The sequence below is a fragment of the Sciurus carolinensis genome, chromosome 11 (assembly GCF_902686445.1).
Source record: "Sciurus carolinensis chromosome 11, mSciCar1.2, whole genome shotgun sequence".
In the NCBI taxonomy this organism is placed as follows: domain Eukaryota; kingdom Metazoa; phylum Chordata; class Mammalia; order Rodentia; family Sciuridae; genus Sciurus; species Sciurus carolinensis.
In genome coordinates, this window is record NC_062223.1 from 39,263,730 (window position 1) to 39,407,908 (window position 144,179).

The 144,179-nt window shown below is 34.0% G+C and overlaps 1 non-coding gene across 1 annotated transcript; it reads right to left on the minus strand.

Annotated features, from left to right (window-relative positions):
• Positions 1–67,786: 67,786 nt before the first annotated feature.
• Positions 67,787–67,859, minus strand: Trnav-uac (transfer RNA valine (anticodon UAC)). The gene has a single exon. It is a non-coding gene; the product is annotated as a tRNA-Val (tRNA).
• Between the last annotated feature and the right edge of the window lie 76,320 nt (positions 67,860–144,179).

Genomic DNA, 144,179 nt, shown 5'->3' on the forward strand with positions numbered 1-144,179 from the left:
ATGGAAAATGTGCTGTATGCATAACATGGAATGTTAATCAAACAAAAAAAGAAGGAAATTCTCCCATGTAGGACAATGTGTATGAACTTCAAGAAAATTATGCTAAGTGCAAAATGTGAGTCACGAAAGCACAAATATTCATACAAGGTATAACTAAATTAGGTGAACTCAACAGAAAGAACACAAAGTGGTGGCTGTCGGGCCCACGGGTTCGGGGAATGGGGAGTTACATTTCAGTGTGTATAATAAAGTTTCAATCATGAAACGGTTTGAAAATCAACTGTATAACATTGCCTTAGACTTGACAATACTGTACTACACACCACAAATTGCTAAAAGGGTACATATCATGTAATCTTCCCACAATAAAAAGTGATATATCAAAAATGTAATATGCACAAAATTCTTACTCCAAAAGCAGATGCCTAATGACAGCATTTGTGAAGTGCAATTTTGATTACATAATTATGCAGAAAATGTATTTAGCCTACTTCCCATCACTGTCTCTAGATATATCCCTATCTTCTTTAAATGAATGGTATATCAAATTATTGGGTCTGCCATCGTATTATGAAGAGTTACTTTTTAAAAAATTCTTTTTATTTTTAAAATTTGTTCTAATTATGCATATTGGTAGAATGCAAAAGTTACTTTTTAATACTGGGTTTACAGATGCTTAATGTTGCAGACACTTATCTCATGAACAAATATGCTCATATTTTCTAAAATTGGGAATTCTAACAATATCAGAGACTAAATATGAATTAAATTTCTATGACTTTTCTAAGATCTCTTCTCAATTCTTTAGATTAAAATGTTTTGCATTTTTGTTGCATCACTGAATATACTTCAATTTCTACAATGGAGAGTGAATTTAAACTCTATGCTAACTATTCTGTTATAACACATAATTTATCACATTTATAGTCTATTTACCTTTTATTAAGGTTTTTTATTTCTGTTTTTCTGAAGATGAAGGTCTGTCTCAAAGTTTTGGCAACTGGTCCAAAGTTTCATAAGTTATAAGTGCAGAAAAAGGGAATGAATTTTGGCAGTCCTACTAAACACAATGTCCTTTTCATTTTCCATTCTATTTAAAGTATAATTCACAAGAAACTGAACCGCAGAGTGTTTTACCAAATAAATAAATAAATAAATAACTTCTATAATTAAATTTATTTAGGCAATGACATATTCAGTTCTCCTCCTCTTGAGATAAACAGGGCATATGAAGACAATTAAGGCTCTGAGAAGTTCTGCAGTCACAAACTGAATATCATTTCACCAAGTGACTTCTAAAGCTATTTGACCCAGACCCTTTTCTCAGTTAATAAATATCTATCTGGAACAAGGTTTCTTAGGAAAACACTTTAGAAAATTGACTGTCACACCACCATTGCCTGATTCTTTTTCAAATTGGATTTATCATAAACATGATTGAACCACTGATGCATTCTAAAATATAAATTTAAGCATATTATGTTGAACTAGAACAAAAGGTCAAATATCTTATGACTTCATTTACATGAAATGTCCCTAATAGACAAATCCAAAAGGACAGCAAGCAGATTCGTGGTTACCAGAAGCTGAGAAGAAGGAGAAATTGGGTAAAGAGTACTATTGAGTATTGAACATCTTTTGGGTATTATGAAAATGGTCTCTAATTCATAATAGGGATGGATGCACAATGCCATAGTTATATTAAAAATCAGTGAATTGCACATTTCAAAGATTAAATTTATTGTACATTAATTTATCTCAATGAAAGTATTATTAAAATTAAACATATACAAGAAGAAATGTGGTTACTATGCATAGTAGTAACAAAATAAAGGCAAGTTCAATTTGCCTGTTAAAATTAGTGTGTGGAAAAGGTGAATATATTCTCTAGCTATCATGGCCATGGTAGCCAGAGAGATTAGGTTATGAATTTAACCCCTGTGTTTAACAGTTCTGTGATGGTGGACCATCAATTTAATTTTATTATTGCTAATGACAGAGTTGTTACAAAATGGGGTTAATAGCATCCACTTCCTTACATTCTTGTGAATGGTAAAGGAGAAAATGTATTAGAGCTTCTCACACTGAGGTGGCACAAACATTTTAGTGACTAGCAATGATGTCTAATAATTTTCAGTTGCTAATGGCAACATCCCAATGGTGAAGAGCCTTCTGTATCTCGGATTTTCATGATCTGTTCACTGCTGGCCTAGAAGCCAGACAAGGGAGTGGGGGGAAAAAAGAGCAAAGAGAAACTGGGGTTAATCCTAAATAAAAATTGAGAAGGCAGTTACATGTTTATTGTTATTCATAAACATAGATCTGGAGATAGAGAATGAATGGGACCCAGCTTTTATTGCACATTTCCATAAGACACTTTCTGTTTTATGTACATATTTCAATTTTACTATATGTGTATAATTGTAAAAATAATAGAAAACAATAATCTTATATTTTATTTAAATTATCATCATTTCCTAAAAAGTGAATACTTTATAATCTGGGAAGGAATCCATGAGGTGACACTCATAATATTATTTTCTTTCAACTTCTTCTAAAAATTATTAGACCTTATATCAATTGTGCTAGACATTCTTCCAGCTAGCTCTCATCATGGCAAAGACATGCAAACAAAATTTGAATGACACTAATAAATACTCACACTATTTCTAGAGTTCCACATAGTAACAACAAAATTGAAAACAGAATAAGTGGTAATCTAGGAAATTGCATTTTTCTAGTAATGATTGGATAATAGGAAACAATAAAATATATCATTCATATTAAAAATGCAAAGTACCAAAAACTTTTGAATGCATATGTTGTCCTTCCTCATTTTTGAATACAGTTCAAAAAGGAACATATACAGTGGACTCAATGGTCCATTGAATAAAAAGGTTAATTAGGGTGAAGGGTTTGATCTGATAGGTACCTAATAGAAGCATTATATAATTATCTTTGTTAATGAGGACTGATATAAAAATAACATGGAATCTTTATGTCCTGCTGTACTCAGACAAGTTAACTTTTTATAGTCTTTGGTTTTGATTTTTGCTTTGCCTCCATAATCCATATTACTGTAGAACTCACCCTATTTTCTTAGGACCATGGTCTTATCAAAAGAGAGCATTGGTGTGATTTATAGAAAAAATAAATAAAAATTACCTTTTGCTAACCCCCACGGCTTCATGAACTTTGTTCGAAAGAAACCCAAAATTTTAAGGTAGGAAATAAAGGGTTCTGAGAGCTACATAACAAGCTTCTTTGGGTTATGGAGTTCTGAAGATTCCCTATTGCTTCCAAGTGAGAAGAACTAACTGGGATGAAACAGAACGGAGGATTTATTTCTGGCACTGAAAGGAAATGTATTTCTATAGTCAGTTTTACTGGAACACATCTCTTGTTTATTTGTAGGGAAAATTAAGTGCCAGAATGTACAGGAAACTTTATTTTTTTTTATTTTCAAACAAACAAAACAAAGCAAAAACAAAACTGTTTCAAAAATAGCATTAGTTCAGTGCCACGGACAAATGCTAACTTGTAAGCTTTTCCTTTATTACTAGCCAGTATAGTTTTAAAGTAGGTGTGTGGAAGAAATTGTTATCGTAATTTTATGGATCTAGTTGCATGTTACAATCCTGTAGTAGAATATTAACTTATAATTACCTTCATGGCAAATTTAAACACACTCGCATTAATAGTTGTGAGTGTTAACACTAACTCTCTCATGGTAGGTCCCCCCAAAGAATGAGCTTTTCAGTCTAGGCCATGTTTTAGAAAAAGGAACAAACTAGAGTGCCTTCAATGTTGTCAGGTTTTTTTATTTATGTTACAATATAAATTGTACAGAAATCTCTTCCAGCAGCTCAAAAATAAAATATGGGCTGTTGGAATAACTGTTTCAAGTTTTTTTTATATATCTTTTCTGGCAATTTGAACAAAAATGAATGGCCCCAGAAGAGAAGCTATTCACATATTTTCTTGTATTTATATGTATTTACAACTGGTATACCCCATAGAGCCAATTAGAGGAAATGTTTTTAAAATTATATTTAAATTCCCAATACACACTGATTTGTTTAATAAGATCGCTGGATGCAACAAAAATTCATAAGTCCAGGTAAATATTTGTCATATTGTAACAACGTTCAAGTACAACAGTGATTTCTAAATTTTAAGTACACTGCAGCCTTGAAAATTAGCATAGTAGTTCTTTGAGTAAGTTCAAACTTAAAAGGTCCAAAGAATGAGTATTTAGAAGGCAAACATGGCATGACTATTTTAAGTTTCCTGGAGCAGGTAATGTGAACTAGAAGTTTAGACCTTTTCTTTAAAAAAATAGCTCTCTACTCTCTATGTTAAGACTAAATCTCTGTATAAAAGTGGAAGTAAGTCAAAGCAGAGTTTTCAAATTTTAACAAATATTTCTATTTAGTTACTTATTTATATGTTTATTGTAAATTGTGTTTAAAAAATATGCTGGGTGCCTTTTTCTTTTAATTGACTACAGAGTTCTAGCACCCAGGTTTTAGTTTTTGATGAGATGTGAAGAAGGTTTTTTAATGAATTAGTAAATGGCATTGATTACCATTAAATCACATCAAACAGAGGAACAATGCTATTAACTTGTAGTTTTCTGCATTCGAACAAGTTTGTACAAGGGCAATATTAATGATTAGCTACCCACAGGCCACAGACCACCTAATAATTTACTTTGAAGAGTATAGTAATAGATACTATATCCCTGGGTAAATTTTTGGATATGTTCAACTTGCTGATAATCTTGTTAAATTTTATGCAGATTTAAAACAGCCTGATAATAATGAAAATAATATCTAACAATTTCATCTCCATAACAAATGCTACTGAATATTCTGTAGATATTCTACATAGATATTCTACTTTCAGCATTCCCAATAGTGCTATCTCTAGTTTGCTGTGTCTTTTATTGATATGCCTTTTGATCTTATTACTTCTGTCATTTCTTCAATTTACACTAAAGTGATTGGATTCAAGGCAATATGCTAATGTTACATCCTGTCTTTGATTTACCAGTTTCCTCCTGGTCAATATGACATACTTCACTTCATAGATTAATCTTCCTGAAAGAGTTTTGGTGGATTGATTCTTCCACTTGACCATCTTTTCCATTGTTTAATAAAGAGAATTTAATTTTCTTAGTGGGACAGTCAAGAAACATCACAATCTGATCTCTTTTTATTTTCATCCAAAATCCCACAACTCAAGTTGATGTATACTCTAGTTGAACTTCAATCTCTCAGCTTCTTACTGATTTCAAAAGAACTGGACTTCTCAGACTTCACTGTAAATTATACACTGTTTCTTCATCAGCAAGTAGCAACCCTTTCAGATATACTGAAAAATTTTGATCCATTGTGAAAATGTATTTCGGTATAACTAAAACTTCTTGCTATTAAGATGACGTCTGTCAGACTGTTTAGTGAAGGAGCTCATTCAATACTAGGCACAGCAGCAGGACATGATTTTCCTCAAGGCAGACATAGGAAATGCAATGCCCAGCTATCACCAAAGATAAATCTTGTTCCTGAAATCAATAATAATAGTCTTGTGAGTATATAAGAAAGCTTGATCATGGCAGTAAACAATTCAATCCAAACAGCAAAGCCAAACTAAAGGAGTACCAAGTCAACTCTGCAATAACCATGGAAACCTTTATAGACAATTTGGGACATTGCTTTAGTATGATGGTGATGGTGTTATTTTTATTATTCTCTCATAGAGTGTTTTCATGGAAATTTTAATTACTTTATATGTGTTGCTAAAATAATCTAGTATTTTAAAATGTGCTGTAAAGCACAATATGTGTGCCACTGCTTCACCAATCCCTTGTCTTCGGAAGTCTCACCTCCACTTTACTTGTCCCATTACTTCTGGTCCTTCAAAGTGTCCTACCCCAAAATCACTTTCTTTTTTCATCTCTTATGTGGGCATTTCTATGATTTCTTCTAGCTTTCTTTTATAATCCTCTTTAAATATATTTTAGTTTCTTTCATGGACTTGAAACTTCTTGTGGACATGGTTCTTATAATAATCATTTCTATTTTTTCTAAGTATTTTTCACAGTTCATGCCATAAAGTGGATTCTCAAAAAAAAAAAAAAAAGTTGTTTCACAGTGTTCTTAGACATTAATGATCATTTGTCCTTGAAGTCATATAAATGTTTGATTTATATTTTGAAAAGATAGATATCCAAATATTTAAAAATAGACAAAACACTAGGCATTGTTTGTCCTATATCAAATAATTCCTTAGAGATTCAGATTCATTTAACTATTTCAGATATTCTTTGCATATTAAGTCATATATTTAATGTCTGTGATTCTTAATGTCTATTCTTTTATCCATTCTTAGTCATCATGAATTAATAACACTTTTTTTTTAATTTGAAACATATCTTTGACATTTTTCTTAATGATAGATTTTTGAGAACTTTTTAACATGCTTAGTACTTAGAATAATTATGGATTTATGTTTCCCTTTAATTTTGTTAGTGGGATTGATTAATCTCTATTGTTACCCCTTTCCACTATTCTTGCAGAATACTTTATATTTATTTCATTAAGTCTTTAGAAAAATTTCCCATCTCTCCTCTTACTATCAGCTTCTGGGTATGTTGGCATGAGTGTTTCCCTTCTTTTGTTTTTGAAATCCATGCTGTCTGTTAAAGCAGAGATTCTTAAGGTGTTGTCTATGAAATCACCATTGGAACTCCACATCACCAGAACATAAAGAATAATGCCTCCCAGGAGACACAGTGAGAGAAACACCTCACTGTGTGAGAAAAGAATGAGATGATCTGATCTAGACAGGCTGTTCTTCCTGTGATTGTGTAGGGCATCAATGTGTTTTCCTACTTCCTCACCTAACAACATTATTTGTGTGTGTAGGTGTGCACATGTGTGCATAAGGATGGGTGATATCTTCTTAACCTATTCTGTTTAGGCAAAATATATTTACTGAGCATGCAATATTTGATAAGGTCCCCCAGATGCAGAAGATAGCAATGTGAGTAAGACAAAAGATTCTTCTGACATGACATTTAAATTCTTGAGAGGTAGAAAATAGAGACACATAAAGAATAAATAAACCATTTATAAAAGTATTGTGTATTAAGGGTAATGGTGATGGAGATAAATGAGAATTAATGTTGGATGGGTTATCTAAATGCATTCTCAACATAGGGAAATGTAACACACAGGCTGGAAAGTATGAATGAATTTTCTTTCCCAGGAATTACAAAGAATACCAGCTTTTCTTGTGTATGTGGAGCATTGTGAACAAGCAAAAAGTTATAAACGTACGTAGACTCTTGGGGGTTGATGTAACAGCTTCAAAGTCTTATTTCGGTGCAACTAAAAATATTTGAGAGAGTTTAATGTGGTATAATTGTGGAGTGAGTAGTAAAAACAAAAATGCTTTCAGAAATAAAAAGGGCAGAATTTGGACATTGGACATATGAAAAATACTCTGATGAACCCAAAATGGGGATATTTTAGTAGTTCACAAAATAATAAGTACTCAATATCAGTTGTTACTCTTAACTTATTTGGGGAATTTGTTTGATTAGCATCCAAACTTTAGTTCTTTATGGCCATTTGACAACTGTTTTCTTCACATATTTAAGCCCAAATATAAAAGTAGATCCCCTACTTCATAAAACTAGAACTTTACTTAGACTGAGATAAGTATTTGAGATGTCTGAGAGTAAGGTAAGGAGTGGGCCACAGCTGGATGGTTACCCTGATTTAATACCTCCAACTGAAAATCATATTATCTTAGTACATTTGGGCTTCAATAACAAAAGACCATAAATTGAGTACTTTTTAGGTAGTCTAAATATATTTCTACCTGTTGGGCTTCAATAACAAAAGACCATAAATTGAGTAGTTTTGAGGTAGTCTAAATATATTTCTACTAGTTTTGAAGGCTAGGAAGTTAAACATCAAGACATCAGAAGATGGATGTTTGGAGAGGGCCCTTTTCCTCACAGGGATGGCTTCTCACTGTGTCTTCAACCTGGTGAAAGGAGCCCATCAGTTATCTGCTCTATCTTTTAATGGCACTAGTCCCATTCAGGAGGACTCTACCCTTATCACCCTAAGTCCCTGTCATACTGCAGGGAAGGCGTTCCACTTATGAATGAGAACACAAACGTTTCACGTTCAACAAGTAAGTAAATTAAAATTCAATACATTTATACTATAATGTCCAGCAATAAAGATAGTACAGTGCATCATTACTGTCACTAAGAAATTTGCAAACTCTTTTGACATGTACTGACAAAATGGGAAGTCATAGTGGCAGGAAAATAAAAACTAATATCAAGTTCTGCTTGTCTATTATGTTCTGATTGATCTCTGAATGATTTACTCTGAACTAGTTTTTATATTGTAAAACGACTGATTCTGTAAAGTACACCATATAGATACAAGTATGAAAAAATTTCATCTCAGGATGTGTTGCTTAACCTGAACCTAAAACAACCACAAAAACAGAAAAACTCTTGGTAGCAAATATTTCTACTTTGAAGGAAATTAAAAGATAATGCTATATGACTCTCTGATTTTAAATATTGGATACTGAGAGTTCAGTAAAGTTCAGTGAAGTGAAACAAACGATCCCCAAATACTAAGCATGCTATTATCCATGATAATACTAAAAGCATGTCTTTTAATATTTATGGCAAGATTTTGTATCTGATATCTCAAGAAATAAAGCAAGCAGCAAGACATAGGGGTTACAGAAGTAAAAACAGGGATACCTTTTTGTATAGAGTGATAACCTGATGAGCAAGTCTAAACAGATTTGCAAGGTGTGAAGTGTGGGTAACCTGCCTCAAAGGACAGTCTTCAGCAAGATATATATCAAGAACTAACTTGAGATCATTTTTCTGGTGGCAGTTATGGTTAGTTGCCATCATTTTCATGTTTAGAGAATATTTTTACCTCTAACCATGATAAATCTTGACCATTAGTAAATTATTATGCTACAGTAAATGATCAGATTTTATCTATGTCCCTACCTCTAATATGTAGCAGTAGGGTGACCTCCTTGTTTTGTTAAAGTCATATTTAATCCTCAGAAATAATACAGCAAGTACATATTTAGAAAAGATATGTAGATTTAGAGACATAATAAGGAGGAAGCCCCCCAAGAATAACTCATCTCTTTATGACCCCAATTTCAATAACTTCAATAGTAATATTGCTACTAGCAGAAAAGAAAGCTCATTTTTACCAGCTTCCCTGGAGAAAATATCTCCAATCAAAATTGGTTACTTTTTCATGCTATATATCATGCAGAATTGTTAACAGGAAATCTACTATCCACTCATTCCCTTGGCCTACTTCTTGGCAACTCCATTACACTGTACTTAATTTTCAAGTAAATAACATATTAAAAATTAATCAGAAGAAAGAGTAATTTAGAATTTAGAGGTGAAGTGAAAGTAAAATGCTGCAACCTAAGTTTACAAGAAACTCTGCCTTCCTATAGGTTTAAATTTCAGAGTAAGGAAAGAATTAAGGAAGTACTTCTTCAGGTTTAAAATTGCAGTTCAAACAGCTTTCCAGTTCAAATACTTGGTTTTAGGGTAAGATTCTCTCAGTGAAACCAACTAAATTCTTTCCAATAGTTCTGCCCCTAGCAATTGTATGATTGCATGTAACAAATCTGTGTGTGATATGCATACACACACGTGTGTTTTTGCATGTGTTTGTAGTTAATATAATATTAAATAAAATATATTCCTCTCACTTAATTTATAAACATCTTCAGAAAACTCAAAAGGCCAAGTTTAAAATTGCATTTCTCAAAGTCTTCTGTAGTTCCCAGATAGTTTCCAACTATAATGCTGCTTCTCTCTTTTCTTCACACACTCTATTTAGCACTGTATGTCTGTTCTATATGCAAGTACACCAACTCCACAAATAGTTCCTCTCTGATCACTGAGTTTATCAACTATATTTTTCCAATTTCATCTCTCTAAGTCCCTTCATAATTTCTTCAGGGGAACCAGTGCTTAGCACTAGAAGGAGTGCAGAATTTGGTTCTAGAAAACATATTTTCCAATTTTGACTTAGCTATCCCAATACTCCATATCCTAGGAAAATTAAATAGCTTCTGCAAGTCAGAGTTTTGTAAATATAAAATACCGTACTAATGATTAATCACACAGTCTTAGTTTATGTATCTGAAGAGATAATGGTTAATATGTCTTTATACACTATGTAACACAAAAGTAAATTATTATTCTCATGTGTATCTCAAAAATTGCATTAGTGTAATTTTTCAACTGCAAAAATATAAACTCTTTAAGGCAAAAGAAGTTTTGAAATTTAATCCATGTTTTCAGTACCTGGCATAATATGTTATGATTTAGATATGAGGTGACCCCAAAGCTCATGTGTGAGATAATGTAAGAAAGTGTAGAGGTAAAATGATTGGGTTGTGAGAGGCTTAACCTAGCAAACAAATCCTCTGATAGGGATAAACTTGTTGGTAATAGTAGGCAGGTATATTGTGGATGGAGGATGTTTGTCTCTGGGGGCATGCCTTTGGGCAGATTTTTTTTCCTTTTTGAGGAGGATCTCTCTTTTCTTCCTGGTTCCATGTCCCAAACTGCTTTCTTCTTCTACTCCCTTCTGACATGATGTTCTTCAATTGGCCCAGAGCAAGAGTCAGCCATCAATGGACAAAGAACTGTGAAATCATGAGCTCCAAATAAACTTTTCCTCCTCTAACTGTTCTTGTCAAGTATTTCAGTTACAACAGACACACACGCACACACACACACACACACACACACACACAAACCAAGAAAACAAAAACAAAAAACTGACTAAAATAATATCACAATATCTAAAATATAATATGCAATTGAAATGAGGGTATAGGCAGTACAGGAGCACTTTTCTTCCCATCTGTCTACTTGAAGATGAGCCTTATCTCTAGTGTCTTTCACAGTTGCTTGTCTACCAAGTTTAGTCTGTAAGTAAAGTGACTCAGGCAGAATTCATTAGCCTGGTTATTTGTCTTCAGTCAGTCAATTACATTAGGACAAATTTATTGACTATCTGCCTTTTGTCAAGCACTTGAAAAACAAAGATAAATAATACTTTTTTTTTCCCTCATAGTCTAATCAAGGAGATATTGAAACCAAGAGATGAAGTTCCATAAGATCTATCCCTGACTTAGCACTTAGCTAGATTTACTTTTCTCATTTAATATTCTCCATTCATGCATAATCAATGTTTTTGACAAATACATTCTATTTCACTTACCTATATAAATTGTATTCTACCCACAACTCTTGTGAAAAAATGTGGAAGTTGTCAAAATCAAAATGGAGTTGCTCGTGTCAACCCTGACAACAACAACAAATTGTAAAGACAAGAGATTATGAAACCTGGGCTCTTATGAACTATTGCCTCAAATAACCATCACAAACTCTGCCAGACTACACCTTGAATAAAAAATCCCTGCAACCTTACATGGAAAGTACTTCTACAAGGACATCTGTTCATTCAACCCCAGACTGACACCACTCATGTTATTAATTACTGTGGTCAAGGAGTATAGTTTCAAATGTAATCCTTCCCATTTTTTGTCATTAAAATATTTCCCTTGCCTCAATGTCTTTGATTTTGCCCATAGTTTACTATGGCATGCATATTTCCATTACAATTTTTTTTTCTGTTTCCAAATAAATACCATTATCCTTTGGAAAAACTCTACTTTTTAAATTTAGGTTGACACACTCATTGCCAATATGCTAATGTTTGTGATTTTTTTTAAGATAAAGAAATATTTTTTATTATTTTTTTATTGAACTTTTAATTTTTTACAGACTGCATTTTGATTCATTGTACACAAATGGGGTACATCAGTTCATCTCTATGGTTGTACACAATGTAGATTCATACCATTTGTGTAATCATACATGTACATAGGGTAATGATGTTTGTCTCATTCCACCACTTTTCATACCCTTCTCCCTCTCATTTCCTTCTACATATTCTAAAGTTCCCCCATTATTCTCTCTTTCCCCACCTCCCCACCCCCATTATATATCATTCTCCACTTATCAGGGAAAACATTTGGCCTTTGGTTTTGGGGGCTTGGCTTATTTCACTTAGCATGATATTCTCCAATTCCATCCATTGATTTGTAAATGCCATAATATTATTCTTCTTTATGGCTGAATAGTATTCCATTGTGTATATATACCAGAGTTTCTTTATCCATTCATCTGTTGAAGGGCATCTAGGTTGATTCCACAATCTAGCTATTGTGAACTGAGCTGCTATAAACATTGATATGTCTGTGTGATTATTTTTAATTTCAAAACACATTTTTCAGAGCCATGTTTACATTAATTACCTCCAAATATGATATATTAAGTATTATTATATTTTAATGTAGAAGTGGTGAATCTGGAGATTTGAAAAGTTTATGTGAGATGCTCAAAACCATGATAACTAGTAAGATGCAGATTCATTTCTCAAGCTTAGATTCCTGCAGATTTTTAAAATTATTATTATTTTGATGAACTGATAACATTAGTTCTTTGTTGCACTGTACTTTTAATTTTCATGTGAATTACAGAATATAAATATGCATATATAAAAAAATATGTGTAAATTACAAATAAAAATATAAATAAATTAAATGCAGGGATTTTAGTAGTGCCCAGTAAATAACTCCCTACTTCTCCACCCAAATTCTCAGCTACCTAAATATTAATACTGATGTATAAGAATGTGACTGAGGGTCTAGAATCAGTTTGAACTATTAATACTGAAGTAAATAATGAGCAATCACTCATTCATTACTGAATGACAGTCCCCAAGAAGTAACTCTCTACAATAGTCACAGTTTGGAGAAACAAACCAATCTTGATTTTTTTTTAAAGCAGATCTCTTTCAAAAGAGAAAGGGGGTAAAAGAATTGTGAGTTGACCAGCAGAATTTCTCCTTTCAAACCCAATAATCAACTGGTGTTCTCATTATTCCTGGTTTAATGATTACATTATTGCTTGAAAATGGGTCAAATGCATTACATAAACACAAGTTCCTCCTTCATGCATAAGGAAATATTAGGAATTGGGAAGAAATAATTATCAGTGGTATTTTTTAAAATCATTAATCTTAATATTTATTCACCTATGTAACTTCTAAACATATGCCACCCAAACTGATAGAATTTCAGGGAAAAATGGACAGATCCAAAGTTATATTGACAGATTTTAATACTTCTTTCTCAGTAATCGTTAAATCAGGTAGATACACTATCACCAAAGATATATGACTGAGAAGTACCATCAACCAACTTGACCTGACATTCACAAAAATGTAACCAACTACAGCAAAAGACACATTCTTTGCAAATGCATTGTATTACAATGGTTAAAATGCAAAAGTCTAAGCATACCAACTGTAACAAGGATATAATAAACCAGAACTATACTGATGATGTAAGATGTTACATCCATTTTTAAAAACAATTTGGCAATTTCTTTAGAAAGTTATTCATGCACTTATTACATAATTTATTCCATTCCTAGGTATTTAGCCCCCCCAACTATACATGAACATTGAAAGAATTCTGTAATAATGTTAATTTATAATAGTCAATCTGGAAACAACTGACATGTCTTTCAATAGTTGAAGGAATATACTAACTGTGGTATGTCCATACCATGGAATGCTACCATAAAAAGAAATGAATTCTTGACCCAAGCTGCAACATGGATAAGTCTCAAACACATGGAATGGAGAGTTTTTTCTTGGATGTGCATCTTTTTTTTTTTTTTTCCCCTCACATTCTTAAAATGTAAGGTTTGTGCTCTTAATATAAATGTTTTAAAAAATACTTTTTAGTTATTGATGGACCTTTATGTGCGGTGCTGAGAATTGAACCCACTGCCTCATACATGCTAGGTAAGCCCTCTACTACTGAGCTGCAACCCTAGTCCTCTCATAATATAACTTTAAGACAATTGTTGACCAAATAAATTGCTATTGTCCTGAAGAGAGGAATAACTTTCTTATCTTTCCAATACTATTACTGTTTTCATGATTTTTACATCCTAATGTTGACCTCTCTTTAATTTAATTTCCTTAGTCTAACGATGAAACATAAATATATTTTTCATTCTAAAAGCTCTAAAATTTGTCAGCAGACTATATTAATGAAAACAATTTCAAGGACATTCTGTGTCTAGCAGTTCAGTATATCCGCAATGGAAGAATGTAGATTAGAAAAACATGTTCCTCCATAAAAGTGAGGAGAACATGAAGAAGACACTGTCAAAATAAACTTTTCAAAACTGTAGAACTAAATAAAGATTTGCAATAGTCAACAGAGTGCTTGCTCAGGAAAAAACCTTGAATCTAAGTAAGAGCTGTGAGCTTTGGTGTGTCTAAATTTGTTCTGCTGTAGCATGGGAAACTAGTGGTCTCAGACCTTGATATCTTTGAAAAGCACAAAACTAGGAACCATTTTTTGAGAGGCAAATGGGTTGAAACAGCCCAGAATGTTCTACCCCAGAGAATCATCCATGAAAAAATTGTCTTGGAAAAGTCTCATTTACAGGATCTTGTCTTTGACTTTACTCAAAGGTGTAAATCTATACAAGACACATCTTACTCATTTGTCAAAGGTCAAGAAAGAGAGCATGGAAAGTAGCATGAGAAAAATGACTCAACATGTGGAAGAGATCTTTGACAAAATTAATAGTTAATTTCTCAACAAAAGGAAGAGAGGTCAGAGAGCAGTGGGAAGACATACAACTACTGAAAGAAAATTACTATCATTTGTGATTTCTCAGAATAGCATATCCATCTTTCAAAAGTGAAGAAATTTAAGACATTTTCAAATGAAATAAAAATACATAAAAAGCTTGACAGCAATTATTAAGTGGCCTACAGAAAAATAAAAGGATAAACACTTTATTTAATGTTAAGTTAAGAGGACAGTAGATTGCATTCATCCACCGAAGAAATAAGACACTCTCTCAATAATTAAACTATATATATATATGTATATATATATATATATATATATAGACACAGATCGAGAGAGAGAGAGAGAGAGAGAGAGAGAGAGAGATTATAAATAGTAGTATAAAATATGCAGAATATAAAGTTGGGTATGAATGTTTTGCTAGTGGATTTGTTTTTACATGATATAAAATATAGCAACATAACCCAATAACTTTAAAAATACATTGATGGACTTGAATAAAGATAAAATTTAATAATAGCACAAAAAGGAAGGGTCAGAGGTATAATGCAGCAAAATTTAATATACTATTAAAATTATTAATAAAATTATTAATTAAATTATTAAATTTAAGTAAATTATGTTGTTTAAATCCTATTTGTAACATCAGGGAAACAGAAAAAATTTATTCGAAAACTATAGCAAAATAAAAGGAAATTAAAGTAGTATGTCTTAAAACTATGACTGCACAAATGATATGAATCTACATCATGCACGACCATAGAAACAAAAAGATGTACCCCATTTGTGTACAATAAATCAAAATGAAGTTTGTAAAAACAAAAAAAAAATTTTAAATATGTATTTTGTAGGAGAAAAAACAAAAATCAAAGAACACAAAAATGAAAAGGTTGTAAGACACAGAAAGCAAGTATCAAATATGACAATTGTAAAACATAGTTTTATCAGTAATTACATTATATGTAGATGTTTAAATACTATATTGAAAAAACAGTTTGGCAGATTAGATTTTTAAAAAGTTATTCATTCACATCATATCTAGAGGTTAAGTACTTTATTTAAAAAATATAAATAGACTCAAATGATAGAATCTATAACATATATTGTGTAAACAATAAACAAAAGAGAGTAGTTTATTATATTAGCACAAGTTAAAATAAATTTCAAGACAAACATTTTCATAGTCAAAGAAGAGACTTTTATACTGAAAAAATAATTCAAATATGAAGACTGCAATCAAAATCATTTATGAATATAAGATATACAAAATAAAAACATAAATGTCTAGAACTTAAAAGCAAAATAAACAATTCAAAAATTGTAGTCAGAAGAATCATTATCCCACTTTCAATAGATGAAACAACTAGGCAGTTCAAAATGGAACAATACATTTGTAACAACACTATGAACCACCTAGAAGTAGCAAAAAACCAAATGAACACTCCATTCAAAGACAGCAGAATTAATATTCTTCTTAAGTTTACATTAATATTTTCCAGATAGGCCATAAGTTATACCAAAATAAAGCCTCCATACATTTAAAACTTATTGAAATCATTAATCATCGAAAGTTATAAATTAAGTTACTGTTTTATAATAGAAGGCTATTTAGGAAGTTTAAAAATATGTGGAAATTAAATAATGGTTAATATTTAATGCTTGAATTGTTGCAACTTTTTAATAATGGATAGGTCAAGTAAGAAATCACAAAGGAAACTAGGAATTACTTTGAGATGAATGAAACAATAATATACAATACTTATGTAGCTAAAATAAAGTCCATATGGAAAAAATATTGTGTAAATGCCTATGTTGGGAGAGGAGGAAGATTTCAAATCAATAACTTAATCTTCCATCTTAAGAAACCAAATACAGTATACTAAGAGCAAGCAGAACTGAGGAAATAATACAAACTATAGTGAAAGTAAATAGAGAATAGGAAAAAAATTCATGAAGACAAAATTTGGTTACTTCAACCAAGTAAAAATTTAACAAACCTTTTGTTAATTGGACCAAGAATGGAAAGGCCACCCAAATGACTAAAATTAAGAATGAAGAAAGGAAGACCAATATGGTCATATGAATGCAAAAGATATTATAAAGCAATTTTTTTGACAAAAATAGGTAACTGAGATCACATAGACAAATCCTAGAAAGAAAAGAGCAGCTTAAGCTGACTCAAAAAGTAGAAAACCTGAGTAGAATATATTCAGTTTGAATGGTGCACACCTATAGTTCCAGCAACTCAGGACACTGAGGTAGGAGGACCACAAGTTCAAAGTCAGCCTCAGGAACTTAGAGAGACCCTTTAATAAAGGTGGGAGACTTGGTTAAGTACTCCTGGGTTCAATCCCTGGTTTTAAAAAAAACTGAATAGACTTATAATATATTTTTAAAACTAAATTAGCTGTCAAATATTTCCCATAAAATAACATTCCAGGTCCATACATCTTTACCAAATATTTAAAAATTATTTACACCCATTTCTCAAAGCATTCTTAAAAAATTAGAATATTTACGAATTCATTTTATTAGACTAAGATAACTTTGATAATAAAGCCAAAGACATCATAAGAAAAGTAAACTTCAGATGGATACTTGCTATGGATGTGAATGCTTATTTCCTCACTGTAACAGGTAATAAAATTAAGAATGTATAAAATGCCTGTTATACCAATAAGGTAAGTCATCCCTTATTCTGGGTAGTATAGCATGACCTATCTTAAAAATGAAATATTTATTGAAATTACAGAGATCACCCAATTTGAGACATTATCATATTAATGAAAAAAAGGAAAAAACTGGGCATGGTAGGTAGCTGGAGCAGGAGGATTATAATTTCAAGGTCAACCTGGGCAACTGAGCAAGACCCTGTCAAAAAAGAAAAAAAATCTGGGGATGTGTCTCAGTGGTTAAGTTCCCATATGTCCCATCCCCACTACCATAAACTTCTGCATTATGATTTTGTAGTTTCCCATCAAGAAAGAGAGACTAGTTTTTTTCTCTTTTGAATCTGGATGGTCTTGGTGACTTAACCATAAAATACAGCAGTGGTAAAAATTGGAACTTCTGAAGTTGTGTTGTGAGAATCCTCCATCCAGCTTCCATCTCTATCTCTGGGAGTCCACTTTTTGAGAAGTCATTTAGTTTTTAAGGACTATAACTAACTATTGTACTGTGAGACACTGAAGCAATATTAAGAAGCTTTCAAGGATCAGACAAGGAACAGGGAATACATTCTTTGGAAGATAATACATCAACATAATGGGTCAAAGACTGAAATTTATACACAATCTGTACATGCTTGTTTTCCTTGGACAGCAGGGAAATAACCCACATGACAATCAATTTGAAATATTCTTTGGGAATCTATTACAATATTTGAAGAGTACAATTGATAAAACTCCAATAGGTATTCTCTGGAAATTGAATTGAAAATAATGCTGCATATTTAATACATTAGATAGGATTCAAATTGCAGGAGGAGAATGGTATGCTAAATGTAATGTCAGAAAACTAAAAACCTAAGAGAATTGATATTAAAAAAAAAACAGTGTATTTCAAATATTTTTGTATTCCTCTAATAATATTTCTGAGGAAAATGTCCCATGGCCTGCATTTGATTCCTCATAGCACCTACAGCAATTCAGAGGCCTTAATATGTGTGTAATAAATATTCATTCATTGATTGAAACATAAGAAATGCTCAACAGTCAGAAGCACTCTTGGTTGGGTTTAAGACCACACATTCTTTAGAATGATAAGAAGCATATGTAGTAAGATTCTTGACATATGTAATCATCTCAATCTGGAAATGTTAACAAAATATTAGATATCATTCTAGTTCCTCAGGGCTACCTTAACTATCACAAATTGAGTGACTTAAAGCCCTACTTGTCCTATCTCAGTTCCTAACAGTAGAAGTTTAAGTTCAATGTTAGGGTGCTTCTGGGACCACGCTCCCTTTGAAGTCTCCAAAAGAAGGCCCTTGTCTCTTTGAGCCTCTGATAACCACGCATATTCCTTGACTTGTGGCAGCATAACTTCAAGCTCTTCTGCCATCTTCCCTCTGGGTCTCTGTGTCTTCACATTGCATCCCAAAATATGTGTTTTTTCTTCTCTTATAAGGACAACAGTCATGTTGACTTAAAGCCCACCCTAGTCTAGTATGGTTTTATCTTAAATTGCTTACATGTGCAAAGGCTTTATTTTAAAATAAGGCCACATTCATAGGGACTGTGGATTTGGACTTCAAAATATCATTTTAAGGGACAAGTCAACCCATATATTTTACTTATATGTTAAATTCCCCGTAGTGCACTTTTAAATACATAATATAATATTCCGGAATTCAACCAGTTGATCAACTGCTAGCTGCTTTTGAAGTTAGCATCCTTTCGGATTACACATTCTTTTTAAAGGAAGTAGATTAAAAATCCTTCTTAGCTTTAGGAAAAAAATTTTATTTTGATGGTTTTAAACTGAAAAATTAATACTATTTATGGAGATAACCATAGAAGATAGGAGTGACTGAATGATAGCCCCTCACTGTAATGAAAGTCAGAGCAAGTACCGCTCCTTTGGTGTACCCAAAAATTACTGATTCTAAAGAATACTGCGTTAAAAAAGATTTAATGGGCCGTGAGAACATAAAAGTAATGTATTGTTTTATAATCCATTTGAGTATTCTTAGACGAAATCTCTTCTGCTTGGTGAGTAGTTTATGGGTCTTAGAGGCCCCTATAAATGTTTGTGTTGATTTCTGTACTTTTGGAGGCAGCTACTTTCATTAGAAAAGGAGTTTGGTTTTGGGGTGACAGATACCATGACATAAAATCAGTTTTTCTTTCCATTTTAAAATGTACTTCTACACTTTGCAGCCAAAAAATTTAAAGAAATATTATCATATAAAAATGCTGCATTGCCGCATGAATTTATTCATTCAATAAGTATTTATAGAGTGCCTAGTGTGACAAAACTTTTGCTAAATATTAAGTGTGGCAATATATTTAAACATGCCACAGTAAAATGAATATTTAATTGTATCCTGAAAACTGCACTTCAAAAATAGTACTACTATTTGACAAGTCTGAACCTTAGAGTAACAGGGACTGGGATGGGAGTCCATACTGTGAGTCTTCCTGGCTATTTAAAATGATGTATCTTCAAGCTTCAGTTTAATCTATTGAAACAGGAAAGCAGTTGTTAACAGTTTTACCTTTAGTTAATATTCAGATTTTAAAGTGCTTAGCAAAATCTTGTTATTTTCAATATCAGTTGATATTGCATTTTTTATTATCATGTTGCTAATAATTTAAAACTAAAGTTAAAAAAAAATTCACAGAAGGCTAACCGTAAGACAGAAAGATGGATGGATGAATAGACAGACTGACTGACTGACTGAGTTTCCTAGAATGACTGTTGAAATTACAACAAACTTGGAAGTCTTAAAAATAATAAAAACTATATTCTCAAAATTCTCAGGACTAGAAATTCAACATCAAAGTATCTGTTGGGTCATATTTGTTCCAAAGACTCTAGGGAAGATTCCTTCCTTAACTCTTCTAAAGATGATTTCAATTAATGTGAGCAAATCTTGATGTCACTTCACTCATAGATAGATGAATTCCTGTAATCTCTGTCTGCACTTTCTCTTGAGACATTCCTCTACATGTCTGTGCCTGTCTTCTGATAAGAACACCAGTAATACTGGATTTGAGGTGTACCCTAATCCAATATAGCTTTATCTTAATTATGTCTACAAACACCCTATTTCTAAATAAGATCACACTCACAGGTGCTGGGTGGATATGAATTTGGGGAGAATACTGCTGAACCCTAAATAAATGCATATACACATATATATTTGCTTTGTAAAATATAAATGATATTTCACATATTCTAATTTCCAAAGCACTAAATCTGAGCACTGTGTTAAACTAAGATTATATAAAAATTGGGGGCAGGGACTCAGACTAAATTATAATTCTTTCCCCTCTAACCTTAAGAACTGACCTCTAATATTTTCTGATGTGTGGAGTGACCTGAATAAACAGGATATCAAATATTCTCAATATAGGTTCAAATCTGACCTGTCACTAAAAAGAAATCATACAATCAATGAAAGGTGTATAACTGGAGATAGATTGCATACAAAAGATTTCAGAATGTAAATGATTCTTAACCCAACAAAACTCATTTTATAATATCTGTAATTACAGTCTTGAAAGATCCAGATTAAGTCTGGGACAATAACCTCTTTCATATGAAATGGGAAATAGCAAAGCATGATTTGGAGCAGTATTGCTAAAAGTTGATATTTCAGAAGAAAATTTGTTTTTAAAAACCTGTTTTATTTCTGCTTATACAATTACATTGTTAAAGATTCATGGCTTCTATTAGGAAAGTAGCACATACACACATATGTGTCATATATAGAGAAAAATCTATTACATGTATAAAGATGCACACAAATCATGGTGTGAAGACTAATTTTTTAATTTGACAAAATTGCATGTATTTATGAGTTTTTGATGTTTTGAAGTATGTTTGCATAGATCTAAATTTTTATTGTTAGAAGTATATGCTAAGTATTTGGAAACTATTGGCTCAAAACATGGTTTTGTATTTCAATATGCATATGCCCATATATAATTATTCATGTGTTAGTCAACTATTTATGAAGTGCATTGTGTAACAGATGGTGGACCAAGTGTATAGATACAATATGAACAGAACCATGTACCTACTCTCCTGCAGTCTAAATTTTAATGAGGGAGAAAGCCAAAAATCAAATATTTATCTAGGATAACAAGACACACTACATTTTAAAAATAAAAATGAATCAGAGAATGCAAAACAATGATCTAAAAATGAAAAAAATATGTATAATTTTTGGGCATTGTTAAAATGGAAAACTTCTGGCCTGTGAGACAGTGTTAAGATATTTAAAGGTAAGATGAAATACTGTCATTAGCAGCAATATGAATAGAACTGGAGGACATTATATTAAATGAAATAAACTGGACTCAGAAAGATATGCATTTGTGGAGACTAAAAAGTCAATCTCATTGAACAGAGTGGAACAGTGGTCAATAGAGACTGAGAAGATCAGGAGAGAGAATAGAAAGAAATTAGATAAGGAGCAATAAAAGAATTGAATAGGAGCAAATCCGTGTTTTCTAGAGAACAGCAGGGACACTATTATTATAAGAATCTATACTGTATTTTAAAATAACCAGTGAAGATGAGTGCAGAAGTTTCCAGTGCATAGAAATGATTAATGTTTGAGGAGATTGAAATACTCATTACCCTGTCTTGAACATTCTATATTACATACATGAATTATCTTATCTTACTGTACTGTACTCCTTAAAATTTACAAATATTATTTATGAATTAAAATTTTAAATAAGGAAAAAAAAGACAAGAAAAATTGGAAGAAAATATTTGCAACATACATGATGAAACTGTTACAAATTATATGCAGATGATTTCTATAACTGACAACAAAAACAACAAAGAAAATGTTGAAAAAAATCAGAAAAGAACTCAAATTGACATTTTTTTCAAAGATTATATGAATGACAAATAGTCATATGAAAAGAGGCTAAAGATAATTAAACATTAGGAAAATGCAAATTAAAACCACTATGGGATAACATCTCTTGTGCATTAGGATGGTTACTAACAAAAAAATGGGGAAATACCCAGAAAATACTCATAAAAGCAGGTACTGATTAGAGGAGGAATGTGGCAGAATAGTAATCATATGCACATTGATGGGAATTCGAAATTTGAGTTGTGTTTTCCAGTGACTTGGAGGAAGGGGAAGTGAAGAGTTGTTATCTAATGAGCACAGAGTGTCAGTTTTGAAACATGGATAAGTGTCATTGATTGGTTGCGCCACAACTTGAATATATTTACCATTACCAACATATACACTAAAAAGTTATTATGAAGGCATATTTGATGCTATGTATTTTAACATAGTAAAAATAACTGACAATACTAATTCCTGTGAGGATTCAAAGACACAAGAACCTTCCTTCAGTGCTGGTTGGAATGATAAATGGTATAGCTACTTGGGAGGACAGACTGGAAATGTTTCACAAAGCTAAACATAGTCTTACCACGAGATGCAGCAATCATGCCCCTAGGTACTTACTCACCTAATTCGAAAGTTTATGTCCACACAAATATCTGCCTGCAAATAAGTACCCCATCTTTATTTGTAATTGCCAAAAAGTGAGTATAACCAAGATGTACTTTGACATATTCATAGACAAACAAAATGTGACATATCTATATAATAAAATATTTTTCAACAGTAAAAAATAAATAATTCATCAATCCATGGGAGACATAGATGAATATTAAATGCATATTAGTGTAAAGGAAGACAGTGTGACAAGTTCTATACTGTATGATTCCAGTCGAGTGGCATTTAGGAAAAGGCAAACCTATAAAGACAGGAAAAAGATAATGGCTGTCAGAGTGTCAGGAAAGTGGTATGAACACACGATTTAGGCTTTTGAAGCTGGTTTGTATGTTTTAATTGTGGATGTAGAAAACTATGCATTTGTCAAGACACATTGTCAAGGCACAAAGAGAGAACCTAACTGCATGAAATTAAAAAAAAAAAATCATTTACAAGGTCAAGACACATGATGTTGTGCAGAATGTGAGAAAACAGGCTGCTTTGTTCCTAATACATGAAATAAGCTCACTAAAAATGGTTCAGAAATAAGATACTGACATAAGTAGCTTTGAAGATAAATGGTGTCTGTGAAACTAAAACTAAAAACCCCCACACACACATTAGTTACTAACACCCCTTTTCTCCTACAGGAAGACAAATTAACAATTCAGATACGGAAATGCTTATATACTGAAAAAGCATAATTAAATTAGTGTATAGCTGATGGTAGAAGCCAGGTTTTTCAATGTTCCTTTGGAAATTTACAGATTAAAAAAGAAAAAAAAGAATAATGGACTATAACGATTCATATAGTTCTAGAAGTTCTCGAGCTGGAGATATCAGTAATAATTTATATTTAACATTGATTTAAGAGTTTCTTATAGAAGCAGTACATACCTTTGTCTCTTGTAGTTTCTATAGAAGACAGGTTCTAGGACTTAAATGGATAGCTTAAGTCCACAAATACTGAAGTTTCTTATATAAAATGATATAATATGTATGTAAAGCCTATGCATATCCTCCTGTATTTATTAAATTATCTCTAGATGACTTTCAATGCATAATAAAATGTAAATGTGATGTAACCAGATGTTATAGTTTAGGGAATATGACAAAAAGAGTCTGTACATGTTTGATAGAGACACAAACTTTTTAAAGTCTTTCCCTTTGTGGTTTGTTGAAACTCTGTACAAGGGACCTGGGGATATGGAGGAGTGACTGTATGTGTACATGCCTGAATTACTCTTCACTTATGTCTCCTTATTCTAAGCAGGAAGCAACCAAAGGTGATAATATCCTAGTATGATCTCTGATATCATTTTCTAGGAAAAGGAAGAAAGACAGCATTCTTTGAAGTGGGTGATATGAAGACTGAGGCAGAAAATATACTAGATGAACCTGGAAGACCTTGTAGTACCAGAAAATAAGCAGTACACTCACTTTCTTAATAGAGAGGTGGGGCGGGGGAGAGAGAGAAAGGAAAGAAGAGAAATCCACAAATATAAGATGTATCAATGGCACACAAGACCTACTAGAATAAACTAAAAAGAATTATATGCAGTAAAGGTATGAAATATATTTGGGGAAATAAATCCAATCAGATGGAATAACAAGGGTGAATTTATTGGCATAGGATATAAAAATATAGGTTTATGCTGGTATGGTGGTGCAAGCCTGTAATTCCAGCAGATTGGGAGGCTGGGGATTGCAAATTGAAGCCCAGCCTGAGCAACTTAGCAAGGCTCTAGAAACTTAGAGAGACCATGTCTCAAAATTGAAAAAATAAAAATAAAATAAAGACTAAGGATGTGACTCAGTGATTGAGTGCCCTAGATTCAATTCCCAGTAACAATAAAACAAAAAAAACAACAAAAAACTTTGCTTCTATTCACTATAATTAAGATATTGCTAATCTTCTGAAGAGTTCTTTTAATGAAACAGTATAGATGAAAATATGATAATAGTTTGAAGAGAGACCAAAAAGAAGAAATTAGATACTGTAATTATAAACAACTCTAGAATTATTTGTAGACAGGAACAATTATGGGTTAGCCATTGGGTATTGAATTGAAGAGAAATGAAACATTTTGTTGTTATTACTTTTAAAATAATATTAATAACTGATAAATAAGTCATAATGAGCTGGTGATAGAAATAATCCAGTAGAAATGGAAAAATAATTTAATTTAAAAGAAAATAAGGATTGCATCAGAAACAAAAAAAAAATTTCATAAAGGAAGAAGAAAGAGGGGTAGTAACATTCACACATACAAAAAGTTAGGCAAGGAGCACAGATTCAGATGTAGGGAGGTGACTTAAATCACGTCAGCATGTGAGACATCTCTCCTAGTTGTCCATAATTCCCCTGTGATGTTAGAATCACAAAATGAGGACTGGGATAAGGCTGGAAGTAGTTTTGGAAGTTGAGGAGTAAATAAAATATTTTAGATCATTGCCTCTGGAATACAGAAAACAAATTAATTAAGGAGACTAAGTAAGTTTGTCAGGATTCCAGAGGGAAAACTTAAAATTTTAAGTATAAATGAAAGCTGATGTAGGTAAACATGGCTGTGTCATAAATGTGCAGAAGACATGATTCTGATTTAAAAAATAATTAAGATTTTGTCAGATTGTTTCTGAGGAAGATATAAATGAAGTCTATGCGAATGCAAAAACAAAGCAAAACCATGAGGCAGTTAATGGACAGAAAAGGATAATTGAATTGGTTCAGACTAACTCTGGTGGTTTTAAAGAATTTCTAGTCATAGAAATAACAGAAAATTAGGAGTTATGTGAAATACTAATGGAGAGTAGAGAGAGAGATGTTTGATGCTCATGAAAGAAAAATTAGCAGTTACTGAAGCATAAAGGTAGAGATCAATGTAGTATGATATTATTGGTTACAATGGTGTGGAAGACAAGATCACAAGGGTTGATGAAATCAAGATTACTAATGGGTCTTCTACATGAATATTGACTTGATTTCCAGTTGTCTACTGGAATTCAAGCCTGTCTACTGACTGTGTTGTCTTAGATAAGGTCCCTTAATCTCTCTAGTCTTTAAATTTGTATGTAAAATGAGGATTAAAATTATAAAAATGAGTTGCTTTGTAGGTTAAATAATAACAATAATGATGATGATAATAATAATTAAAATTTATTAATTAAATTATAACTTTGTGGCAGATTGCTCACTGTCAGGGGTCTATCAACCGCCATTTGCCTGCCTCTCACCTGTCCATTGCCTGCCTTACTCCTATCCATCACCCAACACTCGAGATTCACCTCTTGATCTTTGGTCAACAGTCAGCAAACTGATCGCCAACTGCCAGTGGAGCACCAGCTTCCTGCTGCTGCCTGGAAGTGCACTGTTACAGTACTTGCAGGTTTGATTACACGTGGCTACCGCCATTTTGAGACAATAGCCAGGCCCCGTAGGACCCCTGGCCGGACTGATTGAGCCCTGTCTCCAGGATCCCTCAGCCTGACTGATCACTCCCTGCCTCTGGGGCCCTCACATCAATTCACAGTTCCCTGCCGCCAGGACCCCCAGACCAACTGACTGCACCCTATCACCGGGACCCCAGACCGACTGATTACACCCGGCCTCCAGGATCCCACAACTACACCAAACACACCCAACTTCCAGGACCCCTGCAGGACCAACTGCATCCCATCTCCAGGACCTCAGCTGACCATGTCCACTCCTGAGCTGCAGCTCCCCATTTGCCAACACATTTTGAAGCCAGAGCAGACATCTTGGATAATCCTGGAAGTCATAGCTCTGATCTTTGGGTGGGGCAAATCCCATCCTGCGATGCCTGCTGGAGGCTGGAAGCTCATTGTCAGGTACCTCTCATGCATCAGGCTACTGAACACTGGGAGGTTTCATTAGTATATGACTGTTATACAGTAGATTTTCTTTTTTCTCCTTTTTAAAAAATTTAAGTTTTTATTTCTTTACTTTTCTTGCTTTCTTTTCCTTTTGTTTACCTGTTCCCTCAGAGACTCTTTCTCCCTTTTTTGCATGCTAACATCCAATTTCTTTTGATTACACTCTCACCTTTTCTATTTTCTAGAACCTCTGTATATTCTTTTCTTATCTCATTAACAGCCACATTCTACATCCCTCTGCATCCTCTTTGTCCTCCATTAGAAACTGCAGACCTTATTGCAAACCTGTTTGTTTTACCTGAGATAACATTTGAACTCATTTTGTTTATTATGACAATTTTGTTATTGTCCCCATAGGGGATATTTGGTCTAGGATTGCATAGTGTCTGATTTGGGCACTGTTAATATTGATCTCCCCTTAAAAAAAAGGGTTTTGGAAACCTATAGGGCCACTATAAGCCTATAAGGGGAAATCTGCAATACCCCAGATCTGGACTGCTAGAGGGAAAGATACATGAACAACATGAAAAAACAAGGAAAGAAAATGATCCAAACAAATCTAGATTCTATAGTAATAGAATCCAATGACAGTATGTTAGAAGAAATGTCAGAAAAGGACTTCAGATTATACATGATTAAGATGATTCACGAAGCAAAGGATGAGATAAGAGAGCAAATGCAGGCAATGAATGATAATACCAATAAGCTGAAAGAGCACCTGCAGGAAACAAAAGATCATTTCAACAAAGAGATAGAGATTCTGAAAAAAAAAACAAACGGAAATCCTTGAAATGAAAGAGACAATAAACCAAATGAAAAACTCAATGGAAAGCATCACCAAAAGACTAGACCACTTGGAAGACAGAACCTCAGACAATGAAGACAAAATATTTAATCTTGAAAATAAAGTTGCCCAAACAGAGAAGATGGTAAGAAATCATGAACAGAATCTCCAAGAACTATGGTAAAACATGAAAAGACCAAATTTAAGAATTATTGGGATTGAGGAAGGCACAGACATACAAACCAAAGGAATTAACAACCTATTCAATGAAATAATATCAGAAAATTTCCCAAACCAGAAGAATGAAATGGAAAATCAAATACAAGAGGCTTACAGAACACCAAATGCACAGAATCACAACAGATCCACACCAGGGCACATTATAATAAAAATGCCTAACATTCAAAACAAAGATAGGATTTTGAAGGCCGCGACAGAAAAACATCAGATTACATATAAGGGGAGACCAATATGGATAGCAGCTGACATCTCAACCCAGACTCTAAAAACTAGAAGGGCCTGGACTAACATATTTCAAACTCTGAAAGAACATGGTTGCCAACCAAGAATCCTATAGCCAGCAAAACTAACCTTCAGATTTGAAGATGAAATAAAATCCTTCCATGATAAATAAAAGTTAAAAGAATTTACAAATAGAAAGCCTTCACTACAGAATGTTCTCAACAAAATATTCCATGAGGAGGAAATGAAAAACAACAATGTAGGTTAGCAAAGGGAGGAACTACCTTAGAGAAAAACCACTCAAAGGAGAAACCAAGCCAACTTAAAAACCAAAAATAAGCCAAATGACTGGGAATACAAATCATTTCTCAATAATAACCCTGAACATTAATGGCCTAAACTCATCAATCAAAAAACATAGACTGGCAGAATGGATTAAAAAGAAAGACCCAACAATATGCTGCCTGCAAGAGACTCATCTCATAGAAAAAGACATCCACAGACTAAAGGTGAAAGGATGGGAAAAAACCTACCACGCACATGGACTCAGTAAAAAAGCCGGGGTTTCCATCCTTATATCAGATAAAGTGGACTTCAAGCCAAAGTTAGTCAGAAGGGATAAATAAGGACATTTCATACTGCTTAAGGGAACCATAAATCAGGAAGACCTAACAATAGTAAATATTTATGCCCCAAACAATGGTGCATCCCTATACATCAAACAAATCCTTCTCAATTTCAGGAATCACATAGACCACAACACAATAATTCTGGGCAACTTTAATGCACCACTGTCACCACTAGATAGATGTTCCAAACAAAATCCAACCAAAGAAACCATAGAAATCAATAACACAATCAATAACCTAGACTTAGTAGACATATATAGAATATTCCATCCATCAACGAGCAGATATATTTTCTTCTCAGCAGCACATGGAACCTTCTCAAAAATAGACCATGTGTTATGCCACAAAGCAGCCCTTAGGAAATGCAAAAAAATAGAGATACTGCCTTGTGTTCTATCAGATCATAATGGACTGAGAGTAGAAATCAATGACAAAATAAAAAAGGGAAATTACTCCAACACTTGGAGACTAAATAATATGCTATTGAATGAAACATGGATAACAAAAAACATCAGGGAGGAGATTAAAAAATCCTTAGAGGTCAATGAGAACGATGATACAACATATCAAAATTCTGGGACACTATGAAAGTGGAACTAAGAGGAAAATTCATCGCATGGAGCGCATTCCAGAAAAGAATGAAAAGTCAACAACTAAATGGCCTAACATTACAGTTCAAAGTCCTAGAAAAAGAAGAACAGAATAACAGTAAAAGTAGTAGAAGACAGGAAATAATTAAAATCAGAACTGAAATCAATGAAATTGAAACAAAATAAACTATTCAAAAAATTGACAAAACAAAAAGTTGGTTCTTTGAGAAAGTAAACAAAATAGACAAACCCTTAGCCACACTAACAAAGAGAAGGAGAGAGAAGACTCAAATTACTAAAATACATGATGCAAAAGGAAATATCATGACAGACACCACTGAGATACAGAACATAATGAGAAGCTACTTTGAAAATCTGTATTCCAACAAAATAGAAACTACTGAAGACATTGACAAATTTCTAGAGACATATGCTCCTCCCAAACTGAACCAGGAGGACATACACAATTTAAACAGATCAATATCAAGCAATGAAATAGAAGCCATTAAAAATCTACCATCCAAGAAAAGCCCAGGACCAGACGGATTCTCAGTCAAGTTCTACAAGACCTTCAAAGAAGAACTCATTCCAATACTTCTCAAAGTATTCCAGGAAATAGAAAAGGAGAGTACCCTACCGAACTCATTCTATGAAGCTAATATCACCCTCATACCCAAACCAGGAAAAGACACATCAAGGAAAGAAAATTTTAGACCAATATCCTTGATGAATATAGATGCAATGATCCTTAACAAAATATTGGCAAAACGTATCCAAAAACATATTAAGAAAATTGTGCACCACAATCAAGTGGGGTTCATTCCTGGAATGCAAGGATGGTTCAAAATTCATAAATCAATAAATGTAATCCATCATGACAATAGACATAAGGATAAGAATCATATGGTTATTTCAATTGAAACAGAAAAAGCGTTTAACAAAATACAACACCCCTTCATACTCAAAACACTAGAAAAAATAGGGATAGTAGGAACATACCTGAACATTGTAAAGGCTATTTATGCTAAGCCCATGGCCAACATCATTCTTAATGGAGAAAAACTGAAACAATTCCCTTTAAAAATGGGAACAAGACAGGGATGTCCTCTTTCACCACGTCTATTCAACATTGTCCTCAAAACTCTAACCAAAGCAATAAGGCAGACTAAAGAAATTAAAGAGATACAAATAGGAAAAGAGGAACTTAAGCTGTCACTATTTGTGGATGATATGATTCTATATTTAGAGGATCCAAAAACCTCCCCCAGAAAACTTCTAGACCTCATCAATGAATTCAGCAAAATAGCAGGGTATAAAATCAACACGCATAAAACTACAGCATTTTTATACACAAGCAACAAAACAGCTGAAAGGGAAATGAGGAAAACAACTCCATTTGCAATAGCCTCAAAAAAAGAATAAAGTACTTGGGCATCAATCTAACCAAAGAGGTAAAAGATCTCTACGATGAAAACTACAAAACATTGAAGAAAGAAATTAAGGAAGACCTTAGAAGATGGAAAGATCTCCCATGTTCTTGGATAGGCAGAATTAATATTGTCAAAATGGCCATACTACCAAAAGTGCTATACAGATTCAATGCAATTCCAATTAAAATCCCAATGATGTACCTCACAGAAATACAGCAAGCAATCATGAAATTCATCTGGAAGAATAAGAAACCCAGAATAGCTAATGCAATCCTTAGCAGGAAGAATGAAACAGGGGGTATTGCAATACCAGAACTTCAACTATACTACAAAGCAATAGTAACAAAAACAGCATGGTATTGGCACCAAAATAGACAGGTAGATCAATGGTACAGAATAGAGGACATGGACACAAAGCCAAATAAATACAATTTCCTAATACTAGACAAAGGTGCCAAAAATATGCAATGGAGAAAAGATAGCCTCTTCAACAAATGGCGGTGGGAAAACTGGAAATCCATATGCAATAGAATGAAACTAAACCCCTATCTCTCTCCCTGCACAAAAATCATCTCGCAATGGATCAAGGACCTTGAAATCAGACCAGGGACCCTGCATCTTATAGAAGAAAAAGTAGATCCAAATCTTCACCTTGTTGGCTTAGGATCAGACTTCCTTAACAGGACTCCCATAGCACAAGAAATAAAAGCAAGAATCAATAACTGGGATAGATTCAAACTAAATAGCTTTCTCTCAGCAAAGGAAACTATCAGCAATGCGAAGAGAGAGCCTACAGAGTGGGAGAATATCTTTGCCACTCATACTTCAGAGAGAGCACTAATTTCCAGAATATATAAAGAACTCAAAAAACTCTACATGAAAAATACAAATAACAGAATCAACAAATGGGTTAAGGATATGAACAGAGACTTCACAGAAGATATACAAGCAATCAACAAACATATGGAAAAATGTTCACCATCTTTAGAAATAAGAGAAATGCAAATCAAAACTACACTAAGATTCCATCTCACCCCAATTTCAATGGCGATTATCAAGAATACAAGCAACAATAGGTGTTGGAGAGGATTTGGGGAAAAAGGTACACTCATATATTGCTGGTGGGACTGCAAATTAGTGCAGGCACTCTGGAAAGCAGTGTGGAGATTCCTTAGAAAACTTGGAATGGACCTACCATTTGAACCATCTATCCCACTCCTCGGCCTATACCCAAAGTACTTAAAATCAGCATACTACAGAGATACAGCCACATCAATGTTCATAGCTACTCAATTCACAATAGCCAGACTATGGAACCAACCTAGATGCCCTTCAATTGATGAATGGATAAAAAAACTGTGGTAGATATATACAATGGAATATTACTCAGCCATAAAGAATAATAAAATTATGGCATTTGCAGGCTAATGGATGAAATTGGAGAATATCATGTTAAGTGAGATAAGCCAATCTCAAAAATCCAAAAGATGAATGATCTCACTGATAAGCGGATGATGACACGTAATGGGGTGGTGGGAGGGTGGCAAGAATGGAGGCAGGAGGGACTCTATAAAGGGAAAAGAGAGGTGGGAGGGGTGGGGGAAGGAAAAAAATAACGGAATGAATCAAACATCATTACTCTATGTAAATGTATGAATATGCAAATGGTATGCTGTTACTCCATGTACAAACAGAAATATGTATCCCATTTGTTTGCAATAAAAATAAATTTAAAAAAAAATTCTAACTTTGTTGTGAGCCATTTACGTATACTAGAGTAATTAAATTTTGTACAATGAACCAGATAGAGTTCTCATCAGTACTTACAATGATTAGTGGCAAAAGACAATCACAAGGTTAAACTTAACCAGAAAACAAAAACTTCTTGAACATTTACTGAGTGGCAAGGAAGCGTCTTCCTCCCCATTGCTCTTGATCCTCTCTCAATCCTGGTTCTTTTGAAAGCCCTGTGCCTAGCAATTCCTGACTTGTTGCCTCTGTAAGACAGCTATGACTAAATAATTTTATTAGACGTTATCTTTCTGAGTGTTTATTATAGCTTCTCCATGACCAAGGAGTATACCAGTCTATATTCTGCTATGATTGTTGAACCATTAAATTTTCCCTGGACATAAAGCCAACTATATAATTTGTGGAACTGAGGGCAAAAATAAAAATGTTTAACATTCAGAAACATAGTCCTATTAAAGATACAAAAATAAAATAAATTTTTCCACTTCGCTGTGGCCTCTCTCTAATTGCCTTGGTATATTCTATTAAAGAAAAAATAGCATTTTAAATCTTAGTATGAATTTTAGTATTCAGTTTTATATTGTGCAATGCCACTTTCAAATGCAAATATAAGAGAATTCAATGTATGTACTGAATCACTGATATTGTGCAATGTGTGCATAAGAACACCTACACAAATCATAAGAAATATGCTATTATCAGAACAATGGAAATGCTACCCAAAAGAACTTCAGTGTTGTTGTTGTTGTTGTTTTTCACTGCTTCATACACATATATTCTACCAATATAGGTTACCTTTGCTCTACTTAAGAATAAAGAAGGACTGAACACAAATGGGACCATATGCTGCTCTCTTTCCTTTTCCTTTACATGATCATTTTCAGTGTACGTGACTGTTTAATGCAGGGATGTAACACAAATAAGAAAGAAAAGGATAGATAGAGTTCCTTTGTTGTCCACGTTCCTCAGGATGTCATTGTCTTCTTACTGTATTAGAAGTTTGTTTTTACAGTAGAAAGGAAGGTCCCTTGAGATTCTTAGCTTGTACAGTGATAGATGGAATACACCATGTCCATTTTAAGTTTTGAAGAACTTCTGCAGATTATGAGTTCACAGGCCTTCTGTGTTCATAGGGCACTCTGGATGTTATATGTGAACAGAGTGGCCAGGGGTGTAAGGAAACAGGCAACCCATAGATCTCTTCTGTTCACTTCCTTAATCCATTGCCCCATCTGACTTCATTCATAAAACAGACTGAAAGATAAAGTTGTCAAGAATATATAGCAGGGACCATAGAGACTTAAAATGAGCATGAGCTCTTCTGAACGCATGGCCATATGAGACTACACAGGGATACTCTAGGAAGAGAGTCTGTACATAATATAGATCTTTATGATTCTGCCCTAATGGCTTCTGATTGTTCCTCCTCCACAAGCATTGAACGTATTACTCTCTGACTTTTACCCAGTAGCAAAGTATTTTATATAGCTTCCAATTTTCTGGGGTTTTTTTTTTCATTCTATATGAAGGTATTATTTGAAACCACCATATTTGATAAACATTGGAACCAATTCCAAAATCTTTTTCTACTCATTAGCCACTCATGATCTTGTCTCTGTTTTGTACAAATACTGATGAAACTATTTCTTCATGAAGGTTTTATTTGCCATCAAAACCCTTATCATGCATTTCAAAAGGGACACCAGTGTATGTGATAAAGAGAGATGATTTTGAGATCAGGACATTTCCTTTTAAATTTTTTGTTCTGTTCAAATTCCTCCTGTCTTTCTATTCATATTACATGTAGTCCTTATTTTCAGCTAATTTAAATACATAACACCACCAAAATTCTTGGGTAACTTAGCAAAAGAGTCTGAGTACAATGAATTTTAATGCTGAATATTTACCTCAAGGATGTTGAGCTCTGGAAAAAATAATTCACAAAAGTCTTCATTGATGTGACCCCTATCTCTACAAGTACCTCAAGAAACACCATCATTCCCTGACCATGCTTCTGTCAGTGTGATAGGTTTTGAAAGTTCTGAAGAACAAAGCTATTCTTTTATTACTCAAAGGACCCCTCATATGACATTGAGGAAGCAGAAGTTTGATGGTTAAAATCATGACCTCTGAAGATAAATTTCCTGGGTTAAAATCTCAGCACTGTCACTTGCTATCATTACCACTTAGTCTCCATATCGTAAATTATTAACTCCATTTTTGCCTTGATTTTCTTAACTATAAGATGGTGATAACTATATAATATAATTCACGAGGGTGTTCCAAGTTTTAAAATGAGCTGGGACATTAAAGAACTTAAGAGTGCACAACCAGGGTTGCTCATTATTTCCAAACTGGTTAGTAGTAATGTCTGATCCTTAATAATATCTTAAACTTATGTGAAGGTTTTATTACATATATTTTATTTCTTCTGTCTTCCAGCATTGCTACTGTAACTTCTCTTATATATTTAATTACCCTTTAAATTAGCAATGTGTTTTTAAGAATGAAGGAAGAATAAAACCAAAAGACCCATTTTGAAAAAGCAAGTATTTGTTATCTTTACATAGTTTATAAAGAGCAACACATTTTTTAATCAAGTTTTGTTCATTACCCATGGGTCAAAGAAGAACCTGAGACATAAAAACATCATAATATATATATAAATATCAGACCCTATGAAATGGTAATATATGTATGCACACCTTAAGTATCCTAAAGTCTATACCATTTATACTGTAATTATGTAATACAAAGTTTGCTAGGAAAATACACCTAAGCATAAATTTAAAGGAGCAACTCTTACACCTTTAATTCAAAGTCAGTTTTGAAGAGAAGCAGTGTTCAAGCACTAGATGGTTTAAGGGCATTTTCTTGACATTTCAAAATTAAAATGATCAGAGAATATATTAACCATTGACTACAAATTTACAAAGATCACTAATATTCTCACGTGATACATTCAGAGGGTAGATACGTATCAGATCGACAAAAAGTATGCTAAACTCACTCAAACCACTCAGTAGTCAGTCTTACCTCGAGTTCTGACTTTACCTGTATTCATTCCCTATATTTTTTTAAAGCAAATTCACTTAATCTCTCAAAACTTTAGTTTGGGCATCTGTAAAATTAAAAAAATTAAGGCAAAATGCTCACAATATTTAAAACAGTCTCTGACAATTGTTTAAAATATTTAATAAAATCCTAATAATAATTACTTTTGTTGATATTTTACCACTTTTCTCAAAAAATTTCCCATAGCTTAGTTAATATGAAATGTAAAATAGCATTAAAATATGACACTAAAATTTATAATTTTATTAAGTTACAAGCTGAGAAATGGAGGGACAACCAACCATCTAAATGGCAGTATTTCCCTTGTCACATTTATGTCATTATATTACAATAACAGAAAATTAAGTGAAATAGTAGACATGCTTAAATATCTTTCCAATATGTACAACTGTGTAAACTGAAAAATGACCCCCTAAATATATAGACCCAAGATTTCCTACTTCTGATCCCTCAAATATGTCAATATATTAATTTATTTAGCAAAGAGTAATTAAGTTAAGGATCTTGATATGGGGAGATTATCCTGGAGTATCCAGAGGGCCTTAAAATAATGAGAGGGGACTTAATAAAGCTAAGAGAAAGGAAAGAGTGTCATTGAGTCAAAGGAGCTATGAGGTCAGAAGAAGTGTCCGAGAGAGATTCCTGACCTTGGAGATGGAGAAGGAGGTCAAACCAATGGAAGAAAAATGGGTGAACTCTAGGGACTGTGAAAGACAAGGGAATGGATCCTCCCCAGAGTCAACAGAAGGAACCCAACCTACCTTCCAATTGATTTTAGCCCAGTCAAATCCAAAACATCTTTTTGACTTACAGGAACAGAATATCATCAATTTATTTAAATCACTAGGTTTGTGGTAATTGATCGCAAAACAATTTAACTTATGAGAGCTAAGTTAAAGAAATTATCTTGTAAGTTATTATTAAACATCCTTCCTCCAAAGGAAAATTACTATAATGATAAAAATGTTTCCATCAACACATCATATGAATAAAGAGGTACTTTCTTAAACACTTAATTCAAATTTTGCTAGGGAAATTGTCTTCAAATTAAGTGGAAGAAAATTCTCTGAAGTAAAGGACATTGTACTTTCAACTAAAAAATGAATTTCACAGTGTGGAGGGTGGAAAACAGTTCTCAGTGTTTTAATTTTGTTTTAACATAATCACCTGTCAATTTTTCCAGTTATAATTTAGTCATAAAGACTATTTTTTCTAGTTCAATTATATTTTCTCTTTTAAGTTAATATATACAAGATTCATAAAACTATTACACTGAGAGTGCAATTAAACTTGTTTTTTTACATTGTAAAAGACCCAATTAAATCATTTTCCTTGCTTGAAAAGCACCTGCTCAAGAACACAGCAGTTCCAAACTAAATTAGAACATGTGGGAATAAAAGATACATCCTCTTGTATGTGAAACCTTAACAACTTTGCTTTAGAGTTTAAAATAGTATTATTATGTCTTTTCTTCTCCATTTTGCTTTTAGCAAAAGCCAAGTTTCTCAACTGAAAATAATGCATCTTTCAGATAGTGGTATTTATTTTTAATACAGCACTCTATCTCCTTGAAGATATAATTAAACAGCATTCAGCTAAACACTTTCAATCTGCTGAATTCTCATTTTCAAGATTAAAGGAAAAGTTCCCTGTACTTATGTGGTGAGCTCTTGCTCTGAACCATGCCAAAAATAAAATTATCCTATCATAAGTTCATCTGGTATTTTAGAAAACAAATTGCATGTCTATTAGTGAGTTCAAACTTTAATAAAATTTTGCTTCAAGAAAGGTTTATTTTCAAGCTATAATTCTGATATACAGGATATTGATGATCTCTATTGGGACAAAGAAATAACAACATATGCTCACCGATTTGTTAAAGAGGAAAGAAAACTGAAGATTCAAATGACTGTAGTTCATTCAATGAACTGTAGTTCAATTGACAGCAACATATCCATAGAACAAGGTTTAGTTGTTTTAGCAGTTAATATCTTTAAGATATTCCAGAAAATTTTATTTGTACATTAATAGTAATTCTCTAAGTAATTTATTTGTTTATAATCAGTTGTTTGCTTTATAAATTTTCATTTTTCCTTAACAAGATATACACAAACTTTTTGTAAGCATTTCACCTACTTTAACATTACCTTTGTCAAGTGCATAATAAAAAAGGACAATGAGCCAAGAGTGGCGCTTGCAGTGGCGCTTGCCTGTAATCCCAGCGGCTGGGAAGTCTGAGGCAGGAGGATGGTGAGTTCAAATCCAGCCATAGCAATTTAGTGAGGTCCTAAGTAGCTCAGGGAGATCCTGTCTCTAAATAAAATATAAAAAAGGGAGCTGGGGATGTGGTTCAGTGGTTAAGCGCCCCTGAGTTCAATCGATGGTACAAACAAAAGACAATGAAGATCAAAAGATGCCAGTTGGTTTACATAGCTTTGGTCATCCTTTGGTTTAGAACCACATCTGATAACTATGAATGAGTAAATGAAGTTGTTTATTTTTCACACGATAAAACTTCAGAAAGAATAAGGAGAAACAAGCAATTCAAAAGATAAAACAATTTGAAAAAGGGGTTAAGGATTCCCATAAACTTATTTTGTAAAAGTGTTCTAAAAGTTCTATCAAGTATAAAAAATGATTATAAATCAATTAATTGATAACTTCTTGGGAGTGTATCATTATTGAAGAAAAAACACAATATATGCCTCAATTTCATTTATCTCCATTGTAAAAATCAACATAGAAACCTTAGAAAGGTTTTGGAGATGTAAATGCACTGTTATTTAGAAACAAACATAGCCTGAAATTCAAGTTTTAGTATTCTTCAAAACATTAGTTTCTAGAATTTATTAATAAAAATCTTTACTAGAGGAAAAGTAATTCAATCTGTCATTTGCTTCTTAGAAGCAGTTTAGTAAAATCTTTGAAAAGTATCAATATCAGCAATAAAAGCAATATAGACAATCATAAGAAAGATCAGCAATAGGAAAACTTTTCGTAAACATGTATAGTTAAGTAGACTTTACATGTATTTGAGGTGTAACTTAAATTATTTAAACAGGAAGTAAAGCTTTATTAATAGTATTACTAACCACTTATATTATAAAATACTTTGATTACTAATCAATTTTCTAATTTCACATGTAAAAATAATATAAGATTAAAACAAATATTCATTGAATTACCAGAAACTATATCTATAGTTTTTCCATATACTTTCTCTCCTAAGATAGCTATGGTTGTTTTGTTAATGTTATTTTAATTAGAGATCATCAAAAGTTTAGATTTTTTTATCTTGTTTCAACATTTTTCTTATTAGCTCCTCACAAAATATGCTATTAGCAGTATAGTATCAATTATGAAGACAGACTAAAAATCATCTTTTTAAAACTTATGTTTCATTAGCAGATTTTGAAGACCATGTGGTCACAGACAATGCATTTTTAAAAAAATACCTCAGTGCCAATATGTGCTTGGCATATAACTGTTACTCAAAGTAAGAATTATTTTTGTTTAAATAAAGTGAATTGGTAATTAAAATTATGAGTTTATATTAACTAATGAATGATTTAATTAATGAATTTGAATAAGTTAATACTGAAATTACTGCCATCAACAACTGTTAGTTTTCTCATTTTAAAATCATCCAACTGCTCTGCTTTCTAAACATCTATTAGTCAATATGAAGGGAAAGACAAATATTTAAATAAAATAGAATCAACCTATAAGTCAGTCAATTATTCTTTTTAAAATACAATTTATGGATTTTAGCAAGTTCATGCACTTGGGATAAGTCCACATGAATAGAGACAGCATTTTCAATGATTAGAAGGACATTTGACAGTGATGAGACCTAAGCTGAATTTCTGAGAATGTACTGGTATTGAGAAAGGAAGAATATTTCATATTTGAAGACAGTTTATGAAAAGTAAAAACTGACAGAAAGAGATGAGTCTGAGAAATTCCCTAAAGGACTAAGAATAAGCAAAGGGTAAAATGAAAACCTTTATTGTAAGTTCATTAGGAGGCAGGTAGTATTCTAAGCACCTTTATTTAATACTCAGAATAAAACTGTGAGTTAATTTTCTAACATCAACATCTAGGTGCTGAAAAATGTGCCCCTAAAATGAGGGACATCACAAGGATGCCAACTAGATAAGTGGTGGAATGGTAGATAGGATGCGAAGCAATCTGATTTCAGTACTCATGTTATTGCCTATGTTTTTAATATCTAAAAAGAGAGTTTTAGAATTATGAAAAAGAGGATACATATGAATGAAGGACATTATCTTCAGATGATCTTGATCCAAATTTTACATTGAGGGTTAAAATGAATGAATCCTCAGATACTTTGTAAAGTAAAAAGTGTATATAAACTTTAATAGAAGCATTACATAAAATAAGAGTTCATAAGGGAGTAGTAAAACCTTCAGTTATTCATTCTTCATGGTCTCTTTTTTAACATCTATTACAGATCCAACCTTGTCCTTAACCCTGAAAACAGAGACATGAAAAGGACAGAAATCTTCATTCTCTCAAAAGCTGATATGTACATGGGGAAGATAAATACAAATACAAAATTAATACTAGTGCAAATTATGGAAAAGGATAATTCCAGAAAACAACAGGGGAAGGCTCAAGGAAACTGATGACAGGTGGAGGGTTACAGTTTTAGATAAATAATGAAGATGCCATCTCCTTGTGGGAGATAATTTAATTTGTGCCTGAAAAACAGAAAGGAGTTGTTTTTTAGTGTGCAACTACTTTTAATAAAGTAAGAGATTTGGTCACTGAGAATCAAGTAGCATATAAAATGAAGAATATTAAGAACTTTTAAGTTGAAATAGGGACAATGACCCTCCTTATACCCTGGAAATAATAAGAGGATTGTCTAGCTAAGAGTTAGGTCAAACAAAAGCTAAAATGATTTGTCAATTATTAATGATTAGGTTCATGGTATCCAAATTTTAAATCTCAAGAGATGAAGTCATATCTGAATTCCAGTAAAATACAGACGATTACATGAAATTAGACTAAAATCAGTAGATAAAATAAGCCTAATACAGTGAATATCTGACCAAATCTTTAGATACTGAGCAAAACTTTGGAGATACAAGATTTGGGGGAAAGGAAGGTAGGGAACAGGATAATCTTACACTGTGTGTTTTGGGAGAAATCTTCTTTATTAACCTTTAATACATTATATTGAGTTTGGGGATTTAGTCTTTGGAAAGTACTGAAAAAATATTTATAAAAAATAAATAGAAACACCTAGAAATGTTAGACAATTAGGTTCAGAGTTTGAAAAACTTCAACAAGTTCTCAGTTCCCTATGGGATAGTTCCTATTCCAAATGACAGTAAACAACAGCAACCCATTCTAGCATGAGATTATGCTATGATCAACACTAAAATTAATCAGACTTCCTTGATTAATCAAAATTATATATTATCGTCCTGATTGCAATCACCTATCAAAGAATCATTTTCCACAGTAATTTGTGTAAAACATAATCAACACCAATGAACCAAAAGCTGGAAGTCTGTGCATCCAAAAACAAAACAAAACAAAAAAAAGTAGTTGAGAATTTCCCTTTTCCTTTCTTTCTATCAAAACAAACAAACAAATAGCAAAATGGGCAGGAATAAATAATCCAGCTCAGGAGTTCTAATTGTGATCTGCCTTAAAATGGAACCCTCAAAAATACTATCTAACCAAATAAATGATCATTACATTGGACAACATATGCATATTCACATCACCACCTGATACCATTGCCACCTTATACTCTTGAATTTCCCAAAACAAGGCTACATTTATTATAATTTTTGAGTGGCTTTAATTTTGTACTGTTCTCCTCTCATTAAAAAAAAAATAGGTTGACTAACATAAATAATCTAGTCTGAAATTATGGAAATGAGGAGGTTCTTTTCATCCTAAAGAATTCATAAAAAGAGTTCAAGACAGCTAAAAGTCACCTGATTTCAAGTACATTTGGACTATTGAGGTCTATTTTTCTTAATTTAACTCATTTTCCTTAATTTAATTCACCTGAGTTAAATTAATTCTTCAAGAATTCATACTCTTTTTAAAGAAAGCAACATGGTGAAGTGGAAACTACTCCTGTGTAGCTAAAATAATCTGAAATTAAGCCCTGACATCAAGTGGTTCTATGATACTTGTTAAAAACTGTCTTTTATTTGGGCCTCAGTGGAGACAAAATAAAATACTGGATTCCATAATCCTTAATGGATCTTTTAACTCTTACTAAGAATATGCAAAATTATGATTTATCATAAAGACAAAGAAGACCAATCAATTTTTCTTAAGATCCATTCACCTGCAAAGCATCTCCATTAACATTTTAGTTTGTTTCTATCAAGACAACCTATCATGGGCCCTTTTTGTCCTCAAATAAATATATCAATGCAAAAAAATAGAGAAGTGAAACAGAATTGTGGATCCCATAATTAACAGATTGATGTCTACGTTGACACTGGTGTGCATTGTGAGTGTGGGGGCAGTTGGGTGGTACCTGACACATGAGGCAAATAGAAAGTGGAGGGAACCAAGAGATGATGAATTAAAAGAAAACTATTTTGATCTGCTCTTGCCTCTGGTATTTTGAGATAGTCATTGCTTTCTTATTTGTCCTGGAAATTGTAGAATGCTATCAGGACAACATAAAAGGTCTACTGAGAGAATAGTTGATGAAGATTGTTGTGGGTTTACTGGTCTCCCTGTCAAATAGATACTTCAGTACCCTCTCACCTTGACCTCAGTACTGATAGAGCTTAACCTGGGGAGATGATCTCATCCAAATTGTAGTTCTCCTTGTATGTATGTGGGAGTGTGCAAATCATGTTAAAAGATTTACTTGGTTTGGCTTTTCCTTTTTACATAGAAAGAGAACCATATATTAATCTCAGTTGATGCTTTATAAGAAATCTAAGGGAAATTATAATTTCTTGCTTCAGGGACACTGATTAATGCAGACAAAAAACTAAAGCTACTATTGTAAGAACTATTTACTCATTCATTTTATATCTATCATGCACAAAAGCTAGATATGCCCAAAATAAAAGAAGTGAGGAGTTTCCAAAGTAGGGAAATTCACAGGATTAAGGCAGTATAACCGCACTGCAATGTGTTGAACTATAATGGAGATGTGCAATTACTATGGACTTCATAAGATGAAGCAATTAAGTGTGGGTTAGATAGGCAGCAGGGGAGATTCACAAAAAAGAGGAAGTAGGCTATAACTTGAAAACTAACTGGAAGTTGCATGTTGACACACATCTATAATTCCAGTTACTTGGGAGATTGAGGCAGGAGAAACACCAGTTTGAGGCCAGCCTTAACAATATAGCCAGGCCCTAAGCAATTTAGTGAGAGCTTGATTCAAAATTTAAAAAAATATATGAAGAACTGGGGATGTTACTTAGTGATCAAACACCTCTAATTCAATTCTCAATTTCCAATACAAAAAAAATATATATACCTGAAAGTATTTGTGAGTGCTCAAGGCCCAATGGGGAGTATTGTTTAAGGGTAAAGAGAGCAATACCGTTAATGGCATAAAGAAAGAAAAAAGGTAGCTTATACAGTAAGGATCCTAGATTAACTAAGACCAGTGAGAGAGAGCAGCAGTAAGATAATACCTGGAATAAGACCACAGAAGTATAAAGGAAGAGTTGGTATTGTAAAATTCCTCTGATGTAAAGCTAAGGAATATGACCTTGATCTTATAAAAATATGAGTGTGTCTAAACACTTAGGTGATATATTTCTACACCTTACTGTTTTTCAGAAAAATGAACCTGAGAAGAGATTAAAATGGGGGCAGCTGGAGGATTAAAAGTTTCAAATAGGTAGTCATAATGATCTTGGCAAGGGAAAAGGAGGACTTGGACAACTGAAAAGATAGAGATGGATGAATCAAGTAAGATTCAAGTTTGATTAGATGTGAGAACTGAGGAAGAGTGCTGTGGGAAACATGAACCTCTACTATCTAGCATAATATTTAGCAGCCCTAGATTGTCAATGTTAGTATTAAAAGCAATGAATTTGAATTTCCAAATAGAAGATGGAACTTGTCCTCCAAGAACTCCCATTCATCCCACTCTCTGTGTAATGCCATCCTAAATACACAAGATTTCAGCCTACTCTTCTTTAGCTTTTATTTCCTATTCACCTGTCATTTATTCTCTTTCTTATTCTCCTATTGCAGAGTGTTGCCCCTGACAGAATCTAGTGCATATGAGTCATGATCACAAGCAGGTCTCTGCAAAGAGAAATTTCAGAAACATTTCTTGGACATTATAGAATGTGCCTAAACTAGACTCTCCACACGGAAGGGATGAACTCAATGTTCTGAATCCATTACTTTTAACTTATTTAGAAAAGATATTCAAGGGTTTTCATATAGGACACAAAGTTCTCTACCACATATCTTATTATTGAAAATGTATTTTGAAAGTTGACATATTAATTGTAAAGTATTTATTAGACTTTTATAGCTATGGACAGCTAGCATGGTGGAGGTGTTGATTTCAAAGTAGCTTGACAAACTGATATGGTTACAAGTATGATAATGACATTGAGGTAATGCAATTAGTAGGCAAAGAAATGGTTAGAGCTAACCACAAAATCATGAAAATGTAACACAATCTATTAAAAATATCACCACCATGAGACATGAAAGTAATGTAAAATATTCTCACACAGGATTTGAAAAATGTCATTTGTGTTTTATTTACTTTAATCAAATCATTTGTGCTCCACAGTTACTTTTGAGACCCACTAATTAATTTAGATATAACCATTTCACAAAAGAAGAAAATAAACTAGATAATTTTCACAATATCTTTAAAATAAAGTTTTTGTGACTTTTATTATGCACATTTTATCACTTCCAAAATTGTTATGAAACAGTTAATAAATGCTATCAGCATTTAATCAGGTAGAAATACTGAATTTTATTCCTCTACATATCTTTTTTTGACAAATTCCCAAACATTTTCAAGACAAGAGCTCCTGGATTTTCAAAATATACTTGAAATCTCCCTGAACTTTTTTAGGTTATCATTTTTCAAGTAGTGAAATACAGACATCAAAGAAACAGTAATAACATAAAAAATTCAAGTTGAAATGTGATCTGGTCTGTCACAGTTCTTTGATTGAATAGATTGAATACCCTTAGACTATCTTTAGATGGAATGTTCTGTGACAGAAAACAGGACACCTTGACAAAAGTATATGCATGCAAACAATAACAAAGTTAGTGTACATATTTTTGAATAGTGAAATTTCTGTCATTCACTAACAACTACCATTTGTCCTAAATTTTGAGGGAGAGGAAACAGAAAAGTACAATAGGTATCTGCTAATGTTCTTTCAGAGGATATTATTGGAAGAAACAACAAAGCAAAATTAAGAATGTAAAATACTTCTTCTGTAATCCATATTGATACTCTAATTTCTTCATCTATAAAATGGAAATATATTTCATTTATATATGAATAAATTGGATATATGAAAAAATTAATGTGAACATTCTATAATGAGGCATACAAAGTAAAGATACTGCAAATTTTACATTTTTTTTTTTGTATAGTGCCTACCAGAACATTAAGTGGATCTTTCAAGTAGGCTTTCTGACATTCTTAACCTAGATTTTCTCTCTGGGTTCTCCTTCTTTGGGTTTAAGCCATCAGGTCAGGTGGCTCTCACAATCTCCCTGAAAGTGTTTGCTATCCAAGCAGATATTTTTTCAATTTTTTCAGCTCCAATAAAATATTCCATCACTTCCCCTCATCTTGCTGATTTTATGCTAATTATGAAATATTCATTGGATTTTGATCAGATATTTTATTTATTGCCTTAATTTTCAAGAGTGTGCTTTCAAATCTTACAAAACTTTTAAAGGCTGATCATATTTTTAGAGATGTTTGAGAGGAGACACTCATGCTTCAAGTTCTCTGATTTTCAAGTTCATCTCAAAATGTGCTGTGTGGTGTCATTGAGGACAATTCTTTCTGCCTTCCTCTTCCCATTCTTTTCTCCAAATTGCTTATGAAGCCGCAGTTATTTCAATGTGTCCCCCTTCTTCAAGGTGAAGGATGTTCTTATGCCTAAGAATTAGGAAATGTCTACAATGTTTTCTCATTGTTTTTCTTTCCTCTAGTCAGGAAGAAAATCAAAACAAGACAGGAGTTATGTTACAGTCTTCTATCATCCTGACAATTTATTTTTTAGAAAGAAGCAATTTTGGTGAGATTCACAGGTCAATTAAGACCACAGTTATTTGTAATTTCTTTACTAAGGCAATGATTTCCATAATTAATGAGAATATCTGAACTGTGTGCTATTTTGGTGTGGGGTTCGTGGGGATTTAACTCAGGGGTAGTTTACCACTGAACTAAATATCCAGACCTTTTTGATTTTGAGATGGTTCTTGCTAAGTTGCCAAGACTGACCTCAAACAGAGCATCCTCCTGCATCTGCCTCCCTAGTAGCTGAAGGCAGGGGTGCACCAGAACACTTAGTCTGCGTACAACTTTGAGAATGTGAAGCTGCAGAGGATTGAAACCAACTAAACAAGCAACTTAGCAGTGTCAATAGAAACTCCAATACCCGGGATTGTCATTTCTCTAAAGCAAAGCAATTTAAAATGTGTATGGGCTAGAGAAATAGTTCAATGGTAGAATATTTGCCTAGCATGTGTGAGCACCTCATGATTGTGAGTGTTAAATCATCAGCAACACTCTCACACACACACAATGTACTAAAGGATGACTTTTTAAAATATTCTATCTTCAATGACCCTGCATTTCATGAGTAGCACACAACTAAATATGTCTTGCTAGGTCTACGCACTATTTTATAAGAGGAATATTCTTATTATACTCATGGAAGTAGCAGCGATAACAAACTTTCTACCTCCATAATCAAATTTCTATATACATTCTCTTTGTTTCTGTACTTGTATGGACAAGCAACCTGTAGATCATACAAGGATGTCATGCTAAGGACCACACTCAGAGTAAAAGCATTAAGAAAAAAAGCATGGTTAGGAAATATTCCTTGAGGGGCTAAGAGTATGGCTTTGTGGTAGAATGTGTGTTTAGCATACTACAGGTTAATTCATAACACACATGTGCGCACGTGTGAAAACACACAAAGAGTATTTCTCGAAAACAGTCAAAAGCAATCTAATTTCTATTGGAATAAGAGTTAATGCATAAACAGTTGGCCTATTAAATATATATACACATATATAAAACACCATTTTCGTTTCCCAAATTTCTGTCTTTGCTCTATACAAAGAGAGTTCAGTTTTCCAGATGACTGAAATGCAGATAAACTGCCATTATGAACTATTGGCAACACTGAGAAGGATCTCAGCAAAAAGTTCACAGCAAAGAGCCCTGGAGGAAAAACCAACTGAGGGTTAAGGACTCAAATGAGTTTCTCAAAAAAAAGTGTATGTAGTCTTTGAACAATCACTTAACCTCACTGAACTAAACTACCTTATTAGTAAAATAAGATGATAAATCAGATTATTTGCTTAGGAAGTTATTTTCATTTCTAAACTTACAGGCTCATATTCCCATTTAAAATTCATAGCATCACAAGTCCCATTTATGATAAGGGAGTAAGTGTATCAAAATCAACAGATCACAGTTTCTGCTTTCTTTCATTATGGTTTTCACAAAGCAGCCTACCATTTATAGAAACATTTAAAAAGGCAATGACATAAAGTAGAAAATACTGTCCATTACTGTAACTATAGGGATTCAACAAAAATTAGTTTTTATTAACATTGTGAATCACATTTGAGCCTCTTAAATTCGAACAGCACTTTCAAAAGTTAGAATTTTGCTCTGAGTGTGTTTATATCTAGACCTTCTTTTATGTTTTACTGGAAAATTACAGTTCAATGGATGGGGCTCTGAAAACAAGTGAACTTTTACTCTATTGGTTTACATAAGAAGCACTCAGTTCTAAAACTTGCCTTCATCAAAAGACTGAATGAGACAGGGAAAGTCAGTCGAAAATAACACATAAAAATTTGAAGGATGAAAGTACTAATGTAAATTGCTGTCAAAACAGAGAGAAAATAAAGATTTCCTGTGAACACTAAAGTCATTTGAGACTCCAAGGCATATTGTGTTAAGCCAAGAACAAGTGAAGGAGAAAATAGAGCAGAAGAGTTGTTGGAAATTGTCCAAAGAGAATTCGAAGAGAATTTTGTGATCATCCACAAAAAGTGATTCAGTTTAAAACAGAGATGGGAAAATTCAACAGGAGTTTGGAGATATTATTTCCTAAGCATTTTATTGGCATAAAAGATTATGTCCTACAGAGTCATAATGATCTAAAGCATACACTTCAAGCTGAGTTTCAACCCAGGTATCTCAGGTCCATTCTGTTTCAGAAATAGATGCTTCTAAATATTCTAAGAGATGATATATAAAATGCCTTCTGTGTTTTCTGAACAGCATGATCACCTGCGATCTTATCCACTCTTATTGTGTACTTTCCCATTGTTCTGCTCAACAATTTGAGCAGTAGACAATTACAATAGAGCAGTCTATTAATGAGTGAATGTGGCTTTATAGAGCTGCCAATTGGTGCCAATAATTTCTGTCAGAGAGATAATAACAATAACTCAGTTCGCTTATTGAAAAACTGTTACCTAGAATATGGATTATGTGCTCCTCTATTCAATCACTAGAATTTCTTAGATAAAACCATTCTGTCAGTTAATTCCTTAAATATCATAATGGAAATTTTAACCAATCCATTACATATCACAAAATAATAAATCAAATTTATTCCTCAGAATCCCTGAGATGCATTATCAGGACCTCCAAAGATACCAACATCTGCAGATGTTCAGATTCCTTATGTATAATGGAACATCATATGCATATAACCTACACATGTTCTCCTGTATATTTTAAATCATCTCAAGATGACTTATCTAATATGATGTAAATGCTATGTAAATAGCTGTCATACTGTATTGTTTAGAAATTAATGTCAAGAACAAAAATTTCTACATGTTCAGTACAAATGCAATGTTTCCTAAAGTATTTTTGATCTGCATTTGGTTGAATCCTCAGATGCAGAAGCCACAAATACAGAGGTTTGGTTGCACCTGTTAAAATGACACATATAAACATGATAATTTTTTATTGAGATCTGTGTTTTGTATGAGCTATTGTTTGGATCAATTGTAACTGACATGATATGAATCATTCACTGATTTAAGCACTAGGGAGTCTGTTATATGTATTCCTTTTTCAATTATTGATATGTCAACTTTCAATTTTCTCTTGCCCGTTTTTCTTTATCAAGTTCATTGTATTCAAAACTATTAGAGAAACCTTCCTTGATCTACATTTTCATGTTGGCATTTACTTATTCAAGACCTGAAGCAAATTAAAATTTAAAGTTATATTAAACCCAAGTTAAAATTTAATTCAACAAATATATGTGTGAACATGAGCTACACGCTTGGACTTACTCATCTGTGCTCCTTTGCAGGTGAAGTGCCCCATGCCACAAGATTTTCAATTTTTTTCAGCTCTCATAGTGCATGCCAATCATACCAACCAATTTTTACCATTCAGAAAGTAATTCATGATCAGTTCCATCTGATTTAAGTTCTTTAAGCTTAGCATTATATTTTAAGAAATGGCCAATGAAGTAAATTAGAGGATAAATATCAGGTATCATTACATGTAGTTAACGGTTAAACAGACAAATTAATAATAAAACCTGGCATTAAGAGAGGAAAGTTCAGGCAAATAGATTTCCTTAATTAAAAATGCTTAGCTGACTAGGAGGAAAAGTTAGTAATGCTTAATTTTTAAAGTTTTGATTGGAACTTTAATATTTTTTTCTCTTTTCACTCCCAATATTATCTAACAAAATAGACATTAATATTTGCACATTAAAATAAATGGCAAAGATGAATTTAACCATTATCTGCCTCTTTATAAGCACAATATTGTTCTTACCAAAACGATACATGAACTTATTGAAAAATCTTTCTTGGGCATTTTCCTAAGTGACTTGAAGTAACTGTGCAATACCATACAATGCGTGTATCCTTATAGATGTAACTTATAAAAATGATCTGATAGGTACTGAATACCAGCTTACACTTGAGAATAGAAATCACTACTTTTGTATCTCTTTGGATATAAAAAGTTGACATAGTCCTAGTGGAAAATAAGGTCATCTCTGTTCTAGTTGAAATTGAGTAGTTCTCAAATGACGCTGCAGGCAAAAAAATGTTACAATAGTCAGGAAGCCCCCTTTCCAATGTTCCATCTCCCGTCATCCCAGCATGACCCACATATTTAATCGTTGTACATCTGAATGCCCTGCATGGTTTTCTAATCTTTTTCTTTTATCAAGTGGATCCACTCTCTACCATAAAGGGGATGTTGAAGAGAATTCTCTAATGTGAGTTACAGGCAAGAGGTTTGGCTTTCCTACAGCCTCAGTGAGAACAGAGATATCATATTTCTTATTGGACTACAGATTTTGACCCCAACTGAGATGGTGATAGCAGCTATACATCCTAATTTATTCTTCTAATTTAACTACCCCTTTCTCACTGGAAGTGGGCAATTGGTGAAACAATGAATTTACATGTCCAAATTAACAAATATGCAAATCTCCACCTGAATGACAGACATTCTAAGTGTATTGAAATTCTAAAAGTGCTCCAGGTAAATACACAGATATAACTTATTCAAGGTAGGACACAGATCTGAATTTTATCTCAGTAGCCACATTTGTATTTGTTGGTAACTACTAAGTTACCCTGGGAATTGTGTTTCATAGTATTCAGGAGCATATGTAAAGCCCTTCTCTTTACTGAACTTACACTGTCTCACCATCAGAGTAAAAGGAAGGGACTAGATTTCCCTGCTGATATGATTCTGTAAAAGATATTAACTTCTTGAATATTGTTTCCAGCTTCTCTTTTTTAACCTGCTCTGGAGAAGCCAGCTGTGTATCTTCAGGTCGTCCTTCAGAGAGACACATAGGAAGGAGCTGCGAATGTTTCCAGATATTGGCATATTACCTTGAGAGCCGGAGGAAGACCCTTCAGTCTCAGTTGAGACTTGAAGTGACTGTGCCTTCATCAAGGACAACTGGACAACAGTTACAATCAGTTATCCTAGCCCCCTGCACCTAAACTTCAGACTTCTCATCACAGAAATTAAGAGATACTGTTGTTTTAAATTACGCAATATGGGACTAATTTTTATATGGCAATAGATAACTCACACAAATGTTGATTTCAGAAGAAGTGTGCTATTAGAATAAATTCCTAAAAACTATGGAATAATTTTGAAGCCAGGAGATTGAGAGAGGCTGAAATATTTTGAGTTACTTACTAGACAAAGCATAATCCTCACTAAGCAGATTGTTAGGAGAAATCTGAACTTTAAGAAGGCTGAAAATAAAGATTCAAAAGAAAGTGAGATTATGTTGTTAGCTAATGGCAGAAATTCAGCAATATTATTGTTCTGCAGCTGTGCAGAAAATACTGAACATATCTATCAAAGGGGGTTATCAACTAAGGAATGTCTAAGCAAAGTATTGGAAGTATCACCTTGCTTTTTCTAGCTCTTATAGTAAAATTCAAGAGGAAAGAGATAAGTGGAAAGAAAGACAACAAAAAGGAGCAAAGACTTCATGGTTTCATAAACATTTGTCCTTTTCAGAAAACCGAGAATACAAATTTTTTTAAAAAAATAGTTTTTAAGCAAATATAAAATGCAATGCACTACCATGAAAATTTGTCCAAAAGGTAAAGAAAAGGGTATGATCATAAAATCTTTGAGACCTAAGAAAGATCAAAAGTGATGCCTCAGCACATTCAGTCATATAAAAGTGGGTCAAAATAGATGAAAGGTGTGCATCCACAGTCTTCTTAATCCAACAACTGCACATCAAGAAGCTTAAGGACATGGCTCCTAGGCTACCTGGGAAGAATTCCAAGATAAGGAGTGCATCTGTACAGGAGTTTTGTAAGTAGGCTTTTTTTTTTTTTTCCTTTTGGTCTAACAGAATGAAGGTAAAGGTTTAGAAAAAACATACAAAATTCTTTGAAAAGTTAGATGTGCAGTTATATATCATTGCCCGGATGAATTGGCGTAGAGATGATACAGAGGAGAGTTCTTTAGATCCCAAAGTACTGCTGACAAAATTGAATCTGAGAGAATTATTCAATTACAAACATGTTAATCTTTATGAAAAAGAAAAGATAATTCAACTTAGAACCAAAATCCTAGAGGACAAAGTCAGGAAATATGAAGTATTATTCTCAAATAACATATCAGGGCAATTCTTATGGTCACCAAAGAGGACTTCAGAATTGCCATGAACCAGTGATCCCAGGTTGTCTCTAGAAGAACCATGTCTTAGTATGATTATTATTAGTAGTAACTATTTTCAGTATTCTGATAATTTGACAAATGGAATCTTTCTGAGTTTAGAGGAACTACCTCTCTCAGGATTAGCTAATTCTTAGGAATAATAAAGAAATATCTATAAGCACAACTTTCCTATGAAAAATACCTAATCCAGAGTCCAGATCCTTAAGTACCTCCCTTAAAGGGCTCTTGGACTCTGGCCCATTATCCCCCATCCTAATCCCTCCACAACTTAAAGACCACTGTCATCAGTCAAACTAACAATCCTAAACATAATTATCCTACCTCACCTCTTCTTTCACATGGAAACCACAATAAAAAGACTTTAGTAGCTGCCTTGCTCCCTGTACCTCCAGGATGGCAGCTGTTGCTTTCCTGTTTGGTCTATTTGACATGGCATGTCTTCTTTTTCCACAGAATCAAGAATATAAGCATTTTCATTCATGACAGTCAAGTTTCATGACTGTGTGTCTTAACATACCTGTTTAAAAGAAATCTTAGGTAACTACAAAAGACTCCCTCATTGTCCTCCTTTTGAACACAAGTGTCTGTAGATCCTGCCCTATGCCTGTTTGGCCCCTGAAGATTGTTTGTGAATTTGATAGTTATTCGCTTAGTTAGTTAAAATGGGACTGTGCATGAGTACTTTCACTAATGAAGCTATATCCAAGAAGACTCATTCACAACTAGACCTTATTTAGAAGATGCAATTTCTGATTTTTAGTTGATCCTATAATGACTTGAGCTGTTGGGAAAATAGGAGGTGAGTGTAGGGTACATGTAGGTTGAATGTGACTCATTCCAGTTTTGATCGTAGTTGGCAATCAGTAAAATAATTCCATGTTGTATATGTGTGTTTATAAATCCCTCCCCTTGAATGTGGATTGCATCTGTTGATTTGATTCTAATAAATAGAATATGGGGACTATAATGGTATGCAACATTTGAAATTATACTATAAAAATTCCGTGACTACATTTTTAACTAGATTACAGTGTTCCCTCATAGATTATAAACTGTGCAGGAAATTGGCTTCCATGTTGTAAGAGAAAACTATGGGAAAATGAAGTAATACGTTTGAAAGCAGATCTGAGGCTTGCTAAAAAACATGTGAAGGAGCTGGAAAGTGTATCTATTATTCCTGCTGAGTCTTGAGATGACTGGTATTCTAGTCTACAAATTGATCACAATCTCATGAGACACTTCAGCAAGAAATAGTAAGGTGTACATGGATCCAAAACCAGATAAATTATCTGAAGTTATTATAAAACTATAAAATAACAAACTTCATTTTTTTAAGCTACAAAGTTTTGGAGTGTTTTTTATGAAGCAATAAATCATTAATATAAATGCGAACTTGATCCATTTTCTTGATTGCATGCTGAAGCCCAGGAACTATGTCTGGAAAAATGTATTCAGAATAGATGAGGGAGCATTCAGAACGTCTTTATTCAGGAATAACTAATTTACTTAGAGCTAACTGAATTGATATTTATGTTCTAATAATTCTCTTTTGAATGCAAAAATGTATTCCTCAATTAAGTTTTCTCTGGCAGGAAATTCTTATTACTTCTTTATGAATTTTAAATATAAAACTGAAACTTTCAAAACCTAGACTTAATAAGAAAACCTAGGTACTGATTTGAGTTATTTTAACTTAAAAGGAAATCATACTATCGTTCATTAGCACAATTTTTGTATTTAAAATTTTGTATATACTGAAGATGAAAAAAAGGGACAGGGACACTCTTGTTCTCCAGTTCACGTTCACTTTGTAATAGATTATGATTGCATGCACAAAGTAAGAAATAAACACCTTAAGCTGGCATGGTGGTGCATGCCTGTAATCCCAGCAGCTCAGGAGGCTGAGGCAGGAGGATCACAAGTTCAGCAATAAAGAGAAGCCCCCAAGCAACTTAGCAAGATTTTGTCTCCGGAAAAAAAAAAAAAAAAAAAAAAAAAAAAATTAAAAGGGCTCCTCTGTGGCTCAATGGTAAAGCACTCTTAGAATCAGTTCTCAGTACCAAAAATAAAATAAAATAAGCATCTTTGAATTGGTTTCCATGCTTATTATTGTTACCCCTTAAGTGAATTAATTAACAAAGGATAATGTAGGAAGATATTCCAGAAGGCAAAATTTTAATCTTGAGAAATGTTATCAACAACTTGGGAGGAATTCATAGAGGAAGTTCCTGATTTAAGGTTGTAAACTCATTATATGCTCCCTACATGAACAAAATGGGCAAAACAAAACAATACAACTGCTTTAACAGTTTCATGAATTGTTCTTGGTTTCAAATAATAATATGAATGTTTTCTTTGGTTGTAATACCAACTCTTGTGAATAGAAACAACATGGAACATTTTTAAGTAGTAAATTATTAAATTTAGTACTGTCACTATGCAAATGCGAGAACAGAAAAGCATGTACTTACATGTAAAAATGTATATGATTAACAAAATATTATGTTTTTTTTATAACTGAATTTCAAAAAGAGAGTAATCTTATTGTCTTTGGGAAACCAACAAAGAAAATTTAAAATTACTTTTTGTTCATAAGTGGCTATTCTACAAAAGAATGCCAAGACTCACAGCCAAGGACAAAAGCATTATGAATGGAGAGATTGCACTGAATGCTTGAAAAATATTTTATATTACCCCCTTTTCTTTCAATAGTGAGTGAAAAACTAGGCTTTTTTGTACTCTCCACAGAAGCAGAAGTCTTGAAACAGAGGCTTCTTTTCATTATATAAGTTATAGTCTAGATATTTCTCCATGATGCACATCCTCACTATTGACAAATACAGAATTCTTTCTTTTTTTTTTTTTTATTTTTTTATTTTTTTTTATATTTATTTATTTTTTTTACGTTTACATAGGGTAATGATGTTTATTATATTTTTCCCCTCCCCCCCACCCCTCCCACCCCTCCCACCCCTCCCACCCCTCTTTTCCCTCTACACAGTCCTTCTTTCCTTCATTCTTACTGCTCTCCTTAGCCTAACTCTAAACCTAACCCTAAACCTAATGCTAGCCCCTCCCACCCCCCATTATATGTCCTCATCCACTTATCAGCGAGATCATTTGTCCTTTAGTTTTTTGAGATTGGCTTATCTCACTTAGCATGATATTCTCCAATTTCGACCATTTGCCTACAAATGCCATAATTTTATCATTCTTCATTGCGGAGCAATATTCCATTGTATAAATATGCCACAGTTTCTTTATCCATTCATCAACTGAAGGGCATCTAGGTTGGTTCCACAATCTGGCTATGGTGAATTGAGCAGCAATGAACATTGATGTGGCTGTATCTCTGTAGTATGCTGATTTTAAGTCCTTTGGGTATAGGCCAAGGAGTGGGATAGCTGGGTCAAATGGTGTTTCCATTCCAAGCTTTCTGAGGAATCTCCACACTGCTTTCCAGAGTGGTTGCACTAATTTGCAACCCCACCAGCAATGTATGAGTGTTCCTTTTTCACCACATCCTCGCCAACACCTATTGTTGCTTGTATTCTTGATAATCGCCATTCTAATTGGGGTGAGATGAAATCTTAGGGTGGTTTTGATTTGCATTTCCCTTATTACTAGGGATGTTGAACATTTTTTCATATATCTGGTGATTACTTGTACATCTTCTTCTGTGAAGTGTCTGTTCATTTCCTTAGCCCATTTGTTGATTGGATTATTTGTATTCTTCGTGTAGAGTTTTTTGAGTTCTTTATAGATTCTGGAAATTAGCGCTCTATCTGAGGTATGGTTGGCAAAGATATTCTCCCACTCTGTAGGCTCTCTCTTCACATTTCTGATAGTTTCCTTTGCTGAGAGAAAGCTTTTTAGTTTGAATCTATCCCAGTTGTTTATTCTTGCTTTTATTTCTTGTGCTATGGGAGTCCTGTTAAGGAAATCTGATCCTGAGCCAACAAGTTGAAGATTTGGACCTACTTTTTCTTCTATAAGATGCAGGGTCTCTGGTCTGATTCCGAGGTCCTTGATCCATTTTGAGTTGAGTTTTGTGTAGGGTGAGAGATAGGGGTTTAGTTTCATTCTATTGCATATAGTTTTCCAGTTTTCCCAGCACCATTTGTTGAAGAGGCTATCTTTTCTCCATTGCATATTGTTGGAACCTTTGTCTAGTATGAGAAAATTGTATTTATTTGGGTTTGTGTCCATGTCCTCTATTCTGTACCATTGATCTACCTGTCTATTTTGGTACCAATACCATGCCGTTTTTGTTACTATTGCTTTGTAGTAGAGTTGAAGATCTGGTATTGCAATACCCCCTGCTTCGCTCTTGCTACTGAGGATTGCTTTAGCTATTCTAGGTTTTTTATTCTTCCAGATGAATTTCATAATTGCTTGCTCTATTTCTGCGAGGTACATCATTGGGATTTTAATTGGAATTGCATTGAATCTGTATAGAACTTTAGGTAGTATAGCCATTTTGACGATATTAATTCTGCCTATCCAGGAACATGGGAGATCTTTCCATCTTCTAAGGTTTTCTTGAATTTCTTTCTTTAGTGTTCTGTAGTTCTCATTGTAGAGGTCTTTCACCTCTTTTGTGAGATTGATTCCCAAGTATTTTATTTTTTTCGATGCTATTGTGAATGGAGTAGTTTTCCTAATTTCTCTTTCTGAAGATTCATCACTTATGTATAAAAATGCATTGGATTTATGAGCATTGATCTTGTAACCTGCTACTTTACTGAATTCACTTATGAGTTCTAAAAGTTTTCTGGTGGAATTTCCAGGTTCCTCTAAATATATAATCATGTCATCAGCGAACAGGGATAGTTTGAGTTCTTCTTTTCCTATTCGTATCCCTTTAATTTCTTTGGTTTGTCTGATTGCTCTGGCTAGAGTCTCAAGGACGATGTTGAATAGAAGCGGTGAAAGAGGGCATCCCTGCCTTGTTCCAGTTTTTAGGGGGAACGCTTTCAGTTTTTCACCATTTAGAATGATATTAGCCATGGGCTTAGCGTAGATGGCCTTTATAATGTTTAGGAATGTTCCCATTACCCCAATTTTTTCTAGTGTTTTGAGCATGAAGGGATGCTGTATTTTATCAAATGCTTTTTCTGCATCTATTGAAATAATCATGTGATTCTTAACTTTAAGTCTGTTGATATGGTGAATGACATTTATTGATTTCCGAATGTTGAACCAACCTTGCATCCCTGGGATAAAACCCACTTGATCGTGGTGCACTATCTTTTTAATATATATTTGTATGCGATTTGCTAAAATTTTGTTGAGAATTTTTGCATCGATGTTCATTAAGGATATTGGTCTGAAATTTTCTTTCCTTGATGTGTCTCTGTCTGGTTTAGGTATCAGGGTGATATTGGCTTCATAGAACGAGTTTGGTAGGGTTCCCTCCTCTTCTATTTCATGGAATAGTTTGAGGAGTATTGGAAAGAGCTCTTCTTTAAAGGTTTTATAGAACTCGGCTGAGAACCCATCTGGTCCTGGACTCTTCTTTGTTGGTAGGCTTTTGATGACCTCTTCTATTTCATTGCTTGAAATTGGTTTATTTAAGTTGTGTATGTCCTCCTCGTTCAGTTTAGGTAGTTCATATGTCTCTAGAAATTTGTTGATGTCTTCAAGGTTTTCTGTTTTGTTGGAGTATAGATTTTCGAAATAGCTTCTAATTATGTTTTGTATTTCACTCGTGTCTGTTGTGATGTTTCCTTGTTCATTCCGAATTTTAGTAATTTGAGTTTTCTCCCTCTTTCTCTTTGTTAGTGTGGCTAAGGGTTTATCAATTTTATTTATTTTTTCAAAGAACCAACTATTTATTTTATTAATTTTTCCGATTGTTTCTTTTGTTTCGATTTCGTTGATTTCGGCTCTGATTTTAACTATTTCCTGTCTTCTACTACTTTTGGTATTGGTCTGCTCTTCTTTTTCTAGTGCTTTGAGCTGTAGTGTTAAGTTGTTTATTTGTTGGTTTCTACTTCTTTTTTTGAATGCACCCCATGAAATAAATCTTCCTCTAAGTACTGCTTTCATAGTGTCCCAGAGATTTTGATATGATGTGTCTTTGTTCTCGTTTACTTCTAAGAATTTTTTTATTTCCCTCCTGATGTCTTCTGTTATCCATTCATCATATAATAGTGTATTATTTAGTCTCCAGGTATTGGAGAAGTTTCTGTTTTTTATTCTGTCATTTATTTCTAATTTCAATCCATTATGATCTGATAGAGTACAAGGTAGTATCTCTATATTCTTGTATTTACTAACAGTAGCTTTGTGGCATAAAATATGGTCTATTTTAGAGAAGGATCCATGTGCTGCTGAGAAGAAAGTGTATTCATTCTTTGTTGGATGGTATATTCTATATATGTCCGTTAAGTCTAAATTGCTGATTGTGTTGTTGAGATCTATAGTTTCTTTATTCAATTTTTGTTTGGACGATCTATCCAGTGGTGAGAGAGGTGTGTTAAAATCGCCTAGTATTATTGTGTTGTGGTCTATTTGATTTCTGGAATTGAGAAGGATTTGTTTGACGTACGTGGATGAGCCAATGTTCGGGGCATAGATATTTATGATTGTTATGTCTTGCTGATTTATGCTTCCCTTAAGCAGCATGTAATGTCCTTCTTTATCCCTTCTGACTAGTTTTGGTTTGAAGTCCACATTATCTGAGATGAGGATGGATACTCCAGCTTTTTTGCTGTGTCCGTGTGCATGGTATGTTTTTCCCCATCCTTTCACCTTTAGTCTATGGGTGTCTCTTTCTATGAGATGTGTCTCTTGCAGGCAGCATATTGTTGGATTTTTCTTTTTAATCCAATCTGCCAGTCTGTGTCTTTTGATTGATGAATTCAGGCCATTAACATTCAGGGTTATTATTGTGATATGATTTGTATTCCCAGTCAATTGACTCATATTTGTTTTTGACATGATTTGGTTTCTCCTTTATTTGGCTATTCCTTTAGGCTAGCGCCTCCTGTTGCTGATTTGCATCGTTGTTTTTCATCTCTTCCTCATGGAATATTTTGCTGAGAATGTTCTGTAATGCTGGCTTTCTTTTTGTAAATTCCTTTAGCTTTTGTTTATCATGGAAGGATCTTATTTCATCGTCAAATTTGAAGGTAAGTTTTGCTGGGTATAAGATTCTTGGTTGGCATCCATTTTCTTTCAGGGCTTGGTATATGTTGTTCCAGGCCCTTCTAGCTTTTAGGGTCTGGATTGAAAAATCTGCTGATATTCTTATTGGTTTCCCTCTGAATGTAATTTGATTCTTTTCTCTCGCGGCCTTTAAAATTCTGTCTTTATTTTGTATGTTAGGTATTTTCATAATAATGTGCCTTGGTGTGGGTCTGTTGTAATTTTGTATGTTTGGAGTTCTATAAGCCTCTTGTACTTGGTTTTCCATTTCGTTCTTCAGATTTGGGAAATTTTCTGTTATTATTTCATTGAATAGATTGTTCATTCCTTTGGTTTGTTTCTCTAAGCCTTCCTCAATCCCAATAATTCTCAAATTTGGCCTTTTCATGATATCCCATAGTTCTTGGAGATTCTGTTCATGATTTCTTACCATCTTCTCTGTTTGTTCCACTTTGTTTTCAAGGTTAAATATTTTATCTTCAATGTCTGAGGTTCTGTCTTCCAGGTGTTCTATCCTATTGGTTATGCTTTCTATGGAGTTTTTAACTTGGTTTATTGTTTCCTTCATTTCAAGGATTTCAGTTTGGTTTTTTTTCAGTATCTCTAACTCTTTATTGAAATGATCTCTTGCTTCCCGTATTTGGTCTTTTAACTGTTGATTGGTGCGATCATTTAATGCCTGCATTTGCTCTTTCATCTCCTCCTTCAATGCCTGCATTTGCTCTTTCATCTCCTCATTAGCTTCCCTGATCGTTTTAATTACGTACATTCTGAACTCCCTTTCTGACATTTCTTCTGCTGTGCTGTCATTGGGTTTTATTGATGTAGTATCTAGGTTTGTTTGGGACATTTTCTTCCCTTGTTTTCTCATAATGGTCAGTTGTCAGTGGGACCCTGAGATATTGCAGTTTTCCACTATTGGCTTATAGTGTCCCAGTAGATTTCCAGTGTATCACCTCCCAGCTTTCAGTAGCCTGATGTCTTGGAGGAATCTGATAAAGCAGCTCATTCGAAGAATACTGCCCCTAGCCCCCTACTGGTTCCACGATTTGGAACTGGCTCTGTGCGGAAATGCTCTCACTGTGGGCCTGCACCGTGCAGCTGGCCGTGTGGGAAGAGCCCACTGCCGGAGTGTGGAAGACTACCTTGGGAAGACTCAAGCTGCCCTGCCCGGCTCTGCTAAGCCACCTCTATCTGGGCCTGCCACCCGGGCTGAGCTTTACCCAGTGGGCAGACTCACCCGTGGCTCCACTTCAGTCCGAGTCTCTCAATGCCTCCCCTTCTTAACTCCTGGGTTGTGGAGCGACCGGGGGTGCAGTCTCCCTCTAGGCCGCCATCTTGGATCGCCCCGTGAAGAGAGCCCGCAGCCGGAGTGGGCAGAGCCGCCTGAAGAGGTCTCCGGCTGCCCTGTCCTTATCCCTGAGGCTGATTGCAGATCGAGCCTCTCCGCTGGTTCTTTGCAGGAGTACACTGCACTGCAGCAGCTCCGGGACTCGGAGCGTGCTCTGTTCAGACAGGCTCTCACTAGCGGGCCAGTTCCGTTCCGAGAACCTGGAGAAGCTGGCTGTGTGGGCGGGGCCCACCGCCGGAGTGCGCAGGACTGCCTGTGGATGACTCTAGCTGCCCTGCCCGGCTCCGATAAGCCACCTCTATCTGGGCCTGCCACCCGGGCCGAGCTTTACCCAGTGGGCAGACTCTCCCGTGGCTCCACTTCAGTCCGAGTCTCTCAATGCCTCCCCTTCTTAACTCCTGGGTTCTGCAGCGACCGGGGGTGCAGTCTCCCTCTAGGCCGCCATCTTGGATTGCCCCGTGAAGAGAGCCCGCAGCCGGAGTGGGCAGTGCCGCCTGAAGAGGTCTCCTGCTACCCTGCCCTTATCCCTGAGGCTGACTGCAGATCGAGGCTCTCCGCTGGTTCTTTGCAGGAGTACACTGCACTGCAGGGGCTCCGGGACTCGGAGCGTGCTCTGTTCAGACAGGCTCTCACTAGCGGGCCAGTTCCGTTCCGAGAACCTGGAGAAGCTGGCTGTGTGGGCGGGGCCCACCGCCGGAGTGCGCAGGACTGCCTGTGGATGACTCTAGCTGCCCTGCCCGGCTCCGATAAGCCACCTCTATCTGGGCCTGCCACCCGGGCCGAGCTTTACCCAGTGGGCAGACTCACCCGTGGCTCCACTTCAGTCCGAGTCTCTCAATGCCTCCCCTTCTTAACTCCTGGGTTCTGGAGCGACCGGGGGTGCAGTCTCCTTCTAGGCCGCCATCTTGGATCGCCCCCCAGAATTCTTTCTTCATTACTCAAACAGTATGTGTTTGTGACTTCATTATTTCTCTTTCTTGTAAAACACCTTCGTGTGGGTTTATTTTGTTTAGTTTTTCAGACTTTCTCCTCCACTGAACACATAAGTACCTGAACATAAGAACCCCCTTCAAGAAAACACATGGATGACGGTGGGAGACGTTGACTAGCTCTGTGGTGAAATATGCATTGAACTCATCTTTTAGGAAAGACAGGAAACCCCAGAATACTTTTTCTCAGACACAAAAATTTGAAGTTTTTTTAAGAAGGTTCCTAGAGTGGTCTTCATCTAGTCTTCTCATTAATCAATGAATTAATGTTATATGTGATACAATGACTATTGAATTCACAACTAAAATATGAATCATTTTAATGCAAAAATTCATGATTAAGAATGAGACCCAATTTAAAAAATATCTTTGAGAACTATATGTTAGGATTTATTGATAATATAAAGAGTTTTAGAAGATTTTCATTATTCATTTTTTCAAGAGGAGTCTTGCTATGTTGTCCAAGCTGGCCCCAAACTTCCACCTTAGCCTCTCAAGTAGCTGGGATTGCAGGTGCACCAACATGCATTGATGAACTTATTTTTAATTGTTGGCTACTGACAACTTTAAACCGTAATTCCTCTTCCTGGTCCTGGAAGAAGACATGGAAGAAGACATACAAAAACATGGAAGAAGACATACAAAAACATGGATGCTACTAAATTTGATATTGGAAGAAGATACCAACCACACAAGTCACTTCTCTGTAAGTTAAGTTTCCTCACAATGACCCCAACGTCTTAAAAAGTGAAAACCCTGAACCAGTCACCTTCCTTTGCTCTCTCAAGTCAGATTTGGAGCTCCTTTGGAATCCTATCCTGTTTCACCCAGAAACCAAACATGATGTAAGTAATAAATCGTCTCCTTCCCTGTTGGCATTTGTGTAATAGCAACAGAATTAAGCTCAAAATGAAATTGTAGATGATCAAATCAGAGACAATTCAAATTGTTCTTTTGTTTTCTGAATACGTTCAAGTTACAAACAAAATTCGGTTACAGTTAAAATTTTAAACCGGGGTGCAGTGGTGCTCGCCTGTAATCTCAGTGGCTCAAAAGGCAGAGACAGGAAGATGGAGAGTTCAAAGTCAACCTCAGCACTGGCAAGGCAAGAAGTAACTCAATAAGACCATCTCTAAATAAAATTCAAAATGGAATGTGACTCAGTGGTTGAGTGCCCCTGAGTTCAATCCCTGGTGTCAAAAACAAAACAAACAAGCAAACAAAAAATTGAAAGCAGTAAAATTATTTCCAACCACAGACAGACTGAGTGAAATTTCAGTTTATAACTGCAATTCGAACCCCTTTTTAAAATCATTAGAGTCATCACTTCATGCATTTTAGCAATCAATGCTGTGGTACTACTTATGAAGGCTCTCTTAGTCAGTAGTGTTTGAAATTATCAATTTTATTTTACTATTACAGATTTGGTCAATATATTGTATTCATCGCTGGTTTCAAAAGGCTCTTGGTAAGACTGTCCTCACCACCAGTGGAACACAATATGCCCTGACCTGACCACATTCACAGGGTATCTCAAAAGCTTTGCCATCATAAACAATCACTGTAGGCAATATCTTAGCTGTATATACATTCTCCAGGACCTCAGATAGGCCATTACATTGATGACATCTTTCTCAGCTTCATTTGGCACCCTTGTTCAGAAAATAAAAATCCTGACACAGAAGTATGCAAAAAGAGGAATCAAATATTGCTATTAATTCATACAGAATGTAAAGTCACAATACTTGAATTCCTGTAATTTATTGGTAAGTCAAAAATGGCTAAATCCCTGACATTCCTTATAAATATGTACTGATTCTCTTAGTGTCCACAACAATTTTGGAGTTTATTTTGAGCTGGGGAAGGAACAATTTATTCCTTATTCAAATTTGCCTTAAGCTTATTTCCAATGTAAGTTTCAAATTGAACCTCTTTAAATTAATCTCCTTCTGGTTTAGGCTTGGGATTCAGCCAAATTGTAAAACATTGAGTTGAGTTTTGTGAAGATTAAGAGATAGGGGTTTAATTTCATTTTGCTACATATGAATTGTCAGTTTTCCCCACACCATTTGTTGAAGAGGTTTATCTTTACTTCACTGAATGTTTTTGGCATTTTTGTCTAGCATAAGATACCTATATTTACATGGGTTTGTCTCTGTGTCTTCTATTCTGTACCACTGGTCTGCCTGTCTATTTTGGTGCCAATACCATGCCATTTTTGTTACTATTGCTCTGTAGTACAGTTTAAGTTCTGATATTGTGATGTCTCCTGCTTCACTCTTCTCATTAAGGATTGCTTTAACTATTCTGAGTGTCTTATTTTTCCAAATGAATTTCACGAATGCCTTTTCTAGTTCTGTGAAGAATGTCATTGGGATTTTAACAGGAATTGCACTAAATTTGTTTAACACTTTTGGTAGTATGGTCAATTTTGACAATATTAATTCTGCCTATCCAAGAGCATGGGAGATCTTTCCATCTTCTAAGGTTTTCTTTAATTTCTTTCTTTAGTGTTCTGTAGTTTTCATTGTAGAACTCTTTCATCTCTTTTGTTAGATTGATTCCCAGGGTTTTTTTTTTTTTTTTTTTTTTTTTTTTAAGACATTGTGAATGGTGTAGTTTTCCTAATTTCTCTTTCAGTGTATTCATTGATGTGTCAAAATGCATTCTACTGTTGTCATGCCTAACTAATTAGAACAAAATTTTACAAAAAGATCTTAATACAGCTCAGCCTCAAAAGAAAAGAAAAGAAAAAATATTGCAACATGATTCCATTAGTGCCCCAGCAACTTCACCTCTAATGGAATTTACTAACATCTTTTCATACCTTCTGGAGTCTCTGAACCATCAAAGAAGATATATGTTGTCCATGGGTTTCTGGTGCAAGGAACTGCTCTTTTTGGCTTTTAACTATAAGCCACTAAATTTCAGCAGCAATTGCTGCCCATATAACTGAGCTAATCTGGAACCCTAAAACTGTGCCTCACTACTGTTATACCTCAAGTTATAGAAGCAACAAACCAAAAAACTTGGCAGAACTACTGAATTTTCCTTCCTAGAAGATGGAGGAAACTTGAGGCATGTCCCAACTAGAGGTGGGAGGATTTCCCCTATACTTAGTCCCTTATCAGATGCCTGATGTTGTATGAAGACTTTGTTTCACAGAACTATGGGTTACCTGCAAAACCTCTTGAGATCAAGTGAGTTACATACTATAGACAGTTGTTTTGTTTTCCCCCCTTAAATATATCAGTCTCAGTACCTTTTTTAAAACCCTCTATTTCATTCTTCTATTGATGAAGAATTTCACGTACTTGGCTTAATATTTCAGATACTTTAACATATATTCCTTCTATGATGCTAAAACTTTGCACTGTACTTAAGTACTTTTGTCTTATTTTTCTTACATCTTAAAACATATTATACATTCGTTGCAATAAATAGGGTTTGAGTACATAAGAACATGTCCTTTAAAACTAAAAATATCTTTTGTTGCAAAGTAGACAACAAAGAATTTGGATTAAAAAACAGTTCCAAATTTTATTTACTTTAAAAGATATTTTTCCTGTCAATTACATTTCTTTTCATAGCAAGATAAACTGAAGAAATATAATTTTATTTTAAAAGTAGACATTACTTTGCATGTTTTGGGAAAAAGTTCACATTTACAAAAAAGTTGAAAGAATAACATATGAAATTATTTTCCCGACACAATTTGAAGTTACCAACATGATGTCCATCATTAAGAATATTCCCTATAACATAATTGGAATATGATGGATGTTAATTTGTTTGAATGTAATAAACATCTCAGGTATATTTTTGTATCAGAACATCATGTTGTGCACCTAAAATTTAGATAATCAAAATAAATCTGAATGGGACTTCCTGCTGGAGTGTGAGAATGCAGGAAAAACCACTCTGCTAGGTGGACAGGAAAGTTGTCCCCCTTATGTCTTTCTTACTGATTTCTCACCCTTCTCCATTGCATGTGACAATACTTCTTTAGAGCCTTCCAAGAGTTGTCAAGAAAGTTGTTCAGAAGAAGTTGAAAAGGTGGTGGAATGGAGGCACCCAGAAGTAGTCCTTTTCATGAGACAGAAACAAAGCAAGAAGTTTGTAAATGCATATAAAGATGAGTGGCCAAGAGTGACCACTGGAAATTGATAGCAAAGAAAATAAAGCCTGGTGAAATCCAGAGATTTGGAATAATACCAAAATGAGATGCAGAATACCCCAGTTCCTGGAACTCTTCACTTCAGTCAGGGAAAGAGGACTCTCCCCTGCAAGGAGTCAGTGGTGACAGAGAAACAGTTACAGTTTGGAACAGAAGGCTGGCACTTGCAGGCACGCAGCTTAAATAGTGACTTGGAGTCTGCACAAGAAGTTAGATTTAGAGAAGATATTTTCCTGCGTCTCTCAGCAAACTCTCACAGTACAAGAGCCAGGAGCCATTTTGATAGGTCCTACTGTATGAGACAATCCTGCTCTGGGTGTCAAAATATCTGGCATAATCACACTTCAGGATCTCTATGGACACCTTATTGCATTGATTAAGCGGGAAGTGGTCAGAGGACAGACTCTCAGCATGTGGAGGTGCCTCTTACACAAACACATTCAGAGTTTTATGCTGTTAGCAGCAAGACTGTGACAGGAAGAAAGAGGAGTGCACTGCCCTCTCGAAGCAGTAGGTGCTGCAGACTTATCCTCGGTGACTGGGAGTGACACATGTGTCATGCAGCTTCATGTAGGAGTCCAATCTGAAGGTACAAAAATCAAGGTTTGCAGATTGCCTCTTTCATACAAGTCTTCTTTTAGCACACGACTCCTTGTTTAATTGTTCCTTCTCCCTCAGAGGGTTTGGCATTAGCCACGGCACTGGACACACAGGCTAAAATTGTCCAGAGTAAATATAGGTCTGGAACAGGTGGCCTTACACTCAAACTCAGTCAACAAGAAGATCTTATCCACAGAGTCCCCGGAATTTGATATGCCTGCAGATGCATAGACTAAAACTCTCTGGAAAGAATGTTCCTTTGCCACAGACTTCATTCTTTCCCAGTAAGTTTGTCAAGAGCTGAAAGGAATTTCAATAAGCTGCAGCTGTGACCCAGTGTGTACCTACAATACAGGGTAAATTCCAGCCTCAGAAAACAGGTAGACAAGATTAATCAGAATAGTCCACCATCAGTCCCCTTGTTTGCATTTCTGAGAAACTTTAGACTCAATTTTTTCTCAATCTTGTTTATTATTATTTTTTTCTTTAAAAGTTTTATAGTTTTTTCATTTTATTAGAATTTTGGTTTGACTTTTTGTCATTGTTTTTCTTACTTCATTATATTTCTATTTTTATTAATTTTAATATATTTCATTTATATTTATTTTTATTCATTTATTTTTAATCTTCTATTTTCTTTCAGTGCTACAGGTTGAACTCAGGGTCTTAAGCACATTGGGCAGGTGATCAACCTCTGAGCTACACTCACAGTTCAACTGAGAAGAATTAAGTCCAACCGTAGACACAAACCAATCCCACTAGAACCCTGGAAGATGCTTCTACTTAAAGAGAAGGTGTGACCTAAGCTGCCAGCTGTTAATCCTTGCCTCAGAGGCCACAACTAGTGGGAGGCTGATGCACCAAGTCACATTTAAAGACAAGTCCATTAGAATAATGGCAGATTTCTCAGCAGAAACTCTGAAGGGTATGGTGGAATGAAGAAATGTTTTTACATTCTGAAAGAAAATACTGCCAACCTAGATGTTATGCCCAGCAAGGTTATTCTTCTGAATCAAAGAAGAAACAAACAACTTCCTTGACAGGCATAAACTAAAAGAATACATGTTCACTAGATCGGGATTACAGAAGGGAATCTTTTACCCAAAGAGGAAGAAAGAGAAACAGAATCATGAAAGTATGTAAAAGAATAAATCCCACTAAAAGAGTAGGTATATGAACAGGAAAAGAAAATAAAAGAACAGAATCAAACATCAATACAGTAAACCATCAAACTTCCAAGATGAATGAAAGAGGAAGAAGCAAAATATTCAAGACAATCAGAAGATAATCAACAAATTGGCAGAGATGAGAATGTACCCTTCAATGATAACTCTGAATGCAAATGGTCTTAACTCTCCAATTAAAAAGACACAAATTGATTGGATGCATTAAAAATAAAGTCCCAACAATATGTTGCACACCAGAAATTAATCTAACATGCAAAAAATGCAAGAGCATGAAGGGAAAGGATGTAAAAAGTCATTTCATAAAAGCTGGGGATCGAACCCAGGGCCTTGTGCATGTAAGGCAAACACTCTACCAACTGAGTTATCTCCCCAGCCCACAACTGAATCTTGAAGCAAGCAGGATGAGCTATACTTACATCCAACAAAATAAACTTTAAGAAAAAATTGGTAAAAAAAAAAAAAGAAATTAGGTCATTATACAATAATCAAATGAACAATGCACCAAAATATAATTACAAATATATGTGCCCTGAATATCATGGCACCCAATTTTTTTCCAGTAATAAATCTTTATTCACTTCTAGCAGAATATGCAATACAGCAACTAACAGTCTGTCAATGACAAATCACAAGCCTTTTTTATGTTGTTTGTACTATTTAGTTATACATGACAGCATTTTGATTCATTGTACACAAATGGGGTACAACTTTTTATTTCTCTGGTTGTAAACAATGTAAAGTCATACCATTCACATAATCATACATGTACATAGAGTAATGATGTTTTTCTCATTCCACCATCTTTCCTTTCCCCTGCCCCCACCCCTCCCCTCATTTTCCTCAATCCAATGTTTCTCCATTTTTTCCTTCCCCTACACCATTATGTATCAGCCTCTACTTATCAGAGAAAACATTTGGCCTTTGATTTTCTGGAATTGATTTTTTTCACTTAGCATAATATTCTCTAATTCCATCCATTTACCTGCAAATGCCATAATTTTATTCTTTTTTTATGGCTAAGTAATATTCCATTGTGTGTATATACCACAGTTTCTTTATCTATTCATCTTTTGAAGGAATCTAGGTTCAGCCCAGATCCTAAAAACTAGGAAGGCATGGCACCCAATTTTAAAAATCAAATAGTTCTTGACATTAGAGCTGAAATATAATACAATCACAGTGGGTCACTTCAATACTCCACTCTCAACAATATTTAGATCATCCAGACAAATAAGTCAGCAAAGAAACATCATAATTAAATTACATTAAAGATAAAATTAGCTTAACAGATCATCTATAGAATATTCCATGCAAGAATTGGTCATGAAGTAAATGTTAACAATTTATTATTAGGTCATGAAGTAAATGTTAACAAATTTTTTAAATTGAATTCATTTCTTGCATATTATTGAATAACAATGCAATTAAGTTAGAAATCAACAGCAGGAGAAATTTCAAAAGTTACATAAAACTTGATGAATAAGCAACATTGTATTGAGTATACAGTGGGTCATCAAGTAAGAGGACAATTTTTTAAAATATTATTGAATCAAAAATAAAAAGATGTAGCAAAATTTGTGCGATACTTGAAAAGTAAAACAAGGAGGAAAGTTTATAACAATAAATATGAAAAATGGAAAATCTCAAGTAAATAATGAAATGATGAAAGTCAAAATCAAAAGAATCAGTTGAAAATTATAACTATCACAGAAGGAATAAATGAAGTAGAAACGAACAAAAATAAAAAGGATAAATGCAACTGAGTTGATTAATTGGAAAGATAAAATTGATAAAATTTTCACTGAAGTAGCTAAAAGTTACAGAAATAATACATGAATAAATGAAATTAGGGATTATTTTGTAAAACTGTACGTCAGTAAGTTGAAAATCTAGAAGTATTGGGATGATCTCAGATAACTTATGATTAACATTGAACCAAGAGGTTAATATAAACCTAAAGAGATCCAATAAAAAACATTGAAACTGTAGCAATAATGAAAAAATTCCACAACAAAAGAAAGCATAGGACCAGAAGGATTCACTGCTGAATTTTATCAAACTTTAAAAGAACTAACACCAATGCCTCTCAAACTAATCCACAAAATAGAAGTAAAGGAACTTTTCCCAATAAAATCAGTCTTACCCTGGTATCAAAACCTGGTGAGAACAGAATGAAAAAGATAATTATAGATATATACTTCTGATGAGAATAAATGCAAACTTCATAAACAAATTACTTGCAAATCAAACTGAATAGCACTTTTGCCAGATGTGGTGACACTTATTTACAATTCCACAGACTTAGGATGCTGAGACAGGAGGATTGCAAGTTTGAGTTTAGCCTGGGCAAATTAGCAAGATCCTCAATAACTTAATAATACCCTGTCTCAAAATTAAAAAGCACAATGACTGGGAGTGTAACTCAGTGGTAAAGTGCTCCTGATTTCAATCTCATTCACAATACACACACATACACATACACACAAACACACACAACATACACAAGGGTACCTAAGATTAAGCCTAATCAGGGATGTAAAAGACCACTAAAATGAAAGTTAGAAACCACTAAAGGAAGAAATTAAAGGGGACACTAGTAGTTCAGAGAATCACTCATGTTCATGCTGTGGGAGAATCAATATTGCTAAAACAATCCCAAGTAGAATAAGATGTACTCCATGTTTACATAAATACATCAAAATATAATCTACTGTCATATATAACTAAAAAAAATGAAAAAAATATTGCTAAAATGACCATACTACCAAGAGCAATCTACAGATTCAATGTGCTCATCATCAAATGCCAAAAACATTCCTCACAGAACTAGGGAAAAAAAAAAAAAAACAATTTAAAACACATATGGAAACAGAAAAGTCCCTGACTAGCCAAAGTAATACTGAACAAAAAGAATGAAGGAGACATCAGAATACTTCATTCAAGACATATTACAGAGTATAGTAACAAAAGTATTGGCATAAAAAGACCTGTAAAGCTGGATGCGCTGGCTCATGCATGCCTGTGATCCCAGTGACTCAGGAGGCTGAGGCAGGAGGATCATGAGTTCAAAGCCAGCCTCAGCAAAAGCAAAGTGGTAAGCAACTCAGTAAGACCCCATTTTTTTAAAAAATACAAAATATAACTGAAGATATGACTCAGTGGTCAAGTGCCTCTGAGTTCAATCCCCAGTACCCTGCTGAAAAAGAATTATTTCCAATGTTTCTTCTTTGAAAAATTACTTTTTGCTCTATAATAACTAATAAGCATTTATGAGTATATATTTTATGAAAGTTAATACCTGATTTTATTTTACTGTATTTATTAATTCTTAAATTGGCAAAATTATATGTATTTATCATATCCTATATCATGTTTTGATATATACTTACACAAGGAAAAATAGTTAAATCTAGTCAACTAACATATTCCTTCCCTCATATAATTGTCTGCTTTGGTGGGAACACTTGGCATCCACTCAGTGTTTTTGGAGAAGACAACATATCATCAATATATATAGCCACCAAGCCACACAACTGATCTCTTTAACTTATTTCTCCCATCTAAATGAAATTTCATATCGTTTCATTAAACATCTCCCCAATTACCCTGCCCCAAATGCTCCAGCCTTGAGTAACCATCATTCTATTCTCTCTTCTATGAAATAAATGTTTTAACATTTTACTTGGGTGAGATTGTGCAGTATTTGTTGCTCAGTGTCTGCCTTATTTCACTTAATGTAATGTCTTTCTGGTTCATCCATGTGGTTGCAAATGGTAGCGTTTCCTTCTTTTTTGTGATAAATAGTAATCCATTGTGTAAATATATATATGCTGCCTTTTCTTTAACCATTCATCTACTGATGGAAACTTAGATATCACTTTACTGATATCTAAGAAATTATCCAATTCCTTAAACTTTTACACCCTTTTTTTAAAAAAAAGAATCCATGGATGTTATTTGGCCGAATTATTACTTGAGTGTTGTTAAATTGTGATTATCTAAATTGATCATTCTTTCTAATTTTATTTAATGGCTTTTGCCTCTAAGGAAAGTCTTTTACTTCTACCTGTGTACTTGATTCATGTGTTTTTATCAGCATGGACTCATGTATTTATTTAATGATATACAATTTTTTAATTGTTTACGTAATTGTTCCAAATTTGACCAGTGAAGGCCCTTTAAACTCAATTTGGCATTTTTTCACCTATATTCATTGTTCTTTGAACCTGTTCTTATTCTCCAGCCCAATGATACTAAGGAATCATTTTGTTTACTTTTTTCCCCGAGCACTGCAATTTACTTTGTCTTCAAAAAGTTTTATTTCATTCAGTGGAGAATCAAACCAAGGTTTATAGAATGCGTTTGTTGAGAGTTGAATATCAGTTACTGTAAGACTCTCTCCATAAATACTTATAAATGCACATTTAGGCATCCTCTATGTTTAAGAAATCTTGAGTCGTACCAATATTTCCCAATTTCAATTCACTATACAGGCTTCATTCTAGTTCTCACCTTTCCCATATGTGCAATTCCCTAAGAGTCAGAAAACTATTTCTTTCTTTGGTTTATTCTCTCATATAATAATCTTTCATCACTTTGACCATCTGTCCATCACTGGTGAGTTTCTGCTCCTGCTCAAGTCCCAGCATTTCATACTACTCAACCACACAAATAACACACTAGGCTAGGCTGCTATTGCACTACCACTCACCTACATGTAGATGCCCCTAACCCCAGCTAACCTGGGTTTGCAGCCACACAGATGCAGCCACTGCCCTCAAAAACAGTGTACCTTCATTCCACTTGGCCTATGACACGTGCCACTAATTTCCCCTTCCACAATTATGACACATGCGTGGATGTTTCCTTGATAATACCTCCCCTCCATGAGACCAATCCTCTTCAACCCTCCTGGCTTCAGCATGTCATTCCCTACGATGCCTGCCACTTTTCCTTCTCTCTTCTCGCTTTGCATGGGCTCTGAATCCCTGCACCAGGATGTTGCTGCCTCTAATGTCTTCACTCTCCCCTTATGTATATGACCCACCTGAACTTACACCAGAGTTCAGGCTGTACTAGTGATCCAAACTGAAACGTCCTTCTCTATCACTCAGTTTCTTTATCTCTGTAGATATTCTTGAAATGTATCTATAGTTAATTCCCAAACCCCATTTCAGAATACCCAGAACTTCATCATAATGAGAAAAAATTTAAAATAAAAAATAAACAGAAAGAAAGCTAAAGGCAAAGGGAGCCTTTTAATATTATTTTGAAATTACTTTTTAAAATATGTCATAACTTCTCAGCTTATGTGTAGTCCCCAGGCATTGTTAATGCCCATGAATGCTAATTAACATTGAACTGCTTACTACATTGTTTTTCTAGCAGGCAGCCTCAAAATGTCCCATTATCCTGATTAAATATTTATTGAACTTGAAGTGTGTCCTCAGTGCTGTAAAGACAGTCCTGGAAATGTTTCTACTTCAAAGACATTCTCGTGCACAGAAGTGCATTAGGGCAAGGTAATAGACCCAGGAATTTTTTCTCAAGTTCTTTTGTATTCTATCTTGTGTTTATTTACGAATGTTCTACTTATTAAATAGACACATAAAAACTTCAAAAAATGTATATTGAACAAAAATATTCTTCAGGGAAATTTGACAATGACCATTAATTATACAGAATCTGCCCATATCCTTTGATCTTCCTCATAGTAAACTACTTAATCTCCTAAAAACCTTCACTTCTGTATGTAAAATCTTGATTGTAGACTTTGCAACATCAGCACTATTGATATCTGAGTGAGATTGCTCCATGTTATGGGACCATTTTCTGCTTCATGGAATGTACAGCAGCACCCTTTTTTTTCCACCTGCAGGATACTAATTAATTACTCAATTCACTCTGCACAGCTGTATAAACAATGATATCTGAAGACATTGCAAGATGTCTCCTGGAAAAGTGAAAGCCCCCAACACCCATTGAGAACCTCTGCTTTTAAATAAAAATTGAGACTGGTTTGCAACATTATAGCACATGATGTACTATTTTAATGATGGATACTTGATTTTACAGAAACCCATGAATAACAGGAATTGCAATACAAAAAGTTTCCTAGAGACAGGCATATAGAGTAAGTAAGTGGAAATTGTCGGTAGAGACTAGTAAAGTAGGGAGTGTATAGAAGAGGGTAGTATTATTTTATTTCATATTAGTATAATAAAATAACTGACACTGGGTAGAAGATTTATGAGTTCAGTTTTGGAAATTCAATTTTGAGGAAATGCCATTAGTGATGACCTCTTGCTTGCAAAGTTCCAAGGTGGCACAGAGCATCACATGTCCAGAGACTGGGAGCGAACATTTGAGCTTCTTCTGGTCTCTCCTTCTAAAGCTACCAGTATTCATTCATGATGGTCTACCCTGAGGACCTTATCTACTCTAATCACCTCCCTAGGGCCCCATCTCAAACACCAGAGTATTGCATTAAGTTTCCTTCCTCTTAATATCCCACAATGGGGATTAAATTTCAATGCATGAACTTTCAGGAGATAAACTTTAACCATGTGTAAACCATAGCAGGACTGTTGTCCTTACATTGCTATTACCAAATGTTATAAATTTTACTCAGATACATATACAATGTTGCCAATTATTGTGTTTTTTTAAACAAAAGACACAAATATGGAAATCTTTCTTCTTTTCCAATATTGTGAAATAATTTATTTTTAAAAAAATACTGACCCCAACCAATACTCTACCTTGCGTTGCACCATTATGTGATAAAATGAACACAAAATTACACATCAAGTTTATAAAATGCAAACGAGTTATATAAAAGACACAACAAATTGAGGAATATCAAGGAGTTAATTACATTTTCTAATGGGTATTTACTATTCTCATAAAAAATATCAGAGATTGCTAACATACTTTTTATAGCAAAAGCAAAGTTTTTATGATGATTTTCCTGGAGAGAAAGCACAAGAATCAGTGCAGAAAATATAGGAATGGTCAACAAATATGTAAATAATAGTTCAACATCTCTAGCAGTTAGAGAAATGCAAATTAGATCCACACTGAGATTCTATTTCACTCCACTCAGAATGGCAATTATCAAGAATACAAGTAACAATAAATGTTGATGAGGCTATGGAGAAAGGGGTACACTCATACATTGCTGGTGACTGCAAATTGGTGTAACCACTCTGGTAAGCAGTATGGAGATGACTCAAAAAATTAAGACTAGAATTATCATTTGACCCAGTTATCCCATTGCTCAGTATATACCCAAATGATTTAAAAATCAGCAAAAAGTCAGCCACATCAATGTTTATACTAGCTCAATTCACAATAGCGAAGCTATAGAACCAACCTAGTTACCCTTCAACAGATGAATGGATAAGAATGGTCTCTCTGATAAGTGGATGTTAACATATGAAAGGCGGGGGAGGAGAAGAATTGAAGACCATTGAATTAGACAAAGGGGAATGAAGGAAAAAGAGAGGGATAGGAATAGGAAAGACAGTAGAATGAATAAAACAAAATTTTTCTATGTACATATGTGAATACAACACAGTGAATCTCAATATGGCGTACATCCACAATCTGGGATTCTAATTAGAATAAGATATACTCCATGTTTGTAAAAATACATAGAAATATACTCTACTGTCATGTATAAATAAAAAGAACAAATAAAAAAAAATTTACAAAGAACTTGGGGGCTTGGGAAGCAGACAGAGACCATAGAGAGGAGCATGAGAGCCTAAATTTTGTTGGAAACCTGTCTTTTCTCCCACAAATGTCTGAAGTCAGGAAATGGAGAGAATAAAAACCGTCACCTAACAGGAGGAAACTGAACAGGATGTAATATCTCCCCTGTGTTCATCTTCCTATCATGACAAATGTAAATTACAGATTCCATTCTACACTGTGTGTCCCAGAGTTTGAAGAAAAAAAATTATACTAAGGATAGAGGGGAAGCAATAAAAGACTAGCAGATTTGACACACACTACCAGATCCAAATTGGGGCACTGATCACAGCCTATCTACAACTATGTATAGAATGGAATACTGATGAAAGCCTTATCTGTAACTTTGATACATCACATTGTGCAAAAAAAAAAAAATTAACTCATTGGAAAAGAACCCAGACTGAGAAAGGAGAAGAATGACTGAAACAAGTCAATATGAAGAATATTGAGAAAAAAAAAATCATTTAGAATCTAGAGTAAAAATAATGACACCTGGAATCTGGAAAAATACCAGCCACAGAAAGATACATGTGCCGTTTGATGTGGGATTTATTATTATTCTAGAATAGAGTGCCATTCAAAGTGTACATATTTCCCTCAGGAAGTACTTTAGGCAGCAAATATTGGGATGAAAATACATTTTTTTTGTTGGGCTTACAAGCAGAGTGTGTTGTAGGATCTGAACAGTCCATCTGATTTAATATGAATTTTTAAAATTGTTTTTTTCTTAGTCGAGATAATGATGTTTACAGGTTAAATCTCCTGTCCTTCTTCAAAGAAAACTGCCAATTACATTGAGGTAAGGGATTTAGAGTCTAATGGGCCACTGATGTCTACAGAAGAGGAATAAAATTAAAGTGATCTTGCTGATATGTTTGAGAAGCTAAGAATTCCAAGGAATGGAAAGAATTCTCCAGCTTGCAGAAGATACTTAAAGATTTGATACATTGCAAGTGTGGGAGAAGGGAGAATACGTTTAGCAGTAAGACTGAACAGCTAGCAACACAACACTCCTGAAAAGAGAGACTGGTCTCAGTAAAACAAACCTGAAGCAGTCATATGAGAGCTTATGCTATGCATGGGGTAAGTTATAGCATGGAACTAGCAAGAGACTGCTAAAGTGATCCATCTCATGGGGACACTCAATGACTCGGTGTTAAGTTTCATGGATAAATGACAACTTGCCAGAACCAGTGCCTCTATTGCACCTTAGGAAAGATTCCCAAACTATGGTCACTATAAGAGAAGGCCAAAAATGCTAAAGTTGTCAGACAGTGTGCAGTGTGCAAGATTGTCGAGTTGGACTTTCCTTTATAAGACCTAAATAGAATATTTCTGCATGTGTTTTTGCATTGTTACTTGTTCAACTACATTGACTCTTTACACTTTTCTGTATGTCCCATATTTTCCAGTATGTGCCTACGTGCCTAGAATACAATTTTGGTAGATCAAAAATGGTCCTACGAGCAAAATCTAAATATAAAAATTACAGATGATACTCACATTGTTTTGCCTTTGGTTCACACAATGTACTGGTCACTGGAGTTTTAGAGTCTATATGTAGGAAAAATTCAAACCAAGAAAGCCAAGATCTGTTTTTTCATTAAATCAGGACAGATTGCAGACCTCATAGAATATAAAATGATGGTTAATAAATCCTGTTTTGAAATACAGAAGGTTTAAAATATTAAAAAGAAATCTGTTTCTCATCTTTAATATACAAACTGACTTATTTATTTATATTCTACTCTACAGTTTGGACATGGGCATTAATTTTTCCCTAGACATTACAGTTAGCAGATTATTCAGCAAGAAATTTCCTTTGAGGGACTATCAAGTGTTGTACTTTAGAGAGGCTAACATTTGGAGAAATCAGAGATATTTCAAATGAAAATAAAAAGAAAGAAATGCACAATGCTTTGTTTAGACACAGATAAAATTTTTTGATGGCAAATGTTATAGAATAATGATTTACATCTGATCTTCTTTTTTTGAGTTTATTTACTTTTATTTTTCCTTACCTTTGCACAGTCTTATTGTTAACACTCTTCAGTGTATTTCCTTTATAATTTGGAAAAAAAATGAAATTTGTTTTGAAAGTTAGAAAGAATTCAGCTTTTTATTTTTTCATTCCCATTGAGATATCTTAATATCTGTCCTGCTTTGACCCAAAAATAAAATAGAGAATCCCTGGCTATTTTCCAATATTTTGGGATTTAAAATAATTTCCTACTCCTGAGTTGCATTGTACTCTTTCACCCAATTCCAATCTGATTAACCAAAATAGGTTCCCTTGTGAACAAGAATTCAGTGCAGTTGAGTATACATACTTTGGAATTAACAACAAAATGTTTACTTCTTGCTACAAATGTACCCAGAGACATGTCTTTATGTAAAGATATTATAGATAATTGTGTATATATAATATGTTTGTGTCTATTAAATACAAATATCTGTGATTCCTACTTACTTTCTCATTCCTAAATTCTTGCATTATTCCTCTGCTTCCATGTTCAGAAAAACATTTATGTATATTTATTAGACACACTTGATAGAAGAAATGCATATAACCATATCTATGTATCTGCATTTGCTCTGTACACTTGTCTTCAGAGCCAAATTTGTGCCAATCTCCTTTGTCCTGAAAAACAATAACAGAGGGAACTCTGATCCTCAAATAACATCACAGAACAAATTAGGTTTTATTCATTTAACAAATATGCATTGTTAACTCGCAACACTGGATGCTGGAGTAAATCCAATCACATATTGTTTTGCCTTGGAAGCATGAACGATCATGTGGGGAAGGGTGTTTAGTTTTATAAATCAGTAATTTTAAGTTCTCTGATACACATTTATGCAAAGAACCACCTAGAGTTAACTCTGCAAAGCAGAATCAAAGGGAGATCTCTTTAACATCTTTCCCTCTTCTCTGGCAAAATATAGAATTTGCTACATGTAAAATTTTTTCTCCTCTAGTATAGCTAGAATACTAAGCTAGTACCTATACTTCCAGCTCTGCTCTACCCTTCCAGATAAATCTATCATAACACTGAGGGACCTATTGTATGCTTGTGTTCACAAGGTCAACAAAAAGTTCATAATTATTGTCAAAAACTATTTGCTGCATATTTTAAGAAACAACAATTGACAGTTGTTGGTTATCTCATGGTGATAAATGAAAGGTTATTGCCTATGCAATGCCATCAAATTTGCAGGCAGGCTTCATCTGAGGTTCAGTTTATATATTATTCTATGAATCAGGCCTTCCTTAACTACCCCAGTGAAAGCAGTTCTTCTTTATCATATTGCTTTTGTAACATTTATTATCTGAACTTTTGAGAAAGATGATCAAATATCAGCTACATGTTGAGAAAATAGAGTAAAATATTTCTTAGTATGTAAAAATCAGGGAAATTAGTATTTGTGGGAATTAATATTGAACAGAATCCACCTCAACCTGGCAGAATTGTCTTACTTGGAACATGGTGGTGCTGCTTTTATTTACTATGTAGATTGAGACTACATGTCAGGATTTCATCTCAAAATTAAACAATGCTTGCAAAAATCATTTGGAAAACCAAGACCTCCGTCCATACGAGCAGATGAACTGTGGCATTGTGATATTAGCTGTATTTGCTTTGTATTACTGTGATTTTTCATATTGATCGTTTTTGTGCTGAGCTAAATTTAATGTCTTTAACAAAAACAATTTTCTAGCTCCTAGTTTTATATGCCAGAAGGTCATTGGGCTTAACTGGGTTGATAGCTAAGTGTCTAACTGGCTTGTGTCTTGGTGTTGTTCAGGATGAATTTTCATCTGGAAGTTTTGAGGGGAAATCTACTTCTAAGATTTTTTTTTTTTTTTCTAGTTACTGGGAGAATTAAGTTCTCTATGGTAGTAGATCTAAGGTCTCCATTTAATAACTGTTGGCTAGGATTGTTCCCTGCTCCCAAAGCTCACTCATGCTCCTCCCCACATGGTCCCATCCATGTTTGGGCAGGAATCCTTCTCATCCTATGGATCTGTGACTTTCTCTCTGCTTCTACTTCATGAAGAAAGTGTTCTGCTTTTATAGGACCTGTGATTAGATTAGGCCCACTTGGATAATCTTTGTCTACTGTTCCATATAGCAAAATCTAATCTGAAAATTAAATGCCCACCATATTTTACTACTCAATGAAATCTTTGGAACCATGTAAGAATTCCCTTTACTACGCAAACCATGGATTCAATGAAACAGAGGCATCTGAACAAAAATATTCCTTGAATAACCTGAAAACTTGAAATTGCTCTAATATATCTCGTAAGAAATATAAAAATCTTGTTGAGATTTGTTGTACTTATTTTACAATTTTGTGTTTGTGTGCATTTATGTTTCTGTCTTGCTTTTATTTTATTTTGCTTTTTATTTGATGATTTGCTTACTTTTAAGGTACATGTAGATGACATAAGTGATATTCCAATTTCTTACACTGTTGTAGGTACAATTGTTTAACTACTTATGAGATTGGAAAACACTTTATACATAAATTTCTTCTTTTAGTATGAGCAAATAAATAATGTAGTGCATATGTTCTGCTCTAGAAGGCATACATTGTGTGGTTAATATATTAAATGTATTATAATATTGACAATGTATAGTTTTTATTGAAAAGCATTCAAAATACTTCTGACTCCTTATGAAATAATGATCCTAATTTCTCTACATATCTTATGCTACAAGGGAAAGGAAGGGCATTTGCCAAATATATTGAGCAATAACATTTTACCAGCTGTGATTTTGAGCAGACATTTGATTAGGTTGCTTTCTAAATTAAAAGCAGAGACTGATAGAGTATTTGCTTAAATTAAAATACCTAGAAATACCCCTTACAGGCAGAGTAACTTGATTTAATTTCTACATATTTTTCTAATAATAACCTGACACCAGTAACCAAAGCCTTGGATGAAAACACCCATAAATTATCATTTGTGTATAGAATAAGATAGAACGAGACTAAACATGATCTCCTAAAATTTATGTTTATTCATAAACACAGTCACAAAATAGATGCAGGAGGTTGCACCTGTTTAAGGCACGTTTTCTCCCAGATTGCAATTAACTGAGTTTCATCATCTCCTCTAGGTGGAATTTCTGCAGTGAAATGGAGTTAATTAAGTGCATTCTATGAAAATAATCACTATTAGTAGAATATGGAAAATAAATTGCTACAGTAGTTATATAGAATACATTATATGCAGTTTGTTACATAGTTATGATCAAAGGAAACAAGAAAAAAAAACTCCTTAAATAAGTACAACATTATGAAATTATTCAGGTTAATTCATACTGAATTTATTAAGTAAGGGTTAAACACTCATGCAACTTTTTATTTCTACAAGTAAAATAAAAATAAAATAGTTTTATCTTCAGTTACATGAACCATTGAACAAAAGTGGTTTGCGAATTAAAATAACTAAACAATGGCCTCATTTTTTCAAAAGATGCAATCTTATTTTTTCCCTGAATGATGATGACATAAAAATGCTCATATTTTTGTCTTATCATTTTTTACCACAACTAAGTAGAAAATTGGATTACTTTTCAACATATAAAATGGTTGTAATTGACCCAAGATAAATTTTTGGATGGAACAAAATGCAAAATTTTTGGTGAATGTTATAGTCCCTTAAAGCTAACATTCAGTTGACCAATTTCCAGTGTCCTTTAAGTCCATCTTTTTGTAACTTTCATAGACTATGATTCCCTATTTCAGCAAATCATAAAAAAATCAAAACAAATTCACAAAACCACAGACATAATTTAGAGGTTACTATCTTAACTTCTGTTCTTTAGCAGTTATTGTTCTTTCTATTGTTGGACAGCTGCATTTGGGGTGTCAATCATATTTGCAAATTCAAACAAATAGAAAATGTGCCTTTTCTATCTTCTGTATTACAGAATTACAAGCACATGAAGATGGTTAACATATACTTGTGATTAAGCAAAACATATCACACTACTTTGTATATTTTTTATGTAATATCTTCTCTAGATTTTTCATCTTAGTTGTTGGTTTTTGCTCACACACAAACTTACTACTATTGCTCTTAGAATGTGGATTCAGTTATTAAACTTATCCTCCAAAGCATTATAGCTGGACTCTGGATGGATGCTATTTATTGAGATTAGCAAATGACATGACTTTTCAAGGTCATACTGAAGGGATTTATTCAACCAATATAGATAAATGACACTTTGTTTCATTCTGACTTTCTGGCTCTTTAAAAAATCAATTTAATCCTACTAGGAATTTTATTTCAGAATATGAACTCTCTATTTTCCTAACTTTATAATTAACATTCAACAGGGCATCTAATCAAAGCATCCCTTTCTCATTAGTATAGTTCTGACAGTTTCATCATCAAGTGGCAAGTGTTCCAGCAAATTGTGTTGATATCCTATCAGATGTGTCAAGAACTTGATCTTCCTTTCCATTAAGTCAGATTAGGAACAGGAACCAATTTCCATTATGAAAATATGACTGAAAACTAGTGACACTTTCCCAGCAAAGTTCTCTAATAGAAAATGGATTAAGATCACATTCTCCCTCCTATATATTGTACGGAAGTCAAATATTTTAAATATTAATTGAATAATTTAATATTGATGAATTCATGTGAAAACTGAAGAAAATAGTCCTTGAAATCAATTAACTATTTAATTCCAGTCAAGCTTTGAAATATTGTAAAGAAAAGCAAATTAAAACTATTGGAATTTATCCATGACTATGATTGACATGATTTTTTTTAGCAGCTATTTGAGGACAGGTTTTATTTACTCTTCCAATTATTCATATATTTCATAATTTTGTATTTATTTATCTGTTTTAATATCCAGTCTTGATCATGAGGAAGGAAGGTTTCACTTTAATTATGTTTATTATATGTATATATACATATACATATAAATGCACATAAGATATAAATTGCATGTATGTTCAAATATTGTCCCAAGAGATGAAATCACAACTTTCACTTTTGTTTAGTATTATTTTAGATTCAACATTTTTATTAATGATGATTTTCAATATTTCTCCTCATCTTCAATCTGGCTTCCAATACTTGCCTTATATAGATCCAAAAAATAACATAGGTACCCAACTCTTTTCAGAGAGTATGTGATTAACAACTTGTAAGGCAAAAAGGCTAAACATTTTTTCTTTGGGTCTATAATTTTAAACACTAAAGAGTTTTATAGAAGAAATACACCTATAATAAAAAGTTAAAAAATCAATAGTCTGTCATCTTCAAAGTTGATGAGAATGTGAACAAAGAGACCCAGAATGAGGAGGATGTAAAGATATTATGGTCATGTCATGATAATTTCATAGTTATTTCCTCTGATTATTTATTCTAGAACTAGAAATGAAAATGGAAATAAGCTCATTAACTTGTACCTCAGTATAGACCATTTTCTTATCAAGTGCAAGTCCCTGGGTCTATTCCCAGAACCATACACACATATGAAAAAAGAATTTAAGAATCTAGGAAACTCAAGATCTTTAGAAAGGTCGATGACAATCACACAGTTTAGGTCACCACTAGACAAATTACAAGATGGCATCCTGTAAAGTTCAGATGTGCTTGTGATTTTAGTGGCATAGAATTTCAGAATTGATCATTACTTTTTAACCATGGATATTGCACATGCTTTGATTGTGTCTATGCTATATATGTGAGTTACTTGAGATAGGGTCTTTCCCTTTTTCAGTTTTCTAGTTTCAACTCCTAAACCCTGGAGTTCTACATGTTAAGCTTTTATTATGGAAGAAACGTTTTATAAATGTGGAAACGTGAAAAATAGTAAAATAATACTCTCAAATTTCCATCATCTAGATTCAACAATTTTTAATATCTTGCTATAATTTGTCTTGGAGTATGTATATGTGTGTCTTGGAGTATGTATATGTGTGTGCCCATATTTATGCTTGCATATATTTTGCTGAATCACTTAAAAGTAAGTGGTGGACATCAAAATTTATTCCTAAATATTTCAGCATGTGTCTCTAAAATATTAGGATATTATATTACATAATTAAAGCTGTTATCACATTTGATTATATTATTAATTATTTCTTCATGTCCTCTATTGCCAAATTAATATTATTCTCAATTATGACCCCACATCTTTATTATAGTTTTTCTTTTCATTGTCCAATCAAGATATCAATATTTTTGGCTTTTAGTTTAGAACATCTCTCACATTTTAAAATGACCTTGATATATCTCACAGATCATATCATTTTAGATATATCCCATATTTTGAAACTGATTGGCTTTGGAGGTTGTGGTTTGACTGGTTCTTATCACCTCTGTATTTTCTCTATACTTTAGGACAGTAATAAATTCATATAGAGGTTATTACAATTTTATTATAATGTATTAGTATTAAATGTGTTGCATTGCTCAATATCTGCATTAATCAGTTAGTCAATGTGCTTGAAAAATTAATGAACACAAAACATACAGTATACTTTTAGGCAAAACAAAATAATAAATAAGCTAATGAGTTGTTTAAATATGCAATTAAGTTAATAAAAGTCAATAAAATTTAAATATTTAAATTCTATTTAGCATTAATATTTGGGTTTTAAATATATCAATGATTTCCATATCAGTAAAACAGAATTGCAAATTTTCAGTGACTATTTTTATGCCTTCATAACTAATAATATCCTGGAAATATTCATGACATTTTTCATGAATCAAAGAAGGTAATAGAATTAGTTGTGAAATTGTTGGATAGACTTTAATTAGCAACATTGCAGACTTATTTTTAAAAGTGTTATGTACATGACTAGATATGTATCATTTTTCTATATTTAATAAGTGCAATGACTGCTTCATCTATTTTGTTTTTCTATTCCATTTTATGCTATATTTTATTAGTTCATTTTTAGTGTCTTTGATCAATGGCAAGTCCAATAATAAGACAATGATGATATAAACTGTAGCACAAAAATGCTTTCTTTCTTCCCGTCAGACTTTAATTTTAATTGTGTGTGTACATACATACATATGTATCACCTTCTTCAAAATATCACTCAAGTTGTGGCTACACAAATTGATCACTGTATGTGGTTTGAAAAAACATGCTCTTAAACTCTCTTTGTGATTTTAAAATCAACCATAAATATGGATAGTTAAGGTAAGCATACCGTTCTTTTTTTTTTTTAATTTTTTCACATCATTCTTATAAAAGCAACACTCTGCCACTTAACACTGGTCTCCTTTAGACAAAATGTAACTTTAGTATTTCCTAGGAAATAAAGTTGAGAGAAACCAGCATTGCTTCCTTTAACTGCACAAATGTCTAAGATAGTATAGATAATGTAGTTGTACACTTTGTAAATAGTGATCTGAAAATTTATCAATGAGCAATTGCTCCTATGTTATATTAAATAAGATAGTTATCAATGTCAATTTCACTGCCTAGAGAGAAAAACCACAAAAATGGGCAAGTTCTCACAAAAGGGTCAGAGGGCATATTAGTTATGTTTAACTCATTTTAATCCAAAAAAGTCAGTGGATTTAACACAAATCAAGATTATTTCTCATTTGAACTACCAGGTGCTGAGGTCTTCCAGATAGCATTCACATTACTCAAAGACCCAGGCACTTCCCATAATGTAGTTTTGCTATTTTCAAAAAGTTGTTTCTAGAGAGCAATGGGAAGAGAAAAAGAGGGTGAGGAAAAGCATACCTCTTCCTTAACCATCTCAGTCTACCCACAATGCCAACAATAAAAACAATATGACTCTAGCTCACAGAGCTTGAGAAAAAATTAATCACAGCGACATGTTACAGATCCAGGGTCTTCTAATAAACTGAGGCAGTAAAAATCTCTCCTTCCAAACCTGGATTCTTGAGATCAAGTCAGAAAGATTTCAGACATGTCATTCAGAGTAACAGGAATGAGTTTATTGAAGAGAAAGGAAAAGGAAAAGGGCACACTTTCAAGGGAGAGAGTGGGTCCTCTCAGAGAAGAGAGAAACAATATGCTTCTCTAGTTTTATTGGGGATCCCAGAGAAGTTTCCAGAGTCCCACACAGGTCCACCTCTTGACTTTGGACTCACAGCATGATGACATCATCACTGCCATGACAAAGCTAGGTCACCTTGGCCCATGCTAGACAACTCTAATTGGATTCTTAATCATAAATTCTTACAGATTTTATTGTTAGGATGAGTTATCCTTATCTTCTTGAGTTTCGGGACCTGGTCTGTGAAAGGGTCACAAAAGTCTTCCCCTTCAGGAGAACTTGGGTTCCTCTTATTGAGGTTATTTCAAGTCTGGATTTTTCCTGCAGGAAACAGGTAGTTTGCTGAGGAAATTGATATATCCTGTCAACTTAAGCTAGGCAGGCCTGCAGGTAAAATGCTTCTGGGAAAAGAAAGCATGCGGGTTCAGAACAGTTGGCCCATTTTGTAGAATTATTCTGTTAACTTCTTCCCCCTATTCACATCTCTGTGACCTTTATCATTAGCATGAGTAAACCCTAAAGCTATCCTCAGGATGAGTAGCTGCTTCTCAGAAACATGTCTGCAAAAGAGTAAGAAAACAAGTTTCTTTGATGGACAGCTATTACTTTCTGCTCTGAGTGGAAATTTGATGTTCAATCAAACCAATGAAAAAAATTTCCTAATCTCTGTAACAACAGAATAATTACTCTTTCTTGAACATTTGCTCACAATCATGACAGCCATTTCTCACATACAACTTTTCATGTACATTGTATAGATTAGTGAAATTTTATAGGATTAATTTTAAATGCAATGTAGTAACTATGTTGTCAGTATTAGTTAATGAAGATTTTTCTGCACCTGCTTCTCATGTGCCAGACATTGTACAGAATACTTATTTAAGTTCTATCATTAAATCTTCCCAATAAACCAAAGAAGTGAGGGCTAATATTTCTCTTTGCTGAAGGAAAAGCTAAGCCTGGAAATGTGATGCAAACCATCAAAGGTTACAGTAGATTTGCAAAAGTGTTGGAGGACTTGAAAATCAGAGTGTTGTGGAAGAAGGAGGAATGACCAGAGTGCAGCAAAATTAGTGATCATGAACCATCTTTTGGAATTTAGATTGGAAAAGACAAGACATAGAGATGAACCACATACCACAATAGAGGCAGGAGTAGGAAAAGTTTCTAAATGAGAACGATTAAAGAATGATTAAGAGAAAATAAAAGGGCAAGCACAAACGAAAAGATTTAAAAAGTGTAACACATGGAAAGAAAGAAGAAAAGTTTAACCATGTTTTTGGAGGCAGCACATAGGAATTGGTATCCATGAACCCGTGGATGAGAATCCAACTGGGTCAGATTGTAAGAAACCATTCCTTGAAATGAAAGATAAAGAAACTTTTGTTTTATGCAGATAGGGTGGACCCTCTGCTTGTGGCAAGGGAAGCTGACAGATTAGGAATTTTTTACCTGATACAGTCTTAATGCATGTGCTTTGACATGTGCACAAAAGTAATTTGGCTGATTTATGGTCAATATTATTTTTCTTTTGTTGAACACAGTTAGGTGTTATAAAATTGTGGAAAATATGTATTGTTCATCTGGTTCAACTATATTCTGTGCTGGCATATTTGTAAATACTAATGATTTTGAATATGAAAACAGGGGAGGATAATAAAAAATGGAAACTTTTAATAATATTTCCAGTTTAAAAATTAAATTTAACTTTTATTTCTATGAAGACTTTTGCTAAAGAAAGAAGATCTTACCACAGGGAGGTAGCAAATTTATTAAACATTTATTGATGTTTTTCACTCAAAAATTTCCCCTTCTAAATTGGACTAAAATATTATTTTAGTTTCATTGAAATGGTTGATTTCCTTAATACAAGAGTCTAAAAGAACAGAGTATTTACAAATCATTTTATACTTTCTGGGAAATATCTTTCTTAACAATGCAATACAATAACAGCTAACATTCTGGGCTAAGCAGATTTGTAACTACATTGCTCTATCAATTCATTTAATTCTTACTATGACATGTGATGTAAATATTAATACGTTTTACATTTTGCAGATGAAGAAATTGAAGTGGAGAAAACATAATCAATGGTCTTGAAGTCTGTCTTTCACCTCTTTCATTTATAGATAGAAACAACTGTTGTTTTCTTTGGGTAAGTTTGTTTATTTTCTGTCATTTGCAATAAAAAGGAAACTCCGCTGTTGGTATCCTTCTGTGATGTAGATTCAGTCCACAGCATGGCTCATTTTCTCATTGTTATACAAGCTTCTAAGGAATATGCAAAGAATTCCCAATGATATGACTTTTTCTCCTTTATTGGCTTCTTTCCAGCATAACAGGAAGATTCTTCAGACAGTAGACTTATCACTACTTTCCCTAATATATTCATCAGTTTTTAAATTGCTTCACCTACTGTAGATGCTTCCACTCCTATCAATAAACAAAGGTTTTCTGATTAATTCTTGATTCCCCGCCACCACCACCACCTGTATCTAATCTCTTCTCAGAGATCTTCACTGTTTTATTGGATATTATCTATGTATCATCTTCTGATACAAAATTTTCTGTGGAAAAAATATTATTTTATTCAAAGACCATCACCATTAACACATTTTCCTCCTGCACCAAACGGCATTTCTAATTTGAATCCTTCAACAAGTGCTGTGAGAAACCTACAGTACAGCATACCTCCTAATGAAAGTGTTAGGGACCAGACAGATGAGGATAGTGGGAACAGGAGGTTAAGAGAATAATTCTATAAAATGGGCCCACTGTACTGATCCCCACGTGCTATCTTTTCTAAGAAGTAATTTACCTACAACTCTGCCTGAGTGGACAGGATATGTTACATTCCTCAGCAAGTTTCCTGTTAATTGCATGGGAAATGTAGGCCCAAGATAATGTTGATGGGAGGAACCCAGGAGATTTTTTGTGAGCACATCCTGAAACTCTGGGAGGTAAGGGTAGTTTCTCCTAACCATAAAAGTTGTAAGAATTTATGATTAAGAATCCAAAATGGGCCAAGGGAACCTAGAGTTGCCATAACAGTGGGTACTTGAAAGTTTGATGTCATCTTCATGTCAGTCAAAAATCAAGAGGTGGACTTGTGTGGGACCCTCTGGAAACTTCTCTGGGATTCCCAGTGAAACTGGAGTGCAGGAGAAGCAAGTCATCCTTATCCTGAGAGGACTCACTCTCTCTCTCTTCAGAGTGTGCCCCTCCCTTTTCCTTCCCTTCAATGAACTCATTCCTGTTACTCTAAGTGACATGGCTGAAATCTTTCTGATTTGATCTCAAGAACTGGGGTTTGAAGCGAGGTTTTCACATTGCCTCAGTTTCTCAGAAGGCCCCAGTTCTGTAAAAACAGGATACATTTTTGTTTTCCCTGTAAGAATCTCATGGATCCTCACTTATTCCTGCTAAACCTGGACTTGTTTATATGGCTGAAGATAAAAACCTTTCTTTAAGGGGTTTGATGGGTTCATGATCTATAAAACATCTTTGAAATAGCAAAGGTTTTAATTGTTCACTCTCCTGTCCATAAATTTGTCCTAGGTATTATTCCTAAAATATCAGCTACTCAACAAACAAGAAACATCGACTGAGCATGATGGAACTTATATTCTGGTGAGTTAACACTTTGGCTAACTATTTCAGTCACCCTTTTCACTTTGTAACCAAAAGACTGATAAGAACAATTTTAGAGGAGGCAAAATTTATTTGGGGCTCACAATGTTCAGAGGTCTGAGCCCGTGAAAGTCTAGCTCCATTCCTCAGGACTTTAACTGAGGCTAAACTTCATGGCACAAGAGTGTGGTGGAGGAAAGCAACCCAGGACACCAATGGATAAAGACTCCATTCAACTCATCAGATACAAAATATATACCCCAAAGGCATGCCCCCAAAGCCCATCTGCTCCTGCCACAGACTACCTGTCTTCAGTTACCACTCAGTTGATCCACATCTAGGAATTTATTTACTGATTAGGTTAAGACTTTCATAACCCAATCTTTTCACCTCTGAATGTTCTTGCATTGTCTCACACATGAGCTTTTGGAGGACATCTAATCTCTAAACCATAGCGCTAACTTTTTGTAGTATATACAGACTCAAACATAAAGTATTTTAGAGTCACAATAATAGAGTTATAACATAATATGTAATAAGCAAAAATATCTATGGATTCTATAAATTATTTTTAGTTATATTTTAAAAAGTAAGTTTCTTTCAAAGAATTTAGAGATTTGTGTATTGGGAAGAGGAAACAGTAATTTAAACTAAGAAATGGTGATAACTGACACTCCTTCTGACTTGACTCAAAATTTTAGAGTCACGTTGATCATATAAAGTAGAGTTTTGTTCTACATGGTATCTGACAGCTTTTTAAATATTTTACTGTATTTATTAACAAAAATATGATTCCTTTTGGCACTTTTGCCTGTTTTGCAACATTGAGCAATTACAGTGTCATAGGAACTCAGTGGTAGTAGGAGGGACTGGAAACTGTAAATTTTGGACTGCAGTCACCTTTGATGCAACCCTAAGAGTGGCATCCTGCAGGCCTGTTTGTCACCATGTGCCAGGCCTTTGAAAGAGGCCTTGTCATTCAGATGCTCTCAGCTGCAATGAGTTGTGACAGTTTGCTCATCTATTCTATGTTAGGGAGCATGTGTTTTCACCATGCTCTGCATGATTAGGCTCTCTGCCACTTCTTACAGCTTTTAGTTTTATTAACAGCTTTCAAATCCAGTAAAGTGGTATTTTCTGTATTGAATGATGATTTTTATCCCCTCGCTTAGCAGAAACAGGATCAAAGCTTCAAAGCACCACTGATGTTCCAGGGCCTATTATTACCCACGTACTGAGAAAGTAATATTTTTTTTTACTTCATTTTGCACACGAATAAACTGGGATTTCAAATTACAAGCTTTTTTTTTTTTTTAGAATCTCCATTTTTAAATTCTGAATTCATTAGGTTGTAGTTGTCCTTAAAAATATCAAACTCCATTCATTAAACAGTTGTTCGATGTCTTTTTGCTAGATATTAGACATTATTCTAGCCTTCCTGATAAAGCATTGCATAAGACAGACAAGATTTCTAGTGAAGGAGATCTTCTCAGTAAAGAGGGAAAAATGCTATTTTCAGATAGTCAATTTTTTTTCTATATCTTATATGAAATAAGATAATGTGATATACCCATGTGATATATAAATGGACTTCTCTGAGTGTGTTTTGGGAGGTCACTTAAAGTGAAATATCCAGAAAGTAGTTCTCTGATGTCAATATTTGACAAGTTGTATGTTGTCAAGAACCAGAAATAACACTAGTGAAGCTGCTCTGGTTGTTGGTGAGGGACAGAAATACAGGGTAAAGTCTCATGGATAAACACAGCCCCAGTCACTTAAGGCCTTTGTTGACTTTGGCAAGGGGATTTTAATTATATCTTCACTGCAAGAAGAAACCACTAAAGGAGTGTAAGTTGACACATTTATTTATTAAGGTAGCTTGGAGAGAAAAGTTGAGAGACTGATATAAAAGTCAGGGTGAAAAAAAATTGTTAGCCTGAACTAAAGTCATTGCAGTGAATTTGGGGAAGAACTGTGAAATGTAGCACTCATTAGGAGGCGAACCCATCAATTCACTAATGAATCAAATGTAGCATATGGAGAAAAGTAAAAAAATAAATAAAGATGACCCATGGGTTTTTGATTTAGAGAAAAATGTTGCGTAAAAGGAATCATTCCTGTGATGGAGACGATGAAGCGAAGGCAAAGAGAGGTTTAAGAGTGAGCACATTGATAACTGGAGAAAGGAATAATTTTATATCTTAGGAAAAGCAATTCAATATACATTCTTCTAAATATCCACCTGAACATAACTAATTGTGTGTGTGTGTGTGTGTGTGTGTGTGTGTGTGTATGTGTGGTGCTAGGTGTTGAACCCAGAGTCTTGTACATGCTAGACAAACACTCTACCACTGAGCTACATCCTCAGATAACCAAATTTAAACTACATTAACTACCATGGTACTATGAACTTAATTACTGATTGAATGAAGAATAATAAGAAAGCTATTTAATACATTTGGCATTATTTCACAGTAGCTACTGATTTTTTCTGTCCCAAGTTTACGCAGACATAGCAGCTAACATTATTGCTAAAATTAAATATTTAAATTCTGGCAATTAAAAGAGCACAATTTACACTTTAAGAAAGATAATTAGATATTCTCAACAAAATTTTCAATACACTTAATCTGAAGTCATTATCACCAATGGACCAAAATGAGTATTTTTTTTCTTTTATGCTACTGACCACCTGTCAATATCTAAAAGACACAAAGAAGTTTCAATTTCTCCAATTTCATCTGTATCATGTGTTAAAATCATCATCTTAAAACTATGCACAACAAAAGTTCACAGTAAGCCATATAATAGTAATAGAAATATCAGAGACCAATGAGGACCATGTTATTCTCTTTTGATGAAAGAGAGGGGTACAGACAGATGCTGATTCATGAAACAGGGGGTAAGGAAGATCCACTAACATGATTGAATAATGTAATATGCAGTGATTACACTCAAAGACTATGGTTCAATTTTCTGCTCTATAATTTCAAAACATAAATCATAAATATATTCAAGTTAAGGGTATATCTTCACATATTTGTTAAGAAAGTGGTCTTGCATTTTTTCTTATCTGTTTATGAAAACTGAGAATGTGCTTACTGTGACCAGTCTTTCAATTTATAATAGCAGGTTTCTTTAGAAGGCATAATTTGGAGAGTTGTTTGCCCCTGGAAAGAAGGTAGAAAGAAAGAACAAGTTTTTTATTATAAGGGAAGTATAGGTTCAAATATGAAGGGAAGGAAGTTTCTAGACAGTACAAATGATATTTTGTAAAGATTTCTAAATTTGAGAGCAGGATAAGAGTTAGAATATAAATTCACCACAGGCATAGAAGTAAATAAAAACCAGCTATTTTATGCAACCAAGCAAGAATGAAATGTTGTGATTTAAGTAACACTAGGAACTATGTCCTAAATTAGGCATTAGAAGGGTATTTCCATCAAGTCTCTTGCACCAGTTAAGAGGCATAGAACACCATATTGGTTAAAAGGAAAAAGAAGTATTTACATAAGGTTGAAACATAATACAACATGTTCAAGGGCAAAAGTAACCTAGAATATTCCAGGCAAAGGAATATAAAATGGCAAAGCCAGAGGAATGTGAAATAGATTGCAATTGTGGATATCCAGAAACTGCAAAAATCCATTTGAAATATTTAATCAGGAGAGAATGAGAATTGACCAGAAAAAAGATTAGTGTGATAGGCAGGTAAAAATTCATAGAGGTATTATAAATGCTTAATAACAAGATATAACATTTCCTTTATGTGAATTGTGCTTTTAAAACTTCAATAAGCATGCTAAATCTATGATCTTCTTAATATTTATAAGAACCTAGCTTGCACAAATGTTCAATGTAGAGTGTCTGTGTATATACAAGTAAAATTCTTAGCTATGCACTTGAAATCTGCGATATCTTTGCCAGTTCTTTTATTTCCATTGCTAGTTTTCTTGTTCTGATAATTGTAGACAGAAATATGAAAAATCTCACATTACAAATAGAATTTGTCAATTTGTAACAGTAGTTTGCTTGGCTTTCATTTAAAATATTTTGAGAGTATGTCATTGAATTCATGCTCCTTTTAAAATTGTAATATGTTCTTGCCCAATTAAAACTCATCCCTATAAAATAATCCACTTTCTTTATGGTAATATTTTATTCTGTGAAATTATTTTACTTGACATTAACAAGCAATTCCAATGTTTAGCATATCCTACATTATTTTTATTCATATTAAAATTTTACTTATATTTATATCATTGTCACAATTATATATAAACTATGTATATATATTTATATTTTATCTCTTATTATCAGTGTATATGAGTCTCCTTTATGATATTCTGAGTATTTTTATCAGAAAATTTATTCTATTTACTGTTAATGTAATTTCTCATGCTTTATAACTATGAACATATATTATACTTTCTATGTGGCTTGCAAATTCTGTATTTTACCTTTTATTTTTACCTTCATTTTGTTGATTGAACACTTTAAAACTACATAGTACAGGATATCTTTAGTTCTATTATTTTAGTGACTATATGAGAAATATCAATACACATACCCCTTTATCAAAATGTAAATTTATTCATTTTGCTCTCTTCCAAAATTAAAGATTCTCAGAATACATATAGTCCTTTTCTGATTTATACATAACTGATATTATGTATTTTGATTATCTTTTTTTGAATTTTTTTACTTTGAAGCACACAAAAAATTGCTGGCAATTTTTAAATTCAAGTTTTCTCTCTGTCCCTTCAGTGTTATTGTTCCCCACTATTCCAGTGAAGCTATATCATTAAAGTATTTAGATGGGAAGAAAATTCTGAAGGATTCATTATTTTGGAGTTGTGTAGAGGTATGTCATTGGTTTAAATTTAGAATTTCTTATATAAACTTAAGCAAGAACTGAGAGTTTATTAAAAGGTGTTTACTTCCTTCTTAATTTTATATTGAATTCTTAGAATAATATAATTCAGGGAAAATGTTAACTTCTCAGTCCACCTTAGTTAATGGGTTACTGGCAAATTAAATTTGTTTTTTGATTCTGAACATTTTACATGGGTTTATATATTTCAATTAATGTGTTATTTAAGCAATTTCAGTGTTTTGTGTGTATATGAACTGAGAACCAACAAGGTTATATTTTGATTTGTTATGTGATCATTGCCTAAATGGGATAAGTTCTTAATATATTATTAATATATTACTTTGGATATGCTTTTATCAAGCTTATAATATACCACCTGATCTAGAAAGTAATTAATAATGGTTACTCTGGATTATCAACATACATTGTCCTACAAAACTTTCTGTAGTAATAGAAATGTTCTATTATCTGCATTCAAAACAATATCCATAAGCCCTTAAACTGCAGCTGGTGAGATTGAGAGAGAATTTGTAATTTTACTTCATGTCAATACATTCTAATTTAATAATCCTATGTGACTGGGGCTACCACATTGTGAGATACAGGTCAAAAATCAATTACTGAATCCAGGAAAGCTAAGCTATATACATAACTGATATTATGTATGTACTCCTGTCACCATATCTTATTGGCAAGTAAAAAATCAGTTTGAGTGATTTGTATTTTTACATGGTTCTAAAAAATCTATTTTGAAAACTAGCATAAAAACCAATGGTCTGAAGTTTTCTTTCCTTGATGTGTCTTCATTTCCTTTTGGTATCAGGGCGATACTAGCTTCATAGAATGAGTTTGGAAGGATTTCCTCCTTTTCTATTTCATGGAATAATTTGAGGAGTATTGGTATTAGTTCTTCTTTGAAGATCTTGTAGAACTAGGCTGAGAATACATCTGGTTCCAGGTTTTTCTTGGTTGGTAGGTTTTTGATGGCCTCTTCTATTTCATTGCTTGAAATTGATCTGTTTAAATTGTGTATGTCCTCCAAATTTGGTTTGCAAAGATAAAATGTCTCTAAAAATTTGTCGATGTCTTCGAGATTATCTATTTTGTTGGAGTGTAGATTTTCTTTTTTCTTTTTTTTTTAAATTTTTCAAGAAGATTGTCTTTATTACAAAAATGGTTGATCTAACAATTCATTGGAATTGTTAAAGATGAAAATAAAACCAAATATAAATGTACAGAAAGTGAAACTAAGCAGATTTTTTATGATTTCTTCATATCTCTGGTAGTTTTAACCCTTCCAGGTGAATATCAGAGACAAAATATGTCAAATTAGAACTAATGTTAACAGTTTTTTTTTTTTTATTTTTTTACATTTACATAGGGTAATGATATTTATTTTATTTTTCCCCTCCCCCCACCCCTCCCACCCCTCTTTTCCCTCTACACAGTCCTTCTTTCCTTCATTCTTGCCGCTCTCTTAGCCTAACTCTAAACCTAACCCTAAACCTAATGCTAGCCCCTCCCACCCCCCATTATATATCCTCATCCGCTTATCAGCGAGATCATTCGTCCTTTAGTTTTTGAGATTGACTTATCTCACTTAGCATGATATTCTCCAATTTCGACCATTTGCCTACAAATGCCATAATTTTATCATTCTTCATTGCGGAGTAATATTCCATTGTATAAATATGCCACAGTTTCTTTATCCATTCATCAACTGAAGGGCATCTAGGTTGGTTCCACAATCTGGCTATGGTGAATTGAGCAGCAATGAACATTGATGTGGCTGTATCTCTGTAGTATGCTGATTTTAAGTCCTTTGGGTATAGGCCAAGGAGTGGGATAGCTGGGTCAAATGGTGTTTCCATTCCAAGCTTTCTGAGGAATCTCCACACTGCTTTCCAGAGTGGCTGCACTAATTTGCAACCCCACCAGCAATGTATGAGTGTTCCTTTTTCACCACATCCTCGTCAACACCTATTGTTGCTTGTATTCTTGATAATCGCCATTCTAATTGGGGTGAGATGAAATCTTAGGGTAGTTTTGATTTGCATTTCCCTTATTACTAGGGATGTTGAACATTTTTTCATATATCTGTTGATTACTTGTACATCTTCTTCTGTGAAGTGTCTGTTCATTTCCTTAGCCCATTTGTTGATTGGATTATTTGTATTCTTGGTGTAGAGTTTTTTGAGTTCTTTATAGATTCTGGAAATTAGCGCTCTATCTGAGGTATGGTTGGCAAAAATATTCTCCCACTCTGTAGGCTCTCTCTTCACATTTCTGATAGTTTCCTTTGCTGAGAGAAAGCTTTTAAGTTTGAATCTATCCCAGTTGTTGATTCTTGCTTTTATTTCTTGTGCTATGGGAGTCCTGTTAAGGAAGTCTGATCCTGAGCCAACAAGTAGAAGATTTGGACCTACTTTTTCTTCTATAAGATGCAGGGTCTCTGGTCTGATTCCGAGGTCCTTGATCCATTTTGAGTTGAGTTTTGTGTAGGGTGAGAGATAGGGGTTTAATTTCATTCTATTGCATATGGTTTTCCAGTTTTCCCAGCACCATTTGTTGAAGAGGCTATCTTTTCTCCATTGCATATTGTTGGAACCTTTGTCTAGTATGAGAAAATTGTATTTATTTGGGTTTGTGTCCATGTCCTCTATTCTGTACCATTGATCTACCTGTCTATTTTGGTACCAATACCATGCCGTTTTTGTTACCATTGCTTTGTAGTAGAGTTGAAGATCTGGTATTGCAATACCCCCTGCTTCGCTCTTGCTACTGAGGATTGCTTTAGCTATTCTAGGTTTTTTATTCTTCCAGATGAATTTCATAATTGCTTGCTCTATTTCTGCGAGGTACATCATTGGGATTTTAATTGGAATTGCATTGAATCTGTATAGCACTTTAGGTAGTATAGCCATTTTGACAATATTAATTCTGCCTATCCAGGAACATGGGGGATCTTTCCATCTTCTAAGGCTTTCTTTAATTTCTTTCTTTAGTGTTCTGTAGTTCTCATTGTAGAGGTCTTTCACCTCTTTTGTGAGATTGATTCCAAAGTATTTTATTTTTTTGATGCTATTGTGAATGGGGTAGTTTTCCTAATTTCTCTTTCTGAAGATTCATCACTTATGTATAAAAATGCATTGGATTTATGAGCATTGATCTTGTAACCTGCTACTTTACTGAATTCACTTATGAGTTCTAAAAGTTTTCTGGTGGAATTTCCAGGTTCCTCTAAATATATAATCATGTCATCAGCGAACAGGGATAGTTTGAGTTCTTCTTTTCCTATTCGTATCCCTTTAATTTCTTTGGTTTGTCTGATTGCTCTGGCTAGAGTCTCAAGGACAATGTTGAATAGAAGCGGTGAAAGAGGGCATCCCTGCCTTGTTCCAGTTTTTAGGGGGAACGCTTTCAGTTTTTCACCATTTAGAATGATATTAGGACCGGGCGATCCAAGATGGCGGCCTAGAGGGAGACTGCACCCCCGGTCGCTCCAGAACCCAGGAGTTAAGAAGGGGAGGCATTGAGAGACTCGGACTGAAGTGGAGCCACGGGTGAGTCTGCCCACTGGGTAAAGCTCGGCCCGGGTGGCAGGCCCAGATAGAGGTGGCTTATCGGAGCCGGGCAGGGCAGCTAGAGTCATCCACAGGCAGTCCTGCGCACTCCGGCGGTGGGCCCCGCCCACACAGCCAGTTTCTCCAGGTTCTCGGAACGGAACTGGCCCGCTAGTGAGAGCCTGTCTGAACAGAGCACGCTCCGAGTCCCAGAGCTGCTGCAGTGCAGTGTACTCCTGCAAAGAACCAGCGGAGAGCCTCGATCTGCAATCAGCCTCAGGGATAAGGGCAGGGCAGCCGGAGACCTCTTCAGGCGGCTCTGCCCACTCCGGCTGCGGTCTCTCTTCACGGGGCGATCCAAGATGGCGGCCTAGAGGGAGACTGCACCCCCGGTCGCTCCAGAACCCAGGAGTTAAGAAGGGGAGGCATTGAGAGACTCGGACTGAAGTGGAGCCACGGGTGAGTCTGCCCACTGGGTAAAGCTCAGCCCGGGTGGCAGGCGCAGATAGAGGTGGCTTAGCAGAGCCGGGCAGGGCAGCTTGTGTCTTCCCAAGGTAGTCTTCCACACTCCGGCAGTGGGCTCTTCCCACACGGCCAGCTGCACGGTGCAGGCCCACAGTGAGAGCATTTCCGCACAGAGCCAGTTCCAAAACGTGGAACCAGTAGGGGGCTAGGGGCAGTATTCTTCGAATGAGCTGCTTTATCAGATTCCTCCAAGACATCAGGCTACTGAAGGCTGGGAGGTGATACACTGGAAATCTACTGGGACACTATAAGCCAATAGTGGAAAACTGCAATATCTCAGGGTCCCACTGACAACTGACCATTATGAGAAAACAAGGGAAGAAAATGTCCCAAACAAACCTAGATACTACATCAATAAAACCCAATGACAGCACAGCAGAAGAAATGTCAGAAAGGGAGTTCAGAATGTACGTAATTAAAACGATCAGGGAAGCTAATGAGGAGATGAAAGAGCAAATGCAGGAATTGAAGGAGGAGATGAAAGAGCAAATGCAGGCATTAAATGATCGCACCAATCAACAGTTAAAAGACCAAATACGGGAAGCAAGAGATCATTTCAATAAAGAGTTAGAGATACTGAAAAAAAAACCAAACTGAAATCCTTGAAATGAAGGAAACAATAAACCAAGTTAAAAACTCCATAGAAAGCATAACCAATAGGATAGAACACCTGGAAGACAGAACCTCAGACATTGAAGACAAAATATTTAACCTTGAAAACAAAGTGGAACAAACAGAGAAGATGGTAAGAAATCATGAACAGAATCTCCAAGAACTATGGGATAGCATGAAAAGGCCAAATTTGAGAATTATTGGGATTGAGGAAGGCTTAGAGAAACAAACCAAAGGAATGAACAATCTATTCAATGAAATAATAACAGAAAATTTCCCAAATCTGAAGAACGAAATGGAAAACCAAGTACAAGAGGCTTATAGAACTCCAAACATACAAAATTACAACAGACCCACACCAAGGCACATTATTATGAAAATACCTAACATACAAAATAAAGACAGAATTTTAAAGGCCGTGAGAGAAAAGAATCAAATTACATTCAGAGGGAAACCAATAAGAATATCAGCAGATTTTTCAATCCAGACCCTAAAAGCTAGAAGGGCCTGGAACAACATATACCAAGCCCTGAAAGAAAATGGATGCCAACCAAGAATCTTATACCCAGCAAAACTTACCTTCAAATTTGACGATGAAATAAGATCCTTCCATGATAAACAAAAGCTAAAGGAATTTACAAAAAGAAAGCCAGCATTACAGAACATTCTCAGCAAAATATTCCATGAAGAAGAGATGAAAAACAACGATGCAAATCAGCAACAGGAGGCGCTAGCCTAAAGGAATAGCCAAATAAAGGAGAAATCGAATCATGTCAAAAACAAATATGAGTCAATTGACTGGGAATACAAATCATATCACAATAATAACCCTGAATGTTAATGGCCTGAATTCATCAATCAAAAGACACAGACTGGCAGATTGGATTAAAAAGAAAAATCCAACAATATGCTGCCTGCAAGAGACACATCTCATAGAAAGAGACACCCATAGACTAAAGGTGAAAGGATGGGGGAAAAACATACCATGCACACGGACACAGCAAAAAAGCTGGAGTATCCATCCTCATCTCAGATAATGTGGACTTCAAACCAAAACTAGTCAGAAGGGATAAAGAAGGACACTACATGCTGCTTAAGGGAAGCATAAATCAGCAAGACATAACAATCATAAATATCTATGCCCCGAACATTGGCTCATCCACGTCCGTCAAACAAATCCTTCTCAATTCCAGAAATCAAATAGACCACAACACAATAATACTAGGCGATTTTAACACACCTCTCTCACCACTGGATAGATCGTCCAAACAAAAATTGAATAAAGAAACTATAGATCTCAACAACACAATCAGCAATTTAGACTTAACGGACATATATAGAATATACCATCCAACAAAGAATGAATACACTTTCTTCTCAGCAGCACATGGATCCTTCTCTAAAATAGACCATATTTTATGCCACAAAGCTACTGTTAGCAAATACAAGAAGATAGAGATACTACCTTGCACTCTATCAGATCATAATGGATTGAAATTAGAAATAAACGACAGAATAAAAAACAGAAACTTCTCCAATACCTGGAGACTAAATAATACACTATTATATGATGAATGGATAACAGAAGACATCAGGAGGGAAATAAAAAAATTCTTAGAAGTAAACGAGAACAAAGACACATCATATCAAAATCTCTGGGACACTATGAAAGCAGTACTTAGAGGAAGATTTATTTCATGGGGTGCATTCAAAAAAAGAAGTAGAAATCAACAAATAAACGACTTAACACTACAGCTCAAAGCACTAGAAAAAGAAGAGCAGACCAATACCAAAAGTAGTAGAAGACAGGAAATAGTTAAAATCAGAGCCGAAATCAACGAAATCGAAACAAAAGAAACAATCGGAAAAATTAACAAAATAAATAGTTGGTTCTTTGAAAAAATAAATAAAATTGATAAACCCTTAGCCACACTAACAAAGAGAAAGAGGGAGAAAACTCAAATTACTAAAATTCGGAATGAACAAGGAAACATCACAACAGACACGAGTGAAATACAAAACATAATTAGAAGCTATTTCGAAAATCTATACTCCAACAAAACAGAAAACCTCGAAGACATCAACAAATTTCTAGAGACATATGAACTACCTAAACTGAACGAGGAGGACATACACAACTTAAATAAACCAATTTCAAGCAATGAAATAGAAGAGGTCATCAAAAGCCTACCAACAAAGAAAAGTCCAGGACCAGATGGGTTCTCAGCCGAGTTCTACAAAACCTTTAAAGAAGAGCTCATTCCAATACTCCTCAAACTATTCCATGAAATAGAAGAGGAGGGAACCCTACCAAACTCGTTCTATGAAGCCAATATCACCCTGATACCTAAACCAGACAGAGACACATCAAGGAAAGAAAATTTCAGACCAATATCCTTAATGAACATCGATGCAAAAATTCTCAACAAAATTTTAGCAAATCGCATACAAATATATATTAAAAAGATAGTGCACCACGATCAAGTGGGTTTTATCCCAGGGATGCAAGGTTGGTTCAACATTCGGAAATCAATAAATGTCATTCACCATATCAACAGACTTAAAGTTAAGAATCACATGATTATTTCAATAGATGCAGAAAAAGCATTTGATAAAATACAGCATCCCTTCATGCTCAAAACACTAGAAAAAATTGGGGTAATGGGAACATTCCTAAACATTATAAAGGCCATCTACGCTAAGCCCATGGCTAATATCATTCTAAATGGTGAAAAACTGAAAGCGTTCCCCCTAAAAACTGGAACAAGGCAGGGATGCCCTCTTTCACCGCTTCTATTCAACATCGTCCTTGAGACTCTAGCCAGAGCAATCAGACAAACCAAAGAAATTAAAGGGATACGAATAGGAAAAGAAGAACTCAAACTATCCCTGTTCGCTGATGACATGATTATATATTTAGAGGAACCTGGAAATTCCACCAGAAAACTTTTAGAACTCATAAGTGAATTCAGTAAAGTAGCAGGTTACAAGATCAATGCTCATAAATCCAATGCATTTTTATACATAAGTGATGAATCTTCAGAAAGAGAAATTAGGAAAACTACCCCATTCACAATAGCATCAAAAAAAATAAAATACTTGGGAATCAATCTCACAAAAGAGGTGAAAGACCTCTACAATGAGAACTACAGAACACTAAAGAAAGAAATTCAAGAAAACCTTAGAAGATGGAAAGATCTCCCATGTTCCTGGATAGGCAGAATTAATATCGTCAAAATGGCTATACTACCTAAAGTTCTATACAGATTCAATGCAATTCCAATTAAAATCCCAATGATGTACCTCGCAGAAATAGAGCAAGCAATTATGAAATTCATCTGGAAGAATAAAAAACCTAGAATAGCTAAAGCAATCCTCAGTAGCAAGAGCGAAGCAGGGGGTATTGCAATACCAGATCTTCAACTCTACTACAAAGCAATAGTAACAAAAACGGCATGGTATTGGTACCAAAATAGACAGGTAGATCAATGGTACAGAATAGAGGACATGGACACAAACCCAAATAAATACAATTTTCTCATACTAGACAAAGGTTCCAACAATATGCAATGGAGAAAAGATAGCCTCTTCAACAAATGGTGCTGGGAAAACTGGAAAACTATATGCAATAGAATGAAACTAAACCCCTATCTCTCACCCTACACAAAACTCAACTCAAAATGGATCAAGGACCTCGGAATCAGACCAGAGACCCTGCATCTTATAGAAGAAAAAGTAGGTCCAAATCTTCAACTTGTTGGCTCAGGATCAGATTTCCTTAACAGGACTCCCATAGCACAAGAAATAAAAGCAAGAATAAACAACTGGGATAGATTCAAACTAAAAAGCTTTCTCTCAGCAAAGGAAACTATCAGAAATGTGAAGAGAGAGCCTACAGAGTGGGAGAATATCTTTGCCAACCATACCTCAGATAGAGCGCTAATTTCCAGAATCTATAAAGAACTCAAAAAACTCTACACGAAGAATACAAATAATCCAATCAACAAATGGGCTAAGGAAATGAACAGACACTTCACAGAAGAAGATGTACAAGTAATCACCAGATATATGAAAAAATGTTCAACATCCCTAGTAATAAGGGAAATGCAAATCAAAACTACCCTAAGATTTCATCTCACGCCAATTAGAATGGCGATTATCAAGAATACAAGCAACAATAGGTGTTGGCGAGGATGTGGTGAAAAAGGAACACTCATACATTGCTGGTGGGGTTGCAAATTAGTGCAACCACTCTGGAAAGCAGTGTGGAGATTCCTCAGAAAGCTTGGAATGGAAACACCATTTGACCCAGCTATCCCACTCCTTGGCCTATACCCAAAGGACTTAAAATCAGCATACTACAGAGATACAGCCACATCAATGTTCATTGCTGCTCAATTCACCATAGCCAGATTGTGGAACCAACCTAGATGTCCTTCAGTTGATGAATGGATAAAGAAACTGTGGCATATTTATACAATGGAATATTACTCCGCAATGAAGAATGATAAAATTATGGCATTTGTAGGCAAATGGTCGAAATTGGAGAATATCATGCTGAGTGAGATAAGCCAATCTCAAAAAACTAAAGGACGAATGATCTCGCTGATAAGCGGATGAGGACATATAATGGGGGGTGGGAGGGGCTAGCATTAGGTTTAGGGTTAAGTTTAGAGTTAGGCTAAGGAGAGCAGTAAGAATGAAGGAAAGAAGGACTGTGTAGAGGGAAAAGAGGGGTGGGAGGGGTGGGAGGGGTGGGAGGGGTGGGGGGGAGGGGAAAAATATAATAAACATCATTACCCTATGTAAACGTAAAAAAAAATAAATAAAAAAAAAAGAAAAAAAAGAAAATAATAAAAATATGTTTTTAAAAAGGGAAAAAAAAAAAAAAAAAAAAATAGAATGATATTAGCCATGGGCTTAGCGTAGATTGCCTTTATAATGTTTAGGAATGTTCCCACTACCCCAATTTTTTCTAGTGTTTTGAGCATGAAGGGATGCTGTATTTTATCAAATGCTTTTTCTGCATCTATTGAAATAATCATGTGATTCTTAACTTTAAGTCTGTTGATATGGTGAATGATATTTATTGATTTCTGAATGTTGAACCAACCTTGCATCCCTGGGATAAAACCCACTTGATCGTGGTGCACTATCTTTTTAATATATATTTGTATGCGATTTGATAAAATTTTGTTGAGAATTTTTGCATCGATATTCATTAAGGATATTGGTCTGAAATTTTCTTTCCTCAAAGTGTCTCTGTCTGGTTTAGGTATCAGGGTGATATTGGCTTCATAGAACGAGTTTGGGAGGGTTCCCTCCTCTTCTATTTCATGGAATAGTTTGAGAAGTATTGGAATGAGCTCTTCTTTAAAGGTTTTGTAGAACTCGGCTGAGAACCCATCTGGTCCTGGACTTTTCTTTGTTGGTAGGCTTTTGATGACCTCTTCTATTTCATTGCTTGAAATTGGTTTATTTAAGTTGTGTATGTCCTCCTCGTTCAGTTTAGGTAGTTCATATGTCTCTAGAAATTTGTTGATGTCTTCGAGGTTTTCTGTTTTGTTGGAGTATAGATTTTCGAAATAGCTTCTAATTATGTTTTGTATTTCACTCGTGTCTGTTGTGATGTTTCCTTGTTCATTCCGAATTTTAGTAATTTGAGTTTTCTCCCTCTTTCTCTTTGTTAGTGTGGCTAAGGGTTTATCAATTTTATTTATTTTTTCAAAGAACCAACTATTTATTTTGTTAATTTTTCCAATTGTTTCTTTTGTTTCGATTTCGTTGATTTCGGCTCTGATTTTAACTATTTCCTGTCTTCTACTACCTTTGGTATTGGTCTGCTCTTCTTTTTCTAGTGCTTTGAGCTGTAGTGTTAAGTCGTTTATTTGTTGATTTCTTCTTCTTTTTTTGAATGCACCCCATGAAATAAATCTTCCTCTAAGTACTGCTTTCATAGTGTCCCAGAGATTTTGATATGATGTGTCTTTGTTCTCGTTTACTTCTAAGAATTTTTTTATTTCCCTCCTGATGTCTTCTGTTATCCATTCATCGTATAATAGTGTATTATTTAGTCTCCAGGTATTGGAGAAGTTTCTGTTTTTTATTCTGTCCTGGGTTCTGGAGCGACTGGGGGTGCAGTCACCCTCTAGGCTGCCATCTTGGATCGCCCCGTGAAGAGAGCCTGCAGCCGGAGTGGGCAGAGCCGCCTGAAGAGGTCTCTGGCTGCCCTGCCCTAATCCCAGAGGCTGCTTGCTGATTGCGGCTCTCCGCTGGTTCGTTGCCGGAGTACGCTGCGCTGCAGGGGCTCCGGGACTCGGAGCTTGTTCTGGTCAGAAAGGCTCTCACTAGCGGGCCAGTTCTGTTCCGAGAACCTGGAGAAGCTGGCTGTGTGGAGTGTAGATTTTCAAACTAGTTTCTAATTATGTTGTGTATTTCAATGGTGTCTATCATGATATTTCCTTTTTCATCACAAATTTTAGTTATTTGAATTTTCTCTCTCCTTCTCTCTGTTAGTATGTCTAAGGACTTATTTATTTTGTTTACTTTTTCAAAGAACCAACTTTTTATTTTGCCAATATTTTGAATTGTTTCTTTCATTTCAGTTTCATTGATTTCAGCTCTGATTTTAATTTATTTCCTGTCTTCTACTATTTTGGGGATTGATCTCTTCTTCATTTTCTAGGGCTTTAAGATGTAATGTTAGGTCATTTATTTGTTGACTTTTCATTCTTTTATTGAATGAACTCCATGCAATGAATATTCCTCTTAGTACTGCTTTCATAGTGTCCCAGAAATTTTGATATGTTGTATTGTTGTTCTGGTTTATGTCTAGGAATTTTTTTATCTCCTCTCTGATGTCTTCTTTATCCATGCATCATTCAATAGCATACTATTTAGTCTCCAGATGTTGGAGTAGTTTTTGTTTTTATTTTATCATCAATTTCTAATTTCATTCCATTTTGATCTTATAACATACAAGGAAGTATCTCGATTTTTTGGTATTTACTAAGAGTTGCTTTGTGTCATAACATATGGTCTATTTTCAAGAAGGATCCCTGTGCTGCTAAGAAGAAAGTATATTCGTTCATTGATGGATGGAATATTCTATATATGTCTGTTACGTCTAAATTATTGACTGTGTTATTGAATTCTATGTTTTCTTTGTTCAGTTTGTGTTGGAAGATCTATCAAGTGGTAAGAGAGGTGTGTTAATCTCCCAGTATTATTGTGTTGTGGTCTATTTGGTTCCTGGAATTGATCTTTGATGGATGCCTCTTTACTAGACAATTTATGTGTCATATGGTAACTCAGCATTTAGCCTTCTATTAAATGTTCTGTCTTTCAAGACATTTGAGTGATTTCACATTCCTACTAAAAGTATATAGTGAATTCACTATTTTTTTCTAGTTCCTCACTAAAACTTGTTATTTTCTGTCATTAATTAAAGTCATCCTAGTGGATGTGAAGTAGTATCTCATTATGGTTTGATTTATATTTCTTACATGAATTTTTGGTTGAGTATAATTTTGTGTACTTATTGAGCAATTTCTTATTTGAGGAATTGTCTACTCAGATATTTTGACCGTTATTAATATAATTTGAGGGAAACAATGAAGTGTTAGAAAAGGATTTGCCCAAGTCTATACAAGTAATGAGTCTAAATGACTCATTTGAAATTCATTATTATTCTAGAATCTGTGATCTAATCAATTAAATTTATTCTATTTTTTTCCATTTCCTTTCAATTACTAGTATGATTGATCTGAAGGCATGTCTATATCTATACATACTTCCTATATTTAAAAACCATTAATTTATGTTTAAAATCAGCAAATACAATAATATTTCTCAATATGTATACACAAATTCTCCAAATAGTAACCTGAAAAATTACTCCTATGTTTCTTTTATTTATCTGGTATCAGAGCAGAGGGCTGAAGTACTAATCTCTTTGCATCAGTGAAAACCTTATGGTAACTAAGTGTGTAGTTAGAAAGATGGTTCCAGTAGTTTTCCTTTAAATTCCCATTTCCTTTTGTCAATGAGGATTTAAAATAATATAATTATATAATGTACACACTTGGAACTGGATACTTTTTCAATGAGAAGAAGCTTTCATCAAAATATTTTTCAGTCTTTAGGAATTTTGGTTCTCTCTTACTTTCCAAAAATCAACTGGTTCAGTAGAAAGCTTTCAGGAATAAGAACAAATGCCCTTGCAGCAAACCATGTCATAGCCTGAGTGCCAGAAGAGAGCAAAGTGCAAAGCAGCATGTGAGAAGGATTGGGTCACAGGGACAGATCTTAGAGGTCACATTTATGAAGGAAGGTTTGAGGTCTCTGTAATAAAAAAAAGCATTTTGAATTGTAATGCTGAGCTGTTAATGGTCTGCCACAAAACACAGAGCACTGTGCTTCTTATTGCACTTACTGGTGGTAAATTTTGCTCTATAATTTGGATTGTTATAAAAATGTGATCCTCCCATGATAAAACTAAGCATGTCAATCATATTTTATTAAACTTAGCAACAGAAATAACTTCTAGAATACTATCAGTCCATCTCTATTTAGGATTATTATTTTTTTAACCATGGATTTTGAGTGATCAGAAAGTGTTAGAGTTCTATATTTCTGTGCCAATTCTGGAACCTCATATTTCCAAAATGTATTATGCTGTATCATGTGAAGAAAAGTTAAATAGGGAATGAATGTATTCATGAGGGAAAAAAGGTTGGGGTAATGCATAGTTCATGCAATATAGAGTTAAATAAAAATAGAAAGGATGCAAACCCATGGTAAAATGCTTATTAATGTTTTTGTGATCAGGTTATGAAGAAATTTAGCTTGGCCTTTCAGCATTAAAGAAATTCACATGAATTATGGAAAACTCCTCCTGAGCATTTAACTCTTATCTTCCAGGGTTTTTATATGACTTATCTACAATTTTTTGTGCAAAATCCCTTCTTCCTTTGGTCTGTTCTATTATCTCTAATTGTAATCATAATGTAAAATAGTAATACTAACAAATATTGCATGATTAAAATATCTGGCACTGTACTAATCTATTACAATATACACCATTACTTAATATCCCCAACAGTTCTAGGATATAAGTAATGCCATTACTAATTTCACAAATTGGATAACCCAAATTTATATTAGTAGCAATTTTTCCATCTTAGTAAAGAAGACAATAACCACGTTGACTCTGTTCTAACCAGTTTCTCAGCAAGTCCTGTTAATAGATAGGAAAAGAATTTCAGGACTTTCCACTCCACAATGGAAGGGTTCAAGCACAAATTGTACTTTTGTTATCAAGAATTACCATTATTATTCATTGTTGCATCTAGGTATTTATATTGCATTTCTGGCCACCATATTTTGATGGGTTGTTCTGTTGTCAGTTCAATTACTCCACTCTGATCTTACTCTGTCTCATTTTCATTTCCATCAAAGTTCACAAATACAGTCTCATTAATCATACAGAGAATATGCGTGACATAAATTTTCAAGTAATTTTGATCTCTATGCTGAATGTGGATCAATTTAATCTGAAAGGATCTCTGAAAATTTGATTCAAGCTTTAGAATAAGGGAGATTTACACTTTCCTTTTTAAACATTTTAACTGAATTTAAAAGGGGTGAATTAAAAATATATTATTTAAAGTAATTCAATGAGTAAATAAGTTATGTTACCACATTGGAAAAACAAAAGGTCAACATGATAATTTGATTCTCAGTTCACTGTTTTTTTGATTCGTTCCTTTGGTTTAATTAAGTATGCTTTTTAAAAAAATTTTGAGTTGAATTTATATTATGCTTACACACATCCAACCTGTTGTTATAATGAATGCAATGACAAATTAGCTTTCAGATAAAAATTATTTTGTGCATGTTCTTAAGATTAATTCAGGATATTTAGGAGCAATTATTCATAAAGGGAAAGGAAATTCTTCAAAAATTAATTTCTAGGTAAGTGAATTTATACTCGTTTGTATGTGTGTGTATTTATGTGCTGGTGTACCCAGTAAGGTTCTTGCTGTGAATTAATTATAAAAATAAAAGGCTAGTATAGCATTTTAGCAACATTTGGCTGTATTCTGTTTTCAACTAATTGGGAAAAATTTCATTCATTCCAGATAAAAGATTATGGCTGAAAATTTCTTAGGCACTTCATATTATAATTTATAATTGTAAATATATATATATAATGTTCAGAATTTTATATATATATATATATAGTTACAGGTGGTGAAATTATTTTATTATATTAATCATTATAGGAACTGATATAATTACCAACCATAATGTAGATACCAGTTAGAAAACTGATAAGTTAAGGACAGGCAAAATATTTAATTTCACATTGAGATATTGTGGAGAGTAGTGCTCTAAATCATGGCCTGACTCTCCCCACTGCATTTGCACTGGTAGCTGCCTGTGTGAAGGTGCAGGTCCCCCCTTTCTATGGTAATGCCAGCCAGGGGTGGCTACATGCAAAGTCATGCTATGCTATCAGTCGAGGCCTTGAGTTCAGCACCTTCTCCAGGGATAGTGAATACTGAACAAAAAGATTACCCTAATGTCTTGCCAGTCCTGCCTCCTTCAGATTGCTGGCTTTGCTGAAACTTTACCACAATTAACATTTTAATGATGAAAGCTACATAATAAACTTGCTGAGCTAGCTCTGCATCAGTCAAACCTCACCAGGACTTGGCTATCCATCTGTCCCCAACCTTTTCTCCCTATTGTGTCTGTTTGTCTTTTCTTTATTCCCCTTCCCCACTCTGGTATCTCCTTAATTAATGGCGGAATCTCTGAGAGAAATGAAAGGCTTGTGGCAATTGGTACCCAAACGGGGACAAGAAGAGGGATAGGACCCCTGGGGAAACTCCTCTTCACTGGTCAGATGGGAGTCACTGCTGAGGCCATGCAGCAGTTAAAGAAAGGTGAAAAGCAAGTTTTTAGCTAGGTATAAAACATGGGAAATGCTGAAACCAAAAAAAGGGATCTCTATTGCTTTCTTAGCTTCTGTTAGATCTCCATCTCTCTTAGGCTTACATTTAAAATGTAAATTTCAGAAAATTGGTTTGAGATGAAAAAAGATGAAAAAAGAAAAAAAAAAGGGTAATTTTCAAATTCAAGTCAGTTCTGGCAGACTATCTTGTTTTCTTCTGGCACTCTACCAACCTGCTTTCTTAACTAGTTTCTCCTTAATCTGGGCCAAAACTAAATTCTGATTTGATAAATGCTCTTAACTACATTTGTATGATATCTTAAAAATGAATAAATTAGATTTAACACAAATGCAGTCAATCTTCCTAACGATGTTTGTTAAAGGAGACATCTGATTAATTTACAAGGTTGAGGTGCACAACAGCAACTGCTAAGGTAATATGTTTAAATATTAAATATGTTTTCATAAATTGGTAAATGGAAAAATGTTTGAGATTGTTTTATGTCTGTGTGTTCACTAAAACAAGGTTACCAAGAACAAGATTTTATCAGGTGTATATATACAGCTGAGTATGATAGATTTCGATTAAAATGCCACAAAAAACAAAGTACTTCATTTTAATTTGTCTACATTCAAAAATTTTCATAAAGATTGTTTTAAAATGTAAATTTAAAAGGAGGGAAAGAGATATATGAAGGTTAGTGATGGGAAATAGATACAAGGTTCATGCAGGGTAAGAGACATAAGGCTTGTCGTGAGAAGTAGATATACAGTTTGTGAAGGGAATAAGATAAGGCTCATGAAGGGAAAGAGAGAAGGTTTATAAAGGTCTGAGTAAGTGATAAGAATGTTCACATAAGTGACAAAATGGTCGACATAAGTGACAAAGGGTTAGGTTTTAACTAAACTTGATATGTAACTAGCACAATCAGTTAAAGTTACTCAAGTCTTTTCCTAAGACCAAATTTTAATGTACTGATATAAACCAAAGTTTAATCCTCTCTGTGTTAATGTAATAAGGATTTCTTAAAACATTAATCTGCATTTATGTATCAAGATAATTTCTTAGCTCTTACATCTCCCAGTAAAAGAAAAAAAAGATTGCTGGTCTCTATCATCACCATATTCATTTATTTTGTATTAATATTATTCCAGGACTCATATTTTCTTATTTCTCTCATAGAAGCCCCTGTCTCCCAGATGACTTTACAACCTGTTCTTTTTAAACCAGAATTTTATCATGGACTTCTGAACTGATCAAAACTTTCCTGAGAGGGGAAACCTATTAAAATGATTAAACTAAGAGCCAAGTAACAAATGAATAACTTATAAGAGAAAATTGTATTCTGAAAATAAGGCTAAAATACATAACTAAAATTAAGGACATGACATAGTTTGAGTTTCCCAGTAACTAGATAAAAATGTAAAAGACAAATTATTTAGTTTTTATTGTTTCATTTACTTACAATGCAGATTTGTAAAAAGGCCCTGTACCCCTTTTCCTTTTTTCTTTCTTTCTTTTTTTATTGTTTACTTCTAGAAACTTGGCTCTTTAGCCCTTTGTTTAAGAGGTCATTACTGCATGCCAAATAACCCTAAGATTGGAGGTTTATTGTTTTTAAAAATATGCATTTACTTAGCTCATATATCTGAAAGCATAATTGGGATAACTCAATCTGCACTTGGTACAGCTAAGTTTTTCTCTCTAGCCTGGGGAATGTTCTTCTCTTATAAGATGGAAATGAAAGAGAGGACAAACTGAACATTTAAGTGCTTCTGAAAACTGTATTTGTACTCTCCATGAACAGCCTGTTGGCCAAAGCAAGTAATGTGATTTGGCCTGGGGTCAAGGAATGGGATGTCCCCTGTTCCACCCTCATAGAAGAACCCTACAAAGCTGATAGAGAAAGGTATGGACATCTGGAAGGAAGTGGAGAATCATATTAGCAATCTGGTTTCTCATAGCCATATCCAGTCATTCAGTTAGCAATTATTGAAAAACTAATATGTGGCAGAAACTATTATAAACATTAGGGAGAACAAAATGAAAAAAAAAATAAATCTCTAGTCTCACATTTAGCTGAGTGCTTCACTTAATATGTATACATGAAGCACATAAAACACTAATTAGTGACAAATACTATAGAAAACACCATAAATGAAATAAGGGGAATAGGAAACATGGGTGGGGGTAACATTTGAAATGAGATGATAAGAGGAAAACATTTTGAAGAGGCATTTAACTGAAGAACTAAATGAGGTGAAGTTACTAACTTTACTGGAAGCGGGAAAGTCAGCTAATAACTCATGGAGAAAAGAGTAATTGGGAAGACCCCAAACTGAAGCCAATCAAGTTAGGCAAACAAGAGGAGTCACTGGAAGTTTGAATCATAGAAATAAGAATGAAAGGAGGAAAATGTGGATTTTTGTCATAGTTTGGATCATAAGCATTCCCAGAGTTTCATGTATTAAATGCCTAGATTCCAGGGAGGTGTTATTGTGAAGTGGTGGAGTCTTTAGAAGCTGGGGCTTAGTGGGAGGTTCTTGAAAAAGATTATGGGAAACTGGTCTATTCCTTTCTCTCTTTTGCTCCCTAGCCTTGAAGTGAGTCATTTTTCCCTGCTGTGAGCTTCTGAATTATGTGTGGTATCATTGTGGGTCCAAAAGTAATAGGGACATCCAATCATGGAATGAAATCTCCAAATCTATGAGTAAAAATAAACCCTTTCTCTTTATAAAGCTGATTACATCAGGTACATGTTGCAGTAATGACAAGCATACTAACAGAGAATTGGTTCCAAGAAGTGGGGACTCTGTCATCACTACATTACCTGACGGCATGGAAGAGAATTGAGAGTTGATTTTGAGACAGAGTTTGAAAAATTTTAGAGAAGCAGGCTAGCAAAAGCCTAAAATGCTGTAAGTGGAGCTTAAGGAGCAACTTTGGTGGAGCTCAGAATGCTAACAGGAATGTGGACAGTACCTCAATGCTAATGAAGTTTCAGATGGAAATGGGATTACTATTAGGAATTGGACTAGGGGGCATCCTTGTTACACCGTAGCAAAGGATTTGACTGCATTTTATCCATGCCCTGAGACTCTGTGGGATGCTAAGCATCAAGGTGGTAGACAAGTCTTTCTGGTGAAGGAAACTTCAGGGCAGCACAGCATTCAGGCAGTGTCATGGATATTACTGACTGCTTTTAGCTAAATGTACATTGAGAACTGGGAACCAAAAGAGCATTGTTGAAATATTTGGACAACTTAGATTTGGGCCAGAAAAGGAATGCTTATAAAGGTTTGAAGAGGGTTGTGGTTATTAACATCCTTATAAGGAAACTCAGTGCTTTGTACTGGAACAATAAGAAGTATGCTGTCAGGGCATCTCAGGAGTCTGCAGTTTCGCCCCACATATCACAGGGTCTAAAGTGAAGAAATAAAAATTTTAATCAAAGACTTTCATTTGTGAAAAGAGATTTAGGGCACATTGTGAATCCATAAGCATTTGTTCAGCTATCCCAGCACTTGAACTATTGCAGCTGCGGGTAAGGTCCACATGTATCTCACACTGGTGGCAGTTCCTGGCATCATTCATGTGATGCTAGTTTTGCAGGAATTTACAATGCAAGAGTTGGTAGGACCCCACTAAGATTTCAAAGGAACATACTAGAGGCAAGGCAATATGTGGCAGGGTCAGAATTTCTGCAGCTCCTGATGAGGCAATGCATGGAACTGTGAGGGTGAACCTGAGACTGCCCTGGAGACCCAGGAATGTAGCAATGAGCTACTCCTGCTGAGAGAAACTTCAGGCCATTGAGAAATCTGTCTGAAAGAGATCATGTGATTGCAATTAGCAAAGTCTTTGGAATAGGGCTGCCTAAAGTCTTGAGAACCCACATTCTGCCATGTTGTGTCCCAGATATCAGATCTGGCAACTCGGGACTTAATGTTTACTCTGCTATATTTTAATTTTGACTTGGTCAAATTCCTCCTCATTATTCCCCGAATCCTCCCTTGTGGAACAGGAATGTTTACCCTGCTTCTCTCTAATCATTGTATCTCTGAAGCATGCAAGATTTTTTTTTTTTATATATATGGAATCACCATTGAATTTTTCTTGAATCTTTGAGGAGACTTTGGACTTCAATCTTTGAGCTGTGTTGTGATAAGAGTGGTAACTCTTCAGGAAGGATTGAAGGCATTTTGCATGGTGAGATGGATATAAATCTTTAGAGAACAGGGTTGGAATTCTACACTTTAGGTCTTAAGTGACCCTTAAATGTTCATGTGTCAAAGACTTAGTCCCCAAGGAGTTACTATTGGGAGATGTTGGTGTCAGGCTCAATAAATAGAATATGGAATGGAACACCAAGAAGAGTTGTTACAGAAAGTGAATTTTATTTACAGCACATTAGGAGAATGTAAGGAATCACTTTCAAAGTTGTGATTCTTCAAAGCTCAGACAAGCTTCAGGTTATTTGGGCAGGGAATGCACATTTAGGAAGGGGACACCTGCACAGGCGCAGTCTAACAACGTGCTCCTTCCTACTTCCCATGTTATAAAAATGAAGCTTCAGCTTTTCCTTGGTGGAGATTTTGGTAGTATATTGAAGTGTAAATTTCACCTCTTGGTCACTGACACATGCTCCTTAGGGCAGCTTATGGAACACTGTATCTGAAAAACAGCTTTAAGAAGACTTTTTATGAAAACAACTTTATTTTGAGCTATGGGATCCTGAATGGAAGGCAGTCTCAATCCCATCTTCCCAGGCCACTGAATGCAAGAAGCGGTGTGCATCTTCTTTTTTTTAGGCTGCTGGTGGAAAGCAACGTGCAATCTGCTTTCTCAGGCTGTACCGGACTAACAGTGAAACCTTTAGGAGTTGGGGTCTACTGGGAGGACTTTAGGTCACTGGGGCACGTGTTCTTGATGGGAACTATGGGAATCTGGTCTCTTCACAATGCTCTTTTCCTTCCCAGTCATGAGGTCAGCAGCGCCACCCTGCCACACACTCCTGCCAAGATGGGCTGCTTCAGGACAGAACCAAAAGCAGTGGGGTCAAACTCTCATGAACTGATAACTGCAAAAATGTCAGCCAAAATATTTTCTATTTTTGAGTTCACTATTTCCAGTATTTGTTACAAAACAGAAAGTTGATTAACCCAGATTTGTAAAATACCATCAAGACTGAATTTCAGAGCAAAGACAATGATGGATTTTTGTGGCATGACTAGATGCAATCTACAACAGGCTCATTGTCTATTCTATTTGGGAGAGAGTGTGGTTTATCAAGGTAGGGGAGATACAGACACCAATGTGATAACGAAATGATGTAGAATGGTGACTTGGAACCTTAGTCCAGGGCCATGATAGTGGTGGTTGCTTAAAATTGAATTTATTTTAAGGAATGATTGACAGTTTGGGCTAGTAAGTTGGACCTGGCTAAGGAAGAAACCAACAACCCAAAAAAGCTGCCATTAAAAATTTTAGTCTGAGAAAAAATAATGCAAAATTGATCATTATTAAAACTGGAGAAGTCATGAAAAGAATTGGGCTTTTGATGATGACCAAGAGTTTGTTCTTGGATGTTTCTGAATGTGGAGATGCCGGGTATATATAAGTCTGAATGTTAGCGGGGAGGCTTATCCTAAAAAAACTTTCAACCTCAATCATCCTGAAGGATGTTTGAAACTAGAGTTATTCAGGACATGGTTCTCTAATGCACTTTTACAAGTTTAATATATTGATGTATTGATACATTAAATTTAAATACATATGTCTTAAAAGCACTGCCCAGAGTGCTTATGCAATCTTAGCATAATGCCTTTTAGTTCTTAGATAACCTGTAAAGATAGTGACTTTATGTAAGTTTCAACCAAATGACTTTGTGGTTAAGGAAGGATTTCTATTGCAACAGTAGAAATGGAGTTTAAGTGAGCTATAGAAAGCAAATCAAATGAGCTGATAAAAAGGGTCTCTTGGGCTGATGATAAGATCTAACTGAGCATGAAGGTGCCCAAGGCTCACCTGAACTCAAATGATTCCAGGAACATTCTGGAATCAAATGCCCACAAAGGTCCAGTAAGTGTGATCACAGAGTTTGTGTACAGCAATATCTAAGCTGGGTAGGATTAAAATCCAACCTGTGCAAGTCAGAGAAGGAACAGGATTCCATTGCGACTACCTCATTGTGACCTTTTACTTAAAGTCCAGTCTCCGAAACACGAGGGATATGCTTCTGATTGGTTTTTGCTTAATTTTAGAGTGCTGTGATCTTTTGCTTCTATTTAAAAATTTATAATACATTTTTGCTTCCACATCCACACACAAGTCAGGGTGGCAGGGGCAATTAACTTGGTGTGTATTTTACAGATAAATAAAGATTCCCAAATAATCTGCACATAGGGATATTTGGTCAGGCCTGAAGATTTAATTGAACTTACTATTCATTTACAATTAGTTTGTTTTATTTACTTTCTTATATCATTAGCACACTTATTAAAAAGGAGATACAAATAAACTTTGGGCCAATTACATAAGAAAATAATTGGATTTTATTAATCCAGGAACTCAGGCAATCAATTAAGGCAAGAGTACTCTGGTCTTAGTCCCCTCATTATTCTTCACGCTAATTAATCAGAAATACTAATGTATTGTTTAAAAATGGAATGCTTTAGTCATTTAGACAACATATAAAAACTCCTAAAGCAGAAAGGTTTATGTCTTTGGAAAAAATGCCTATTTTTATTGAATTAATTGTCTGCTTTAAAGTAGGAAATATCATTCTGAGTGATAGTGAGTTCATCATAAATCTTGCTAAATAAATGTATTTTATTAATGACATTTTCAAGTTTCAAGCAGTGTCAATTGGTTCACGAGCAAAGAATAAAATAGATCATGTGTAAGTTCAAAACTTCATTTATTAGCCTTTTTATCCACATAGCAATAGGCAGGGTATTAAAACTCTATATGCTTAAGTTTCCTCACTCTAAGATGGGGGTGATAATGTTAGCATCTACAAAGAATAATTATAGCAATGGGAAAATGCAGTAATGGAAGTAAAGTTCCTGGTATATATTAGGTGTTCAATAAATGTTTCTTTTTAAAGTCATCATTATTAGTAGTGGGGGATCTCTACATTTTCTCTTTAAAAAAGTAACATTGAGATACTTCAACATGATCAATCACTGATTAATCATCACCTAACCATACCAATATGTAGGCTACTTAGAAACTGCAGTTTTTCTTTTTCTGTGAATAAAATCATCAGGATTTTGATAGGGATTATATTGCATCTCTAATTTTCTTAGGGTAGTATGGACATTTGAAGTTCTGATCACAAATTAAGGGCCTTTCCATCGTTTTAAAATATGTTTTCATGAGTGTTTTTTAGATTCCACTATCGAGATCTTTATGTTCTTGATTATATTTATTCCAGTGTGTGTAGTTTTTTTTTTTTTTAATGTTGTCATAAATTGGATTACTTTCTTGAGAAGTTTTTTTTGATTAGAAATGTAACTGATTTTTGTATGTTGATTTTGTATTACATTTCTTTACTGAATACATTTATTAGTTCTAATCTTTTTGAGTGACATCTTGAAGAAATAGTGATAATTTTATCTTTCCTCTCCTGAATCTGATATTGTTACTTTTCTTGCCTGATTACTTTTACTAGTATGTGGGATAGAGTCAGCAAGAGTGGGAATCTTTGACTTGTTCTGAGTCTTATAAGAACAACTTTCAGTTTCTCCCCACTGATTATGATATCAGATGTGACTTTTTAATAATTGGCCTTTATTATGTTGAAGAATTTTCCTTCCATATTAAACTATTCAGAGTTTTTAGTAAGAAAGGATGTGTGTTGAACTTTGCCAAATTTTTATCTGTCTGTTTTAAGAGGCTCAGGTGTTTGTTTCTCTTCTAGTCTATAAGCACGAGGTTTAATATTAATTGATTTACATGTTAAAACATTCTTGCATACAAAGAACAAATCCTACTTGATTATCATATATCATATATAAATGTTGTTTTTATCTTTCTAATATTTTATTGAGAATTTTTACTGTAATATTTATCAGAGATATTGGTCTATAGTTTTATTTTTGTAGTGTCTTTGTCTTATGCCTTGAAATGATTCTGGTCTTATAAAATATCTTAAAAATATTCTCCCTAGTTCTAATTTTTAAGTAACATTTTAATCTATATTGTTGTTGTCATTGTTATTGTTGTTGCTATTGGTCTGCTCAGACTTTGTTTCCTCACAATTCAATCTAGTACTTTCAATTTTTCCACAAATTCAGTCATTTCCTCTAAGCCATTCAATTTGTTGGTATGTAAGTGGAATTATCTTATTCTAATTATGATCCCTTTCTTGTGGACTGTTTCACTTTACTGGGTAAGGTATTCTTGGTTGAAAGGTTTTGCTTTTCCTTTTTTTTTTTTTTTTTTTCTCTTTTTCTTCCAGTACTTTGAAAAGGCTCTCCAAGTCTTTCATTGCCTGAAAGGTTTCTAGAGAAAATACACTAATGGTCTTATGATGATTTTCTTTGATGTAATGAATCTCTTTTTTCTTACAGTGTTCAAAACTCTCTTTGTCATGGGATTTTGAAAGATTAATTATAATACATAATGTATCTCAGTGATCTCTCCTTTGGGTTGAATCTGCTTAGAAATCTTTAAGCTTATTATAGCTCTATGTTCATATCTCTTTTCAGATTTTGATACTTTTCAATGATGATTTTTTTTAAAGAGATTTTTCTCCTTTTCTCTCTCACTTCTTTATCTAGAACATCCATCATCTGTATGTTAGTTCTCTTGATGGCATCCCATAAACCTCATTAAACTTCCTTCATGCCTTTCCCTCCCTCCACTTTTTCTCTTTGAGTTGGATAATTCAATCTTCAAGTTCATGGATTCTTTATTGTCTTGATTAAGTCTGTTGTTGATCTTTCAATTGCATGCTTCATTATATTCTTTGTATTCAACAGACCCAAGGATGTATTGTTACAGACTCATTTAGTTGTCTATCTTTGTTCTTTCCTTCCACCTCACTGAATTTCTTTAAGATGATTCCTTTGAATTGTTTGGCAGCAAATTTGTATATCTTCATTGTTTATGGTAGATTGCCAGAAAATTACTATGTTCCTTTTTGTTTTGCTGTGTTTCCTTGACTTTGGGGGTTGCGTGAGGAAGTTGAATTCCTTGAATTTCTTTGCATTTGAAGGAGATACCTCTTCCAGTCTTCACAGTTTGGTTTCAGAAGGATGATTTCTTATCATCAACCTGGCTAGGGATCCTTAGACTCTCTTATGTCACTTTTGCAGTGTTCACATCACACCTCTTTTTTTTTTTTTTTTTCTTTTTCTTTTTGGAGGGAAACTCATAAGACAATATGCTTCCTCTTGTTTTGCAAAATTAGGGTGGGGGCTGAGAGATTCTCAGTTGTTTTCCTAAAAAAGTGTCCTAATATGCTCAAGAGTGTGTTCCTTTTCCCAATCCCATAGAACCTCTACATTCAACCTATACCCAGAAGCTCACACTTACCACCCAGGGAACTGTATGTGGGGAGATAGTCACATAGAGATGGGAGGAACACCTAGTATTGGTGGTGTCCATGTACTGGGTGGGTCAGTCTGAGTGAGACCTTCTATTTGGCTCATAGTTGGGTAGCTCCATCAAGTTTGTGAAGCATGCAGTGAGATTTATGAGGGACCCATTCTGAGGTTCTCAGTTTTGTTTGCCACGAGTTCCTGTCCCTCACTGCTCTCAGCTTCTCTCCATCCCTGTAACTTTCTGATCACGAGTATTCTGGGTAAGGAAACTAGGAATGAGATTTTGGGCAATCGTTTACATAAATTATGTCCACTTACTGTGTTCTCCCTTTCCACCATCAAAAAAATCATGGTCAAAGGAGGTCTCTTCACACCGAACTAAACCACAGTGAAGAAGATAAGAGACCAGTAAAATTAAACTTTTCATCTTAAACTTTTCATTGCATCTGCTCTCAGATTGTTTGCTTTTTCTGTGGAGAGATGATGAAAGAAACTTATTTTCTCATCTTACTAATGCAATTTCTTGGTCACGTTTTAATATACTTACCAATATGTACAAGAGTTATGCATAATGACATATGATATTGTTTAATATGATTAATATCCAGATGAATTAGATTATGATTTTTACCTCAGTGTAATATTTATGTTATAGATTTTGTAGTCACTGTTCTTCTGATTTGAGAACAGTAATTTCAGAATATTCTTTTCCTTCCTATTTTTTGAAATAGATTAAGTAGCTTCAGAATTATTCATTAACTTATAAGAATACATTTGTGGAGTCTTTCAGATGTATATTTTTATTTTGGCACAGGAAAAATTTGAAAGTAGAACTGGTACTGGGGGTGGTGGTCCACACCTATAATCCCAGCAGCTCAGGGGGCTGAGGCAGGAGCAACACCGGTTCAAAGTCAGCCTCAGCAAAAGTGAGGTGCTAAGTAGCTCAGTGAGACTGTCTCTAAATAAAATACAAAATAGGAATAAGGATGTGGCTCAGTGGTTGCGAGCCCCTGAGTTCAATCCCTGGTATCCCTCAACCAAAAAAAAAAAAAAAAAAAAAAAGAAAGAAAGTAGAACTGGTGAATGAAATTTTTGAAATAGCATTCTAATTATTTCTATGGTAATTATATAGACTTTCCTGTATTATATTGTGTCAATATCAGTATTTAATATATTTAGAATATACATCTCTAATGTGTTAAAATCCATGGATGTAAGTTGAGCAAAACACTAGTTAATACTTTTTGCTTTTGATTATTGATTGAATATCTTTCCCAATGTGAAAATTTTTTTCTTTTCCCCCTTTATAAATTAAATATGTATATATTTATTTAATCCAACTTTCATTGAAATATCATCAGAATATAAGGGCTTAAATATCCAAGAAAGACAATGCAAATAAATTATGCTGAGTCCACACATAAGAATATGCAGCCACCAAACTACTACCAACAGATACGAAGGCTATTGATAAATGATAGAAGAATTGTAAAACAATATATTCAGAATGCCATTGCAAGTAAGAAAGGGAATCAGTATGTATAATAAGTTAATATTATATAATGTAAGTGAATATATGAAATACAAATAAATATATTTCATACTTTTCATACTTAGCTGGTGTGGTGGCCCGTGACTCTAACACCAAATATTCAGAAGGCTGAGGAAGGATGATCATAAATTCCAGGTCATCTGGGCAACTTAGTGGAATCCTGCCTTAAAATAAAAACTACAAAGATGTGGGTACATAGTCCACAGGTAGAGTACCCCTGCATTCAATCCCAGTCCATCAAAACAAAAACAAAATACATTATATTCCTATGTGTACATGTGCAATATATTTGTGTGCATACATATACCTGTGGAATATATATTTAAAAGGAAATGATTGTGTTAGTTACCTTAGAGAGGGGAACTAAGAGATGATAAAGGGACAATGTGCCAGTTATACTTGATACCTTTTGAAATTTGAATTATGTCAATTATATAAATGTATCACTTATCTACACAGAAGAAAGGAAAATACAACTCCTTTTTCCCAACTTAGTTTGGTCTCCTGATATATGCTAGCAAATTCAATTTCCACCAGTAATTCATAAGGTTACCTCTTTTACTGCAATTTATTAGCACTCAATGTTATGAATCTTTATAATTATCATTTTATAAGATGAAAAGGATTACATTATTGTTGTGTTTTCATTATCTTGTCTACTACCAAGATGAAACACCATTTTCATATGTTTATCAGCCATTTGCATTTCCTACTTCATAAATTGTCTTTTTATATATTTGAATTATTCTTCTTTTTGACAATTTACAAAATTCTTTGTATATTAAAATTATTAGCACTGTACCATCCCACGCTTCTTGCAATGAGAATATAATTTTCATAATGCAATAAATGTAACCTAAAATTTCTGTTGCCTAGTCACTTCAAAAATTGTATAGTTAGATAGGCTAAATGACAATAAGGTATAAAATAATTGCCTACATTTGCAGCATTTAATACTTTATAAAACTTTACCATGATATTCCCCTTGTATAAAAAATATTTAATAAAATTTTGAATATGATTCATTCACATAATTTAAAATTTAAATTACATAAAAGTATATGCAAAACATGTTCCCCTTGATCCCAAAAGACTCTGTACCATTTTCTAGAGTTGGTCAGTTTTATTATAAATTTCTGCTATCATCCAAAGTATTTACACATATAAAATCAAATGTGCATCATTTCCCTCTTTTGGCAATATATTAGAAATACTATGTTTCCCCTTGCATTTCCATTCAATTATGAGTCATAGGAAGTATTGGGGATTAGTACAGACAACCTGTTATGTTTAGTTATTAGGTGTCCCCCAAAAGCTCACATGTGAGACAATGCAATAAAGTATAGAGCTGAAATGATTGGGTTATGATAGTCATAACCTAATCAGTGCATTAATCCCTTGATAGGGATTAAATGGGTGGTAGCTGTAGGCAGGTAGTGTGTGGCTAGAGGAAGTGGGTCACAGGAGGCATACCTTTAAAGTATATATCTTGTCCCTGGAGAGTGTAGCAATCTTTCTCTCTCTCTCTCTCTTTCTCTCACTTCCCCTCCCCTTTGCTTCTTGGTGCCATGTTCTCTGCTGCTTTCTTCCACTACACCCTTCCGCCATGATGTTCTACCTCAATTCAGGCTCCAAGTAATGGAGTTGGTGTCTATGGATGGTGGCCTCTGAAATCATGACCCCCAAATAAACTTTTCTTCCTATAGTTGTTCTTGTTAGGGTTTTTAGTCACAGTGGTTCAAAAGCTTGCAAAAAAATATAACCCATTTTCATTAGTTTCTGTAAGCAGCCTAGAATTCTATTTTATGAATGTATTGCTATGTATTTGCCCCATATCTTATTAATGAATATTTAGACCTGCTGTTGTATAAATGTTTATGTCTTCCCAAAATGATATGTTGAATTCTAATGGACAAAGTAATAGTACTAAGAAGTAGGACCCTTAAGAGGTGGGTAAGCCATAAAACAGTACAGATGATTTCCTCAAAAGGTGCATCCAAGATGCCATGATCCAGAATGTTGCAATTTTGAAAGAACAAAATCCTTCTATTCTAAAATTTATAAAGATCAAAATCTCCAAGTCCACAATTGCATAATTGCAAAATTGAGAATGGAAAAATTCTGAAAGACCAATTCTGTAAACAACAATTCCCACTGAGAAAGAGTCTATGTAAGATGAGTAGAAAACTGAGTTCTAAATAAAGAAATAGTTTATTTTTTTATTATAAGTGGGTGTATTAGTTAGCTTTCTGTCTTTGTGACAAAATACCTGAGAAAATCTACTTACAAGGAAGAAAGATTTATTTGACTTGTGGTTCCAGTCCAAGTTCTCTTATTATATTTGGGTCCATAGATAGTCCATACAGTATGGTAGGTAGTTCATGACAGACAAAAATAAGTAAAGAGAGAAAGGCAGGGCCTAGGTTTCCAATATCCTCTTCAATAGCAAGATCCTAATTACCTAATTTGCTTCCATTAGACTCTACCTCTTAAAGCATTCACTACTTCCAATATTGCCACAAGCTTGAAAGTAAAACTTTAACACTTGTCCCTTGGAATCCATTTAAGATCCAAACCATTACAACAGAATAATTGTGAAATTATTCAATTATGTACTATCTTTGACTCTTTTGTACTTTTGCACCATGATTACCTTTCAAAAATACTCTTTCTCAGATAATAACAAGAATTTAACATGGCCCACTCACTTCTGAACCAGAAGGCCTGAATTAGCTTCTGAATTATCTGGGATTTGCTGATATAGTGCTCTCTCCTCTGTTAGAAAACACATTCGATGGTAAATGATTCTTGCCTAAGGATTGGACTATTGAAGAAAATTGACTTGCCTTTTTCATCAGTATGTGCCTCACTTTGACTAGTGGATGACACATTCAGAATTGTGCACATTGTTTTTTAACTGAGTGTATGTAAGCATGTCCATATTGGATCCTACTAGTCTAAAACATTTATGCGTATTTATATATTAATAAATATACAAACAAACTAACCACTTTATAAATGCATACCTGAAAATTTGATGGACTTTGCAGAAAAAAAAATACATTTCCATTGACTCTCAACCACAAATGATAAACTTGGAATTATTTGTAATCAAGATATCTAAATACGATACCTTCTAAATGTCAGTTTAAAGTTATTATCAATACAGATTGTTCTTTTTTTACATTCGACCCAATGCATTTACCAGAAAATTCAGATAAGTGGATTGGCTACATAATATTGCTATAATAAAAATTCCAGTTTAACTGGGTATAATTATTTTATTGACATATTTTCAACTGATGAAATTTATGCTTTTTTAGTGAATTACAGTTGTGTTTTCTTGAAGAAATTACAAAAGTTACCAACTGGTTTGAAAATAATTGTGTGCACACTAAATTAACACTTACACAGTGCCATTGCTGTTTGATCATCCGTGTTACCTCTGCCAAATTTAAGGTCTATGTATGACCTCATTCATAATAAATGTATACCTACCAAATCAATGAAGACTCATTATACAGATAATGGGAAATTTTAATAGGGATCGTTCATGTTAGTGTGTATTGAAATAAAAAAAAAATTTAAAGCCTAGCAGTACCATGTGGAAATGAATGTGAAAACAATCTCTGAATGGAGTCATGTCTTAAAAGAAAAAAAAAAACAAACAAAAACCATATTCATCATAGTATAAAGCTTCAAAATACAGATGCGGAATTTGGTCTAATAATCCAACCCATCAATGTGCTTTTTTATGTTTACCTTTCAAATTTTTCTTTCAATTGTTTTTGTTTTAATTTAGCGAGGTTTTCTCCACATTATTTTCCTTTTCTTACTTTTTTGTTCTGTTTGGATCTGTCTTAGTGCTAGGCATTAAACCCATGGCCTTGCTACAACTCTAAGCCCTGTCTTTAATTTGTTTCAAATTTAAATTGTCAGCATTATTGTTTTATGATTTACTGTGTTATGTATTTCATCTTTGAATCATTTCTAATATAAATTTGAATTTTGTAAACACTTTTATAGAGTTCTGATTTGTTTTATGCATTTCTTGCAAGTCTGACTCCATGAAAATGCATTATCACCATGCTAATTTTGTGTGTGAGCGCTGTTCATGGGCCTTAAAAAGCTGAAACTTCCTCAGTAAATGAAGAAGTTATATTGTGTTTTATTTGTGTTTGTTTGCGTGGCTGGTTTTTCTGCATCTACATTTATGAAAGACAATATTTCTCAAAAGCTCAACTCTTAAAAGTTCAGAGGCAATTTATGATGATTTTTGATTAATCCTGTTGAATGAGTAAGGGTGTACAGAATTTCAGATTTCCTCAGTTATAAAGATGGGCTCACAAGATTACCGACTATTGTGTAAAGTTGGATTTTTATATGTTTCTTAAACAAATCCCTATTAAAAAACAAATGCCTTCGATTTTTGATTATTTTTTCCAGAATGAATTATGCTTTTGGGATTTTGATCTCTCAGCATTTCAAGCTTTGAGATAAAGGTGTTCAGGTTTGTGTTTTTCTTGACCATGGCACAGACCTGTCATGATGGAAATTTCCCGTGAATGGGATGAGGCCCATGGGATCTAGCTAGCACTTTTCACCAAGTTCATCAACGCTAGAAGGAGGATGTGTCTATGAGGAGTAGGACTTCACTTGATGCCTAGAATTGCCAGGGCCTTGATCTCGTACTTCTCAGCCTAAGAAATAAATGTGGCTATTGGTAAACTTCCAGTCAATGTCACTTTATGATAGCAACCTGAAAGGATAAAGACACATCTTCTCAGAGTTTGATATTATACATAATTGTGTACAGAAAAGCATTGTACACTTATAAATCACATCTTCAATTTGTAAGATCTAGGAAGGGAAATTACTGTATATGATTTCGATAGATATTACAAAAATAACCCTCCTTTAGTAACATCTGTTTTCAAGATATGTATGGTTTTCTAAACCAGGAAAATAAACAAGTCAACTATTGTGATTCTGAAAAGCTAATGAAGAATTTGCTAGAAACAGATGATGGGAGATTATTTTTTTATAAAAGGAAAACCAATACCATTTTTTGATTAAAAAAATGAAAGGAAATTGATTCCTCCACTGCTTTTCATACAATTACAGAGTAAGGGACTGCATAACATTCGAAGTAGTTTATTTCTACACTAACTCTCTTCCCACCAGACTTTTAGAGCTCATTTGGAACAATACTTTTATTTTATTTTGCATCATCACCAAATGATCTCCTTTCAATATGTTTTATTCCCTTTCAGTCATATGATCCTGAAAGTAGTTGATGGCATTCTCTATTTGTGATAGTGAGACAAAATTATAAACCCTTGCCCTCATCTCTGTTAAATAGAAAATGGCAGAACTAAATCTTGCTGCACTCAGTCTAAGCCTCAGTATTTTCTGTCTGAGGCATTTGTGACAGACACAATCACAGACAGCTCATACCCCGTGGCACTAAGAAATTAAAAGATAACATGAAAGATATCACACCAGAAAAACCATTATACTGATAAACAGAACAAGACAATTTAGCCTAAGTCTTTGAAAAATCTAAAACGATGCTCGACACACTGAAAGGCTTAACTTGCCTGTGGGAAAGTCGCTGAAGTCATCCTTAGATAAAATCACTGTGGAAAGAAGAGGACCAAGGTAGTGTGATTGTTTTAAGTGTGTCAGTGACCTTTGGTGCACAATTAAGTAGGGGAGCCTAACTTCTTCAAAGCTTTGCTTACACCCAAGCAAGATCAAAGTCATCTGTCATTTGTATCTGGATGTTAAAAATATGCTACTGCGTCTTAGTTTATTCTCTTCTCTTGCATGTGTGTTCACTCGTCTTTTGTTTTTTAATTCAGAGTTCTGACAGCATCTCATTTTTAAAAAAATATTTTCAAAGAACTAAACAGGATATTCTATCACTATAAGCAGAAAATAATTAACTTTTATATGAAAATGCAATTCAAATTTCCTTATCACCTGTGATCTCAGAGGCCTGCATTTACCAGTTTCATTTCCCATTTCATAATTCAACTTGTTAGGGACAAATAATTGAGTTTGAGGCATTTTTCATTTTATGAGTTTATATACAAGGCAAAACACATAATCATTACAAAATGCACTATCATTCCCTAGATTTTCATAAATTTTCTAAATTGTAGGTTTAAAAATATCTAAGAGAAAAAATGTGGACACTTGGAGCTATTATTGTGAAGAAGGAATGAAAAATAATTTTGATTAACTTAAATATTGTACAGTTTTGGGATTCACAGACCTGCAGACAGTCTGTGTTTAAAAGTGGATACATGTTTCTTCCCAAAACTTTTTTTTCTAAAAAGATCAATTTACTTGACAAACTATTCTGATAAATATCCACCAGCTATCTAGGCAGAGCTGTGTTATAGGTTAGTTTTCCTCTAATTCAGACTGTTATTTCAAGTTCAGATGGAATGGGACTCTCAGTTACTGAGGGAGCAGGAGAGTGTGAGGAGGAGGGTTGGGTAGGGAAGGGAAGGAGGGAGAGAACAGGTAACATTAGTGGAGTACCCTGCAAACATCAACTCTTTTTCCACTCATGATGATCAAGTGGCTCATCTTTCTATGGTATCTTTTTCCCTTTTGATTTGTAGTCAGTTTTGATTGAAAATTACCATCATAACTGATACCAATATATTCAGATGAGTCGTATTACACCCTGTGGTTTTCCCAGAATTGGTTATCACACCAACTTTTAAAGCAGATATGACAGAAGAGATTTAAAAATTGGAGTAATCAATAATGTGAAAAGAGAGCCCACAGAGTGGGAGAAAATTTTTTCCACCCACACTTCAGATATAGTACTAATCTCCAAAATTTATAAAGAACTTACAAAACTTTACACCAAAAATACAAAGAACCCAGTCAATAAACGGGCCAAGGAACTGGACAGACACTTTACAGAAGAAGATATACAGGTGATTAATAAATATATGAAAAAGTGTTCAACATCTCTAGTAATTAGAGAAATGCAAATTAAAGCAACTCTAAGATTTCATCTTACTCCAATTAGAATGGCTATTATCAAGGACACAAACAATAATAAATGTTGGTGTGGATGAGGGGAAAAGTCACTCTTTTACATTGCTGGTAGAGTTGTAAATTGGTGCAGTCACTCTGGAAAGCAGTGTGGAGATTCCTCAGAAAACTTGGAATGGACCCATCATTTGACCCAGTTATCCCACTCCTCAGTTTCCCAAAGGACTTAAAATTAGCGTATTGCAGTAACACAGCCACATCAATGTTTATAGCAGCTCAATTCACAACAGCTAAGTTGTGGAACCAACCTAGACTCCCTTCAATTGATTAATGGATAAAGAAACTGGTATATAAACACAAAGGAATATTAATATTATAAAAAAGAATACTATTATGGCATTTGCAGACAAATGGATGGAATTGGAGAATATCATGCTAAGTGAAATAAGTCAATCCCAAAAAAACAAAGGCCAAATATTTTCCCTGATAAGTGGAAGATGATATATAATGGGTTTGGGGGAGTGGTGGGGGTGAGAGAAGAATGGAGGAACTTTAGATTACATAGAGGGAACTAAGAGGGAGAAGGGTCAGGGTATGTTGGAATGAGACAGACATCATTACGCCATATACATGTATGATTACATGAATGGTATGAATCTGCATTGTGCACAACCATAGAAATGTGAAGTTGTACCCCATTTGTGTACAATGAATCAAAATAAATTTTACATTCTGTAAAATCCTTCCAGGGCACACCTCTGGTGACCTTACTTAGGCCTCCCCACCTTCAAGTGGCATCACCTTCCAGTAGTGCCAACAAGCTGTCAGTTAAGCCTTGACACATAAGGAGCAAACCATAATTCTCTGTCAAGTTTTCTTCTTGTTTGGAGAGGCATGAAAGTTGTGTGCTCAGTGTTCATTACAGTTCAAAGTTTCATGCAAGCTTCCTAACTCTTAGGTCAAAAGAGATCAGATTTTAGTCATTGACAAAAGAATATCAAAGGGTGCTCTATGAAAATTTCTAAACACTAAACGATAATGAGTAACAAGAAAGACAACTTTTCTCAGGGTGAGTTTTACAACTGCATTTATCAGTAAGGAAACTGTTCTAAATTTGGGTGCTGATGATGACATGGAGAAAAAAAGAGAGGACTATCAGCACTGAGATAAGTGGGCACCATGAAGACAAAAACAAACCCATATTTGGAAGCAAAGAGTGAGAAAGCAAATTAACTTGGTGTATGGTTCCATGTATTTGAAATGGCCAGAATAGATAACTCTTTAAGAGGAAAATTCAGACTACGTATTGCCTGGGGTTTGGAGGATGGAGGGATGCAGGTGATGAAAATGGTCTAAAATTGATTGTGGTGATGCTTGCATAACTCTGTGAATGTTACTAAAGACCATTGAATTCTGTGCTTTAAGTGGGTGAACTGTATGGGATGTAAATGATATCTCAATAAAGCTGCTACCAAAAAAATCAGAGTAATTAAATAAGGGCATTCACATATCAGTTCTGTTCATCCATGCTTCTATTTTGACATATTTCACGGCACCTGTAAGCTCTTTGTACTTTCCTCCAAATATTGGTAGAAGTTAAATATCATAAATTTCTGGAGATTACATTTTATTTGTCTGTTTCCCTTTAGTACTTTCTCAAACTAAGTAAATATTTGTTGAACTAATTGAACAGTGCTATAATTATTTTGTTTTTGATAAACTATTGCTCTAATAAGCTTTTGATTATTATCAAAATATAATCTAATGCACCTATCTAAATATTTCCATTCATGTCCCTCACCATCATTTTAATATACTCTGGAACATAGTCTTACATAACACATTGAAGAAACAAAGCTAAGTAGAGCTTATTATGTTCATATGAATTTCTGAAATCTTGATTTTATGATCAGGCAGATAAATTCTTGGCATGTTTATCATTTAATAATTTGAATAGACTCCAAACTTCACAGTATTTAAACTCCAAAAGTGATTGTATTTATAAATATCTTTGGATTTGGACCTGACGATAGTACTCTACTACCAAAATTTATACTAGTCAAAACAAGGGAAATATGAACATGATAGGTGATTTTGCTGTGATATTAATTAATTAATTAGAGGTAGTGAAAGAGGAGGTAGATCCTCCAGTAGAGTCATAGTCTCTGGTGTCTGATATCTCAGCCCTAGGTTCCTGACACTTGTCACTAATCTGACATGATGACTTTATATATGCACATGTCCATAAAATATTACTTCCTATGTCCAGTGCTGGCTTTATAGCCACCTGACCTCCTCATTCACACAGGGACCTGAGCTCAGAAGGGCATAGTGCTTGCTTTTAAAGCTCTATTATCACTGTCTTGAAGATTTTCACATTATCTTGAACACGTGCTTTGTAATTCAATTCATTTATGTTGAACAATATTAAATAGCAAATAAAAACGCTCTAAGCAACAGAACAGTGAAGGAAGAAAAGCTTTATTTGTAGGATCTTCTAGAGCACTTTTTTTTTTTTTTACTGCATTTTGAGCAAGAGTTCCTGTATCTTCATTTTTTAGTGGATTTCACAACTTATACAATTAGTCCTACAAATTCCTAACTTACAGTAATTTTCCTGTATTGAAGTTTGTGTCCATATCAGGTGCTATTTATTTTTGCCTTTCTTTTCTTTGTAAACTGAACTTCCAGTATGGCTTTGCCATTCAAGCCATATACAATTAAATTTAAAACTACATACACTTTTAAGTTAGATTCAACTTATGGTTGCATTTGTACTTTGAATCCCTATGCAGAAAACTGCAACCTAACTTTTTTGTAAATGAACTGCAACCTAACTGAACTGTAGATTCATGTAATAAGTAGCCGAGTCTCGGTCAATCATAGCAGATGAGTTTTATCCCAACAGAGATGGAGGACTGATGAGAAGATGAGGCAAATGGTCATCACGCCATCAAAATAAGGCACATGCCAAGCTATAACCCAACTCTTCATGTAGCTTCCTTTTTCTGTTGATAAGTACTGTATTGCAGTGTTGCAGCATGAACTTTTTGAAATTCTCCTGGTTCTGAGTTCTGCCTCACCCATGATTCATTCTTTGCTTGAAAAAACTGTTCTAATTATGATTTGCTTAAAGTGTTTCTACCTGTCTCCAGGGTCAATGTTTTTCCTGTTCTTCCACACTGGATTTGTCAGGCTCTGCTTTTTAAAGGTTTTTCCTGATTGTATTTTTCATCAGAAATACTACTGTCTTGTTTGTCTTGCTGATAAACTGAACAGATGTTATGTATTTAGTTGAAATGGTGTCCCTGGGTTCTAGTGAAGATCTGGCAATATTTTCCAGAAGTTAACTTAGAAATATGGAATTAATCATTTCCATATTCAGGTTGCTGTAAGTTTTCAGAGAACAGGATTATTCTAGGCAAAATCAAATATTCAATTAGCCGTAGAATTACAAAATCTGTAAATTCTTTTCATCTATAACATTTTTTTTTTCATTTCAGAGCAGAAGGACTACTTTTGGCATAAGAAAAACAATCAATCTCTGACATGATTTTCATGATTATGGATTATCACTGAGATTTGCCTCCAATGTCTATGCAGATTAGACAAGTTTAGTACTTGTAGTTGTTGCAACTTGATGGAGATCTACAAATTCATCTTCCTGGTACAATTTTCTGGCAGTTTCAGAGAGAACTGTGAATTATAAAGTATTAGCAGATGGGAAAAAAAGACATAAATTAAAAGGAGTCCCTGACTTGACCCATTTTTATGTTAGTACTTTTAGCATCAATATTTGTTATTCATATTGAAAATAGCCAGTGGGTCTTGGGAATTCATTTTGTATCTGTTCCATTACCTTTAACATAGTGATAATAATGAATGCCTCATTTTGTAAATAATTCAATAAATAATAGAAAATGTGCAGTGCTAACTGTCAAATACAATTTAATTCCAATTTGCTTGTAATATCTCAGTTTAATCACAACTTTATAATGCACCACTTTAATGACAGAAACAATGAACTTCTTATAAAGGTGAAATAATTATAATATGAATTTCAATATAGAGATACATACAAAAATGTAAGGCCTTTATTTATTAATGTAATCTATATTTTCCTCAACTTCAATAATCAGCTAATGTATATATAAGCATTAAGTTTTGGATTATCCTCTAAAAATGGGTGGATAAAAATTGAAAAAAATTATTGCAATTATGTAGACAAATAGGTTACTGTATGCATTGTAGAAAGACCCAAATAATTTTACTCGATGATCTATTGCTCACAGTTGAATTGTAAAATAATCTGGTGTGTTTCCCTTATCTTCTTCTCTAATTCTCTTTGCCTATAAGAAAAACAAGCAAATGAAAAACAGTTATTCTACATTTTTTTTCCCATGTCCATGTCAATGGTTCAGAAAACTGTAGATTTAATTGCAAATTGCTTAAGAATTTTTAGGCATAATTGTAAATTACAAAGTGATAGTTTTAATACATACAGTTAGTTCAGCCCTTTGCAGTGTGAGTCTTTCTAAATATTTGTTCATTCAATTTCTTAATGTGTTTTATAACTTTTCATTTCTTTCCACCCTCACAGTCACTTGCCTTCTTCAGGAACCTTCCATATCCCCTCACGGTCTCTAATCTATTTGTATTTCAAACTATTTTCTACTGTCCTGCTTGGATCAACTGGCTAATAAAAAGAATTCAAATCATTGGAGATTTAAAGGGAAATAAAAAGCAGTTTTTCAGATCCAGAAAACAAATGGAATTTAAGACAGAGGATGGAAAACAATGAAACTACAAAAGTTAACTTTAATACTCATATAATTTATCAAAAAATATTTATTTAGATAAGCAGCCCAAGTGATTATTTATACTCACTCTCAAATCTTTCCCCAGAATAACGTACTTCATTGGAAGGCTGGGTTTTTAAAACCAAACACAACTGCTGTGTCCATTGACTCTTAGGGCAAATTTCAGGTTGAGGGAGGCAATTAGGAACATGGTGGATCTCCAGAGTTAATAGGTTAATTACAACAATCCTCTCTTGTCAACCTGGGGAAAAAATTCTCTTTTTCTCTTTTTCCCAAATATTTTATTAGTGCATTATAATTGTACATAATGGTGGGGTTTGTCGTTACATATGTGTACATGCACAAAGTATAACAATATAGTGTGACTTATATTACTACCCAGGGTTTCCTGTCCTTCTCCTGCTCCCTCCATCCCTCTGTCTGGCCCCTTTCCTATACTCTAGGGATCCTCCTTCCATTCTCATGAGACAACTTCTGCCCCTGCCACTTCATTTCCTTTTCAGTCTCTATCTTCCACATAGGAGACAACAGAAGAGATCATGTTTTCTGATCAACTCTTGATATGTTACCATGGGACAATATTCCAGATCTTACTCTCCAACATAATAGGCTTCGAAAAATATATCTGAGCAGTTTATATCAGTTATATGTAGAATCCTTCAATGATTGCTTACATGGTAATTTTGAACACCTTTCCAGCTCTCAAATCCTTTTCCCAGCATAGCTTACCTCACCTACTTACCTTGACCTCATTTCCTAAACACTTCCAACCAAAACTGCAGAGATTCTAACTTGTTAACAGATTATGTCTCCATCTCCATTCTCATGCCATTATCTACACTTACTGATCCCTCCCCTTGGAATATTTTGGTTCTCAAAATTATACTCCTCCTGAATTTAGACCTGTCTTGCAAAGAATTTTCTTTTATCAGCTCCACGATATTATTGTCCCCTTGTGGGGTGTTCTATATCTCTTTACTCTGCATTTAGTGCAATGTTTCTAGTCACCAAAGCTTCTACAGTGGAAATACTACAAATGTGCCTTGTGTTAGAATACTACCTTCATTGTCTAATAGCTTTGAATCCTTGATTCTAGCATTCTCTTTTATTGGTATCATTGTTTCAATTGACAAAATTGAGTCACAATGCATAATTCATATGAGGAGGAAAATACTCTTGGAATAGTGGAACTCAACACGTTTTGGATTTTTGGTATCAATTGCCAAGGTTTGAGAAATGCATTAAACACATATGTGCATATATATATGCATATATACATTTATAAATATCCTTAGAGAAGGAAGTTTTTGCATCATAAAAATTACCTATAACAAAAAATAATACTATTGGTGTCCTTGAAATATACCTCAAATGTACTCAGGATCAATGCCATTTTTACAGTGAAAATTCTTATTAAATAATAATTGACAGAAAATATATAAAGACTCACATATTCCTTTGAAGAGTCATCCAAGAAGCTTGAAGTGTTCAAGGTAGATAGAGGAAACTGCTGACAATTAAAAATAAAATTGGTCAATATTTTGAGGCCTTAAAATATCATTTGTTGATTTTTTGCATTGGAGACTGATCTAAATCCCCAGCCTTCTTTTTTAAATTTTATTTTTATTTCGAAACAGACTTTCACTAAGCTGCTTAGGGACTCACTAAATTGCTGATGCTAACTGTGAACTTGGGATCTTCCTGCCTCAGCCACCACATCAGGCATTTAATGATTTCAAAATCTATGATCGCCAATGTTCATGATTGTCATAGGATGAGATTCATGGGAAATGTAGAAGATAAGCTTAGGCAAGGGCTGCTGGCCAGCAGAATGGTCCTTCTTGGGGGATTCTGTCTTGATGGCTGCATCATGCATTACAGTCTAGTTTGAAGTCTGCATCGCACACAGTTTTCCATTTCTTAAACAAACAGGACACTGAGTCTGACAGAGTGTGCAGAAATGAAAAAAGTCTGACCCTGTACACTACGTCCCCTATAAATAGTTTTGATAAAGGAGTCTGTCTTTCATTGTTGGGAAGACTTTTGTAATCAGCATGTTATTCCAAATACCAAATAAGCTCAAGAACTATGTCTTACTCTTTCATGTAGTAGTGCTGCCTACTGAAAATCACACCCAACTCAATCTGATGAAATACTTCAGAATTTCCAAATTATTCAGTCCCATTCAGACCATCAGTTTGGTGACAGATTATTAATTCTTGAATTTACTGAGTTTCTCAGGTTTCAGAGGAATATTCTCATTTCCTTATCTCAATGGACTAGATCTTGCTGCTGTTAGTGGTGGTGGGCTCTTCATGTCCTCACTTTCAAGGGTCATAACAAACAGGGCATTATGTACATTCATACATATTTGTTATAAGAAAATTGCTCTTTTTCTTTTAATTCTAGTAATAGCACTTGTCCCTACCAAGCAAAGACTATTTAAATGTCTTAGTGTATATACTGTTCCAGTGCATGTCAACTTTATCTGTGCATTAAGACTAGAACTATTTTAAGTGGAATTTGACTCTTCTGCTCAATTACATTTTGGACTATGAGTTTCCATTCATACAATTAAGAAATATTTCATACTTTTGAACATACAAATGGTAAATTAACATAGAGGAAAAGCAAAGAACCATGAACCTTAGTTTCACTATCTGTCTTTGGATTTTATTAACAGTTGAAGGAAAATGATATTGAGTAAACATTTTCTGTTTATTAGAAAGAGTAGAGAGCACTGTTATAATATTCTCACTAAAAAAATGAACTTTCTTTCCCATTTATGCAAAGTTTGCTAATATACATGATTTTTTTGGTCTAATTTTTCTGGTTCTATAACATTTTGAAATACACAGGAGAGTTGCAATAGGATTTTATGGGTGAGTTTATGTAGAAGATGCTCTGAAATACAATTCAAAGAAAAGAATACATTTTTAAAATTTATCTTTTAAATCTAGTTTCCACTCTGGTCATTATTCATTGTAATTATTTCTTCCAATTTGAACTTACATTAGGTCACCTAGTGATGGTGTAATTGCAATGATACACAGTTACAAGTTTTCATGACTGAATAATTAATTTATTCACATTTCTAAGAAATAGATCTTTCTGCTCGTGTGACAATTATAATTAATGAAAATGAATTTGAATGGGAGAAATTTTGGTGAACATTGAATCCACTATTTCTGAACATTTTAATGCCAACCCTTTAATTTTTTTTTTCAAGACCACATTATTGCATACATAATATAAATGTATGTCTTATTGGCATTATGCATTTTTAAAATTAAACATTATCTTACATTTTATTTACATAGTAACAAAGAAAAACATTTTTCTTACTGTAAGAAGGATGAAGTGAATTTTGACATGTAAGTCAATAGAATATTATGTGACTACTTCAAATAATGAATTAATACCAATTTAGAATAATACAAACTAGAGAGCTTTCACATAACATTATAGTGTTACAGAATACTGTATATGGAATGTTCTAGAAATATCTCCAAAATATATATGGAGTATCATGTATGTGTGTGTATGCATATGTATATATGCATATGTGTGTGAATATATATTCTCTAAAAATGCACAGACATGATTCAGTCCTACTAGAATTGGGGCATGGAGACAGATGAGATCACTTGTACTTATTTACAATTTAACATATGCCTTTATATAAATAAAACTATTCATTATTTATATAACTAGAGTTTTAATTTAAACTTGATGATTCATTTATGTTATAAGGATTTGTGACCACTATCCTTTAAAATCCAAGTCCTCATGGGAGTATAATTTTTATTGGTTTAGAGAGTGAGGTCTACTGCTCATCATGTGATAGCAAATCAGAGTCCATCAAGTTTACTTCTGAAATATGCAGAGATTTCTTTGATATTTCCACACGAACAGTGGTGAATGAAAATTATCTGAACATCTAACATGCAGAATGACCATCATCATTATTTTCACACTACTAATGAAATATTTTCTCTCTACTGTCTTGTAAAAACATTCTTTTCACCTTCAAGAGGTTATTTCTTGTAAAATTGGACACTTGCCCACAAAAATGAGTAATTGAGCATGGAATTGGTTACTTATTTTATATGTATTTAAGATGACCATGTATTTAGATTTAGAGTTTTGCTGCTGAGGATGGGATGTTTAAAAAAATGTTCTCAGTGTGAACTCTAGAGTGGTATTGAGGAGTCATGGCTTAACCCTTGGGAATTACTTTTCTCTTAGAGTAATTTGTAGTGTGAAAACAAGGAAACATGCACCTTTTCTGTTGATCCTTTTGCCATGAATACTTCTCAATTTTTATAGTGTCATTACTACAACAGCTTCCATCTCTCAGTCTTTTCTCCCACTCCATTTTCTATCCCAGATTTACAATGACTTTTGCCAATTTCTATGTGATACTTGGATTTATCTTTTGGTATCAATAAAGTAGAAAGGAGTTGGAAAGAAGAGGTAAATGCTATAAAGTTAAAGAATCAAGATAAAACCTTTGACTATTTCTACTTGATCTCCTTCTATAGGTGAATTTGACATCATGCTTGAGCAGAAGCAGTTTTAATGAACACTTTCTGGCTCATTATAGACAAGTCTTTGGTAATACCTTTTTGGGTTTTATCATCTTGAATGTAGAGAGTAGCTTCTGTTCTCTGGATTTGTTCTCTTTCCATTTCACAAATCATCACCTCTTTCTAATCATCCTGATGAGTCTATATTTATTGCAGATTGCTCAAATGGGTTACAAACATCTTGAGGGCAGCAAGAAATTCTATAGAATGTCCAGTATTAAATTTAAATCAATATAAATGATATCGTAGGACAGTGAATACAACACAGTGAACATGAACATGGTTTCCAGAATTTCAGCTCTCGACTCATTCATTTACAATTTCCTAAAGCTCAGCAACAGTGGAATGTATCTCAGAATGAAATAACAATGCTGTCTCATCTTTCAGGCAATATTGTGAGAGCTAAGAGTAAATGGAAAACAATGAGCAAAACACAGGACAAAAACTACAAGAACTCAGTGAATTTGATGATGATTGATGAAAATTACCATTCACAGCAAACACCATAAAACTGTTGAACTAAATGAGTTTACTCAATGCATATTTTCTTAATTTAGCTACAAATGTTCAGGGTTATACAAAGATAATTATTATATTTTTAAGGGATATACATCATCAATTTCAATGTATTTATACACTTTCTTCTTCCAATAACATAACCATTTTGGTTATTTTTAAAAAAACTTTTCTTGAATACATACCCAAAACTAGTCCTATATTTTTTGATGAATTGAGCCAGTTATTTTCCATAAACCCAAACCAATTATTTGAAGGAAGTGTACCAAGCCATGGAAAAAATAAATTCAAATTATTTCTATTTATTGGGTTTTAAAGTAAAATACTTAGCTGTATATGGACTTGGCTTCTAAAGAGCCAAGTAAACATTCTAAATTTAATTATTATTATTATTTTTTACTGTTCCTAAAACCCAATTACACCAAATGATTTAAGGTTATTTACCTTGAATATTGATCTACTTTAGCTTATTTCATTTTATAACAATATTTTCCAAATATCTTCTAAATATCAAAAAATCCATATCTTAGAAAACTATGGCACCACTTTTGTAATGGTCTGACATTTTAATTCCAAACTGTAATAATTATAATTTAACTATACAACTTTTATTGACTTTCTTGCTAATAGATATCTACTGCCAAAAGTAAAATGGACTTTGGTAATACATGTAAGATTAAACAAGCTAAAATAGGAATTTCAAAAAAAAGTAGAAGATTTTTAGGTAGCAACATTCTAGTGACTTTTAAAAGTATGAGAATGATGAAAAAGTAAAATTAAAAGAATAAGAGGGGAGTAATAATAATAATATTAATTTAATTAAGTATTTATTTTAATAATAAAATTAAAAGATAGAGGTATTGAATGGAGGGAAGAGTTATGGGGGTGGGAAGGATAGTAGAGTGAAACAGCAATTATTACCTCATGTACATATACGACTACATGACCGATATGATCCTACAATATATAATCAGAAAAATGAGAAATTATACTCTATTTATGTATGATCTATCAAAATGTATAAATGCATTCTACTGTCAGGTACAACAAACTAGAACAAATAAAAAGAAGAAAAAATGAAAAATTAAATTGTAAACTCTAAATAAGTTTTATACTATAACCATTAAAATTGTGACATGCAGACATAGTGCTTCTATGATTGGCTTAATGTCACTCTATCTTTTTGATAAAAGGTCACCTTACAGGTTTAAGATAATATGTCCTTGTGGTTTTAATTTGCATATCTTTAATGGTTATTGATGTTGAGCATTTTCGCATGTACCTATTAGCCTTTTGTATGTCTTCTTTTGAAAAAATGTGTGTTCAAGTGCTTCTCCCATTTAGAGATGTATTCATTTTTAACCACTTCTATGGCACTGGATATTGTTCTGTGATTAGCTAGACTGGAGTCTTGCTCTTATCTTCAAAATTCAAAACAGACTGAGCTCAATACAAAATATATATACACAGAAAGAAAAAGCAAAGAGGTTCTCTATTCAAAAATAAGGTTGCTTTTATTCAAAAGAGGGAAGGAGTCTTAGGCAGACAAAAATAACGCATGCTTTCACGTTCCATTCTTTAACTCAAAGCTATTTATATAATCTCCTTTTCAGAAACATTTATTTTTTTTTCAAAATTGATGCCTTATACACCATTCAGTCTCTTACACAAAAAAGAATAAGAAAATAAGGCAGTCTCTGTCTAGAGTTATTCACATTTTCCAACTAGTGCATTAAGCTTTTGACCTACATACCTAGGTGATAGACAAATTTTTCTTTCAAATCTGACTCTCAAAAATTAGCAAAATAATAAAGAAACAAGAATTTGTTACCTGCAACATGCTACTTTATACCAAAAGCAGTTTAATAAAATACATCAACTGCTTAATTGAGAAGAGTATATTATATTAGACAACAAAAAATTAAGTGGCTTAAAACATTCACATAGTTCTGGAGGCTAAAAATCCCAAATCATGCAGGTGACAGGGTTATGTTCTTCCTCCAACTTTCTGGTCGTTACTGGCAATCATTGATGACATTCCTTGGCTTGTAATTCATAACTCCAAGCTCGACTTTCATGGTTGTGTTCTATCTGCATATTGGTGATTTTTTACATAGCAATGTCCTATCAGACTACAGTGGACTGGAGTCGGTCCACCTCACTCTAGTATGACTTCATTTTCCCTGGATTACATCTGCAAAGACATTTTATCCAAATAATGTCACGTGCACAGGTAGTTCAAAATATGTTTTGTGGGGGACAAAATTCAGTCCACAATGAAAAGAAAATGAATCGCTTTATGATCACCATTAGTGTGTAGCATTCTATGATGATAAAAGGAGAGCATCTACGGAAGACACAAAAACAATAGAAATGACATTGAAATGTAGGTGCCAGACAATGCAGTGTTATGGTTTGGATGTGAAGTGACCCCCCAAAAGCTTATGTGTGAGACGGTGCAAGAAGATTCAGAGAAGAAATGATTGGACTGTAAGAGTCTTAAGCCAATCAACGATTTAATCTCCTGACAGGGATTAACTGAGTGGTAACTGAAGTGGTAGGGTGTGGCCAGAGGTGGGAATTGAGACACGGCTTTGGGTATATATTTGTATCTGTCAAGTGGACTCTCTCTTCTTCCTGATCACCACGATGTGAGCTGCTTCCCTCAGTCCTCTCTCATCATGATGTTCAGCCTCACCTCCAATACCCAGAAAAGGAGCCAGCCTTCTATGAACTAAGATCTCTGAAACTGTGAGCCCACAAATAAACTTTTCCTCCTCTACAATTTTTTTGGTCAGATCATTTAGTCACAGCAGCAAAATAACTAACTAAAACACATAGTAATGGAAAAGTCATGTTTTAAAAATTAAATCTTATTAAGGGACTCTTAGATTGTGAGGTTTTTGAACATTGATGCCTTAGGTCTTTGAAGATAATTATTACAGTATTTTGTCATATCACTATATCCAATCTCCATTCTTTCAGTTAATCCCAAACTTTGTAAACTGATGTCCAAGGAGAACATTCAAAGAAGTGAACAGATTATTCAACTGATATCTAAGCATCTGAGAAATCATCATTATTAACAACTCTTCCACTCTTGGAGCAAAGAAGAGATTACTGCTTCATTGAGCAACTGGTTACGATGTGTGTGTTTTTTTGGTTCTTCTTAGTTATATATGACAGTATAATTCATTTTGATAAAATTAAACAAGCATGGGATATATCTTTTTCTAATTAGGACACCATTTTGTGAATAGGCATGGAGGTGCTGGGAAAACTGGAAATTCATATGTAATAGAATAAAAGTTAATCCCTATCTCTCATTCTGCACAAAAAATCAACTGAAAGTGGATGGAACACCTAAGAATTAGACCAGGAACCCTGCGTTACTAGAAGAAAAGGTGGGTCCAAAACTTCAACAAAGGAACTGACTTCCTGAACAAGACAAGAAATAAAATAAAAAATAAATGGAATGACATCAAACTAAAAAGCTGCTTCACAGCAAAAGAAACAACAAAGAGCAGGAAGAGAGAACCTATAGAATGGGAGAAAATCTTTGCCACCTGTACCTCAGATAGGGCATTAATTACAAAGAACTGAAAAAACTCACTACCAAAAAAATAAATAACTCAATCATTATATGTGCAAAGGAACTGAACAGACTCTTCACAACAAATATTTGTTGAATAGTCAACAAATATAAGTTTTTTTTCTGATGAGGGAGAAAATTGCTATGGAAACATTATTGGTGTTTCCCCTCCTCCTCCTCCTTTTTCAACTCATTCATTCTTTTTTTTTTTTTCATCTCTGTTTTCCTAAAGAAGAATTCTGGACTGGAAAGTAAAGGTAAGTAATCATCAAGGGAATCCTTGGAACTGAGGAAGAGGATTGAACAAGTAAAAGTAGGAATTTATTTATCTGATTAGTTGGAGGATAGAGATAGCAAATCATCAAAGAAACCATGAAAGTGTTCTCCAGGGAAAATCAGCATTAAATACAAAGGGCAATGGGAAGTGAACTTCACACACTGAATCAGAGTATAGATAATTTTTTCATCTTTACCCAACTCTAATTAAAAAAATTCTATGAAGTTTGATTACTGCCTTGAACTGGATGTGCTCATCACTAATTTGTGAAATTATACAAACACAATCAAAAAATTGACTACTTGTACCTGAGTTGACATTTGTTAAAAGAGTCTACCAATGGATTTTAAAGAATAAAAGGAAACAAAAATAAATTTACTCTAAGCATGCCTAGAAGTTTTAACAGTTTTAACAGAAATGGATTCAACAATATGTATAGAACCTTAATAGCAAAAATTCTCTATTATTATTTTAGATATAAATAAAATTCTAATGGAATTCCAATGGTCACTAAGTAGAATTATAGAATTCTCTCTTTTTCCAACTTACCTCTTGTTGACTAGAGTAAAACTTTAAATTGTCTAACCATGGCCAGGTTTAGAATCTTAATTTTCTAAAACTCAAATTTTAGAACTATTTTGATAACTTTGTGTCTTAGGAATGTTTTCTCAAAGTAATAGTTTGTGTATGTCATCTATTCTATTTAACTGATAATGTGAAAGAGTAAATAAAAGCAAATTATAAGGAAGACAGGTAGTTTGCAAATCACCACTAGCATAAACACTTTATGTACAAACTCAAATACTTTTGAATTGATTTGTAAACTATCACCTTGAAAATGAAACATCCCCCCAGAGAATTTGACTCTGACATAACACAATGAGCAGAGCTACAATTCTCAATTATCAATGTTGCATCACAGATTTATTAAATTCTGCTGAAAGGATTCTAATAAATGCTTAGGCAGAAAACATGAATGGACAAAATTATATATTAAAACTTCAAATAGACACTTAAACTTTTTTCAAAGAAAAACTAGTTCTCCCAAACTCATTCTTTTAAGTTAAATTGTTAAGTCCATAATTTATATTCAAGTTATATAAATTATTTATTTATGATGGGATGATAATGCCAAGGTCAATAAGTAATTGTCATCAAAATTAATGAAGGGATTTACTTGCTTTTATAGTTAAGCAGTGAAGATGTGTTTCTGGATTCATGGGCACTTTTATTTCAAAGCCACATAAGAAAATTAACATTTTTCTTATTTTTTTTAGTTGATTGGGTTCTACATGATAGAAGACATTAGAATGAAATAAACTCAAGTTTCTTTTGGTAAAAATGTATTTTAGATAAAAGAAATAAGATGATTTTAAACCTACGAAATCATAGACCTCTATTATCTTTTTCAAGGTTGATAAGAAAAATTTGCTTGCTGATATAATTGAAGCTCCATTCTGTGTGTTAGGGAAAAAGTGAGTGGTTATGAGAATAAAAACCAAACTTTATTCTAGTGTTAGAAGGAACCAAAAAGTAAAGATAAGAGAAGAGTCACTGCTACTGCTTGCTGCTGTTGTGGTAGCCTTTTCACTCCACCTAACTTCTAAACTTTTTTTTTTTTTTTTAAACAGACTACATTTTGATTCATTGTACACAATGGGGTACAACTTTTTGTTTCTATGGTTGTGCAAAATGTAGATTCATACCATTCGTGTATCATACATGTACATGGGGTATTGATGTCTGTCTCATTCCACCATTTTTCATACCCCCCTCCCTCTCATTTCCCTCTACGGAATCTAAGGTTCCTCCATTCTTCTCTCACCCCCACCCCCACCCCCATTATATGTCATCATCTACTTAACAGGAAAACATTCAGCCTTTGACTTTTTGGGATTGACTTATTGCACTTAGGATGATATTCTCCAATTCCATTCATTTATCTACAAATGCCATCCATGTTTCAGATTTTAAAACATATTTCACATTTCACAGTGCCAGAGAAAAGCAGAATGCATCTTTAACCATCTTTGATTCTTATATTTTCTTTTTCTCATTTTTACTGGAGAACAGAATTCTGTGGCATGAGTGGTCAAGGACATAAATGCACATCATGACAGAGTGCAAATGCCTTTTCTGGTTGACTATGGTTTTTTGATACTCTACAGTTGTAATTTAACAAATTCCTCTTAAGAATAATTTTTTTGAAACAAAAAGACAGAGACTTTATATAACATTTGTGTGAATTGTGTAACCGACTACAGTTTGTCATTTAACTTGGATAGAAATGGCCATTTATAGAATATTTTGCAGTAGATATTAAACTTTCAGTAAGGTAATGAAAGATACATACTTGTTTCACTGATATTCTACAGATTTGAAAAACAGTTCAAAGTCTCTAAATGTTGTTTTTGTGCAATCGGTTACTACATAATATTCAGAGACAAAACAACTACCACATATTAAAAAATGATTCTATATCACTGCTTTAGTCAGCTTTTTCATTGGTGTGACCAAAAGACCTAACAAGAACTTCAGAGTAGGACAATTGTATTTGGCTCCATTACTGGACCTAGGTGAGGCAGAATATCATGGTGGAAAGGCATGGAGGAGGAAATCAGCTCAGGACATGACAACTAGGAACTAGAGAGCTCTCCTTGCCAGGAACAAAATGTAAACCCTCAAGACAAGCCCTCAGTGGCCTACATCCTCCAGCCACACCCAACCTGCTTACAGTTACCACTGAGTTAATCCATATCAGTGGATTAATTCACTGAATATGTTACATCACTCATAATCTAATCATTTTACTTCTGAAAA